Source organism: Ceratotherium simum, chromosome 14, assembly GCF_057802395.1.
Source record: "Ceratotherium simum simum isolate JZ-2026a chromosome 14, ASM5780239v1, whole genome shotgun sequence".
NCBI lineage: Eukaryota > Metazoa > Chordata > Mammalia > Perissodactyla > Rhinocerotidae > Ceratotherium > Ceratotherium simum.
The window spans coordinates 61,306,681-61,450,859 of record NC_141913.1 but is presented as its reverse complement, the minus strand read 5'-3'; the positions used below and the strand labels follow the sequence as shown (position 1 = coordinate 61,450,859).

Genomic DNA, 144,179 nt, shown 5'->3' with positions numbered 1-144,179 from the left:
TGAATTTATTATGAAGCTTATGGAATAAACAAACAGGGATAAATATAACTGTTGTTCCATAAAATTATATATATACTCATGTATATATACATATATATGTGTATATATGTGTATTCACACACACAATGCATATAAGGCACATAGATATGTACCAAATTACACAACCAGAAATTGTGTAACTCATCCTGTTTTATTATAAAGAACATGGACTAACAGAAGTTATTGAAAAATGCCAAATGGGCACCATGAGAGCGAAGGAAGACCTTGATTTGGAGTTCTGGACTGTGCTGTGATGGCGGCCAGCCTCTCCCATCCTGGCAAGGATGTGGGCTGCAGAGAGAGTGAGGATGGGGCCCACTGCAGAGGGGTTGGAGCTCTGAGGCAGGAGGAGTTTGCCATGAAGTGTGGTTTTTATGGGCATTGGGACACTCAGGTTGGAGTGACACAATCATCTGCTGAATGGAGTTGGTATTGAAACTGCCACAGAAACCTCTCCTGGCACATATGTTTTCGGGAGAGTGGGACACACGCTGAGAATATTTACCAGATTTCTTGCTGGGTCAGTCCAATTCTGCTCTTGGTCCAAGGACCCAGCACAGATTTAACGTGTGGGAGGTACTTGTTCCCAGTGGGGCTCCCACAGGGCCTCCTCAGGCCTTAATTGCTTCTCCTCTCTGAAGAGGTCCGAGTCTTCCCGCATCCCCCTGCCCCTTCCTCCACCATGGTTGTCTCTGTCTTGGATTACCACTCACTAGTGACACTTCTTGAGAAATGTCCCCTGAGCTGTCTCACCGGAGAGGCCCTACCTGCCCCAGACACCAGTGCTGGGGCATAAGAGCCTCTCCACCTCTGCCACAGGAGCGCCCTGCTTCCCACTCTTCTGTGCATTCTCCACTCCACTTCCCATTTCCTCACAGATCTGAGACTATCAAGATGGAATCTTAGATATAACATTGGCATTAGTCACACAGCCACAAAACAGAAACAACCCAAGTGTCCATCAACTGGTGATGGATCAATAAAACGTGGTACATGCATGCAGTGGAATGTTATTGGGCAATAAAAAGGAATGAAATACTGACACATGCTACCATATGGATGAGCCTTAAATATATTACCCGTGGTTTATTTTTGCTAAGGAAGATTCACCCTGAGCTAACATCTGTTGCCAATCTTCCTCTATTTTGTATGTGGGTCACCACAGCATCACCACCGACGAGTAGTGTAGGTCCGAGCCTGGGAACCAAACCGGGCCACCAAAGTGGAGCATGCTGAACTTAATCACTAGGCCACGGGGCTGGCCCTATTATGCTTTTTTTTGTTTTGTTTTGGTTTGGTTTTTTATTGAGGTAAAATTGGTTTATAACATTAATTATATAAGTTTTGGTGTACATCACTATATTTTGATTTCTGTGTAGACTACATCATGTTCATTACATCATGTTAAATATATTGTGTTAGTGAAAGAAGCCAAACACAAAGGACCACATGTTGTACGATTCTGTGTTTATGAAATGTCCAGAACAGGCAAATCCATGGACAGAAAATAGATAGTGATTTTCTGGGACTGGGGGCATGGGAGAATAGGGAGTGAACTAATGGGTCCAAAAGGGGTTTCTTTGGGAGGCAACGCAAATGTTTTAAAAGTAGATGGAGGTGATGGTTGCACAACATTGTGAATGCACTAAATGCCATTGAATTGTACAATATAAAATAGTTAATTTTATGTTATGCAAATTTTACTTCAATCAAAAAACACTTAGGTTTAGGGCTCAGAGAGATTTGGGGGTTGGAGGATAAGGGTTTAGGATTCAAACGGGATTGATAAAGGACTTAGAATTCTAAATATATTTCCCATGTCATTAGGTTACTGGTCGGCTTCTCTGGGCGGCCTTGGAACCTAACCACAGTGAATCGCGTTGTTCTAGGAGAAAAAGCATTCCGAGTTTCAAATAGCTGATTTGCAAACAAACTTTTGGAATATAGTTTTTTCCTTCTTAATTGTTGAGGACTATCTGTCATTTAGTCTCTGGAAGATAGTCAATCTTTGGCTCTTGTTCTGAATTCATCAATGAGAAGACATCATAGTGGTAATCTTTGGGGAGGTGAAATTCAATTTAATCCATTTTTTCTACTTGTTAGCTCCTCTGGTAATTGATTTGAAGGGGAAGAAGTTTGAAGTTATTGGTTAAATAGAGGTTTTTGGATTATCTGTGAATTTCAATTATCCATGCTTCACCTGGCCCAATTAGCACTAATAATTGAGTTAACTGAATAGAAGTCATTTCCCATCATATCAGGTTTGCTATAGGCTTATTTATTGTTTCACTAATGGACCCCCAAACACAAAGCCCCTTTCTCCAACGGGCACTTGTGCCTCCATCCCACAGTGTGTCAAGTTAATGCTGTTTAACGGCACAAAGTAAACAGTGTGGTTAATAGTATGAAACAAATGCTCTTAATAACAAAACCTATGTAGTTAAGAAGTGTAACCAGAAATTTCTAAAGGGCACTTGGTAACCTTAGCCTTTATAGCCAGAAGGTATCACAAAGCACTTCTAAAGAGTAGTTAGAAATTTTAATCAATGTTTTCAACTGATTTCTATTTTCAATTTCAATGGAGATTGTTACTGTCTTAGTTTATCCCAATTTCTATTAAGAGAGCTTTCTAAAGTGCAGGTTAATTTCAGCAGTCTGCGGGTCTTCAGATGTGTTATTTATATTTACTAACTGCAACCTACATGCCTTTTAAGGTTTCAGTTTCTCTTCTTGGACACGTTTGTATTTATATTAAACACAATAAATATCTCCCATTCCAACAGTCCCCTTTTGACCTTCTTTGATCTCTGAATCCCAACATCCCTAAACGCGACATATAAATGAGCCCCGCCCCTCCCTCGAGGCAGGAGAGGGGGCAGGGTTTCACCAGCTCCCTGGCCCTCTCTGACTCCAGAGCATCATGTTTTTCCATTGCCATGGAGATGCAGCTCTGTAGACAGCTCAGCCACTCCAGCGAATGGGAGAAGTCGGGCTAGGTAGAATTACTAACTAAACAAGCGATCTTGGTGACAGCGTGCCAGGGAGGGGTACCGAAGTTCTCCTTTCCTATCCGCAATCAGATTACAGGTAAAAGTGCAAACACCAGAGGCAGGCTGACACAGGTGTTCTTTTAAAGACACAGTGGACATGTTACTCTTCAGGAACACACAGCCTTTGGCTCAGATCAAATCGACATTCGAGCTGTTGTGGGTGAAAATGTGGAAGGTTTAGTGTTCCTTTTGTGAAAATATTGCTGTCCTAAACCCCACATCACAGTCTTCTTGGTGAATAAAGATACAGAGCAGGCAGCTGAGAGCTCCCCGTGAGGACACAGTGAGAAGCCGGTGGCTGTGCTCTAGAGCACGCTCCATGTTGTCCTGTGTGGGGTGAACCAGAACCCGGCTTTCCCCACCCCTGTAAGACAGCCACTCAAGGGCCAATTTCTCTCCAGAATTAATAAATTAATTAATACACGGTTCTTTCCTGTGGTTTCTAAAATAAGAAAACTGCCTATGCAACCATCTGAGAATCAGATAAACAAGCTTCTAAGTTGTGCTTTTCTCAACGTCATTTGTGTCTTTCATTTGCATTTCTTTTTAATGATGTATTTGATTTTGGTAGACTGATCAGTCTCTAAGGGACATAAAAAAAGTTGGAAGGCATAAATATTTGATAGGGAAGTAAATAGACATTTTCATTTAAAGATGACTTTTTTTGGTTGGCAATCTACAAAGATTTTCTGAATGCAAAAATTACAGGTAATATCTAAGTAATAATCATTTATTTTATTACTTTGGTAAATATAAATTGACCATAGTCTGACATATGAACTATGATGTTGGTTGGGAAATGATATCTATCTTGCCCAATTTTTGTGACGTCTCAGTCACTTTTCTTGCAAAACATAATAGAATTCTGTGTGAATTGTCACTTTCATGTCACATGTGTGCATACTGTTGTGCTCTTATCAACTTTTCAATTCTATTTGATTTAAGGTTTGAAAACCCCAAAGCTGTCTCGAACATCAACAAAACACTGACAGAAGAGGTTTAGGTGACTTACGTCAGGTTTTTCAATGACTTTTTAAAATAATATTAATTGGCCAGTTAATCTTGACAATCACTGAATATTCTTCGTATTTATTTTAAAAAGTCATAAAGAGTGTTTTTTGACACCAATTCTTCTCAAACTTGAACATTGTTTTTTACCCCCATTTTCCACTTTTGTTTTAAAGAACTAAAGTGATTTTAACTTCCCTTAGAAGTTGTTTCCAGGTAACAGGAATTACAGTTTAAAAAAATGGTAAAGTCAACTTAATTATGCTTTTCCAAATTTAACATGGTTAGTTCACTCTTTCAAGCAAGTCTTTCCCTCTCGGTGTGAAGACTTCATCAGTTTGTCCTGATCAAGATCCTCATCCCAGATGTCAAACCTGGTTATTTTCTGAGGGAAATGGCCTTCTTAATATACCAACTTCCCTCAAATCATTTCAGAGCTCTTGAGGGTACAGAACTGACATGCCTGGAGATCTATTTATGAAAGAAAGGAAACCTCAGCAGAGACTTCTCTGCATGGTCTTGATGACATATCGTAATATTAGTGCAGGTGGTCATCAGTTGGGGATTTTGGGGAGAAGAGAGATGCAGACAGGGTAATTGAAATTACTGATATTTGACAAATATTCATCTACAGAATTCAAACACCTGATTCCTAGCAACTAGGAAAGCCCCATCTCTACTCTTAGTTTTCTCATATAAGATATGTATTACAGAAAAGACTATAGGTTAAGAAAATGGATATGCCATAATCTTTGCCCTTTCTGTCATATGGCCCTTATGAAATAATTGTTTGTGTTACTGTCAATAACATAATTCTTAAGTGATCTCAATAACAGGAATACGGATTTCTGGTGGGCATTTTATGTGTGCCGTGGCCTCCTGGATTTGGCCCATCCTATCAGTGTTCACAGACGAGTATGCGAGGAATGGTGAGCTTTGCTCCATTTCACAACAGGTGGAGAAAGGAACACACAAACGTCCTGCCCACTGGGCAGGAGTGCGTACCCACTGCTGAGTCTGCACACCATCCCCACTGAGGTCAGGAGCAGCTCTGCGAGCGGAAAGGCGCCCCGCTCAGCATGAAAGGCCACAGGCCTGCCACACTGAAGAGAAACCTGCCTTTTATGCACCACGGATTCACCCAAACTGCCTGGGCTCAGCCCCTCTTCCCCCCACTTCCCCCAAAATTCCCCACCCCATTCATCAGCCTACACAGAACTCTGGCTGAACGTTCACCAAAAATAGAGTCAGTCTTTGTGCAGAAACTCCCTGGGGTCTACTGGTTACACGCAAGGACGCTGTTTGAAGATTGACATGTGTGTCTTAGTGTTAATAAGCTGATGTCACTCCCAGTGAATACCATATTAATTTAAAAACATGCTTCTGTGAAACCTCTGCCTCCCATGACTGGATATCAAAACACCCTGACAAGAGAATCGATGAGGTTAATTTATATGTGGCTTACGTTTCTCAAAGGCTATTAACTATATATTGCTTTGGATTCTTAGAAATCAGTGGTATCCATTTAAATTGGCATTGTTATTGAAATAACAAAAGAAATCCCCTGGGAGCTGTTTAGAAGCAGTTTGTTACCACCAAAGTCCCCAGTAGTCTGATTGTCCTTTCCCTGTCGGCCTGTACACTGTGCTACAAAGAATGACAGAGAGACCTTACTGGCTGAAATGTGGGGTGTGTTCACGCTAGTGTGTGTGTCACGACTGCTGTCCTCCTTGCAAGTGTGAGAGGTGTGTGCACACACAGTACGCGGTTCGTGAAGGCCTCCTCGCGTGCTGTTGTCCCCGGGGTGGAAGTGCCAGTAAACCCATGGTACCGAGACCAAGGAAGTCATTTCAAACAATGTAGCCATGAAGAAGAAAGCCTTGTGAATCAACCGTGTGCATTATAATACATAAATAGGCCAAAGAAACCTAAAACCTGCCAAAATGGCAGGAAGGAGGCTATTTTAAAATGGCAAATAATTTTTTTCAAGAAAGAAAGGGACTTGATTTAGCAGGAGATACATCAGCCGTGAAACTTGTCACTGCAATGCAGATACCGTTTGCAAAATAAACGTCCTCTCTTGCGGCAGAGACGATAGACACACAGCTCCTTTTAGCATTATAGTTTAAAATGCTTTTTCCAGTTACAAAAGAATAGTTTTTATACCATATAATTTGGCAAACATAAGTGGTCTCTTAATAGGTTGCCATGAATGAAAACTATTTTCTAATTGTTAACATCTACTGACAAAGAATGCTGTTAAGCGGTTTAAGGCGGCAGCCAGCTATGCTGAGGTTTTCAGGGGAGAGCACCTTTTCCAGCCTTAGAACGAGAGAAGACGGTCTTTTCTTCCTGGGATGTGGAAGCCAGTGATGCCCCTCTGCTCCCACGTTAGATGGCGGGGCCGGGGGCCCAACGGCCAGCGGGGACTCAGACCCCCGGCTGAGCGTCAGCTTTCGTACGTTTCAGGCTGAGATTCGGGCCTTGCAGTTTTCAAAGTTAATCATTAACTTCTCTGAAGTCTGGACGGCGTTTCAGTGGAACTACAAACAGGCCACTTTTCCAAGTAGGCTTTCTTGTAATTTCCTATTTTTCCCCCAAAAGCTAGTTAGAACCGTCATCCTTACATGACCAGAGTCATTCGAGGTGGAGACAACTCAGCCTGCACTGCTTATTTCAACAGAGAATTTGGGTTAAATGAGATGGGTAAAAGGAAAGCCAGCTACTCTTACACTGAATACTTGATTTGCACATTAAAAGCTGATCATTAATCCTATATTTTAACCTCACAAATGTCAGGAGTTATTACCCAGGGAGCCTGACAGTGTAGGGATAAACTAGACTGCGTTCTGCTGCAAAGTCCATGCATGAACATAAGACTAGTCTCTGTATCAAACCTCAAGGCCATTAAATAGTACTTGAAGGATCAAGTTGTTCTCACAGTACGACTAAGGGAGTCCTAGAACGAACTGTAACCAAAGTAGAGTCATAACTGGGAGAGAATGTTATTAAAATCCAATTATAAATATAAATATAAAATCTACACATATATGTGTATACACACCTATTATACTGTTGCAATGTGTGTCGGGAGTTCCACGTTATTGAAGTGAAATTAAGATAAGGCTTTAAGTGCCAAAGGACCATTGATTTGTTTTTCTCAATGTTTGAGAAAATCCAGAACCAGAGATCAAGCTAAGACGCCTAAAACACAGCCCGCCAAATGATGTTTGCAAGTGATTCTAACATAAATCAATATGACCAGCAACAGTTTACCTAATTCTGAGAAATCGGCAAATCAAATAAATAAAAAAGCTGTCTTTAGACCAAATTGTAGTTTCTAACAAGACTGCCTACTGAGCATTATGTGCCCGTTCATTAAGCTTTTAAAGCTGGGATTCGCTAATGCCACTTGAAAGGGGCGGGCCACTTGCCATCCAAATACGGGACAATGCTTTCCCAAGCTTATTAAGTTTACGTTTCATACAAATAGCTATTCAAGATGAGTTGTTCATAAATGTGCACACAGCTTTCAAAATAGCAATCTTCATACACTGTAACAAAAAAAGTAAAGGAAGAATAAGGCTGAACCAGTGACAAGAAATTAGGTTGTTGATTTTGTTCTGAAATAGTACATTTGGATCTCTCACAAATCCTAAAATGAGTTTTAAAATGTGGCAGTTCTTAAATAAAGTTTGTTAACAAACTAATTATGTGCTAAAGGCAAATTGTCATCCGGAAAACATGATAGCAAAATGTAGCAAATTTCCCCCCAAACATTTGATTTTATGTTTTTAAAATTTCATCAGAATTTTGTGATCTTTCTAAGAGAAACTTTAAAGAAAATGTGTTAGTTATTTCTTTAAGCTTAAGTTACATTCACTGTGTTAAAGTAGGGGGGACACAGTTATTTATCACGCTGAAGTGGTTGCAGAGATAACACATAACGTGTAACGAGGCTGCGCTCATTTTAGCAGCAGAAAGTGGAACCATCTCCTGAGCCCACTGGAAGGCGGGGGCGGGGAGGGCAGTGAGGGCTCATTCTTCACTCCGAGATCAGAGCAGCTCAGAAACTCATGGAAACTCGTAAAAGCTCTCCTTCCAACTCCTCTCCACTTCCTATTCTCGAGTTTAAGGTTTCATTTGGGACAATGAAAAGAGCTGCTTTACTATATTGTAAATTGAGAATATCATTTTAAATTTTGTGTCAATAAAATTAATAACTTTATAATCCAAAAAAAAAAAAAATCCATGCCATTTTACTACATTTCATCTCGTTCATCTTATTAACACGTGAGACTTGAGAAGCTAAATTCTGTAGGTGTTACTAACATGTTTTGTTCTCTGAACCAAAATTCTTTTATATTCCTCAATTTAGGAAAATGTATAGATTTCTAAAATCTTAAATCCAAAATACAACCAAGTACATTGAAATAGAAAAACAAAAAAAGACTCAGGTAGCAGCTATTTGGATTCTAACTCAAAGAGGAAGGAGCTTTTCTCAGCAGTTCTCTCTTGGGGTCTAGGGTACTGAGCCCGGGGGAGCCGCTCCCACACCAGGGCCATGTGTGCAGGAGGGCCGGGGCCGTGGGAGGATCAAGTAAGAGGATCTCTCCTTGTCCGCTTCGATTCTGATCAGCGTGCAAGCCCAGCAGAGCCAGGCAGAGACCATGCTCAGTGCCCTGCGTGTTGTTCCTTTATTCCACCTCTCTCTCACCGTGGAAGACAAGATTTTAGTGTTTTGAAAGAAACACCAATAAAGCACGAAGCTAAATACTTAAAGTCAGCTGTTACAGGCCCAAGTGGCAATTATTAACTGGAGAATATTTATGCTGTCCTGTCAAAGCTCCTTTTGAAATATTGAAAATGTTTTTCCCAGAGAAAATGTAGTACTTTTTAGCGTTTTCAAAAAACTAAATATATATCAGCTCCCTAAGCACTAGGCAGATCTGCTTATCTGAAACTCAATACTGATGTTGTTGTGAGGTCTGTGTAACTCACTTCCTGTCTTCATACTCACACACTGGGATATTTAAATAACAAAGACAGTGAAGAAGCCAGGCAAACGTGGTGCTCTTGATGTCACACGTGCATTTCTTCATTTCCCCATCCCATCTCTATGCGTTCTGAGTTGCAGAAATAATTAGGGAACACAAGGACATCCTTATAGCAGTGACTGTTTCTAACTGCACACCCTAACAGGCAAGCAACCAGTGTTTATCCTGGGCTCCTTCATGTTGCAGGGGGCTGTTTGTCTTCCAGAGGAAAAGCCACTTGTGGCTTCATTGCTCATGGTGTTCTGAGGTTCACTATGACCTCTGGATCAGTTTCCCAATCATAATAAGCAAATGCAGGGAGGCACATGTGGGTGGACGTTTGATGTCCCCCCAAATCCACCGTGACACTGGCCATGTTGAACAACTTTTAGATCTTCAAATGTATTATCATTCATTCTTAAAATACACACAATTGTTTTCAAGCTCATAGAGGCACAACGTCACTTCAAAAGTACACACTAAAAATACTTCGGTTAAGGAATACCTTTTCCATTGAATTAAAGTGCTCTTGCCTTGTGTAGATCATAGTTTCCTGGTTTAGAAATCTAAACCAAAAGGAGGTCTTCCCTGTTTTATTACTTCCTTCGTAGGAACATTACTGATGGATATTGTAAACTATTTTACCACAGCTTTCAACTGGTTATTAGTGCAGACCTATTGTTAAGTAACCAACGTTTGCATGTGAAACTAGGATCAAGCGTTTTTCTGACTACTCCTTTTTATTGGGGAAGATGCTCTGGAGGCCCCTCTCTCCCTCGGTGCCTGTGAAAATTAAGTTAGCACAGGCACAGACATTATGAGAATCAGAGCTATGTGCCAAGGTCTATATTCCATTTAAAAACCAAGAATACGTTTAAACAAAGAGAACTTAATTCTGTATAGAAGAATTCCAACTTTAAAAACACCAAGGGGTTTCAGATATCTCCACTCATCACTGGAAAATTACAAATGTCTTGCATCCGTATTTATAGATTTAACAGACTTGTGTTTCAATCTAGTCATCACATTTTAACCTATGCAATACAACCCTTTTTTAAAAAATGGTGTTTTCAAGTATAAAATTAAGTATGCTTGTGTAATGGAAGAGTTGAGAAATATATGAGGGTAAAAGATGAGACAGCCACAATTTACTTTTTGTTACATATTTAAAGAAATAGATACAACGTGTTTTGTTTTCATAATAATGTTTATATTTACATATGCCATTTTAAGTCTGGATCATAGAATTCTAATGTGGAAGGATTTATGTAGCTCTGGTCTTTTATTTTTCAGGTGAGCTATCTAAAGCCCAGAGAAGTTAAGTGACTTGCCAAAGGTCACACAGCTAGTCATGGCAAAGTCAAGATAAGAAGCTACTCCTTCTGTCTTTCTTCTCCAGATGCCATGCTGTCACTCTTCACAACTGTGACCAAGGTTCTTCTCTAAATGATCAGAAGACTGGGGAAGTTGGGCACACTTAAGAAAAAATAACTGGTAATATAACGGTAATACTTAGGAAGATGCCTTGTCTTTCAGGCTATTAAATACCCTTGTTGTACATGACAGATGAAGATCATTGGTATTGACCTTGCCACTTTCTTTATAACAGCTTTGTTGAGATATAATTCACATACCATACAACTCACCTATTCAAATTGTACAATTCGATGGCTTTTAGCAAATACACAATGTCGTGCAACCATCACCTCCATCTAGGACCAAAACATTCTTCTCACCCCAAATCCATTAGCAGTTGCTCCCCACTTTCCCGAAAGTTCCCCAGTCCCTGGCAACCACTGATCTACCTTCTGTCTCTGTGGATTTGCCTGGTCCGGAGATTTCGTGTAAATGGAAGCATACAATATGTGGCCTTTTGTGCCCGGCTTCCCTTACTCAGCATGCTGTCCTCAGAGGTTCACCCACATGGTAGCATGTTTCGGTTCTTCCTTCCTTTTTATGATAGTGTTCCACGGTGTGCATAGACCACGTGCTGTTTATCCATTCATCAGTGGATGGACCTTTGGTTGTGTCCAGCTCCTGGCTATTGTGCATGATGCTGCTACAAAGGTTCCTGTGCAGGTTCTTGTGTGGACATGTGTTTTCATTTCTCCTGGGTGTCTACCTGGGAGTGGAATTGCTTGGTCATATGGTAACTCTATGTTTAACCTTTTGAGGAACTGCCTGACTGTTTTCCAAAGTGGCCACACCATTTTACACCCCGACCAGTGGTGTATGAGGATTTTACCACATCCTTGTCAACACATATTATTTGTCTTTTGTTTCTAGCCATCCTGGTGGGTATGAAGTGGTATCTCACTATGGTTTTGATCTGCTTTTCCCTAATACCTAATGATGTTGAGCATTTTTCATGTGCTTATTGGCCATTTGCATATCTTCTTTGAAGAAATATTTAGTCAGATTCTTTGCTGATTTTTAAATTGGGTTGTCTTTAAATTATTGAATTATAAGAGTTCTTTGTATACACTGGATACATGTCCTGTATCAGATATGATACATGATTTGCAAATATTTTCTCCCATTCTGTGAGTTCTTTTCACTTTCTTGATGGCATCCTTTAAGCACAGAAGTTTTTCATTTTAATTGAGTCTAATTTACTTGTTTTCTTTCGTGCTTTTGGTGTCATATCTAAGAAGGCTTTGCCTAACCCAAGTTTATGATCATTTACTACTTATTTTGTTCTAAGAATTTTATAGTTTTAGCATGTACATTTAGGTCAATGACTCATTTTTTTTTTTTTTTTTAAAGATTTTATTTATTTTTTTATTTTTCCCCCCAAAGCCCCAGTGGATAGTTGTGTGTCGTGGCTGCACATCCTTCTAGTTGCTGCATGTGGGACTCGGCCCCAGGATGAACGGAGAAGTGGTGCCTCGATGCGCACCCGGGATCCGAACCCGGGCCACCAGCATCGCAGCGCGCGCACCCAACCACCAAGCCACAGGGCCGGCCCCAATGACTCATTTTGAATTAATTTTGGGGTATGCTGTGAGGAAGGGGTCCAACTTCTTTCTTTTACATGTGCATATCCAATTGTCCCACCATCATTTATTGAAAAGACCCTGTAATTTTTAATACAAAGCAGGGAAGCATGACTTTTAGATGATTCTAATGAAACGTTAAAGGAAGAGAGTGTAGACCTGAAGTAGGAACAGTGCTACAGTGTGCCACACACTATTTACATACATCCCTTGTAATCAACCTGGGGTATTGCAAAGACAATGTAGGAAACATGACACTGAATTAATTAGTCTCTTAATTGGTCTCAATCTTAGCTTTTCTAGAACCCATGACTATGCTATTCACAACCTCCCATAGGCAGACTGACAGAGTCCTTGTAGTTTAAGCAGGGTGATCTTTGATTCATTCTCACTCTCCATTTTTGGTATCTTTCTTTTCCACATTGTATCCTTCCAGTTCTTTGCCCACAGCCTCATAAAGTGATCATGGCTAATCAAGATCTGGGCTGACACTCAGTGAGTATTTTCACTTCAGTGAGTTACTTCAGGGAAATGGGACACCTAGAAGGATTAAGTGAACACCTGTCAACAGCTGAACTTCCAGCATCATGGAAGATGCTTGGGTGAGAGAATGTGCCTAATTCCCTTCAGCAGAAGCTGCAGGGTGGCCCTGACTCTGAGGATCAACACGATTAGCAAGTCTTTGTACAGAAAAAAAAGGTGGTTTTTCTTTGATCTTCATATATTTTTTTAAATGGTCAGGCTAATCTGGACCTGGGAAGTTTATACCCCAGACCTCAGTTTTCATTATTATTCAATCACTCTAGAACTGACCATTTCCTCAGCGCTGGTGGGACGCTAGCAGAAGTACCTTGTTCTCTAGTTTCGTTTGAAGACTTTTTCCCACGCAGTATGGTGGAAAGTATTTTTCCATGTTGTTAAAATATTGCCTATAGATGTTTATTTCTTTGAAGCAAGGGAAAACTAAACCTAATTATTCTGCAAGGTATTATGGTACATCCATGCAATAGAACACTATGCATCTGTCATATTTTTACATGGAATGATGTCATGACATGTGGTTGAGGTGAAAAATAAGTTGTAGAACAACATGTGTTACAAGATCCCTTTTTTGTAAATTTTATATATATGTATGTGTATATATATTTGCCTGTTTGTAGTGAAAGGTCCATAGTTAATAGGAGTTACTCCCAGGTATTGGAATTAGGATAAAGGGAGGGGATAGGAGATACTCTCTTTTTACTTTATATACTCACATCTCTTTGAATTATTTTAAATGAACATGTATTACTTCTGTAATTAAAAAATTAAAAATGTTAAATGACCCAACTCCATAAAAACATTTAATCTGGTGCTTTTTTAAATCAAAGATCTAATTTATTTTCAAATTTTTCTGTAATTCTTCATCTATAAGGTTGCTACTTATTCTTCACGTCAACTTTGGAAAAAAATTTTAGAAAAATTTATTTCTTTTGGATTGTTAAATTTATTGATATATACATGTTATTCTTTTATAATTTTAAAAATATTTTCATATCATTTATTTTTAATGGTTGATTATGTGTATTCTCTTTTTGTCTCTTGGTTAGACTTGGCAAAGTTTATCTGATTATTGATTTTTTTATTTTTATTGTCCAACTCAATTATTAGCATTTTTATCTACTTCATTAAATTGTGTTTGACTTTTACTGATTTCTTTCTTCGCCTTTCTTTGGATTGATTTTATTTCATTTTTCTTTTTTTTTTTTATGAGGAAGATCCACCCTGAGCTAATATTCGATGCCAATCCTCCTCTTTTTGCTGAGGAAGATTGGCCCTGGGCTAACATCAGTGCCCATCTTCCTCTATTTTATGTGGGACGCCGCCACAGCATGGCTTAACAAGGGGTGAGTCAGTGTGCCCCCAGGATCTGAACCGGCGAACCCCGGGCCACCAGAAGGAGAGTGTTCACACTTAACCGCTGCGCCACGGGGCCGGCCCCTATTTCCTTTTCCTTTGATAACTTCCTGAGTTGCAGCCTTAGTTCACGTATTTTATAATAAATGTATTCCTATTTAAGACTCCTTCCCCATGGTTTCACCCCACTTGGACAGCATCCACATATTTGAAATGTAGATTCCTCATTTCTTTTTCTCTAAATAGTTTGTAATTTCTGATTGGATTTTCTCTTAATATCTTTAAATTTGTAGTTATATAAGATATTTTAAAATATAAGGTGTTTTAAATTTTTGTTCAGTTTTTATTACTGTTTTTCCAGTAGGTGGTTGGCTATCCTTGTGTTGTTAATTTCTGGTTGTTTTCACTGTGGCTCAGAATAATGCCTTTATGATTTCTGCACTTTGGAACTTATCAGTAGTTCCTTGTGACTTTTTTTTTTGCAATGATTGCCTCATACTTGTTTGCAAAGAGACTATATTCTCTCTTCATTAGCTATAGTATTCCATATGTTATTAGCTTAACTTTAATAATTGCGTTATTTACAACTATTTTTGTTTGCTTAACCCATGATTTCTGTTAGATGTCTGCTAAGTCCCTTAACATAATGATGACTTCTCCATTTTTTCTTAATATTTATTAGTGCTTGCTTCATATGTTTTGAAGCTACAGTGTTAGGTACTTAAATGTCTCTGACTTTAATATTCTTGTAAGTTTTATCAGTTTGAATAACTTCTTGTAATTTTTCTCAGTTTCTTTTCATCATGAATTTGATTTTGTCTGTTGTTTCTATTATTACATTTAATTGTTTTATTAATATTTGCCTGACGTCCATCCTTTTGTACTTAACCTTCTTGTGTGTCAGGGTTGTCTCTGGTGAACAGCATATCACCGGATTTTAAACCCAATCTTAGCATCTCACTCCTCATTTATTTTCATTATATTTCATTTATTTTCCAAATGTTTTAACTCATTCTGCATTGTGTATTTTCTATTTACCATGCTTTCTCCAAGTTTTTGTTAGTTTTAAGAAATTTTCCTTCTTCTTACTTCTTTTCTAGTTGTTACTCATAATTTCCGAACACATATATTGAACCTTTCTTTCTGTCAATATCCACTATTAATAAACTTCTCTTTTTTCCACCCAACACAAACAAAAATCTTACCTTGCTTTTTTCTGTCTCCTCTAGTCTTGAGATTTGGGAGGATTATTATTCTGATAATTATTATTATATTTTTTACAGCCGACATTAATTTAAATGCAGCGATGTCAATTATACTTCGATTAAAAACAAACATACAATTTCCCACCAAAATTTTTTTAAAAGTCCCTTGTTAAAAAAATAATAATAAATAAATGTACTAATACATTTTCCTGGTTTCTTTACTCACCCCTGCTTCTTCTATCCTTTGTCTTCTTTTTAATTTATTTTTTATTTCCAATTTCCTTTAGTCTGGGGTTCAGGAGAAGAATTCCAGGCCCTGAGGTTTGTCAACACTTGGCAAGAAGAAAATGTAAAGCTCCAGGTCTACATTTTGAGGGGATTTTCACAAGTGAGGAAGCCAATCTTCACAAAGCGAGATCTAATGGTGAGAATGAGCATCAAGATGGGTCTCGGGCCTGGAAGGACAGGAGTGCGGCTGCGGGGACAGGTCCCCTAAGAGCAAAGGCGAGTTCCTTTTGACTGCAGAGCTCACGCAGGCCTTTCAGTCACAGGTGCAGTCAATGCCCTGCTCGCGGTGGCGGCCCAGCTCGCATGGACATCGCTGGTGCTCCCTAGACGTTCACTAACTCACACTCTGAGCATCAACATATTTGCAGGCTGTGGCCGATCAAGGGCTCCACCAGCCGGAGCAGAAACAGCCGAGGGTGTTGTCCGAGAGGTCTGGCTGCCATTCCCCAGAACCTTCTGTCTTCATTTCTTCTGACACCTTCGCGTCCGTGTTAAACATGCTCCCCTCCATCCCACCTCCAGACAAACAGCGATGATAGGAAGACCTCTGTCTTGTCCCCAGGACGCTTCCAGGCAGGGACTGAAGCGCAGGCTAATCCGCCCCCCACCTTTCCCCGCGCCTGCAGTCTGGCTCTGCCCAGCGTTTCCGCTGAAGCTGCTCTCCTGAAGGCACGGGTGCACTAAGAGTCCAACACCCTTGGCCACTTTCCTCTTCAGACGAATTTCTCCCTCACCTTATGACAGCACTCCCTTCTGCCCTTCCCGGCTCCTCTCAGTCTCCTTCAGGGTCCTCCTCTCTTGCGCAAGGCCCTGAGAAACCTCAGGGTTTTGATCTTCAGCTTCAGCGGTGTCTCACCTCTTAACTGATTTCTCTTAAACCTCTCTCCTCCCTGAAGCCAAAGCAGTCTTTAAAAACTTGTCTGATCGTGCCCTTCTCTTGTCTAAAACCCCTCTGTGGCCACCACTGGCCCTTGTGGTCAAGTCTACCTTCTTGCCACAGCCTCTGTGGCCCTTGGTGTTCTGACCTGGGCACATGCTTGGCCACTCAGTGGACTCACAGTGGAGCCCACTGTGGGAGGGAGCTTGCAGAGCAAACAACATTTTCAAAAACAGATGTAGCTTGCTTTAATTAAAAGAAACAGAAATCTCTGACTCCAGTGGCTAAAACAAAAAGGAAAATTTGTCTGTTAAAGTCTCAGGACAGGGCATCTGCCCCCAAATTGGTGGAACCAGTGGCTTCCCGCTCCTCCGGGGTGGAAGGTGGCCTCTGGTGTCACTGCCCCAAGCTACCACTGCTCCAGGTGACTGCCCTCCAGGACAAGGAAGAGAACCATTTCTCCACCTCTGATTCCTTTTATCTACAAGAAGACCTTTTGATGGAAGCCCCCCACCCCCACCCCCACCCCAGCAAACTCCCCATCGTGTCCCACTGCCAGAATTGCATCACCTGGTTATATCTAAACCACACACTGGCAGGGGAGTGGGACTGCCATATGGGCTTAGACCAACCTCAGCTCCCTCTTTTGGGGGCGGGGGCTGCTCTCCACTTTCCTGCAGCCATTGGCCGTGCACAAGTTGGACGGCACTTAGGATGGAGGCTGAGTGATTGTTGGGTGTGTAACCAACAGAGCCCACCACAAATGCTTTAACCAGGAAGAGAGGGGCAACGACAGAGTGCCGTGGGAACATGTGCATGGTTTCTATCAAGATCGAAAGCTCGGCAGACTTCTTGCATGGAGCAACATCTATGCCAACATAAACACCTTGTAGCCAGAAAACTGTCCTGGCTGAAGACTCAGGGCATAGTGCAATACCACACAACAAATATTAATTCAGTATGTATTAGCTGAATGAATGAATGACTATCTCTTCCCATCTTGTGTGTTTAATATATTATTATCATTGTGATAACATTAAATGCCATGATTCCAAATTGATATTTTAGGCTTTATGACTTGCATGTGGTTTTACTAATACTATGTGCGTTTTAAAACCAGATTTTCCTTGTGTTCCTTTAGCCTCTTAAATATTGTTTAATATTATTCATTTTTTAGATGACTGCTAAAGTTATAATCATACATGCAATTGACGCTGGTTGATAAAGTTGAGTCTATGCGGGAATTATCCCAAATTTGCAGTTCATCACCAATTGCTACATTTTGCAAGAAAATCTTGGCTATAGAGAGAATCATCATTTTTATTAAACTTTCTCAGTATCCGTATCAGGGAATTTAGAAATTATACAGAATAGAACAATGACATTGTTCTGCCTTAAAATTTCATAATAGAGCAGTGTGAAACACACCAACAGAAGGAAAGCTCCTTGTAGTACATGGGGCAAATGAATTGTAAGAATTGTGCTCTGAGACACATAAATCTTAAAAACATTACATGAATTAAAATGATTTGGCTTCTAATTGACTGTACCACATGGAAACATAACAACTTTGCTATAAGTTTTAAACTTTTAAATAGAGTTAATAATTCTGAGCCGTTTCACTTTGCTGTTGTGAGCAGAATTAAAATAAAATAAATGAGAACACGTAAAAATATAGTGTGTGCAATTATTATAATTCCATAAGACAAACCCTCTACACTCCTATTTCAGAAGGAATATAATGGTCATCTGTTCTGATCACAGCTGGTGAGAACACAGAGACTCACACGAACAACAGTGCCTTGGTCACTGGGAGATGAGACATTTCACAATCACTGCACTCATGTTATTGTGGGGTTTTTTGACTTGTAAATAATTACCTATAATTCACTGTCCTTACCCTTCATATCTACGGCATTCTCTACATGTTATCTTTGAGTGAAAAATAGGAATCTCCACACACAAAAGAGAGAAGTATTTGTGTGGCTTTTATGGCTCCATCCTAACGTGGACACGACTGATACAGACGGAACTCCCCTTGCATTTTGGAAATAATTGATTGGTGTGGTATCACCGGACAAAATCTCTTTTTTTACTTGGTTTCTCTATTTTTTCTCAGAGGGTTAGATACCCAGCCTTCCTACAGTCCCCTTGTACAGATATCCACGTTTACTCCCTGTTTGCTTAATCGGGACCAGACAGATGCTGAAGTGAGCAGGAGATTTGCAGTTAGCCTCCCTGTGATCTTGCACACAAGGAAGGGTGAGGTGATATTGTGCAATAACAGGAATAGGGGAAGCAAAAGACGGTGGTCACTGGAAATAGCATTGTTACAGGTTCTTCTAGCACAGAGCTGAGTTTTTGAAATTCTTTTTGTGTTGTGGGTGATTGAAAGAAAGTTTCATCAAAACTTTCAATATGGGGGCACATGTGAGCACACCTTTGCCTCTAAAAATAAGATGAAATTTCCTGGCTTTGAAGAGGCAAGAGTAATTTAATGGTTATCTATGTGATACTTCACAAATACACTTTTTTTTCCGTTAGGCTCTTTTGTGCTGTTCTAAAGGAATGTTTTCTACGATTGGAAATATTAGTAAAAATCATGTTTTAATAGTTTTCCTAAAGAATACAAGATTTAGCATTGAAGTTTATTATCAGTTTGCCTAAAATTTCCTTCTCTGCTCCATCTAGGTGAAGTCCCAGTATAAACAACTGGATAAGCTCAATTGCATTAAAAAAAAAAAAAAAAAGAGGTATGGGGGAGGGGTTGGAAGTGGAATATTGTTTTTCCACTCTGTAAGTATGGGGTAATTTATCTTCTGGAAAAAAGGGACATATAGAAAATTACTTCATTTTAAGGATTCCTTTATTTTTACCAATTCCTTCAATTTACCAAGGTATTATAACTCAGAAGCACACTAGATGGAAAAAAAACAAAAAATCTGTGCTGTCCTTTCTGTTGGCCTGCTTTCCCCTGGCACGCCCCGCACGACAGGGAGACCCCCGGGGTTGAGTGGCAGCCCCTCCGCTCTGAATTTCCTCGCTTTTGTCAATTTGTCAGTCCCTCCATGAACTTTGTTTGAACAGAGTTTGGTACTTAATGGATGATTGCATTGTATTGTAAGTCACAGTGTAACACATCTTTTCTGTATTTATTTTAAATAAAGGCTTTCTGGAAGCCACAAGGCTTAAGCAGTAGGAAATAAAGAAGTAAAACTGCACCTCTGGACCCTGCAAATGCCACGTGTTACTGAAGTGCCTTGAAGCCCACACCCCAGAAGCTTCCACAAACCCAGGCTGTTAGGAGGCCTCACGGTCGCAGGAGGCAAGGACCTGAGAGTTTAGGAGTTTCTCATGGAGAAGCCAAGTGCTGACAGATCCTGAGCGAGGAAGGGCTGTGACCCCAGGGACTCTGGTCCCTTCCCGGAGCGGAGGGAGAGGGCAGGGGGCCTTGCGAGGATGGAGCAGAATCCCTGTCTGTTTCACATCATAGCTGGGAACATCTAGATGGGGTGTTGAATGGAAACAGTTCTTAAATGTTTGTGATTTGGGGTGTGAATCTGAGATTCCACTAGGCCTGACTATCCCAATGATATTCTATGAAAACAAACAAATTTTAAAAGTCAATGAGAAAAAAAACGAATGGTTCTAGAAGTGAAGCCCATTTCAAGACCGATAATACAATTTGAGATAACATTTCTGATGCCTTCAGATATTTTAAAACAACATTAAATTAACATATAATTTTACAATATTGATGACATCAGCAACTATATGGCAAGGGAGAACCTGCATATTAAGAAAAGAGCTTAACGTTTGTCCATACTAATATAAAACAATTTTAAGTGATTTCACATTTTCATTTTTCTTGTTCACAACTCTAGTGCTCTCCCCACTTTGTAGATAAGGTAATTCTGTAAATTCTTACTAAATTGTAGGTTGAGAGTTTTGCCTCCAAACTACTTTGAGGAACACTGCCTGAATTTTTTTGTTTGGTAAAAATATTGTTGAGAATACAGTTCATTACATTCCATGATCTCTTCTTTTTGAGAAATTGTAGGAGAAATTTCCCTTAGACACCCATGGTAGGACGTGACTTTTTCTGTCGAAAAACACACTTCTTATTTTATAGATGTGCAAATCGTGTAAAGAATGGTGCTTCTTTGTTTTGGATGCTAGGAAGCTCAGAGGAAAATTCTGCCACCTGTAACAACACAGGGCGTCACTAGCCATGCGTCAGTGTGTGCTTATTTAAGCCTGGCTGAGCCTCTCTTGACCCGGATTTCACTATTTTTCTACTCTTATTTTTCCTGAGCTAACTCCTCCCACTGCTTATGCTCTTCTTTTGTATTTTATATATTTAGCTCAAATCCTTTGAGAAACTAAAAAAGATTTTCACAGGGACTCTCTGTCCACCAGTTAGTAGGTCTTCCTGCACAATATGGAACACACAGTATGGGTACAGAGACTAACAACGCTTCATGGTAAGTGACTGATGCCAACTTGAGTGCGAGTCCAGAGGATGTGATGTAACTTACACAAGTGCAAACCACTAACAAGCAAAATGAGAGCTGGATACGAGAGTTCGTGACAGGTTCCTAAAACGAGTAGGAGAAAACACAGATTTGGCTTGGTGCATCTATAGAATTATTTTTAAAATAGCCGAGGCCCTCGTGTTCTGGCTGGCGGGCAGGTGGATGTAAAGGGTTAGTGATGTGGTCCAGGCTGCACTCAAGGCTGCTGGCTTCACCGCCATCCCTTGTGCTCGCCAGCTCTGCGGGCTGGGCGGGGTTGTGAACGCCGAGCCTGTCCTTCGGCTTCTGTAAAATGGGATGATAGTGGCCCGTACCTCGTGGGATGATTGGACTAAATGACGCAAAATGGAAGCTCTAGGAAGGTTTTCTACATAACAAGCATATAATAAATATTATTTTTAAAATTAGTGCTTAATCTAGTGCCTGGCTTATAGCAGTCAGTGTGGAATGAATGAATGATGAATGAATGAACATACAGATGTGAAAAATTAGGATTTAAAAACTCTGTTAAACTTTTGTCATCATGTGCTTTAAGTGATGACTGCCTATCTGAGACACTTTAAACTTTCATTCTGTGAAATGTTGTGGCTAATACTTAATGTTTAATCTAATCTTACTTCCCCACATTGTCCACTGATCACGGTTCCCACAATGCTGCAGTAAAAAATAAAAGCACAAAGAAGTGTGCTTTTAGTGACTCAATTAGTACAATTTAGTGACTCAGTAAGAGAGCAAACTCTTTGTCTTTTCCAAAAATTCCATTTTGGCCCTCCAAGTTTAATTGGGTGCCATTGGTTTAGTATCTGTTTGGGGCACGCTAACACACCTCTCTCCATTCTGAAAAGGAAGGCCTGTGTGCAGCCCAGCAGAGGCCGAAGTGTCCCAGTTCAGTCCTCAGAAAGATAAATTCTCGTAACCACAGGTTATCCTTGGGGCCAGCAGATTGGGGTTACTTAGTGCCTGGCCGCATTAATTAACCCACCTCGGGAGCCTCATACATCACCTTCTCTGTTCCTTTTTATTGATTTTAATTTTTAATTTTCTGGTGTTTTTAATATGGCTCCTCCATTTTAGAGGGAAGTAGTCTGGTTATAAGTCATCAGTAAGCTCTGAAAATACTAACCAGAGAGTGTTGAACTCAAATTTGGCTTCAGGTTTGCCTCATGTAATTACAGCTGCACTGCTTTCCATTTGGGAAGCAGTTGGGGCTTTATTAAATATTTCCTCTGAAGCTTATAAGCAGGCAAAGACAAGCAAAGACAGCCAGATAAGGAGATCATTTTAGGTAAAAGAAGAAAAATTCTTGAGGATTGTTTGTGTTGAGTTTATAGTCACTTCATTAATCAGTTTATTGGGCAAAGTTCTTTATATATTGGCAATGTGCATTGCCATTTATATATTGGCAAAGTCCATTATATATAACCTCTGCATCTTTTTTAAAGAAGGCAAAATTGTACCTAGTTATATGCAACAGCATGGATGAACTTTGAAAACACGCTAAGTGAAATAAGCCAGGCACAAATGGACAAATACTGTATGATCCCATTTATGTGAAGTCCCTAGAGCAGTCAAATTCATAAAGACAGAAAGTAGAAGGGTGGTGGCCTGGGGCTGGGGGAGGGGAAATTGGGAGTTGTTTAATGGTTATGGAGTTTCAGTTTTACAGGATGATAAGAGTTTTGGAGATGGATGGTGGTGATGGTTGTACAATATTGTGAATGTACTTGACACTATTGAACTGTACACTTAAAATGGTTAAAATGGTAAATTTTATGTTATGTACATATTACCACAATGAAAAAGTCACCAAAAAAAAAATGTACCTAGACTTCCTCATCAACAAAACGTCTTGACCTCTTATGACAACTACTCATCCACATCCCGATCACTTCTTTCTTTATTGTTCTGTTTCTAACACCATTAAACGTCCTAAACGCCAAATTCTACTTTCCTTCAAACTGTATTATGTCAGTGTCAAATGAGACCTCATGTAAAGGTCTTTGAGTATTTCTTCCCTGCCCAGTTTCATTACAAGTGTGTGTAGCCTACCCACAGTGAAAGAGATATATGGCTGGTTCCCTTATTTTATTTTCAGTTCTCTTAGGAAAGTTTGCATAAACATGCACATGTAATCAGTTATGCATGATGAAACATAATGAGATTTGGGGGCAGAAAAAGTCAATGGTTTTGCTGTTGTAAGAACGTGGGGTGTTAATAGGTCACAACCTATCTGTTCAGTAATTAACATACTGTAGGATTATAAAAAAGATAATAAGAAAAACAGTCCCCCTCTTCCCCAACGTGGGAAATCTTTCAAAAGAGGGACCCTTGAATTTGCCTTTCCCTAAATGAATTCTGCTCTATGGCCTACTTCCTTTTATTCTTCAAACCATTATGAACCACATCTGTGGAATTCTGTATCGGCTATTCTGCAGCCAGCTGTTGCCAAGTCTTTTACTTAAATTGAAACGAAGAACAGAGTTGAGGGCCCTCTACCTGCTGTGAAGGCCTGATGTCGTTACCTACAACTGCAAATGGTGAGAAATGTGACTGCCATCCTCAAACTGTTAGTATATCCTCTAAAATACTTTTGTCTCAGTTTCAAATCTGCACTAACTCTGTGATCCAACATTATTAATGCTGTCTTTGTTGTTAACCAAAGCATATGCATGCCAACAATGAGTAAAAGAAAATCTACTTTGCGATAAGAATAGTATTGTGGGTCATCATGAAGTTTTCCTATGAACAGAAAACAAGGACAGATTGTTAAAAATGCTGATTCCCTGGGAAAGTTGTTACGTTTTCTGCTGTGGGGACAGATGAGTCAGGCATTCTCTGTGTCACACATATGGGTATATTTTGCACAGAATCTTGAAGAGATGCTTTGCTGATTATTAAACTATCTAAAAATTCAGGTGTGGCTATCTGCTGAAGGCGTCTTCAGACTTGGATGCTACGGAGAGATAAGAAATATTCACAAAAGTCTTTCCAACAACATGTAGGTCTCAACCATGAGTAAATAAGCCTAAAGCACAGCCAGTTTGAGCCTACGTTATCCTGCAGATAAAGGACTGCACGAGAGAAAGCTGTCCAGTGAGAAGCTATCTTAGTGTAAACACGGGACTATCTGGGCCCAGATCACATCAGAAGGAAGTGTGCCTGTGTGTCTGTGTGTGTGTGTGTATAAGAAATGTATGTTATCTATTTCATTCCTGGAGTATGCATCACCTTCAATAGAATTAAAATTTAAGAAAGAGAACTGAGAGAGTTTCCCACAAAAAGATTAAAAATATTCTGTTAGTTGACTTCAGATTCAAGTGGTCTGAAGCCATTTTGTAGAAGACTATTTAAAATATAATCCCAACTTTGTCTCCTGTCGGCCAGGGGCAGCCATATGTTAAATTCCGTACTGATACACTCATGCTGACCTGCGAGGTCCCTTCCTCCAGCATCTGAATACAGTGCATTCTCTGAGTTTCCACGTTCTGTGAAAACGAAAGATTTTAGGAAAGAAAAGCAAGTTAGGATTGGGGTAATACTTTCGAAACCATTGGTGATGAAATAAATAGCCAGTTTCTATTTACACATGAAATGGTTACTGCTCCAAATAATATGAAGGCAGTGGGCAGCTATACTGTCCTAAGAGAGTCTTTACCTAGGAATACTTATTGACAATTTAATTCATATTCATCCCTAATCCACTCTGAAATGTCAATTTAAGCCTGTTCAGAGAGCTAAAGATTGCCCCTAGATTTAGGTGCATAATGTCATTCTCCTTTCTCAGATATAATTCAGAAAATCCTAATAAATTCACAAAGAGATAGAATTAATATGAAATATTTACTAAGTAGTGCACTTACATTTTTAAGCATGCATATTTAATAAATATTTTTTAGTTTGTCTTGGATTTCATACCATAGTTCAGAGAGTTTCACTTCCAGCTTTCAGACAGATGAGGCCTTTTTGGGGGGTTCTTTTGGTTTGTTTTTTAGTCTTAGCTATTCTATAATGCGACCCCTCAGAACCTTTCTTATCTAAATGTCTACCCATCAGGCGTCGCTTAAGTTGTCCAGACAAGCCACTGAACAGTTTCACTAAAATGCCATTTTCCTTAGCTTTTGAAGGAGCAGAGTCCCAAATGCTGAACAAATAATTCATTAGACAATAACTAGGGAAAATATATTTTCTCGTTCAATCTACTTCATTAGCCAGAATTATTGTCTATTATAAATAGCCACATATATATTCAACCATTAATCTGTTAATATTGCTGACTATTCTCTACCCAAATATTGTAATTTACCTAAACATTTCAAAATAGGAGAACCTCTCCTGGGGGATTTTAGGGATTAGTATTTTGTGCAGAAACAGTCCTTAATCTTTAATGTCTACTTTTTTTTTTTTTTTTTTTTAAAGATTTTATTTATTCAGTTTTTTCCCCCCAAAGCCCCAGTAGATAGTTGTATGTCATAGGTTCACATCCTTCCAGTTGCTGTACGTGGGACCCGGCCTCACGTTGGACGGAGAAGTGGTGCCTCAGGGCACTCCCGGGATCCGAACCCGGGCCGCCAGCATCAGAGCGCGCGCACTTAACCGCTAAGCCACGGAGCCGGCCCTTTAATGTCTACTTTCAATGTTTGAAGATATCAAACTGAAATTCTGGCAATGCTAAGGGAATAGTATGGGACCTCATTAAATATTTTGTTTTTATACCTTTTTTTTTTCCTGGAGCCAGCTAATAATAGTGAGTCGACAAACCAACAACAACCAGTGACTTTGGGTACAGATAATGTAAACACATTTCTCCTGTCATGAACGGTGCTCTCACCAGTAATAAAACCATGCTGACTTTCAAGCTGCCATTTTCCAGAATGTAACCCTTGCCCATCTCTCAAATTACGTTCTCAGATTCTGCATGCATTGTAGGAGAAACATGGAAGAAAGGAAATCTTTTAAAGCACAACATCATCTCGGAACAGCCATAGACCTGAGTAAAATCACATGATAAGCAGGCCAGAGAAAGGAGGCAAGTCATGAAAATCACAACTTTATGCGGAGTGTGGAAGTTTTGCTCATTGTTTGTTGATCTAAGTTAATTTTCAACACATGGAAGTTATTAGTGCGATACTGTAGTCTTAAATGGACCCAAGAATGCAGATGAAGGTAGTAGATTTTTATCATCCACTCAAATCATTCCAAAATACTACAAAAAACCATTAAAATTTCAAGTATGTAAATTTTAATCTCTTTGTGGGTGCATACTTATATATGTGATAATAAATCTATGTCTACATATGCCATTTATATTCATGTAATTAGTTGAATTGGGGGATACTTTTATTTGTGCAATTTTACTGTGTATTGTAATGAATTGTGGGCACATCAATCCTTTTCACTGAAGTAGACTTAAATTTGATTGTTCAAGAATACATCCCACTTAGGCATTCATGCTGAAACCAGCAACAATTGTCAATGACCTTTACCATGCCTGCTATCCAAATTAGTGCAGATCATTAATCACAGGGAGCTTACATGTTATGTGTTTTATGATTCGCAGATTCTTCTCGCAAAGGTGCTCACCCCTCTTGCTCCCTGTCTCTCTACTCCCCCCTTCCTCCATCGAAACACACACACACACCGCACACATGCACACAGACATACATCACACACGCACATCATACACACGCAGAATGGCCCGTGTGTCTGGGACTCCAGCTTTGCAGGCACAAGCTCCTCCCTTGAGCTCTTCTGTAGGAGTTTCTGTTGTAAATGCCATAAGTTGGAGAGGCCCGGAGCTGCATCAGCAGTGAACGTTAGCGAGCGTTAGGCACGGAGAGAAATGCCACAGCGGAAGGTAACGCCTGGACTGCAGCGCTGATTGTCGAGCGGGGCTACGTCGGAGTCTTGGACGGAATCCATCTCCACTGCGGAGTTATCCGGAGGAGAGGAGAACCATGTGGCCAGAAGTGCGGTGGGAGAAGACTGCGTTACCCTCCGCAGGCCACGGCTCCCTCGGTCTACGTCATCACCGATGCAGGGGCGCGCTCCCCCTCCCTCTAACCCTCCCGGTTCCTTCTCCTCTCCCGCTTCTCCTCCAACCGGTACCCCCGCCCCTTCCCTTTCTGCAGCAACCCCCCACCTCCACCCCCGCCGGGTACCATTGGTGCTACTTGGAGTCAAATTGGGATTTCTATTCCCAGACTCAACTTATTGCAACTAACTACGGCCCACGGAGAGGAGCTGGGGTGAAGAAATGAAGTTTGAAAAACAGAAAAATTAGAGTTGAACTTTTCAAGGATCAAAATAAACATAAAAACAACAGTCATTTTTAAATTGCCCTACAGCAGAATCTTCGTTCTAAAGTCTCTCCAGGGGGACCCCTTTGATCTTGATTCAGGACTTAATCTATTGATACTCTGCGTCTGAATACCCCCAAACGCATTTACCAGGAAGTTTAATGAAACGCACACCCTAAGCCATTTGCAACGCACACCCAACTGGGACCCCCGGAAAGATACCCACGTAGAAATCTGGATTCGAGGCTTAGTGCTCAGGTGCCTAAGTCGGCTGAAAATGCATCTCCAACACGTCTGCACGTATGGATGCGTGCGTGTGTGTGTATCCGTGTGTGTGTGCGTAAACAGCTTCCCGTAACTGGATCTGCGGCAGCGTTAGTCCTTGAGAAAAGGGGTGACAACTAGCCACTGGGATCGTGATTCAGTGCTATGAGGGGAAGAATTATCTGCGTCTGAGTCATCGCGAGCCTCCAGACTTTCCCCGCAGTGTGGCAGAACTTTGTGCTGATGAGACAATAGTGGAGCGTGTGCGTTTCCTACAGGGCAGACCATTCCGGGGCTGGGGGAAGCCTGGGGCCTGCGCCCGGCCGCGGGGGCCCAGCCCCCTCTCCGCGCGGCGCAGCCCCTCCAGCCGGGCCGGCTCCGGGGTGCCCGCGGGGCTGGCGCGTCCTGGGCGCGCGCGGGCGGCGCGGGGAGGGGGCCGGGCGCGTGGCGGGCCCCGCGCGCCCTCGCGCGTCCCCCGCGCCCGGGCGCAGCTGGCGCGGTCGGTCTAGTGCAGCGCTCGGCTCCGCGCCTCGGGCGCTCGGCTTCACCTTCAGAAGCGCGGGGTGTGCGCGTCTTCCTCCTCGGGCCCGCCGCCTCCCCGCCAAGGTAGGGGTCGGGGTGGGGGGCGCTGCGGGGCCCGCGGGGGGCGGGGGCGCGGAGACCCGGGCCTGGAAGTGTCAGAAACCCGGGCGTGCGCCGCGGGGGTGGGGGGCGCTGAGGAGGGGCTCCAGGGCGCGGGGAGGGCGGCTTGGCTTTCCCTGTTGGTAGTTGCTCCGCTCCGCAATTCCAGGAGAGGGAACATGCAACTTCGGGCGGCGAGGCTAGCGCCCGGGAGGTGGTTTTTACCGCAGTGGAGGGGCGGGGTGGGGGCCGGGGTGGGAGCGCGGAAGAGGCTCTGGCTTTGTACACTTCGTCAAAGGCGACGCGGGAGGAGGGGAGCTCGGATGTGCTCTCCATCCATTAGGAGACAAAGAGCAAATTGCCTTACTTTAAAGTAAAACGCTCCGGCTAATGAAGGTGGGTGATGGGGCTGCGGGGCCTGAGGAGCCGCTTCAATTATTAAGGGTTTGGCTGATGGGATCGATGCCTGTGGGCTCTGAGCGCTGCTGCCTCGGGGACGTGTTTGCGTGGGGGGGTTGCTTTTCCTCCCCCCTCCCCTGGCTGCATGCCTGTCAGCTGGGAGCGTGTAAGTGACCCTAACATTAAAGAAGTGAGAGCGCCTGAAGGGAAGTTAGGGCAGGGGTGGGGGCGGGGGGCGAGGGTTCTCGCAATGACTCCGAGAGGGGTGGGGAGAGGGGATCTGGGTGGCAGGGACTCCTTGGAGATGCGCCCAGCCTCGCTGGGGTGGGGGTGGGGGAGGTATTGATCCCGATATATACCCGGGTATATACAAGAAAAGAAGAATGCTGTGGGGTGTGTGTGTGTTTGGGGGGGGTGGGGGTGGAAAAGCGCCTTGTCTGCCATTTCCAGGGAGAACTAACATACTGAGTAGTTATGATCAGTATTTAGATTAAACCGCCTCGTCAAGTTTTAAAGAAACTTTGTATGAATAAGTTTGTTAAAAGCCAGCCAAGTTGGGTATTTAAAACAGCGGTTTATGGACGAAGATTGGTGTGCGGTGACAATCAGCCATGGTGGGCTGGGAAGCCAATGGACCCCTGCTATTAGGGACCAGAGAGACCTAGCCTTTTGCCCGAAAAATGTGGGTCTGTAAATTAGTCCCATTTATTATCAGCGTTAATAAGCTCCCCGCAGCAGACCGGGATCAGACCGGGAGCTTCTGGCTTGTGTATCTGTATATTTCTCATTCCGCTGGGCTTATTGATAAAGAATTACTTGGTCTCTGGGTGTGCAAAGATCAACTTGCTCAGCTCTCTTTTTAAATATATTCATTCTGTGCCTTATTTAATCCAGATGCACAAAAAGCCATTTGCAGCTGCATTGTTGGTTTACATTTTTTTTGAAAAGGCGACTGGTGTAACCTGTGGAATTTGAAATGCAAATAAAAGCCTGTGGGAGTTGAGGCAGAACAAATCAGCATTTATAAAGTGAAAAAGATTTAATGTCTTTGAAATCATTGCAGAGGAAAAAAACTGGAGAGGGGGAGTGATTTTTCAGGGAGTGAATTGTGACGTCAGGTCTTTTTGGAAAAGATGTTATTTTTAAGGTCTGAAACCCGCGTATGTAAAGTGCTTACAGGAAAAACAGATTACAAGATTAACATCTGTTAACATGATCGTTTATCTCCAGCCAAAATTAGGTCAGTTCTTTCTTAAGGAAACACGATTGCTGGCGCATGCTTAAATAATAAAATTAAAATAATGAGTTCATAAATTAGGACAGGCGTTTGTTAATAATCTGACCTGTGAAAAACATTTTTTAATTTCGAGATCAATGAAAGGTCAAAGTCCCTTTTGGCTATTGAGAACAACTCTTCACCCTGCGTCCAACTCTCCCGGATGGCCCCCTCCCTCCTTACTCCGAGCTCCTCTCCGCCCCCACCCCGGATTGCTAATTTCCCTTTTCAGCCATTGTGGAAGTACAAAATATGTCTAAGTGGATATTGTCTGACGCCCCCCTCGTTAAAGAAGGCAAACTCTCTCCGCGCAGATGGCTAACTTTCAGAGCTCTGCTGTTGTTTTACCATTAAATGAAACGGTAGGGAGGGGGGTGAAAAAAAGAAGGAAACAGCCTCACAGAGTTTCCCTGCCCCCTGGGCGTGAGTGACGGTTCTGCCGGCCAATCCGCAGCGGCTTTCTCCATCCCGGAGGTAATTTGGGGGGTGTGTTTGTGTGTGCGCGCGCGCGCGTGCATGCGCCCATGTGTCTGCACACTAAGTCCGACCAGCGCCGCGCATCCGCAGGCTTCTGATTTGCACAGCTGTGTGCTGTAGACGTGGACACGCTTTTATCCGAGTCTGCAGCTAGATGGGCACGCAGCACTCCCGATAGAGACCTTGCCTCCTCCGAGTGTCCTCATAAGAGGCGCTTTCAGATTCAAGTGGAAACGTGCAGAAGGGGAAGAAAAGGGGACTGATGTGATTGTGCTTCTCAACAATTGGGGAATCGAAATGTGCGGTTCCTTCCTTCTCGTTTCCACGCCGCGCGCCTGGGATCCGGGTGACGGAGCCCACTCGCCAGGCGCGAAACATACAGAGAACCAGGATTGTTGAGACCGGTGTTAACTCCGTAGAAAAGTGAAGGACAGTATGTACCTTCCAACTTCAAATTTTATTGTTTCACTGGAAGTTGATACTTAGCAAATTCTAGAATTTGACCTGCTCAGGGTCAGTGAAAGTTCTGCTGCCCACCCGACTTATGAATGCGGAGAGCTGGCCACGTCTTCCCTGCACAATGGGCACATTCACGCGCGGAGTGCGTCACGGGCCGCCTCACGTTTCGTAGTGGCTTAATCTGGCACCAGTTTCCCCAGGAATATTGGTAGTGTGTGTGTGGAAGTGTATGGACCAGACCTGGCCAGGTGGCATCTCTCTTTTACTGTTGGAGTTGCTATGCTGCTTCACTCCGGGATGGAGGGTGCTGCTGCAGTGGACGGGTTAGAGACCCACGTGTGCCCCTCTATGCAGGGAGACCCCCTGGGAGGGACCCCGCGACCCGGCCTCGTCCACGCATGGTGTGCCCGGCTGCCGGGCTGCACCGAGGTCACCCGGAGGGTCCATGGGCGACCCCAGGCGACCTTCGTCCTCCCCCTGCAAGAAGCTAACTAGGTTACGAGGTGGTGTCCCGCCCCGCACCTCCCACTCGGGCCATTTCCGCCCCCTGTCCCCGAGTTAGACCTGATTCTGCCCCATCTCAGTGAGCCGGCGGCTTGAGGAATGGGCAGCACTGGGAAGGTGTCGCTGGATTAAATCATTCCTATTTCTGTATCTCCTTGCGGTGCGGCGCTGGGCCGGGCGCCCCTGGGGGAGGCGGGGGGCGGGGTCGTGGCGAGGGCGGGGGGATTTACCTGCCCGCCCCGGGGGCGGGGGCGGGGCGGTGGCAGCTTGTTGCTGGGCTTCGGGGGGAGGGCCGTGGGCGGGCCGGGCAGGGTGGAGAGGGGGGAGGGCCCGGCCCGCGCCCCCGCCCCCGTCATGTGGAGCGGACGTCACACGCCTGCACTGTAACCCAAGAAGTGAAAGAGACGGGGACCCACGGCCCAACTTCGCACCGTAACAAAGGCGGGGGTCCGTGAGGGCCGGGGGGAGCAGCTGGGGAGGGAGGGAGGGAGCAAGAGGGAGGGGGCAGGGGGTGGGGCAGCCGGGTCCGGGGAGTAGGGGGAGCGGGGGCCTGGGCTGGGCCGGGGTCTGCGCGAGGCTAGGGGTGGTAGGGGCCTGGCACGGGCGGGGGTCTGCGCAGGGGCTGGGGGCGGTGGGGGCCTGGCCCGGGCGGGGGTCTGTGCGGAGCCCGGGCAAGGAGTGGGGGCCTGGCCGGCACTGGGGTCTGCGCGGGGCCGGGGGGTGGGGACTTGGCCCGGGCGGGGGTCTGCGGGCGGTGCGGACTGCGCTCCGGGGGCCGAGGCGCTGCGGAGGCCAGGTAATTGGTTTCTATTTTAAACTTCACTTTGTTCTGGCGGAGGTGGGGCGGTGGGAAAGGCGTGGCCCCCGAGGACGATTACATAAGTGTTCACACCTGATTCGGTCCCGGGCCGGGGGCACCCGCGGGTTTGGGTGGGAGGTGCTGGAGGGCGTCGGGCCCGGGCATCCCCGCGTGGGGTAGTGTCCTGCCGGTGTGACCTAACCCCGGCTCCGCGCGGGGGAGCCCGCGTGGACTCTGGGGCGGTTTTGGGAGCCCAGATGTGCCCGTGGTCGTGGGGCCTGGCCTGCCAGCGGGGTCCACTGCGTTAACAAAGGGCAGGGGCCCTGGACCCTCGGCGCGCACCGCGCTGACCTAGCAGCGAGTCACAAAAGGAACTTTAGACGGGGGTCTTGATTAAACATGCCGCGAAAGGTATTCCCCCACGAACCTGCCGTAAGTCTCCAATCCTGATTAAAGATGATTTAAAAATTGATGTACCTCCACCCTGTGGCTGTGTAATAAAAACCGTGAAAGTACTGATCGGAGCAGAAGCGACGGTGGTTATTCCCCCAACAGGATCTTGTCCAGATTATTTTTTAAGCCGCCCTATTAATATGATTGGAGTATTTTGGTTTAGGAATGTAAGTGCTACTTTAAGGAACCAGGCATGCATGCTATTTGATAGGATACTTTCTACAGCCGCGTAAAAATGAGCTCATCTTATCGTTTGTTTGTTCCTCCTTCATTTTCTGTTGCATTCTTTGATTGTGGCGTCAAAATAGCCGTGTTATTTATATTTACACACACCGGCCAGAATTAAATATACCGCATGCCACTGCTGCACACGAATCACAGAGTTTCCCCCTCTTGGTAAAATTGGAGAGCGAGCTGAGTGCTGAAGGGGGTGCCTGGGAGCTGGGTTGGTGGAGGAGGACATCTTTAGTTTCACGAGAGTGACTCCCGTGCCATCTTGAATGGACCCTGGGGGAAACCGAGCTCTGAGCAAGACTCAAGCATTTTGGTAATGGCATTAGAATTTTGATGTGTTAAGATGCAAACATGTCTAATATTTTTCTTAGTTCATTAGTAGGACTTTGTTTTCTTAAACTTGCTGATTTGAATGTACTGAAACATTCAGAGCACATTTCTAAAAAAAATAATCATCCCAAGGGATGTGTGATAAAGTTAACTAAGAGGAATGGGAATGCTTCTCTAAAATGAAACAAAACAACAAAGTAGCATATTTAGTAGGTACAGTACTCAACAGTGCAAAAGGAGGAGTTTTGCTTATTTTTATTTGTGAGAGCTTTTGTTTGTTAGAGTCACCTTTGCAGTGGCTTAGTATACTGAAATGTACCAGTTTCGGTACCTTAACTTGGGGATGTGTAGCTGATACTAGTTGCTGATGACCTGCGACTAGTAGTTTACATCACCTGTGTTAATCCCATTGTTATTTGTAAACGACCTTTCAAGTTGACTGGCTAATTTACCGATTGAAGTTTTCCTGGGACTCTGAAGTCCTGCCTTTTTGACTTTATGAAGATGTCCCTGAGACCAACATGGAGTGAATAGGAGAGATGTTTTTGAAAACAGGCCAGTGCTGAAAGCACAGTGTCTCCACTTCCATAAACTCGTTTACTTTCCTTGCTCCTACATGGGGATGTTTGAGTTTTATAGATGAAGCATCTGACGTGGAGATTAAGTTGAGCAAAAATTATGTGAAGAAGAAAAGGAGACTTCTTTACAGAATACTTCAAAATGAGGTAGACTCCAACAGATGGTTTTCAGTCTTACCAAATAGGGAAAAATGATAATGTGAGCTAGGAATTTAAGCAGAGTTTAGTCATGGATGGTTCTTGAAAAACCAGTACTCAGTTTATTGGGTTGTTGTGGATTTTTATTTATTCATTTTCCAGGATACGTGTTGGCCTTATTCATAATTTACCAGAAGGAATCTTTTAAAAAGAATTTTGTGGGAGTGGCTGGAAGTCTGACTGGAGATTGTGTTTAGAGTTTCAACTGCATTATACCTTAATGCCACAGAAATAGGAAACTGAAATATAAGCTGATTACGTTCAGCAGGAAGGAGCTTGTCTGAACGTGTGTGCTTTCCTTTTGTAATATGCTTGTTTTCGATGTTCAAGGCATTGCTCTATTTTGGTTTTTACTCCATTTTCAACATTGGTGAAAAAGGCATGTGTTAATTATATAATTAAAAGTGGTATTTTGCTTATAGTGTAACTAGATTTCTAACTGAATAAAGCATGTCTGTTAAATGTGTAGAAAACAAACAACTTTTTCATTGCTGTTTGATGGCCGAATTGAGCTGCAGACATGGAAACTTTCTCAGTGTAGGCACAGATTGAAGCAGAAGGAATAGAACTGATGGAAGAAAGCAGAAGAAAGTTTAATTTATTTGATTAGATATGTGCTTTATAAATATTTGAACTAGAAGTAACATTCCTTCTTCAAAAGCAGACATGGTACACGCTGTAATGTTTAGACATTTTAGGGCTTGCATAGAGCTCTTCTGACAGTTAGTTCTTTCAAAAATGCATCTCTTTGCTGCCCTAACCCCTCCCCCTCAAACGGTCTAGAGGCTGTGTGGGAAAAGTTTAATTAACTCGCCTTACTGAACGCAGTGCAGAGGATCCTAGTGGGCCTGTGCAGCATGCTGCCCCAGCCTTATGTGCACGGCCCTGAGCCTCCTGGTGCCGGGCTCTCCTCCCCCACTGTGCGTACACTGACTGCTTAGCTAGCACCCAGCACAGGGACCTTCCTTCGCTTGCTGACCATTTGGCACCCTTGCCCTTTGCTTCCAGAGTTCTTAATGTCTACACATGGAGAGTTAATTATATTACGGTCTTGAGCTCCAGACCCTTCCTCTGTTGGTAGGAAACTGCATCTCATTTGGATTTGCATTTTTCAAGTGATGGCAGTGTCAGGAGTGGATTTGTTCTGAAGGCTGTTGAGGTGGTGTTTGGAATACATGCCCTGTGTGTTATAGAGATAGACAGCAGGATGGAGCTTCCAGAAGGCAGATGTACATGTGGACTGCAAATACGCGTCCATGGCTGCCATTCAGTTTGGGTAGCAGCAGTCTTCCATTTTGTTCCGCTTGGTGCTAACTGGTGGCATGAGCCAGCCCGCCTTGACTGTGGCCCGCCCTCCCATCCTCCCCTGGGGCTGTTACCCCAACCTTTCTACCTGATGGCCAACGGTATGCTGACAGCAGCCTGCTCAGGGTTTGCATGTGTCTCGGGGCCAGGAGAGTGACAGCGTTTTTCAGATTTGAGCCTTGGCCTCCATCCTCCCTGATCCCAGGAATAAGTGGTTTCCGGGTGGGCATGGGGGGTTTTCTTTGATGGAGGGGTGACCTCTGCCCTAGTGAGTTGAGATCCCCCACTTCTCCCACCCCTCTCACCAAAGTGGGGAGTGATTTATGGGTGAGAGTCCTCTTTATCATTGGCGTCTAGCTATGAATGTCTTCCAGTTTGCAGGAATATTGGCAAATTGTCACAAACCCATTTTAAGAAAGGAATCACATCAAATGTTTATTGTGAAGAATTAATAAAATTGACCTTAGGGGAAGAATAAAGAAAAACTTGGTCTATGAATTTAAAATGCCTCCCCATCCAGTTCTTTAAAAAGCATCTTTATTTTAAAATTAATTTTTTTCCAAAGAGGACTATTTTAGGGGTATGACCTAAATAGCTATAGGGTGGATGCATATACAGGCGCTATAAATGTGTTGCTTGTAGTTGGAATTTATACTCTCTGCTAAGGTATAGCAAGTGTATTTTAGATGGATTGGTAAAAATTAGTAGTTGCAACTGTCCGTGCTGTGTATTCTTTATCCCTTGCATCTGGCTGCACGTGATTTGAACAGCTGAAGCTTTTCTTTCCAAAGCTGGAGCTGGCTGTCATATTTATGTCCAGAATGCAGTGTTTTCCAGCAGCATACGTTCAGATTGTAAAGAAGTGCAATTTTGTGGCTCTCGACATTCCCTAAAAGTAGTTTTCGGAAAAAGATCTGGTGTTTCCTCTTCAATTCAAATGGTACTGAAAATTACAAAGCAGGAGTAATTAGAAATGCAACTATTTTTAGAATGCAAACATGTAAATATCTATAAAATAATGAATAAAACACCACAGGAGAATAGAAAAAATAAATTATTTAGAAAGCAACTCTTTCAGATTTAGATACATTTTACTGTTTATTTCAAATATATGTTCATTCTGGTAGATTTTCTTTCTTTCTGGTTGTTTTGGTCAGGAATTCAATCAAGTTGTTATGTTCTCAAAATTTAGTTTAAGAGATAGGTACTATATTATGACTGTGAAGTTCAGACAGTTCCTCAACAGTGTGGTGGAAATAGGATGAAATATTGATTCTATTTTATTTTCAAGACAAAATGAATCTGGTGTTTTATTCCTTCAAAAGCAGGTAGACTAGTCTCTCACCGATTCTGGCTCCCTGGGGGATTGCTGATGTCAGCTCAGCCCTCGGATACAGCTGTCCTGTTATTTTCTTGCTCATTTAGGGGATGTGAGCACAAGCTAAGTGTGGTGTTAGCTTTCAGGACATGTTAAAGGGAGACTTAAAAATTGAGCTTCTCTGTTAAAACTCTGCAGTTTTTTCTTGATGGCCAAGAATTAAAAAATTTTCTTCAGCATTAGTTACTAACACTTGAAAAACCCTCTTGCCTTCAACTCTTCTCATGTTGAAGAAAGTAAAGGATATTTGTTTAGGAATTTTCTCCTTTGTTTCAGAAAAGGGCAACATGTGTCTGTTTCTGCCATATGGCACTATTTAACCTATATTGCTTGAGCTGACTTGGCGCCGCGTTAGGCATTGATTTATTTCGGCATTGGAGAACGTTCTTAGAAATTTAGTACAGTGAAAGATGCCTCAAAGGTTGTGTGGAGAGGCTGTTCGTGGCTTTAGCAGCTTCTCCGTCAGTTATTTGAGGGTAGTGAACAAGTGTCCCTTTTTTTGTCCCTAAAATAAAATTTGTGGGAAATAGTGGGACATTGAATGTTGACTGATTGTGTTAATTCAGGAAAATACGGAGCCCCATGTGAGTAGTTAAAACTTCTGCTGGCTGCTTGTTTGCAACCCGAGGGTTGGGCTGGGGAGAAAGGACATTCACTGTTTAGTTCCCAATTATTCCAGTGATTTTAACTTAGAGCTAAAAAATATGTGTTTTTCCCTTAAAGACTTGGCAGTTTTTTTAATGGATGGCTGAATCAGTGAACAGATGGATGATCCTATTTCGTAGTTTAAACTTTTGTGGTGCTGTTCTGGAATATCTAGAGGCAGAACTGTGGTGTTTGCACTTAAGGACTTGTTTACACATGTTATTTTTGAGTTTTTGGGTAGACTTGTATTTAATTCACAAGGGTGGCTTCTCATGCCATGTCTCAGAGATTTATTAATATAGAGCATCACAGAACATTCTGCCTCCATTTTCAGCCTCCTGTGTGGCTGTGGCATGGCCGCCAAAGCTGACTGTCTCTAGCTATCTCTTTCTCATTGAATCTGTCTCATTAGCTTTAATCATACTGTTTTTCCTGTTTTAAGGAAAGAAGTAAACATATTTATAGCCATTCATGTGTGGGCCCCCAAAGCAGGGCGTATGTGGACAGAAAGGTGGGCCTGAGTATCGCTCAGAGAATTTCAGCAGTCTGAATGAAGGCAGCTTCTGGTGATGCATAATTTATATTGACATTATCAGTGACACAGAGAAAACGTTTTTATGCCAGTTTGAGAAAATACCATCATTCACATTGATAATCATATTCCCACCAGATTTAGATTCCTCATACCAAAGCTTTTCATGTCTTAGCGTGACCATTAGCATAATGATGATAATTTTCCCTTTGAGTAACACCAAGCGTAATTTAAATTAGTGTTATTGTGATGAGTATAACACAGCCCAGGTGCTCCAGTGGCTTCCTTATTTCAAAAATGGGTTTTTACTTTTTAAAATGAGGCGAGGAAGATGATCTCATTCCTAAAGCCAACTTAAGAAATATGACTGTTGGTAAATAAGTGAATTCGTAATGTATAAGTACCTGCCATAGCAACGTAGACTTGGGGACAATTCTGTAGAGTCATGGGATTAGTGGTTTAGTGGGAGGATTAAAATTGGCCTCAGTAAATTACCCTGGTGACAGAAAAGCCGAATCTGTTAATGGTTTTACAGGAAGATTGGCTTATCAGTTATTTTCTAGGTTGATGAAAGATTATGGGCTGCTTAGAATTTGAACTTTAGAAAGGAAGGTTAATTTTCCTAATAGCTACACATTTTTAAGTATCTGTAGGCATTGGTTAAAAAAGGATGCTACTGTAGTTAGAATTCGGGATTTTATATGCTTGTGGGAGAGGATTTATAATCCATGTTTGTTGTTGAGTCACAAACATTCAGGGGCAGTTGCTGGTATGCGTTTCAGGCAGTTGTTAAATTAGGTCTTCCAACTGTCTGTGGAAATAGGAGACCATTTGGGAAAGTGCATTAGATCTTTTGGGCCACAAAGGCGCCATTTAGATGCTTACAAGGTGGTAGTTTACTAAACTGCACCTTCTTGGCCTGAGCACGGTTAATGTGGCTCCTTTCTCCAGACTATGGTTTTTACACTGGTTAGGAGGCTTAAACCAATTGTATAGAATGACCGTGAAAGGAAAACATTTACTTTCATGATTATTTACCTTTCTTTGTGAATTTATGTTATTTCTATTTGGACTTGTTTTACAAGGTTAATATTGAGAGTTATTTATATGTTATAACTGGCAGGGAACTTAGAGATGATTTTTGGGTGAAGCCTGACATTTTACAGGTACTGGCATGCCGAACGTGTAAAGTAAGTTGAGGTCAGAGTCCACTTTCAAGATGAGCTTGTTAAGAGCATGTAATGCTGATTTAGCAGTGCGGAGTGTAGACCCAGAGGGATCGGTTATTTAGGGCCGTAGATGGAATACTGTCCCCATGTCAGTTTCACTTTCTGATGCTTAGCTCCAGCTCCAGAGCGAAAAAAAAATGTTGACTGCATTTTTGCATCTCTCAATGGGAATATCATGTTAGTGTGAGAACTGGACAGGTCATCCCTTTCAAAAGCCACTGCAGCATGGCAGGGCTCAGACGAGGAGGAAATCGGGAAGCCCAGGGCACCAAAGACACCCGGCAGCTGTTTGCACAGATTCCCAGCTCAGCATGGGGCCAGGGTACAGATTTTCTTGGGAAACCTAATGGTAACACCCATACTAACATCACTTTTTATAAGAGAGTGAACGTAGAAAGTAAATGAGCCTACCTGGGATCGAAGGTCCTAAAAGAAAAAAGCCACCAAAAAATTGCAGGGAAGAGGGTCAGAGGAGACAAATGACGGTTGTGACAGACTGCCAGTCTCTCATAGACGTTGTTTCCTGAGCGGCAGCAGCAGGTGAATGCAGGAGCGTTGGTGGTGAGCGGGGCATCTGCATGGGTCAGTTCTCAGTGGTGGAACAGAGGACCGCTGAGTCCTTGAGGGTCGGGGTCCAGAGCAGGTCAGGGGGAGGCACAGGTGGAGGCTGCACCAAGAGTGGTGGGCACTTGTTTTTCCACACATCCTTGATGCAGGTGGGCAAGATGGCAGGCGACGAGGAGAAAGAGAAGTTGGGGAGAGGAGCAAGCTGAACACAGTGAGGTGTGCATTTCCCTTTTTCCTCTCTGACGGCAAGTCAGACACGTGGCCACACGCAGCGACCCATGGGGTGGGCTGGCTGGAGTCGAGTCTGCTCCTGGTGGCTGTATGGACTTGGCAGACTGTTACCAGCCCATAGAGAGTCTCCATCCCCTGAGCCTGCTCCAGTGAAATTGGGAGCTGGGCTGGGGTGCAGTGAAATTTTCTTCTCTGTGCAAGAGCCACTTAGAAAACCTGTCTCCTTTTGCATGCTCCATGTGAGCGAACATAGCCGACATTGTAGGTTTTCTCTTAAGAGGAAAAATCACTAAATTGAGACCAAAATTTAGAATTTTTTTTCCTTTTCTGAAGAAGATAGTACTGAGTACTTTTTCATTATTTACCTGAAACTATATCCTAGGTGGTTTGCCACCTTTCTAGAAGTTTCACAAAATACGTTATGACCAGTGTAAACTAAAAATTGCAAAGATTATCTAATCAGTGTGACACTTTATGGACATCATCCTGGATGCCCTGTGTGAGAATTTTTGCAGGCTCCTTTGAGTATCTGGCAACTGAAATCTCGTTATTTGCTTGTTGGTAGTAACAGTTTGCTTTTTATACCCATCTCGTTCCATCAAGGATGTGAGGTGCACTTGAGGTTACACATTAAATATATAGTAAAACATAAATAATAATCAAGGACAAGAAAATGAAATAAGAAGTCATGACAAAGGGAAAAATAATATTACATACCCAGATCATAACGTCCCCTCCAGTCGCTGTCCTTGAACCAAAATTTAGAATCTGGGCTTTCTGGCAACTAAAACAAAGAGTGAAACATGGCCGTTTATGTGTTGGATCGATGCTAAGGACGAAACTCACCAGTTCTCCGGTGAAGGAAAATCCTTGTTTAGCACGTAACCCTAAAGAAAACTTTACGTTGATTTGTATATCGGCTGTTTTTGTACAGGCTGCGTGTTTTTATGTAGACAGTGCCTTCAACATTCTTAAGGCGATGCTACAGTGGCTTTGTAAAGGTTGCTCCTTGTAGCTACTCTGACACGAAGAGCCAAGGGCTTAGGAACAAAATAGAACGCGTTGAGAGCTATTTTTTGAATCACCATGACAATATGATCCAAGTTATTGAGCATTACAGTTTCCCATTATATTAGAAGTTTAATTTTTATGACTAATGACTTATTATAGACTTGAATCAAATTTGGTGAATGCCTTAATAACCAGCCCCCCAAATAAATAGCTCAGAAGTGGTCTGTTAAGGCTCATTTCCTTTTCACAAACATCGATCTCGTGCCTCCTGTGAGCAAGGCAGTGTCTCACATCCTTTATGTGTATCGTTTAGTATTCATAACTGTTATGAGATAGGCTGTCATGTTAGCCCCCTGTTGCCCATGAGGATGCTGAGACCCTCATGGTGAAGTCGTTGGTCAGAGTCCCACGGCTGGGTTATCAGAGTAGACTGTCTTCTGGGCAGTCACCTTGAGGTTACAACCTTCCTCGTGCTTGTTAAAATGTGTAGAGTTTGAGTCTTGGCCTCAGCTGTCTGGAATTGTGTCCTGTGGAGGTCACATCATGAAGACCAATGGCCCTCCTCCCGGCCCCCTCCCCTTTCTAGGTGGCTGGGGTGATCCATGAATCCCCTGAGAGAAGCTGGGAGCCAGCTGCGGTGTGTTGGGTCTCCTGATCTGGGACGGAATCAGTATATGGCTGTGTCTGCTCTGAAGTCGAGCAAAAGTTCTGAGTAATCCATCCAGAAAGAGAAATTTAGAGGGTGGTCTGGGGATTTGAAGCAGGGCGAGTCCTGCACCAGCTTCTAGCCATGGGAGCCAGCCTGGGGGACTCGGCCCCACCCTGGGCTTGCTGACCTCTGCTTCTCCTGCCCTCTCGGCTGCCTGTTCGCCTCCTCGGCTAAGGGAGGTTCCACTGAAACCCAGAGCCCCCCTCCTGAGCTTCAGAAACCAGGGGTCTGTATTTACAAAACCTTAGGGCAGGGGTCGGCAGACTTGCTGAGAAAGGCCAGATAGGAAGTGTTTCAGGCTTCATGGGCCGTACGTTCTCTGCTGCAACTACTCAGCCTTGTATCGTGCAAGCAGCCCAAGACAGCATGTCAGCGAATAAATACGCTTAATTTATGGACACTGAAATTTGAATTTCATGTGTCACAAAATATTATTATTATTCTGATTTTTTTCCAAATGCTTAAGGATGTAAAAACCATTCTTAGCTCATAAGCTGTACGGAAACAGGTGGCGGGCCGCAGTTTGCTGACCCATTGCTCTAGGACGGTGCTGCCTGATGGAAACGTAACACATCTGTCGTTTTAGATTTCCTAGTGACCACATGAAGAAGGTTAAAGACATGAGTAAAATTAATGTTAATAATTATGTTTTGTTTAACGCATACGTATCGAAAATGTTACTTGAACATGTGAATGATATAAAAATTATTACTGAATTTGTTCTTTTTTTTACACTAAGTCTCTGAAATCTGGTGTGTATTTTACACTGACAGCTCATCCCCATTTGGACTGGCCCTGTTTGGCCACCGTATAGGATGGTGCAGCTGTAGGGGTTGAGATGACGGGCCCAGTTTGGGAAGCGCCCACCATCAGCCACAGCCAGGTGCCGAGGTTGAGTCAGAAATCTCCTCTCCGCAGGCTCAGCTGTGTCTGTTTTCTCTTGTTTTTAAACAAGGACACTGAGGGAAGATACATTAATTTGGAAATATCTCAGTTGAATCCTAGCAGTTTAATTGAGGGAAAAAGGTTCTTTTCCCCCACTCTCAAGATCTGTGCCAGAGCCAGTGGTGGCAGTGGTGGGGGCTGAAGGGGGTCTCCTGCGGAAGGCAGCGGAGATGGCGAGAGGCTGGGGCCTGACCCCGAAGAACGTTTGTTCCTCTCTAAGACGTGATAAATTAAGCTAGTGCGATCTCGGAACAAAGAGCCGTCCCGTCTAGGTGTTTTCCTGTGTTCCCTGCAGCCAGCCCCCACCTCTGATACGGCATCTGATAACTCAGGTTTGTTCATCCTGGCGTTGCACTGCAAATCCAACATCCGCCAGCGATGACTTTTGGCCAGTTTTTAAGCCTCATATGCCTTCCCTTCTTCATCTGTGAAATGGGGTGAGACGCTGGCCTTCTCTGACGGCTGGGAAAGGAGGGCGTGCAGTGCATGGCAGCTTTGAAAGAGTGACCCGGAACTGTTGCAAGTAACTAGTTACAGAGCAGAGTAAATTACAGATGAAGGCTGCTTACCCTGAGTATTTCAGAAAGCAGAAGGAAGATCATGCCGGTGTGAGTTTATTCTTTGTCTCATCTGATGATAATTTCACATCCAGCATGTGAACTGTGTAAGGAAATTGGTTATTCCTACTTTTTGCATATTAAAAAAAATCATCTGTTTATTTTAGAAAGGCGATGAGAATTGTGGTCTGATTAGGTAGATGCTATGTATATTGCATGTTAAGCCTTAAACTTGTTTTATCATAATTTGCTTCATTTTAGTTTTTTTAACCGCATAATATAAAAAGCAGATTTATAAAATGTTAGACACTATTACCTCTGTTTGGGTTACGGTATACCTGGAGTGAAAACCCTGGGCAGAGTTAATTTATTATCTTGTAAATTGGTGTAATTGCAGAGTATCAACAAAATGCTCATTCTGTTGAGGAAAGAATATTTTTCTTATTTTTTGTGGTGGTTTGATGGACCCTCCCTCACACATTCTTTGTGGATGAACATGTTCCCGTCTCAGTTCTCCTCCCAGCTCCTAGAGATGTGAAGTACAATTGTTGGATTAGAAGTCAGGACACTGTCGTTCTGTATCAAAGCTTGTGAAAGGGCTTGAGTTTGGGGTTTCCACTTAGGGAGAGCCATGTGGAAAGGTACAGCTTTTTTCCTTCAGAATGAATCTGGAACAGATGTATTTGATCAGTCTTTTTTAAGTAGGTCATTTAAATATGATAATATTAATAATAAAAATGAAGATTTCCCACCCAGAATGGGTAAGGATAATGGTTCATAAAAGCTATTTCTCAGAAGGAAGGATAACTCGAAGCAAAGGAATCTCCTTGAAGAGGATGCTTCTTTTAAGGAGATGAGGGTTAAATGCCATGTAATGGATTCTCGTTCCTTCATGTCAACAGTATTTTGAGTACGTCTCCTGTGTTGTTCCTGTGTTACTGAGAGGTACAGCGAGATACACAGAGGCACCTACAAGGCTCCTGCCCTCAAGGACTTCACAGAGGGCCGTGTTGTGAGTGCCGACTGTGTTTGGGGTGGTGTGGAAGGGAGAGGAGGGAGGGTATTTACGAGCATAAAATGGCCAGAATCACGTTGTGTTGGTATATTTATGACGTGCCACGGGTGGGCACGAAAACCTGCCCTTGTCTTTAGGAGGGAGAGCTGAGCTGGTCTTTATCCCTGTGTGTCTCAAGACTGCTGTTCAGTTTGGTTATTCAGTTTTGTCACATTTCAAGATGAGACAGTTAAATTGCTTCCTCATCCTGGGGCTGGTCCTGTTCTTTGCGCCGATACTATGGTTTACCTATTACTCCTGCCTTTAAATCCAGGTGTTCACATCAGCAAGTTTATTATTTTGACCGAGGGTCAAGTTCCATTTCTTGCCATAGCAATCACTGAAGTGCTTCTTTTGATAGATAAATGGTGTTGAAACAGACTAGAATTCTGTTGGCTATCTTGCGTGTGGAATTGCAGTATCAATGTTCAGAAAACTTATCAGACTTTTATTTTGAATAAGATCGACTGGCGTTCAGGTGGAATAACAAAGTCCTAATCTGCATTGTTCAGCTGTGATAAAAAGTGCTATTTATCTCTTTCTGTTTCAGTGGTTCAGCAAAACAGTGCTTTGGACATGTGCAAATTTAGGCAAAGGGGTATTTCTACTTAAAGGAGAAAAGTGAACCTTCAGTGTTAGGATCGTCATTTGTTACTGTGGACCTAAAATTCTTAGGAGAGTTTTGCAAATCCTCGTACGTCTAAACGAGTTAGATTTTGTAAGTGGGCCCTTATCTTGAAAACACTTTGAGCCCCCAGAGCTAGTCACCCCCCCACTGGCCATACATCTGGGGGATTCAGGACCTCAGGAGGTTTCTGCCCAGTGGTGTGAAATTTATAGGTCTTCGGTTGCCTTAGGATCTGCTAGTCAGATGGGACTTGAGTATCATAGTAAATTAGTGTTCTGATTAAAACATCCCTTTCTTGGACAAACCATGGCTGTTTTTAGAGGTTAGTGGGAAACACACAGAACTATAGGCTTACATTTAAATCACTCAGGGCAGAATTTCTTTCATATTCATTTGAAAGTCACTTTATTTAATACATTTTAAGATGTCTGCTGTTGGAGGTGGGAATATGCGCTATGTCCTATTTTTAAATGAGAGGAATTGCAGTAGCTGAGAACAAGCGTAGTTCCTTTCCCGAAAGCCCGTGGTATTGACTTTGTTTCTTCTGTAGGATTCCCTTTGCTGGCCGTGACTTAATCCTAATTCATTATTCCAGAGAATTAATATGAAGCTACACATTTTAATTGTTGAACCAGAATTAAGCATTGACAACTGGTACCCATTGTCTTACACTGTTTCTCTTGCATAAGGGGATGAAGACAGACATAAGTACTTGGCTTTTAAGACAGATAACAGAGATTTTCAAAAGTAAGTTACGTAGATGTTCACAAAATGGTATGAAGATGCACATTTTTCGTTTACTGCCATAAAGGGGGCTGCAGGGTGGTGTGGAATTCCGGGCAGATACACATCACTTGAGTTTTCAACCACATCTTGGAGTAATTTAGTTACAGCTAAATACTTAGGGTAGTGTTCTCCTTGCCCAAATTAAGCTGTTTGTTTTCAGACAATTATACAAAATGCATAGTTCATAGACTGCAAAGACTTCATCATCTTTGCCTTCAAGATATTTACAACCTAAAGGGGAAATTGCATTCTGAGAAAAAAGAGCATGTTAGACGTTTCACAACACGGATGTAATTTTATTTTAAGCAAACTGCTATTTACAGAGTGCCTTCTACATGCCATTCACTGTATTAGGCATTTACATTAGCTTAATGTATTTAGATTTTTAATATATATAGACTTTAATTTAAAAAATTAAAGTGGCACCATGTCATGTGAGTTTTTCTACAGCTTATTTGTTTACGTAGCATCACAACATTCTTTTTAAGGGATGTGCAGAATGCAGATATTTGCACATACCCTCAGTGATGTCCAAATGCCCCATGTGGCCTGGTTCCAACCCATAAGACCGCAGGAGCGGGCCAGCGCCCGCAAGCTGATGTCTGCCTGAGGATGCTGCTCATACTTATCCCCTGTGGGTGGGCGTTTGCCTTGCTCCCAGTTTCCTAGTGTGCAGTGGCCTCTGTGATACGAGTTTTGTGCACTCGTGGGAGTCTTTTTTTTGGATAAGTTCCCCGAGATGGAATTTTTGTCACGGAGGGGCATTTTAATGGATAGATTTTGCCAAATTTCCCAAAAAAGATATGAAAATGCCATTTGACATCCCTGTAGCCATCAGCATGAGTGATGGTCTTCTCTGTCAGCACTTAAGTGTTGTCAGTCCTTTAAGTCTTGGCGAACTGGAGACGGTAAAAGTCTCGTTGCATTTAAAAAATTTTAAGTGATATTGAGCATTTGTTAATGTTTGCTGATCATTTTCTTTCTCTTGTGAATCACCTGTTGATTCACTTGGTCAGTTTTTCCACTGAGTTATTAGTGGTTTGTTGCTTTGTGAGAATATTCTGTTTGTTAGGATAATAGCTGTGTGCTTTGTGTTACAAGTATTTATCTTTTTGTATCTTTCACTATATGTAAGTTTTTGTTGCTCCAGAAACTTTCAAATAGCCTGTATCTGAGTTGTTTCTGAAAAGGTGTGTGAATTTCACTGATTTTTTTTTTCCCCTTTTGAGTGGGTGGAGGAATATGTAACAGTTTTGATTTCTTACATGACTATTGTGCTGGTTACTTTTTCTGTCAATTCCTGGGTACATTTTGGACATTTATATTTTACTAGAAAATCAGTAATTTCTTTCATCCATATGATCACATTTATTAACCTAGAGTTTTGGGAAACGTATTATTTTAATTTTCCTTCTTATCAGTTATTGATTTTATTTATCAGTTTGTTGTTTCTTTTCTGATTTGTTACTTTTTAAAATTCAAATTTAAGGGTTTTAATTCTTTTTTGTTGGTTTCTGAGTTTGATGTTTCATTTACATATTTCCTTTGTTTTCAATGATGTAGCTAGTTATGCTTTCAGCTGTCTCTGTGCTCACACCTTTGCCATGGGGCAGTGTCAGGAGAGGTTGTGCAATTGCTCTTTGGTTCCTCCTCCCCAGGAGTTATGGAGAGTTTAAAATTTTCCAAATGGCTGAACTCCTGTTAGTGTTGTTTTTGCTTTTACTTGTTGATTTTTGGTATCACAGTACTGTATGGAGCTCGTGAGATCTGTGCTATTTCTGATTTATGGAGCTGTTGGAGGCCTGTGGTTCACGTGGAGTCACCTTACCCTTCTGTGCCCATCTAGCCAAGTGGCACGTATGGGGTTTGATGCTTCTGTGTTGGTTACACATGACTTTTTAATTCAAGTTCTCTATTATTTTTGCCTTTTTAATCTGCCAGGTTTAGGAGAGATTTGCTATTTCTCATAAATCCGTTTTCCCTCTGTTGATCTTTCCATGCATCCGCTGGAGTTTTTGCTTTATGTATTTTATTGTGTTATTTGACTTAAAGATTTGGGACAGTTATCTCCTTTGTGATTCTTTCTTTGTTACTCTTAATAATTATAAGATGACTGTAGTGCAATTCAATGTCGTTTTTTAAAACCATGAATTAAACTTCTAACGATCTTTTTGTTTTCACTGTTGCATCTGTTTGTGTTTCCTGCTGCATGCTGTTTGCACTCCAGCTTTCCTGAGTTCTGTAGTTTTAGGTTTGGCTTTTGTAGGGAGCAGACAGTTGGATTTAGTTTTTAACCCTGTCATGGAATATTTTTTAATAAGTAAGTTTATTCCATTTATAGTTATTGCTGAAACATTTATTGGGTCTTCTTTCCTAATTTTTAAAAAAACTATTTTTCTTGTTTTATGCTTTTTCCTTTATTTTTTGTGTATTGGTCCATGAGTTGTTTCCTCTCCTTTAATTCTTGAAGTCAGAAGGTATGTAGGAAGTCGAATGTTTTTAATTCTACTAGTGGTTATATTTATAACTTCTGCTTAAACCTATATTTCTCAATTTATCAACTCCAGTAACAATATAATTTGACTTCCTCTTTGGAAAGATGAGGAAATTAGTGCACTTCTATTACCTTCCTCTTTCTTCATCTCTTCCCCTATCGCTGTCGTAATTCCTTTTTTGGATGTTGTTATAGTCTACTATTGTTAATTTATTATTTTTGCATTATATATTTTATTTCAGGAAATGGAATAATTACACGTTTATTTTATGTGTGGGACACAGTTGTTTAGACTTGATTCTATTTATGCTTCTTTGCTTACCGGGCTTAGTGATCATCGCCAGACTTTTTTCATTTTTATTTTCTCTGCTTGTGAGTTCTTGGAGTCGGCTTTTGTTTGACCGGATTACTTTTCCAAGTGGTTTGTAAAGGGCGCGTTGGTGAGGGTGCTAGTTCCCTGAGCAGGGCGGGTGTGACAAGAATCCAGGTGATGGGAAATGGTGAGAGCCTGAGGGGGCAGAAGAGGTGAGTGTTGCTGGAGCCTCAGGGTGCACGTGTGCACACGTGTGTGCGTGTGCGCGTGTGAGGGGTGGCAGGCGGCTGACGGGCAATGTCTGCGAGGTCATTGGGGCAGATAGTCCTGACCCTGTGCCTCATCTGGAGGACGTGGGGCTTGGTCCGAAAGGCCATGGGCGTTGTGAGTCTCTCCGCAGTGGTGCGGTGGTGTGTTCTGGGTGGGCCCTCAGTGGTCTGCAGCAGGGGGCTCACCTGCTTGGAGACTGAAGAAGGGGGCCCGTTTAGGGAAGATGGTCCAGGGCTGTCCAGGGGGAGGACGGTGCTTGGGTAGACACGTGGCTGTGAGACAGGAGAGGAGGGACCGAGAGTGACCAGTTCACGTTGGAAGGTGGAATCCTGGAGATGTGGTGATGTATTGGACCCGGTGAGAGATGGAGGGAGGTCCAGATGGTCTTGGATCCCTTGTAGGGGCTTGAGGGACAGTGGTGCCCTCACCAGGTAGGCGGTCCTCGGGGGAGAAGGACGGGATGCGGCTCAGTGTAGACATGGTGACTGTGGGGCTAGGAGACGCAGGCCCTGGGCATCCCGGTCTGGCCCCGGGGGGAGGCTGCACCAAGATGGGGCTGCAGTCCGGCTCCCTACGACCGGCAGTGTCACCGAGTGCCGGACCGGGATTTCGGGGTAGCTCTGGTGGACTTTGAGTATCTTCTGTCAGATTATATCCCACAGTTCAGTGAGGCCATTGAACAGTTCCAGGAAGAGGCCTGACTGCTCCTGCGTGGAATGTTCTGGCAGTGGTGGCCCAGGCCTCCCGGGACACCAGGAACACTTGGTGTAGGCCCTCGTGGGACTGTAGCTGTGGGAAAACCTTGCAGTCTGCCCATTACAAAGCACTCATTTCACAAATAGGAAAATAAGGACCGGAGAAGTCAAGTGACAAATCTGAGGCGACACATCCCGTTACAGAGAACAGGACTGAGGCCTGGGAGAGGCTTCTGCGTGGGGTTGCTTCTGTCTCTTGCCGGGTGTCAGAGGTGATGCAGGAGCCTGTCCCCTCTCCCGGAAGGATGGGGGTGGTGGAGGACACCTGCCTTCTGAGTTCACAAGGTTGGGGTTGATGGATGTAATAACCTTGGAGCTGGTGATACGTTGTGCCTACTTCTAAACTTGTTCTTTAAGTTTTTACTAGAATAGCATTTTTATCTCTGCTGCTTACTTCTTCTGGCTAACAGGTTGGTGAGGAATACTGTGCTGTTATCTTTGATGTGGGGAGAATAAAGCACCTGAAAGGTGCCTTTTAATTAATCAGCTATTTACAAAGATACTTTTAAAGAAAGAAAACTGCTTAGGAAGGCGAAAGGAATCTAGAAGGAATTAAAAATCAGGTTTATTGAACTTTGTGGAAACACTTTGAAGGGCAGGGTAGGCCTTGCAGTGCCAGGGATTTGTAGAATCATAGATAAGAAGTCCTAAATGGGAATTAAGTCAGGACATCAGTGCTATTTTTTTTTTTTTTGTGAGGAAGATGGGCCCTGAGCTAACATCTGTCAATCCTCCTCTTTTTGCTGAGCAAGACTGGCCCTGGACTAACATCTGTGCCCATCTTCCTCTACTTTATATGGGACGCTGCCACAGCATGGCCTGACAAGCGGTGCGTCGGTGCGCACCCGGGATCCGAACCTGTGAACCCTGGGCCGCCACAGCGGAGCGCACACTCAACCGCTTGCGCCACCGGGCCGGCCCCAGAACGTCAGTGCTTTTGGCTAAGAGTGGTTGTAAAATGTTTGTAACAAAGAATGAAGTGGATTAAAATTCTCAGAATAAACCAGAGAGCACAGAATAGGATTCGTATGGAATTTCCAGTCGGGAAGACGTGGGGCATTCCAAAGCTGGTTTATAAGAGGGCTCCTTGGAGGGAAGCACTGCAGTGTCAGTTAAATGCTGCATCTGAAATAACTTGAACTTGGAATTCCTCAAGCAGGGAATGTAGGAAGAGTGACTCTGAAAGCGTGTTTGTGTGGGACGGAAATGCACCGTTTAGGGGACTCTTCTTTCTGTATTCGAATTAGAGTCGTATTCTTAAAACTTCTGATTTGTTGCAGAGCTAAGGGAAAAGTTGGGAAGAAAAAAGGGACACTTTTCTTTAAGTCTTTGGCCCAGAGAACCCATTGCAGAGAACATAGAGTGTAGCAGGGTCGTTCATAGACAGGCTGTTCCACATTTGGCTCATGAAAATTGGCTGCCTCGTCTAGAAAAAAAATTTTTTAGAACAGTTTGTGGGTTCTAGTGATGACCTCTGACATCTGAAGTCTAATCCTCATTTGGGATACTACTGTTTCAAGATTAACATATTTCATATAATTTTAACAATAGATTATTTACTTAATGATGCCTATTATATTTTATGTTATGATTTTTGAGGGAGTACAGTATTAAAGCATTTTAAATGATGTTAAGCATTTAAAAACTATATATTTTCATTTTGCATTTTTTGGTGTGGTAAAAATGTGTATATAATGTAAAATTTGCCATTTTGGTGAGTTTTAAGTGTACGGTTCAGTGCCTACGTTGGTTTTTATAATGAATGAATATTAGTTGAGAGGAGCATAGGCGACTGTGTCTGATTTTCTGTACAGTGTGACTTAACCTTTCAGATTCCAGGGCTCTCAAATGGAAGAAGACAAAAATAGAAAATGAAATCTGTTTAATCCCAACATTAAATTATATTTTTAAAAATATTAAGGTTTCTGGTCAGGCGGCTAAAGTTACCATAATCCCTTTTGTCTAAAAAGTGAATCTCCTCCCTTGACGAAACCCTGTAATTTTATTTAATTTCTTCTGACATTGAAAGAAAGCATTTTTGCCCTAAATGCAGTAGTGGAAACTATTACTAGGTTTTTGGTTATTTCAGTGTAGAAGGGAAAATATGTAACCTAAAATCATGAGTACTTTCTTGTAGCTGTCCACTCTGTACAATACATACATTCATAGACCTTTACTAAAACTTATTTTTAAAAAGCTTTCTAAATATAAAGATATAATGAGTGTAACTTTCTTAGTAATTTAAAAAAAACAGGACAGCAAATCCTTAATAATAATAAGTTTGGGTGTAATTTTGGGCTGGTGACTTCACCGTCCTGCACGCTTTACTAATTTTACATTTTGCTGGGGGAAAGCAGAAACTTTCTTCCGCGAAGGGAACGTCAGCACACCCTCGTTTAACTCCCTCAGTTATTTATATTCAGGCACACAGAACTAAACATGTGGATACACTATAACTTCATTAAAAAAAATATTTGGGAATGGACTTTAAATGCCTTTAAAACTAGGGTGGGACATTGGAGACTTGAGAACGCTTCCAGACCTGATGTGCTTTTTTGATGCTTCTTTTTTATCAGTGTTGTGCCTCAGTGGTCCATGGTCTTTCACGGTTAGAGAGACACATAAACGTGGAGTCGTAAATACAGTCTGTGTCCCCAAGGCTCTTCTTTGAGGACTAAACCGTAGAGTTAACAGGGGAGGGTTGATCAACATTTTCATTTATGAAAATGAGAGTTTTTGTTGCATAACCAGCTCCCCGGGTGGTTTTCCTTCTTGAGTGAACACGAGCCTGCCCCAAATCACACAGGTTGAAGGACATGGCCAATCTGGATTTTGCTATCTTTGCTTTCAGATAAACAAACACATTTCTGTAAAAGTGGGAAGCAGAGGTTCCCTGCTTCTCAACCTTTGTGATGCATCGGAGCGGGCTGTGCTGCAGCAAGTCTCACTGTGGGGTGTCACATATGCAGCAGGAGACCCCCCCCCCACAAGGTGGACGTGCGCGTGTCTGAAAGGTGGCCTGGCCTTCTCTGTGGCGCTGAAGGATCTGTGTGCAGACGGGCAGGACCTGGGCCTGTTGACCGCCATCCAGCATTGCTCGAGATGCTCCCTCGATCTCCGGCAGGAGTTTGGAATACGTGATTCCTCTTGTTGGAAAGGCTGTCCAGCGCCGTAGAGGGAGCTGGAAACCAGCAGGTAGTGATCAGAAGCACCAGTTACTGCCCTTCGTTGATTACTTTATCCTTTTTATGGAGCTGCCTTGAGAGGCTGTGATGCATATGGTTATTTTATACGTGGAAGTGGATTTATCTGGTAACAGAAAAATCAGGAATTGAATGTACTTACGGTTTGAACGTGTTGGCAGATGCAGGAAATTACTAAACTTCTGCTTCGAAAACGAGGCTGCCCATGCAGATTGTGAAAGGTTTTTGAGGCTCCGACTCTATAAATTGACTAGACATGTGTGTCTTTCTCAAGATCACAGTTACAAGGACCAGCACCTGGCCCAGGACCCTGGCGTCACGTTCCCGCCAGTGCGCTGTCTCCCGACTTAATTCTGTCCCCAAGGTGCTTAGAATCGGGTTGTCACCAGGGAGATCTGGTGGTGACATTCGTTCTGTCACCTGACTGTGCAGTCACCTGGTCGTTTGCTTTTGGCCAAATCGTTTGTTCTGAGGCGAACGGAACGGGACTAGCCGTGCTTACGTTCCTCCTGGGCCCGAGGATCTTGGAGATGGTGGTCCACGAGACCCAGAGTTGTCTCTGACTCCTGCCCAGAGACCCCGGGTCTCCTTCTAGTGCCCCCTGGGCCTCCCTGTGGGCCTGAACTTATAGAGCCCTGGCGGGCGCTCTTCTCACCTTCTCCTTTGGAAAGCCCATGTCCTCGGCCCTGCCTCCTGGCTCTCTGTCCTCGTCCAGCTCCCCTTGTCATCGTCTCCTGCTGACGAGACTTGGGCGGCTCCCCCGTCCTCTGGACCCCAATGTGTAATCCTCCCGGCAGCGAGTGCCTTCATCACGTTCACCTTCTTCGACTGTCTGCCTGTCCCTCGGCCCGTGTCCCCGACTCTCTCCGCATTCCTTCTCCTCCCTCTTGGCCCCGGGGGCGTCTCGTGAACACCGATTCCGAGATTTGGGGTTCACACCCGGGAAGTCCCCTCCGCCCTCCATGTTGACCCAGCTCCTCTGCCTCCCTGGGTCTTCCCAGCGCCGCCTCCAGTGAGTCGGCTTCTAGTTTGCATTTCTCTGGAACTCACCCGCGGTGCTTATCGGGCGCCCACGTTGGTGCTCCGGGTCCTCCATGGCTGCTGGGGACGTAAGTCGGGTTGTACCCACTGGACGGTGTTCCTGTGCGGAGTCCTCCCTCCCACATTTGTGGGTCTGTCCTCGTGGGCTCCTGGTGTGAGCCTTGCTGAATGAATCACACGTGGAGGGAAGGGCTGCATGGGGACAGTAGCCTCACACAGGACACTGGCCTGGCCCTGTGTGTGTGGTCTGGGCGCGGCGGGTTGCACACCTTATAGGAGGGGGAAATGGGGAGAGAAATGGGCACGTGGAAAGGCAAGAGGTCACGGAACCCCTGCAGGAATGGAAGTCTCTGGTGGAAGTGTCTTCTGCCTGTTCTTTTACTGCCTCTGAGTTAGCAGGACCCTAATAGTAGTAAAAGTAATTAACGTCGTATGTAAAATATATCATAGGAGCTGAATTAATACTCGCTCCTAAGGGGCCTCGATAATCTCCAGTGAGGCTTAGATGAGTCACAGGGGACATGAGAAGTCGGAAGAGAAGTAGTCGACAGTCTGAAAAGACGTGGAAGGGAAGGTTTTATTGTGGAGTTGCACGCCTTCACTCAGGAAGTTTGTGTTGGGGTGTGGTGAGCAGGGGAGCATGTGGGCACGGGCGGTCTTTGCAGGTCCTCTTCCCGCTAGGAGCTCATCGTGTGCCTCTGCCTCTAGAACTTTCTTCCTGCCTGGTCCTCGGTTGGCCTGTGCCTGCTCGCCCACATTTCTCTTCTCCATCTCATCCCTTCTATTCTGCAGTCTTGGTTTCCAAGAAATATCTAAGCGTGGAGCTCCGCTCTCTGCTTCTTTCCCAGCCCAAGCGAACCATGAGGAAGCCCCCCAGACTCCCCACTAACCGTCGGAGGGGCCACTCAAACCACCTGCCCAGCCCAGCGCTCGCCCGGCCACCTCCATGCTGTGTGATGTTAGCAGTGTGCTCACCCTCTCTGTGCCCTAGCTTCCTTATTTGCAAAGTGGACAGAATGACCATAATGACTTCACAGGGGAGTTGTGTGGACTGAATGGGTTGATACATAGAGAGTGTGTTTATAATTTTATTTTTTATTTATTTTTCCCCCAAAGCCCCAGTAGATAGTTGTATGTCATGGCTGCACATCCTTCTAGCTGCTGTATGTGGGACGCAGCCTCAGCATGGCCAGAGAAGCCGTGCGTCGGTGCACGCCCGGGATCCGAACCTGGGCCACCAGCAGCGGAGCATGCACACTTAACCGCTAAGCCACAGGGCTGGCCCAGAGAGTGTGTTTAGAACAGCACCTGGTACGTAGTAAGCACTCAACGTTAGCTGTTGTTACCTGTGTGCTTGCGTGGCAGTCTCCTGGATGATGAGATAGCAGAGGGACGCCATGGGGACCCTCATGCTGCCCAGCCGGAGGCAGGTCCGTATCTGGGTTGACTGGGCCACCCCAGGGATGTCCTCACCTTCCTTGGTTTTGAGGGGCTTGTGTCTCCCATCTCTCACACATTGGCCTTTTCTCTGTAATTTTGTTTCATTTATTAATTTTTTTACATAGCAACAACATTTCATTGAAATGAGACAGCTTTTGTAGAAGCATACATTCTCTGATGTTTTTTTTAGATTTTTATTTTTTTTTATTTATTTTTTTCCCCCCAAAGCCCCAGTAGATAGTTGTATGTTATAGCTACACATCTTCTAGTTGCTGTATGTGGGACTCGGCCTCAGCATGGCCGGAGAAGCGGTGCCTCGGTGCACGCCCGGGATCTGAACCCGGACCCCCAGCAGCGGAGCGCACGCACTTAACCGCTAAGCCACGGGGCCGGCCCCATTCTCTGATGTTTTATGATGAATCTTTTATTATTGTAAATGATTGAATGGTTTTCTGCGTAGCATACAATGCAGTGTAATTGTATGTTAAATTTTGGAATATGCCCAGATTTGGGGCAGGTTGCAGTGATGTTTCAGAGTCCCTGTCTCCCCTCACCGGCTTCATCAGTGTGTTTGACACACCTGAAGGACCACACTGGTGCATCTCCAGGAGCTAAAACTCGTGCCGTGTGGCAGTTTCACGGTTTCCTGCCTGGGACCCCAGGCTGAGCTGAATTTAGTTGTTACTCCTCCTCAGTCTCTGGGGCTCTGATGGCCCCTCTGCCTTCCCTGGTCTTCCACGGCCACGACCCTCTGAGAAGGGCCGGCTGGGGTCTGCAGGCTGTGCCTGGGGTTGGGTTTCTCTGCTGCTTCCCTCAGTTGCACTGGGCTGGGGTTTGAGAGGACGACCACAGAGGGGACAGGCTCATCCATCGCATCAGGGGTTAGTCTTTTAAAATTTATTTATACCTTATGGTCTTCGCAGCTCTGCTTCCTTTGTCTTTTGTTGCTGAAGAAGTCTGACAGTAAAGGTCCGGAGCGTTCATGGCCACGGCCCCTCATACTGCACGTTGTGGCGGAATCTGGACTCTTCTCCCGGCTGCCATCCGGGAAGTCCCAGAGTCAGGCCTTTCTCTGATGTAGATGGGCTCCCTCGGTCCAAGGGAGATGGTAGAGGTTTTAAAAGGCCTCTTTCTTCTTTGACTAAAGAATGGCTGCCAAAGAATGAAATCTTTTGTGTGTCTTCTTCCTGTTCCGTCTGAGGTGTCCAGAGGCCAGAAATGGTCTCTGAACACTTATAACTCTGAAATGTTTGTTTCTGTCAAGGAAAAACTAAGTCAGAAAAAAGCTAGTGCTTCGTTTAAAAAAACCCAGACTCTGAAGTCAAATCGTCCAGCAGATAGTTGACGTGCGATGGCCGTCTCGGTGCGTCGGGCTCAGTGGACGGAGGAGACTTTGGGCCGCTGGAGAGCTCCGGCGCCTGCGGGGCCTGGCCGGTCTTTGCTGGGCCAGGGCCTCTTGGAGATGCCTGAGGGTGCGCAGGCTGTGGTTGCCCTCACGGAGCACACGGCTGGAGTTGTCTTCTTACACCCACGTGCACTTTCTCTGCATCACTGATGATGCTCGGACTTCATCCTCCTTCCACACCTGGCCATGCCCCACGTCCTCCCTGGTCCATTCCATCTCGGGTCTTAAAGGATGCATTGACTAAATAATTTTTAAAAAAAGGAAAAAATGAAAGGACACCTCTTAACCTCTTCATAAGTGAAACGAGCAGGCATGGGGTGCAGGAGAGGCCTTGCAAGGCCCGTGCCTCTGTCACCCCACATAGCTGTTGTGGCTGTGCATCCTGGTCTCCAGAACTCGGGCACTTCCCGGCAGTCCTTCTGAGATCCCCAGCCACCACTGTGAGACACGGCCGGAGGCTCCATGAGTGCTGGGGAGATAGTCATTTCATGTAGAGTTGTGTGAGTTCCTGCTCCCGAACCTGGAGATAAAGGCACGTTGCATGATCATGTAAAGAAAGGGAAATCACCAGATCTTATTTCAGTGGATCCCCACCTGCCTTTTTTCATTTTTAAAAAAGTATGTGAAATTTAGGATTACCTGCATGCACTGCTTATGGCTCAGGCAGCAGACTTCAGACTTTAACAGATGTTTGCAAGTGTCATTTTTAAAGCTTGCTCTCAAATATACACGGAATGCCTTTCCAATCGGGTGAGAACAATAGCGCACACCGTACGATCTGAAAATTTGGGAAGCCGAGATTTAAGTGAAATGCTGTTTTCCAGCAGCTGGCTGGTCAGGTCAGCACAGCCACAGTCTGATGGGCGCAGTGTGGCCTCTGATCCGACGGTCTGCTTTGTGAATTCAGATGATGACGCAGGGTGAGGCGTGCAGTGCTGCTCTACAGATGCGATGTCCAGAAGAAAAAGCCACCCGCGGGGCGTGGCGTTGGTGCTGGTCATCGGCATGACGTGTGTGCGGAAGCACGGGAAGGGGCCGTGGCAGGTGTCTGTGGGGTGTGTTGGTGGCCTGCGTCGACGACTGGCCCAGGTGGTGAGAGCTGAGAGAGCTGAGGCCGTTAGACAGCCTCGCAGGTGTCCCTGCCGCCGTCTCTGCTGTCCGCGTTCAGTGCCTCCCGCTCGGCTGTCTCTCACAGACAGGTGGGTGAGAAGCCGCCTGTCCGCAGTTGCTCACCTCGCTGTGTTTCGCTGCAGCTGCTCTTGGGGTGCTTCTGTTTGTTCTGAGAACATCTGCGTAGCCCTAGAAAGGGCTTGTGCATGTGCATCATTTTATTTTTTTCTTAAAAAAAAAGCAATAGCAAACTTAAAAAATGTAATTACTTTAATACTGAACCTCTGATCATTTCTGACTCCGAGAGGCCGGTGGAGTCCGTGCCTTCTCCTGAGGGCAGCGCCGTGAACAGGGCACACGTGGAGGGTCTTGTGGCTTCATTTACACCCTCACAGGGGAGTCAGATTTGGTTCGGTTAGAATTCCTTCCTGTTCAGTCCCTCGGACCTCTGTTTTGCAGACCTGGGACTGAGAGCATTTAAGCTAAAAGAACCGTTATGAGTTTGACCGTGGCGCAGGAAGGCTTTTACTGGCACAGCTGGAAAAATGTTAAAAGGAGTTTGATGGGAAAGAGAGAAATAACCAAACAAGAACACCTGATTGCGAAACCCTCTCCTTGTCCTTTTTATGAGGACGTAAGGATCGTAGAGGGAAGTGGAGCAAAACTCTTGAGGAATTTTCCCAAGAGACAGCTGTGTAAGCAGATCTGCGGGGCTGGGTGCTTGTGGGGAGGAGTGCTTTCATTTTTATTATCTGGGAAAGCTTTGCTCGAAGGATATTAGTTTGCATATGAGTAAGACTCACTTTTTTTGCACGGCTTGCTAGCACTGGGGTGGTATTTTGGGGCAGAGAGCCTCAGAGACGGCGGACAGCTGCACTTTCCCTTCTGGGAGGTGCCGTGGAAGTGCGGCAAGCAGTAATGTGGACCAATTAATTATAAACTTCTGGATGTTACTTATTTCCATGCATGTGGAGGAAAGGTCCATCTGTGTCGGCGGAGGGAAGGGTTTCGGTTTTTACTGGGCGGGTCTTGAACGAGCTCGATCGGAGCCTTTGTCTGCACGCCCTGTGCTGGACATGCGTGCACCGTGCCTCTGTGGTTTCTGTGTTTCTACCTAAAGGGTCATTCTAGAAGCTTAAGTATGTCGAGCTTGTAGTTCCTTATAAGGACACGTACGGTGGCGCAAACTCGTCTTCCTTTTTTCCCAGTAATTGTGTGGATTGTCACCTGATTAAAGTTGTGAAAAGGTTTGATTTGAATTTGTATGAAGGAGTCGCTTGAGTTTGAAACACTGAAAGCTCCCGTGAAGTCCCACTGCTGTGGGAACCCACGTAGCGTGTGGCCTGGCCGCGGGCAGAAATAATCGTGGTCCTTACGTGTGGCCAGGGCAGGCTCACCAGGGAGGCCCGGAAAGCTCTTCTGGGACGAAAACACTGTGAAAATAAATGTAGAAGCCCGAAGGAAAATATTAAATTTGATTTTAATCTGGAAGATATTTTAATGCAAAATAGGTCGAAAGAGAGAGCTCCTATGTCTCATATCTGGATTTGGGGAAAATCATTTGACTGCAGTGTCCGAGGAGGAGGGGCGCCCAGGAGTTTCCTTTAGCCCCTGGAGGAGGAGGCCAGCGCCCTGCCTTTGCAGGTGCGGATGCCCAGGTGTGAGCACCGCCTGGTGGCTGACTGGCCCGGGATGTAAATACCACTCAGTCAGTATCTGTTGACTGAGTGGTTAGACCTGGGGTGTGGGCCTCGGGACGCCCACGCCAGATCCCCCCCGAGTGGTGACGGGAATGGCTTGGGTTTCCTTGAGCTTTGATTGTGAGCATCTGCACTATTACTGAATCTTGGATTTGGGGCCTGAAAAAGAAGAACTGGAATCTGCTGAGTGCCTGCAGTGTACCTGGCACTGGTCTAAGGACTTAGGTACGTTTTCTTACTTTACATCTGGAATGCAAGATAGCAAAATGTTGTCCTACAGATGAATTTCTGACAGCTACAGAAACTAGGGGGCAAATGATTCCCCCACATCCCTTTACAGGCCACATTAAATAGGGCCTCCAGGGCTTCTCAAACGGCCTGGGTCCCAGGCGTGTGAGATGCTGGCCGCCTGGGACCTCTGGGTTAGGAGACTACAGGTGGCCTCGTTTGCTCAGCCCTGATGCCAGACAAACGGTCCTGCTTTCAGGGTGCCATGGCGTGGAGAGGTGGGGAAGCCAACCACAGTCCCCTTGAGGACGCTGTCACGGTTGTCCTGTGGCATAGAAGGACGGGGCCTGTTGGTGGTGGTGGTGGGTGTTCCATTAGAAACGGTACCTCTCCTGGTTCTGTGTCACCATAAACCATCACTGATGGTCAACTTCAGTAGGTTGTAAAAATCACTTCCTGCTCATCTATTACTTCCAGAAAAACAAAGGAGTAAATAATTGCCCCTCATGAATGAAGGAGACAGTAACGTAACGTGGATTCCATGGTTGGGAATGTAACCTTATTTTCACTGTAGTTTTTGTATTTTAATGATTTCTCTCTTGGGATGTGCTCAGACGCAATAGACACTGGTGTGCTACTCCAGAAATGCTCTAGCCCTGAATAGTAACTGAGTAAAGCCATCTACTTGCGGTTCATGAGCTACTGGGCTTATTAAAAAAGAGAGAATACTGGCACCATCAGATTTCCTCCCTTTTGTTGTTAATGGCTAGTGGCCAACTTGCCAGCTACCCGAAACCATTGCCTCTCATCTCGTCTACCTCCATTTGGGCCCTCAGAGGTTCAGGTCTACACGCTTGGTTGATGGCCAGTGCTCTGGTCACATCTGTGGCCCCGACAGTATTTTGTATTTAATTGGGAGGTCGAAGCACATTCTTGTAACACCTGAATGGGAGTTCAGCATTGTTCAACATTTGGGTGAGTTTGCCGCCTGCTGTGTTTGACGGACATGTTAACGCCCAGTGTGATCCTGCTTGGAAATGTGGAGTGGTGTTTTCTAGGCACCACTCACATTTGTCAGTGGACTCGTTCCTCGTCGCACGTTGATAGTGGTGAGAAGACAGGGTTCCAGTGATTTCGACATGACTGCGTTCTCTGGGACTGGTGAGACCCACGGGCCCAGCACCAGGAAGGCGCGCCTGGGTGGCAGATGCCCCATCCCCACGTTTTCATTCACTGGCATGTTCTCCTGTCTGCTGGAGTCTGACGCTTCCTTCCTGGCGCCTTTTGTGGGCGGTTTATCACCATCCTGATCCCAGGCCGCCCGGGACTGCAGTTGCCCTGGGATCTCCCCAAGTTGTGATAGAGCCCCGTCCTCCAAAAAATATCTGGTCTCTGGTGCAGATGTCTGGGTCTGCTCGATGCCCCAGCTCCCGTCCATGTCGGGCCTCCACCTCGGGACATACGGGCTGCAGAGGGTGTGTGATGGTTGAGTGTTGGGTGTCACTGGTGGTGTCATGTCAGACAAGATGAGAGTTAGTGCTGGAACACATTCTGAGAGAGCAAGAAAGCTTGTTTTACCCTTTATATCGTCAACACCATGCAGACAGAACAGAGGGTCCCAAGCAGAGTGCAGACAGGCTGCCATATCCAGTGGGACCCTGGCTTCACCTGCAGGCCCTTCCCCAGCTGGTCAATGGAGGACGCATGTGCTTGCTGGTGGCGAGAGACTCCGTGCTGGCAGGGAAGGACAGCTGTCCCCAGAGACGGGGGCGGGGGACACACACCGTCAGTGCTGTCTGGGTCAGCAGGGATTTCTGAGCACGCCCCGAGTCCACAGCGCTGCCTGTGCTGGAGACGCTAACCGTCACGGTAGAGTCCTGTCCTAGAACCTGGGGCAGTGCTGCTGCCTGGTAGGCCCAGAGGACTGGGCACCAGGTAATGGGATCTTCAGGAAGCTGGTGTTCATGGGAACGTGGATGTGTGCTTTCTCAGTAGTACTATTGGAACTGGACACACTTGTCTACCTCCAGGCATGGTGCATTTTGAGTGACTGAATTTTTAGGTTAAAAGAACACAAATGCATGCTTGTACACACGAGCGCGCGCGCACACACACACACACACACACAGAGCCATCTCCTCTCCACGGGACCTCGGTGGTCAGCTCATCTGTGGCTGTTGGAATCTCAGCTGTGGGGCTGCTCCGGTCACCAGAGGGTCCTTGTGGGGTGGGTTTTCACACTGAGCCCCTCTGCAGCAAAGAGGCTCTTTTCCGTGCCTGTGCGTGCGTGTGGGCTGAGGATGTGTGCCCGGATGATGGAATATGTCGGCAGTGTGCGTCCGGTGAGGAAATCACAAACCTTTATAACTCAGTGTGACCCAGATGCTCTTTCTGAAAGTTGTTCCTTCCACGGCGGCTCTTCCTCGGGTGTTTGTCCACATCAGAAATTGGAGCTGTAAGTTGTACTTAGCTGAATGAATGATTATGATGAAACATCCCGAGAAGACAGTGCTGTGCACGTGGAAGGCCATGGCATACACAGGGTGCTCGGTAAAACTCCTCTAAGAAGAGCGGAGGTCGTGTCAGCAGATGGCTGTGAGATGTGTCGGGACTTGACGGTGAGTGAGAAGCTTATCTCCTCTGAAGTAAAATGATATTTTCCATTTGTTTCCTAGAGAAGCTGGCTTTTCAGAGTGTGACGTTGAAAGGAATTATCCTGCCAGATTGCAAGACTGGATCAACACGTTCTTATGAAAGGAACCTCCTTGTGTTAAAAGAAAAAAAAAAGTTGATTATTCTGCAGTTCTTCTGCACTCTAGGCCCCCATCAGAGCGGGGTGCTGCACGTCACCCCTCAAAGCGTGGTGTTATCCTTGGTTCTGGTTTGAAAGGTTTCTGTCACTTATTTAGTGCCTTTTCTTGAGTACGGTTTCCCTTAAGAGATTTAAGAAGTAGTTTGAGGAAACTACCATTACCTAAGAAAGCACATATGGTGTGCTTATCGAAAATGCAGGTAGGTTCAGAGTAAGGAGAAAAAGCTTAAAATTGTTTACAAACCCTGTAGCTCCTTGTCGAGAACTTTCTAGAAAGGAGATTCTAACATGCAAGGAACTTAGGCAGATGGTTTTCCTTTGCCACACACACAGTGTCACATGTGCTTACCAGTAACTCCCTAAACGTGAGTGTCTTTCTGTCTGTTGTGTGTGGCGTCCTCCTGGCCAGGCTTCTCCACCTTCTCACGGGCCCTGTCAGCTTAGCCGAGTGGAATGACGGATCCGAGGCACGATGTGGTGTTTTCCCGTCCTGTGGCTCTCGCTGTTGCACAAGAAACGGGCAGGGCTGTGCATGACTGACCACGCCTCCCCGTGCTCTGTGAGTGGGTGTACTGAGTGCAGCAAACCCATTTTGGAAAAATAAACAACAAAACTCAGAGTAAATGTAGAACAAGAAATCGAAATCGGTATTACAATATGTGTGTTGATGAATAGCTCAGTAATGCGATTTTCAGGATAGAATTGAGACACCAACAGTATTTGTAGTTAGAATTGGAGTCATAAACCCCCCACAGTGTATCGGTGGATGGTGCCTTTTTTTTTTTTAAAGGAATGAAGTTCTTTTTTTATTTTGTTTTATTTTATTTTTCCCCCAAAGCCCCAGTAGATAGTTGTGTGTCATAGTTGCACATCCTTCTAGTTGCTGTATGTGGGACGTGGCCTCAGCATGGCCGGAGAAGCGGTACGTCGGTGCGCGCCCGGGATCCGAACCCGGGCCGCCAGTAGCAGAGCGCGCGCACCTAACCGCTAAGCCACGGGGCCGGCCCGGATGGTGCCTTTTGATGCCTGAAATGTGTGAGTACACAGTGGCGCATTTTAAACCCGGTCCTTGGTTCTGAGGGTCAGAGTTTGACAGTGTGTTGATGGTGTGAAAATGTGCTGCTCGCACATTCTGGGGGAGCCAGGGCTGTGTGCAGGAACCTGAAATTACGATGTGCATAGCATACGTGGTGCGAGTCTGGGCTTTGGGCGGCTCCTCGCTGGAGGCGGTGGTGCCCGGGGAGGCCGCACGGGACTGATCTCGGCCTGAAGAATGCTCAGTGTAGTGGCTCAGCACCCGGCATCTTACACTTGGATTTGCTGGATGACCAGCTTGCTCTTCGTTTTTTGTGGGTAAAAAGGGTGTGAGTTTTGGCCCTTTAGTTGAGGGAGGTCCCAGACATGCTTCTCTTCCTGCAGTTCTCCATCAGTAATCCAGATGTCCCTGAATAGTCCGGCTGCTCGGAACCCCGGGGTTCAGACAGGCGGAGAAGGTTCTGCTTGAGCACCGTCAGCCTCCCAGGGAGTCTGGTTAGGGGCGGGAGCTAAAGTGAGCATCTGTTGTTTCCTGGGAGCCGGACTCGCAGAGGAGAGAGGAGGCACGCTGTCAGCTGGAGTGACAGCGCGTGTTCTTTAGGGGATGAGTGGGTTTCACCGTGTCTCAGATTGATGGGGCCTGCTTCCTCCTTGAGCCAGAGACAGGGACTGTGCAGTGAGCCACAAGCCCATTCTGCATTGGGGAGGCTGGGAGGTAAAGATGGCCTCTGCTTGTCAATTGTATTTATTAAGTGATGTAACAGCAGCTCATTCAGATAAGTGAGTTGGAAACATAGACTCTAGAGAAATTGTGTTTTAATTTTCTGGTACCATGTTAATTCAAGGTGCAAGCCGCACTTGTTTGGCTGTTTTCTCCCTCCCACAGAGGTCTGTGCTCACGAGAGCCCCGTCCTGCATCTCGGGTGTGTAGTAATGTGGCATCTTTGTGCAACAGACTTGCGTTGACCTGTGCGTCCTGTATGTTGAACAGTGAGTTGACCAAAGAGGCGTTTACGTGGTTTATTTCAGTAAACTCTAACACCTGAGTAATTTTCTTGACCCAGGTTGTCCCTAAGTTGGGTGTCATAGTCCCTGAGAACACAAGAGCAGGCCCCCAGGCCTGTGGCCCGCTCGCCCTGCACTGGCCGAGCCCTTGGCTCCACTGCCTGTGCCCATGGGGCCATCTGGAACCTGGAGCTGTTGCCTGGCACGTCTGCTCACTTCACCTGCGCTGAACAAATCAGAGAAAGGGGATCTCGAGTGTGATGTGCTGCTGTGTGCTTGGGGTGGGGGGAGGAAAAGAGGGAGAAGAAAGTGAGGGTGGTCATAGAACGAACGCACCATCAGAGTGCACGCCCACCACTGTCCCGACTTGAACTTTCAGCGTGGACCTAGCTGGAATCTGCGGATGACCCAGATACAGTCACTGGATCAGCGTCACGGTCTCGGGCTCTTCGAAAATATTTGCAGCAACTGGTGTGATGCCATCGTCTCTGTGCACCACAGGACAGTGCCGTGCTCGTTAGAGCGCCGCGCTCGATTCCCCAGTAATCCAGCCTGGGCCGACGGCAGAGCGATTCCACGTCCAGTTCGATGTCTTTGCTCTCCAGGGACCTTGGGGGTGGGATAGGAGCTTTGAAATTCAAAAACATGCCTCTTTCTATTTTATATTAACTTTTATCAAAAGCTGTTGCTGGATAAGATGCTTGGCTTAGAAAAAATACTCCCTTATTTCTGCAAGATCATTCACCATCACTTCAGGTGTAGCGTTTTCTTAGCTTTGGCGCTGAATAACACAATAATGTTATTGTGGGGAATTAAAGTGGAATTTTGCTGCTTTATCCTTTTTTGTTCCTTGCAAGAACAGTGTAGATGGTCTTTTATCTTCAGAACTTAGAACTTGCAGTGATGTGTCATTAAGTGAGCTTGAAAATATAGTTTTCGACAGGCGGTGCAGGATAGATCCTGGGGCGATGTGACATCATGTTCTTGTCAAGAATTGCTCTTTGTAAACATTCCCTGATAGATCGCTCTCCTGAAGAGGCCGAGCCATCCAGCTGCTTTCAAAGGTGCTGTGTGTGTTCTTGATAAACTAGGTCACGTTACGGGAGTTATTGGCAGTAATGGATCTGGAAAATTTAAACTGGTTATAGTGTCTGCGCTTTGTATAGGAAAGCATTTTGGGAAGATTTGTCCTTTTATAATATTGATCTTCTTAAAGTATTGATTGGTGTTTGTACAATGGCAAACAAAATGTTAAATAATTCCTTCCATGGTATGCCTTTCAGGTATCCTACCAAAATATACTCAATTCAGCGTATCTTTACAGAAAATGTTTGTAAGCTGTTGCTTAGAATTCAGTAAAATTGATGACTGAAGTATTTATTTTTCATTAAGAACCCCGTGCGTTCTTAATGAAGGGATTTTGTGGCGCCGACTTCTGTGCTAAACAGTACTACCTCAGAAGGTGATGTTTAACAGTATGCCTTATGGCTTACTGCGCACAGTTCTCTCTATTGGGCACAATTCTGTTCTTCGGCACAATTCTGTCTTTGATTTGATGGTGGGGACGTCTAGGCTCTTTCACAGAAAGCACAGAAGAAAGAGATAATGTTAGATAGGTATTAATTGCAGTCTGTTTTCTTATATGAGAGAAATGTTGGTTTTAGGTAAGATGCTGGAAAATAGGTCAACGTGTGTGTGTTGGGACAAATGTTGCCCTTTGCTGTTGGTTTACGTGGAAGAAGATACAGCTTATTTGTAGAAAGAAATTTCAGTTAAAATGTATTTTACAATCAACTAATAGACATTTCAAAAGGGTATGTCTAGAAGACCAGGAGTGTTACCTAGTGAGAAAATACAGTGAGTTTCTGCACACCATTGTTTTGTTTTCACTGCTGATAATTTCTAAAAGGAAATTAAAAAATTTTTGTATTAGATACTAAATTGGTGACAGTTTCTACACTTTTGAGTTTAGGCTCAGTAAACACCTAAAAGCCACTTGCAAATGGGGGTTTTCCCTGCAGTTTATCTAAGGCCCTCTAATTTTCCATGTTTGTCTTAAAAATAGAAATGTATGAGCCTTCCTTTTCTCTGGTGTTCTCAAGTTTTCAGCGTTCTTGAATTCCTCGAAAAAGTAAAAACTTACCGTTTTTGTGGTTCATGTAACAAAGAGTCGGCGATTTGTTCTCTTCTTGTAAAAAGCTGAGTAGCCCTCAGTGAGGACAGATTCCATCCCAGCCGCCCGGGTTGGGGGAGATGCAGTTCTGAGCTTCTGGAAATGGGGCTCTTAATGGAAACGTTGGCAAGGTCATTAACTCCGAGAGCAGCGCTGGCGCTGAGGGAAGCTGGCTTTACCGCCAGATCCCCTGATCCCAGCTCTCCGTGGCTCCAGCAGGCCGTTTATCTGCTGAAAATCACAGGGCGAGCTCTGGCTCCTGTTCCTTTTCTTCTTTCCAGTTTTGTGAAGTTCACTTCTTTAAGGACAAACAGACTGATAAAGTCACTATTAATATAAGACTTGGGAGATAGTAATTAACAGGTAACAGTAATGCATTTACTTGGATTTCTCAGAATATGTTGTTAATGACTGGAGAAAGAAAATTCCCACATCCTCCCTCCTTTATTCTTGGACTTTTCTGAATGTGATTAACAATTGTGTGCTCATCTGGTTTTTTTTGGGTCTCCTATAAGGTCAGATTTGACTACCAATCTTTGTATTTTAGTAAAAGGACAGATGGGCAGCTTATATATTGATGTTAATTTGTTTTTCTTCTGCAAATATATTAGTATGCCATCTTTACTCTTAATAAACGTTCTCTTTGTACCCTCTATCTGGAGGTGAAGATGGAAACGGTCTCTCCTCTCCTGAACCAGGAATTTATTTGGGGTTTTGACAGATTGTGGTAAACAGCTTCATAAAAGGTAACCTACTTGCAGAATAACATGTAGGTCATCCAGGCATTTTCGCTGTAAAGGGAGCGATGGTTCTAAAGCCGTGGTCTGACGTACACAATCGAAGTGAGTCTTCTTAAATGGTCACGGAGTTTGCATAATAAACCTTATTATGGACAGTTAGTTACGTTTGGGGACTAACGTGTTGGCACTTGCTTTGATTTATTTGTAGGTGCTAAATAATTTAAAGGAAACCAGCATTTAAGAAAATGGAATTTTGTCACCGTGTTGATGGTTCATTCCCATTACCTTGTGCTCTGAACAGAGCGTATTTGAGACTTACCTCAAAAATGAGTGTTTTTGGCAGAATTGTCTGCGTGAGTTGTTCTTTGGCTGCCTGGAAATAAGGCCTGCTGTGGCGGTTGTGGGTTCCTTGCGCCTGGGATCTTGGGTTTGTGTCCTTCTACCCTAGTGGGGGAGGTGGGGTGGGGCGTCCTGTGAATGCCTCGGATTCTGGTCACCTCTTATTCATTTCTTCTGGTTAGGATGGAAATGTAGTTTGCTCATAATGGATTATTGATTGGTCTGAGCGAGGCGGCCTCCAGGCCTTGTCATCAGCGGTCCTTACTCTCCCAGCAGTGAATGCGCTGCTTCACGGAGCCACTGGGACCCTGGTCTGGGGACTATAAGCCTGGAATTGTTAATCTCGGGCAGATTGGTGTGTGGGGAGAGGAACTTCTCATTGTTGTTAGGGAATTTCTCCCCATTTGTTTGGAGAATAGGCTTTTTGTCTCAGCAGTAGATAAGCTCGAGCAGGATGTTAATGATGTATTTTAATTCATGGCTCATAATACTACAGTGTAACTAGTAAAGCCCATTTCATTGTCTGCAGGAGAACAAACGGGCAGTGTGCTCCCGGCCGGGCCGGCACCCCTGGGCGTGGGTTTCTGGGCAGGCCCTGCGGCAGTGGGCAGAAGTGACTGCTTCAGAGTGGCTTCAGAACCGCGAACCGCGCGCCAGGCCGTGCGGGAGACGCGCCCTCTTGTGTTCCGACTTGCCTTTTGGAGCCGTGACACTCCTGTAGATATCCTGGGCATGCTGTCTGCTGGGAGCTGTTTCCTTTGTATGGGCATCTTCCCTGCCTCACCAATTCTTCAAATTTCACAAATTCTCCTGTTACCAGAGCTCCGAGTGCTGGACGGGGACCCTCCGGAAGACCGTGGGCCCCCAGCAAGTGACCCCACGCCATCGAGGAAACCAAAACTACTTCTGAGTATCATGCTGTGGTTAATGAATGAGCTAGAACTGAAGAAACACGCAAGTAGAGAGTTATTTGAAAAACAGCACAAGCTTCAGATTTTGTTTCCCTAAACTGGGAAACACTAAACTTCGGGCAGGAAATGGCACTTCCAGTGTTCTGGCAGCCTCCTGTGCTTCCCCTTCTTCAGGCTGCCCTTGTGTGGACCGGTCTGGTTGGGGTCAGCTTAGGGAAACTCACGGTGTTGCTTTGTTGCCAAATAACTGTAAACATTAGAGGTTATTTGAAAATTAGCCTTCTGATTGCTTTTTCAGGACAAGTTTCTATAGAATGGACTTAGATAGTTTTAGGAAGATTAGTATAAAACCGTTCAGCATTTGCTTTGTGTTGGTTTAATTCACAGAGCAGAAGACGGCAAAATTTCCTGTAGATTCAGAGAGCTGCTTACTATTTGAAAATAGAGGATATTTTACCTTCTTCCCTTGACAACGCCGTAGTTTGCTGGTCAGAAAATGATTGTTTAAAATATGGAAGAAAAACCTCCACAGCATTGCTGGTTTTTTGCTGGGGAAGCATGGACAGGACCCTCGTGGACGCCCACGTAAGCGGGTGCCCGCATTTTGGCTGGCAATGGAGGCTTGCCGCCGTCTGCACGAGGCCGTGACCGGAACTGCGGTGGATTCCTTGAATGTCTCCGGGCAAGGCTCCGAAACATCAGCAAGCATCTCTTGAAATAAAGTACTGCTTTTCATTGGAACAGTTTCATATTGTTCAGATGGTTTTTCTTTCTTTGAATTTTAAATACTAGAGTTCACAAAAGGTAAATTTCCCAAACTGCCTTTCTTAGAGCCCTCTGAGCTTCCTTGGGGCCTGAAGGGGTGAGTGAGGGCCCCCGACCCCCACCCCGCTCCCCCAGAGCTTCTCTGCTTTCAGTTGTGTTACTTACTGGAGTTGCAAGGGGGAGTTATTATTATTATTTTTTAATAATTTTATTTATTTATTTTTTCCCCAAAGCCCCAGTAGATAGTTGTATGTCACAGCTGCACGTCCTTCTAGTTGCTGTATGTGGGACGCGGCCTCAGCATGGCCAGAGAAGCGGTGCGTTGGTGCGAGCCCGGGATCCGAACCCAGGCCGCCAGCAGCGGAGCTCCTGCGCTTAATCGCTAAGCCACGGGGCCAGCCCGAGGGAGTTATTTTTTAATTTCTTTTGTGAAAAACTTTCAAAATCCATAAAAATGGAAGAGTAATGAATATACAGATACACCCACCATCTAGGTCCAGCAACTGTTAACTCTTTGATATGTCTACCTTCTTTCTCTCTTTTTTGTGAATCACCTCTAAAATATTTCATCACGTCTCCAAAAAATAAGACGATTCTCCTATATTACCAGCCTAACAAAAGGAATAGCAGTTCTGGAATGTGGCCTAACATCCCATCCATATTAAAGTTTAATTTTGATAGAGAGTCCTGGAGCGGAGACGTGTTGGCACCTGTCTGCTGTGGGTGATTCCAGCTGTTGGTGGAAGACGTTACATGGTAGTGAATAACCTGTTGGGTGAACCTCTGAGGGTCCAGTGACTAGTGAATGATTTCTCATTTAGCTTCCTAAGCTTCTATTAGTTTGTCTTTTTGAATTTATTAAACCAAATATTGTCACTGCCAGTGACTACTTATCTTTAGGTACTATGTTGACATTTCATTAATTTATTCAACGAGTTGTTCGGTTCCCATCAGTCGCTCGGCGCCCAGCAGGCTCTCAGGAATTGTCGTGAGGACCCTCGTAAAATCTGCCCCCGCCAGTCGTGGGGCTTCCGCATGAGGAGCCGTCGGGGCAGGGGGTTCCGGATGCCCATGGAGACTGTGGTCGCCCACGTTGGTGCTGTGTAGACCCTTTGGCTGCATAAAATACTTCTGGCTGTAGGGTCTGGACCTGGCTCTGCAGGGCCTGCTCTAAAGGAGTTCCTGTGGGGCAGTGGGTTACCCCGTCCTCGCCCTGCACAGGAGCCCCCTCAGTGGACCACCAGGACGAGGTGGAAGACACAGCTCAGGGTGCTCACTTACTGGGGTGGTTTATTGGCCGGAACCTTTACCCGCAGGTTGAGTTGATCCCAAATCCAGTGAGAGGAAGCGGTCTTGGGGAAGTCAGTGCCTTCCAGCTGTGCTCTGCAGGGAAGAGAGAACCTCTGAGTGTGGCGGCAGCCTCTCTCCAATGTCTTGAGACCTAGCGCTTTATTTATTTATGTGTTCACACGGTTATTCTTTAAAGTTTAGTTACATGTTTTATTTTCAAAACTTTTATATTTTGTTCTCTTAAACCCCTCCCCATCTCCCTCATAATGCGTTTTTTGTTATGAATATACATTTTTATTTTCTTTAATAAACATTTTACTTTTTCTTATTTTTTTGTAAATGTTAACTTACCTTTTTCAAAACGAAATTTATTTCAAAAATTATATAAGGCATTTTTAAAAAGTAGCTGCACTGTTCATTAGATCTCTAGACACACACACACACGCACACATACACGCACACACACGCACATACACACACACATACACACACACACACACAGTGAGAGATCTGTTGGAAATCTATTTTAAAACCCTAATCAGCAAGGCATTTTTATGCCTAAACAATTAAATTACAGTCTTGTCTGGCAAGTTCCCAATTAGAACCTTGGAAAAAGTCTGTAACACAATAAGAACGAAACCGTGATTCATGATGGGCAAAATGGTGTTCAGATGGGGCCTCTGTGTACGTATGCGGGCTGACGTGTGGTCGTGTCGGCTAATGCTCTCCCCTCTGCTCCCTCCCCTCCTCATGTTTGTGTTGCTGGAAGACTTTCTTTAATCACTCTGGTCTGGGTAAAATGCTAGCATTTATTTACATGTTTTATCTTGAGGCTAATGTGTTTTAGGAAAAGTTGGAACACCAGCTCACATTTGGCGTGCATGTGCTTGTCTGCGAGAGCGAAACAGGGGCAGCCCGGGACTGAAATGCATTTGGCTGGCACGGAGGAGTATAACCTTTGTCCCATGGTGGTGTTCGGATGTGGACCACTCCCACTAGGGACCAGGATACATGTTGAGAAACTGTCTGAGACCCTCCCGGCTCACAGAGGGTAGTGGGCTTTTTTAACCAAGGATAGCAGAGCCCGTAGTGCTGGGAGGGCCGATAACGTCCCCCTGAGCCTTCTAACTGGGGCCGCTGCCCGCGGTGCATTTTTAAGTTGCAAGTTCTGATGACAGCATTCTTGTTCTTTTTTGGAAACGAAGTGATGACCCTGTCTTAAATAGCAATTTTTGCCTGCAGCTGAAAAGAACTATTACAAAGATTTGTTGATTTGGCCACGGACTAAGGAGAGCCGGTTGCAGGGAATTACTTCTTAACTGTTTTTTTAAAGGTTTGCAAGAAACTTCATGAGCCCACCATGGGCATGAGGAAGGGGGCCACGTACTGGACCTTTTCCAAGTGGAGCCAGTTGTGTGGATGTTATGATTTCCTTAGGATAATGGTGTCTTGGGCTTAAATAGTTACTACCATTATAGCGTATTTTCCATTTGTACATTGATATATTTTCTCCTCCAGAATATTTATAAGTTCTGTAAAAACATGTCCCATGCAACTCTCACGGGGACTGATAGCAGGGCTTAGTTCTGAGGGATGGAGTGGGCAGAGAAGAAGGAGAAGCAAAAGAGAAAGAAGATCTTGTCTGCTGATTGCAGGGGCACCGTTAATGCCCTAACTTGAGAATTTTCCTGTAAATTGCAGGGCCCTGCTGGCTTTGAGTAAAGCTTTCAAGCTAGTTTTGGAGGATGCCCAAGTAAGAAAGGAAAACTGTATTCTCTAGTCTTTGGGCTTCTTGAGGGAAAGTGTCCAGGCTTGGGGCTGCTGGGGAATCAAAAACTTGAAACATCAGGGCTGTGATGAGGAAATGGGAGAGGGATTTCTCAGTAAGGAAAGTTGGCAGTGCAATGCCTTTGTAAGTGTGCAGAAGACTCTGAGGCCCCCACGGAAAGGAGGGGGAGCAGGGCGGTCAGGGCGGCCGCATCCTTTTGGACCCACCATGTGCCTGGATGCCGGAGGTGGCCGGGGACCACCTGAGCCAGTTCCTTCCGCCTCCATAGGGGTGTAGGGGATGGGGCTGCACTCACATCGAATCCTCTCCCGTGCACTCGCTCTGGGCCTGCGGGTCTGTAAGGGAGGATGCCGCCTGGTATTAGAAGTGAGGCCCCCACTGGGCAGGTGTTTTATCGTTCCTGGACTGTCCATTCTGCATTGGTACAGGGGCTCTGAGTGGCGTTCCAAGGAGTTGCTTGCAAGAGGCACTGTTGAGACGCGGCTTTCTCAAGTCCTGTCCTCAGCACCTGGCAGATGAGGAGATGTGCCCAGGATGTGAAAGACGCCCCTTGAAAGCCATAGGCTGGTTAACGGGGGACCAGCTCCCAGGGTCCACTTGGCACCACGCAGTGCTGGCCGAACCCCACGACCTGCCACACCTGGGTGGCACAAAGGCGGGGTCTCCATGTGCAGACGCCTGGAGTGGCAGCTTGGCTTGGGAAGCATCTTTCTGTGGCTCCTGGAATTGCCGAAAATGCCAAGGTGTAGCAGGGAAGGAAGGAACAGACTGGCCACAGAGCATGCATTTTTGATGATTCAAAGTCTTCTCACTTGGAAAATTCACTGTAATTTCCAGGTGCCTTTGTGGGTCACCTCTTAGGATCCTTAACTCATTGAATGCTCGTACTCTGTGAATCTTGTCTTTGTGGCTGGGTTTTGGCTGTTTGATCCCCTTGAATTGGAGAACTGTCTGACATTTAACATCCTTTATGAACCAACTTAGAGGTCCAGTGGAGTCTGTAAAATTATTTCAGAGCCACCAATTTCCAGTGTTTTTTTCCTCTATAAACTTACTTCTATATGGTTCTTTAAACTCCTAAGATTTTTATACCCAGATTAGGTCACTAAGTTAAATATAAATAGTGTGTATCATTCATACTTTATATATTACATCACATTCAACATTTGGGGGATGAAATAAGCCCTGGGATAGAAGTGGATACATGCCAATCATTTGCCTTATAAATCATCATAAATAATACACAGCCATCCAGAACTTGTGCCAAGACCAAAACAACTTGAAAAAATAATTTAAATTAGCTTGAGGGAGCCGGCCTAGTGGCATAGTGGGTAAGTTCGCACGCTCTGCTTTGGTGGCTGGGGGTTCGCGGGTTCGGATCCTGGATGAGGACCTATACACCACTCATCAAGCCATGCTGTGGTGGTGTCCCACATAGAAAATAGAGGAAGATGGGCACAGATATTAGCTCAGGGTGAATCTTCCTCACCAAAAAAAAAATATAATAATTTAAATTAGCTGGAATTGTCATGAATAGGTAGGTGTTCTTATTAACCCCCTTTGTTTATCCAATCTTAGGGGTAGTTTTTGTTTATTTTATTGGAGTCATGGAGTTTTGGGGCTCCCTGTCTCATCAGGAGGAACTTGTGCACCTGTTAGTGTAGTCACAGTGTTAGTGACAACACCTCATGGCCGCTCTGCTTCCTGCCTCCTTCTGCAGTTTGCTGCTCAGACTGTGTTGGTTTCTTTAGGTGCCCGGGAAACTTGCTAGCCTGGGGCTTTCTCGAAAGATGTTTTAGAATACATCACTGAAATAAGATTTCTGCCTGTCGTTGAATGGGTCTGTGGGAGGAGGCTTTTGGAGAGAGCAGTGTCTTCTCAGAAGGTGTCCGTCGTTGATGGCCTCTGCAGCCTCGTGGGGACGTGGAGGAACAAGTGTAATGCACTCAGAATCCCCACTCCCTGGGGACGTCTGGGTGGCCACCCCTCGCCCCTCCATCCTGTCGTCAGTCTTTTCTGTGTCTGCTCCAGTGAAAACATGGCAGGTGGGGCAACCCAGAGCAAACAAGGAGTCGCTGTCTGGGTTCTTTTAGGGGAGAGCTTTCATTTTGGAACAAAAGTTTGTAAAAACACGGCTTCTTTTCTACATGTTATAGTTTTGTTTTCTTTTTAAAGAAAATCTGCCCATCTGGGTGCCTCTCCATGGAAGTCTGGAGCCTCCCCAGGAGAGAGACCTTCAGAATCATTATCTTGACTACTTCTGTTTAGAGATAAGAAGGATAAACAGACCGTGTCCCAGGGGAGCTGTGGGTAGCCCTCCCGCCCTTTCTAACCCGTCAGGATACTGTCCTGAAAGACGCCGTACCTCGAACGTCCTTTCTAACAGGCTCCTTGCTTTGTGTATTGTACTTATCACAAGTCAGGTGGAAATTCCTGTTTTTGCTGGACATCGTTGCTTTTTGGGGTGCGCTGTCTTGGATCCCCCTTGTGGTTACAGGCGATCATGTTGGCTTTCCTGGGGTGTGGATGGGTGCCTGCTATGTGTCAGGCAGAGCGCTGGATACCGCTTGCCTGGTTTGCCCTTGCCTGTGCACAGGCCGCTGGACATGCCAGGTGGCTGGAGGAGCCACTCAGACCGGGGCCCTCGTTCTCCGGAGGGTGGGAGGGGCATGAAAGTGACAGTGGCCATACAGTGTGACACCTGGCACCGGAGAGTGCAGGGTTCTGCTTGTGCACTTCATTGCCTCTCTTTTACTAAATCATCTACATTCTTAACCAAAGACCCGTTTCCTTAAGTCTAGACACAGAGATACATTTGTGCAGTGCCTTTCACAGTTGTCACCTGCCTTTGCAGCTCCCTTGTCCTGGGCGCAGCCTCTGCCTCCACGGTCTCCACTCTCCTTTGTTCCGCGTTCCCACACGCTGTCCTTGCTCCGTAGCGTTTCTCACACTCCCACAAACTCGCTCACCACAGTCTTTCCTTAAATTAGAATTGGTATCTAATTGATTAAAAAAATTGAATGCAGTCATTTACAATGACTTATTTTAATGATTTAGCACACAATTATTATCAATAATTTACTGTTTACTTATTGATCTTTTAAAGGAAGCAGCTGCTTGTACATCGGTTTACGTTTTTGTTGGTGTCTCTTTTATTTGGACTGGGTTGAGATTTTTCTGGAGGAGCATGCCGATCACCATCCTGGGTGTTACTGGCTCCCTGTTTACGTGGGAAGCTTCCTTCCTAAGATCTCCGTGTCTTTTCTGTTTCAGGTGCTCGCTGTGCCTGCCATGCTCTCCAGGTAGGATCTGCACGTCTTTGTGGCGGGAACATCTCTGCAGCTGGGACGCAAAAGACATCTGAAGATGGCGAGATAAGACCTTGTCCGGCAGGCCCCTGTGACAGAGAGCTGAGCCCGCCTCCTCGGGGCGAGCCCTCGTCCTGGAGATGGATCGCAACCGAGAGGCTGAGATGGAGCTGAGAAGGGGCCCCAGCCCCGCCAGGGCCAGCAGGAGCCCCGAGGTGGATGGGGACAGGGCCACGAGCCACAGCTGCTGCATCTGCGGCAAAAGCTTCCCCTTCCAGAGCTCGCTGTCGCAGCACATGCGCAAGCACACGGGGGAGAAGCCCTACAAGTGTCCCTACTGCGACCACAGGGCGTCCCAGAAGGGCAACCTGAAGATCCACATCCGCAGCCACCGCACGGGGACTTTGATCCAGGGCCACGAGCCCGAGGCGGGCGAGATGCGCGTGTCGGAGGGCCTGGACGGCTGCGCCAGTCCCACGAAAAGCACGTCGGCCTGCAACAAGATCCTGAACGGGGCCACCCAGATGGACAACAGCAAGATCTTGCTGAGGAGCAGCAAGAAGGAGACGGAGGGCGCCGCGGGTGCCCCCGAGGAGGGCAAGGCCGGAGCCGCTCAGTGCTCCTTCTGCAAGAGCAAGTTCGAGCGGAAGAAGGATCTGGAGCAGCACGTGCACCAGGCGCACAAGCCCTTCAAGTGCAGGCTGTGCAGCTACATGACCCTGAGGGAGGAGTCCCTGCTCAGCCACATCGAGAGGGACCACATCACCGCGCAGGGGCCTGGCGGCGAGGCCTACGTGGAGAGCGGCAAGCCCGAGCTGCCCCCCGGGGAGTTCCCCTGCGAGGTGTGCGGCCAGGCCTTCAGCCAGACCTGGTTCCTGAAGGCGCACATGAAGAAGCACAGGGGCTCCTTCGATCACGGCTGCCACATCTGCGGTCGAAGATTCAAGGAGCCGTGGTTCCTGAAGAACCACATGAAGGCGCACGGCCCGAAGACGGGGAGCAAGAACAAGCCCAAGAGCGAGCTGGACCCCATCGCCACCATCAACGACGTGGTGCAGGAGGAGGTGATCGTGGCCGGCCTGTCCCTCTACGAAGTCTGCACCAAGTGCGGGAACCTGTTTACAAACCTGGACAGCTTGAACGCCCACAACGCCATCCACCGCCGCGTGGAGGCCGGCCGGACGCGGGCCCCGGCCGGGGAGGGCGCGGCGCAGGGCGGCCCCGCCGACCCCCAGCGGCTCTTCCTCCAGTGCCTCAACCTGCGGCCCGCCGAGCCCGGCGCGCCCGCCCGCGGGCAGGCCGGGCGGCGCGTGGCCGAGCTGGACCCGGTCAACAGCTACCAGGCCTGGCAGCTGGCCACCAGGGGCAGGGTGGCCGAGCCGGCCGAGTACCTCAAGTACGGGGCGTGGGACGAGGCGCTGGCCGGCGACGTGGCCTTCGACAAGGAGCGGCGCGAGTACATCCTGGTGAGCCAGGAGAAGCGCAAGCGCGAGCCCGAGCCGGGCGCGCAGGGCCCCCCGCGCAAGAGGGCGGGCGCGCCCGGGGACCCCGCGCCCGGGCCCCTGGACCCCCGGCCTGCGCGCGCCCCAGCCGCCAGCGCGCCGCCCCGCTGGCCACGGCAAGTCGTCCGAGTGCTTCGAGTGCGGCAAGATCTTCCGCACCTACCACCAGATGGTGCTGCACTCGCGCGTGCACCGCCCGCGGCGCGCGACCGCGACCGCGGCGTCCCTGGGACGCGCGCCCCGCGCCCGCTGCGGCTCGCTCAGCGAGGGCGACTCGGCCTCGCAGCCCAGCAGCCCCGGCTCGGCCTGCGCCGCCGCCGACTCCCCGGGCTCCGGCCTGGCCGACGAGAGCGCAGACGAGGGCGCGGCCGACGCGGCACCAGGTGAGCCCGCGCGCCCAGGTGTTCCCGCTCAGGGAGCCTTGTGCCCAGGGGCCCCCCCACCCAGGTAGCCCTGTGCCCTGGTAGCCCTTCCCGGGATATTCTTTGCCCAGGTATTCTGCCCAGGTATCCCATGCCCAGGTGGTCCCATGCCCGGGTATACCTGAGCCCAGGAGGTCCAGGGTCAGTAGCCCCGTAGCCAGCTGATCCAGGCCCAGGTAGTCCTGGCTCCCAGGTAGTCAGGGCTCAGGTAGCCCTGTGCCTAGGTGGCCCGGCATCCTAATGTACCAGCCTCAGGCAGCCCCAGTCCTCAGGCAGCCCCATATTCCAGGTGGCCCTACACCCAGGTAACTCTGATTTTGTAGCCCTTGCCCCGGTGTCCCAGCCCCAGGTAGTCTTGGCACAGGTAGCCCTGCACCTTGGTGGCCCCACACCTGGGTATCCTGAACCGGATGTATACTTGGAGGTCCAACCCGCAGATGCAGACGCCTGTCAGCTCCACTTCAGGCTTCTTTTTGCTAATTGCCCATAGTGTTTGCATAAGTTAACACCTCTGGCCTGTTGAGTTGATGGTCTCTCCTGGTCATTTCTGAGCGAAGAACAGGTGATGGGCCACCTCTGAGATGTGCCCTTCTCTTCCTTTGCAGCGCCAGACCCAGTTCTCTCACCATACAGCCTGCACACGCATGTGTCCACACACACTTTCCTCTGCTCTCCTCCTCTCTTGCACCAGACAGCCGAGTGAAAGAGTAACTTCACGTTGGTGTGCGGTCATGATTAATCTCCTTGGATTCAAGTAACCCTGTGGGTTTAGAGACGGCTAATTGGAACAGATTACTTTCTAGATAGCAGCTATGTAAATATTTAAAGATGCTTGCCCAATTTTGTTTTCACTATTTTTCTTCTTTTTATAAATTTTAAACATTTTGATATTTTCTTGATTGTTTTTTGTTTTGGGTGATTCTTTTAAGTGTAAGGTGATGTTTCAGTGACAGAACGTGTAACTTTGTCCCCATAGCTGGGGATGTGTTTCGCTTCTCCCTGATCACTGGTTAATGGGTGCGGCTGTTACCTGGAGGTCAGGGGTCCAGGAACCCGTGCCTTCAGCAGGGCTGTTTACGTTCTATAGTGAGGATACGACCCCTGTGCGTTTCTTCACAGCAAAACACAAATCTATGTCATTTTTTCCTCATTAGAGACTTAGCTAAGTCTTTGGGACAGAGTTTAATTATTGTCGGTTTATACAGCGTGTTATGTGAGAACCTACTGCACTCAGATACATATTGAGTCAATAAAATCGTTTCTCTAATCCTGTAGTAAAACCTGTGCTGAGTCTGCAAACACATTTATAAGTGTGCATACAGGTAAATGGACACGTTATGCATCGACCTGTATTTCGCACTTCATTTCTTAGTCATTAACCTGTGGGAAGGAGCAGGGGGATGTACTGTTCTCTGAAAATGCACATTCTTTCTGTAAGCTTTTTTGGATTCTTCTAACAGTTTGTCATGTAAAACCTGGTGAACCCAATTGCAACCCCTGAGTGGCATTTTTGAAGATTAATTCTTGGTTTTCCTATTTTTAAAATTTTTACAACTATAGATTTTACTGGTCACATTCCAATAATACTGTGACTCCTTTTTGGAGCACATTGAATAAAATATTAGCTCAGCACCACCTCTGTTTTTTTTTTTTTTTACTTTGAAGACAATTATTTTTAATATTTGGAAAGATTCTTGGGTCTTGCCCCGTCTATTATGATGGTGATCAAATGATTAATAATAAGCTAATTTAGTAGTGCTTTCAAAGTCAAGATGTTGGAAAGATCAAATTATTTTCACTATAGATTGGAGTTTACTTTTTTCTTCTCAGGTGTGTTAAATTTTAGAGATTGTCATTTACTTCTTAATGAGATTATGTATTTTCTCTATATGTAATCTATTTTTTTGAGAAATTTGATACCTCAGATGATTCTATAAGAAGACTATATATCATACTTGAGTTTAACAACAAGTTAAGATAGAATCAGCAGGATATTGTAGCTTACTGAGAGCTAGAAAAAGAAATTTATGGCATGACAGTGGTATAAAATATGGAAGAACATTGTAGGTCTGCACGGGTCACTTTTTTTTTTTTTTGGTGAGGAAGATTGTCCCTGAGCTAACATCTGTGCCAGTTTTCTTTTTTTTTTTGTATGTGGGATGCCACCACAACATGGCTTGACAGGTGGTGCATAGGTCCACACCTGGGATCTGAACCCTTGAACTCCGGGCCGCCGAACTGGATTGCGCAAACTTAACCACTACACCACTGGGCCGGCCCCTGCACGGGTCACTTTTTGTACCCAAAGGGCAGTATCTTTCCTCTGAAAAACACACACTTTTCAGTCATAGCAGGCCTTTAATGGTCTGGCGTGGCACTCACGGATCCTCCTTAATGAGAGAGATGGGTGTTGCATGGAGTCAGCACTCACAAAGCGCTCTCATCTGTAGGGTTTGGTGAAGGCCTTGGAAGCAGCTACTTTGGAAAAGCAAATGGGTATTTTGAGTTCTCTATTTTGATATGTAGTTTGCCCTTCTTTTGTTAAAAAACACATATAACTTCAGAAAACGCTTCCCTTTCCTGTTACTCAAAGATTGTTTAGATCTTTAAATGTTTAAGTGACTAAATTCTCATAGGACTTTGGGATGACTGGTTAAAATTGTTAGAGGAAATATGTAGAAATTGAGGGATGAAAGATCACAGTTCTCATAAGAATGAATCCGTCTACTTGTAGTAGTTGAGTTGGCATTAGAATTCAGATTTTTGTGACTCTTCAAGTAAATCCTCATTGTGCCGCAATTTTACCCAAAGTTTTGTTGACATCCAGGAATGGATTTGAATGCTACTTCTGGATCTAGAGATAATTTGCTTTATCAGATTAATTGAAAGAAACTTCTTTTTTTCATGAAACGTTCTTTTTCATTTGAGGGTTGCTGTCTACTCCTTTGGAAGGCTTTGATTGTCATGTTACCTTTATGTACACAGGAGACTGGGTCCTAGCAGCCCTCATTACTGACTTAAGATAGTAGAAGAGCCAAGTTGTGAATAATATTCAATAATTTAAAATGTGTTACTAAGCTAGATTTTAATCCTCCATTGAGAAAGTGACATGGTGCTGATAGAAAGTACAGTTTTGAAGTTCACAATAAATTAATCCTTTTAATTAGGGAAGAGGAGTATTGAAGGGGCATATAATTGAAATTTATAAAAATGAACATTTTCAAACACAAAGCAGAGTCAGTGTGCTTAGAGGGAGGACAGGTGAATATTCTGCTCCTCCAGGAAATAGGCCGAAGTCGCCTTCTGCTCAGAAAGCCTTTGGGTGGCTTGGGTATGACAGAAGCCTGCGAAGTGCGTCCTCTTGAAGGGTTCTCTTCCTGCGGTACCTGTGCTGTTAGAGTGGGTGCCATCCTGAGAGGCCCCTTAGTCGGCCTCGCCTGGTGCCCGGAGCCGGTGAGGTGTTTGAACCTGCCTCAATGCGAAAGGCCGAGGAGCTCATTCCCACTGTTCATCTCCATCGTTTCTGCTCAAACTTATGTGACTACCCCAGGTTTTGACCAATTCTTGTTTTCCTAACATCTTCTGTCACATCAAATCCGTAGTCTATTGAGCCCACCTTCTCTGGATATCTTTGGATACTCACTGTAACTTAATTGATGGTAAAACCCCAAGTGTTAGATGAAGTCATATGAAATTGCAAATATTTGACTGTTTTTGACTGAGAGGGCAAACTGTATGACTCAACCTAATAGAATAGAAAGTTCTTAGAACAAGTGCCATAAAATTATATGCAGTTTGAAGAATTAAGGAGAGAGTTTTAAGAAATAAAAAATATGGTCAAGGGAAGGAAAGATAATTAAAGGAAGAAATGGACTTACTTCAGAAAGTCTCCATTTTCCTATATTTCTGTGCTTGCTGCCTCCCTCCAGGCCAACGCACTTGTACATTAGAGCTCATCTTCTTTCCACCATAATTGAAAGAAGGTCCAGTCTTTTGACTCTAAAATGTTAGCTGAGCGCACGCTTTGAGACTGACCAGTTGTCTACATTTGCGCGAGGGCCGGCGAGGAGGGCCAGACTGCGGTCGTGCAGCCAGCGAGAAGGTTCAGCAGCCCTCCTTCCTTCTTGTTGATAGAGAGTGGACAGTCCTTAGAACATTCTAGCTTAGGAGGAGGTGTTGTTATACGTGCACCCATTGTGACCGGATTTAGGGTGGATCTAGCGAACAGAAGTCGGACTGTGGAATGTGGGTGTGAATTCAGGAGGAGTGTTTGCACGTGGCGGCCCGGCCTGCTCAGATGGGAAGCTTTTATTCCTTATTCTCAGGGTTCACTTCAGAGCAGAAGGAGCGCTGACAGGTGCATTTGCCCCATTGTTCTTCTGGCCCAATCCACTAGAGGTGTGTGTGTCCTGAGCTGGGAAGCAGGTCCCGAGGTGCAGCCCAGCCTGGCCCGGTTCCGTCTCCCACACAGGTTCCATGACTGGGAGGGGCTTCTGCCTTAACACAGGACTCATCACCGGCCCTACCAAGAGGCTAAAAGTGATAGCACAAAGGAAGGGGTTGTGGACAAGGAGGCGAGAAAGGGAATCAGGTGAGGCGAAGGGAGGTTCCAGGTATAGGCGGGAAATGATGAACTGGCGGTTTACGTGGGCAGAGGAAGGCAAGCACTTCTGGGAACAATTCCCTATAAAAAGTGAACCCTCCCTGGGCAAGAGCTACGGGAAGTGATGATTCCGAGGGGTCTCCGTGGTGTTGGGGCCTCTGTTTGACATGAGCTTGAGGAATTGGTCACGGGAGATCAGAAGGCCGGCCCCCTGCAGTCCCTGGGCTGGCTCACGCAGTCTTGCTGTGCGCAGTTTCATCATCACACCGGCAGCCTGAGGTTTTTTTTTTTTTTTTTTTGGTGAGGAAGGTTACCCCTGAGCTAACGTCTGCTGCCAATCCTCCTCTTTTTGCTGAGGAAGATTGGCCCTGGCTCTGTGCCCGTCTTCCTCTACTTTATACGTGGGACGCCGCCACAGCATGGCTGGATAAGCGGTGGGCAGGTCTGAGCCTGGGATCCGAACCTGCAGACCCCGGGCTGCCGAAGCGGAGCGCGTGAACCTAACCACTACACCACCGGGCCAGCTCCCTGAGGTTCATTTTGAGTAATGTCAAATAAGTGTCCACAAACAGATGGACGTACCACCCAGGAAGTGCCCCAGCAACACACTGTAGTGATGGTGTTAGGTGGCAGGCCATGCCATGCGAGACACTCTCCACCACATGCCATGCCAGGACCAACACTGCTTCCCCAGGGACTTGGTTCCCACGTAGGCAAAATAAGGCAGAGAGCACAGAGAGCATCCAGAGAACACCCGCAGGCTGGGGTCTGGAGAGAAAGAACTCCAGATGGTAGGGATGAAGGTTACGGAAGAGCAGGTCTACTTCAGATTACAGAAGAGGGACCATAAAATGCTAACAGATTGAGCAAACCATGAGTGGTGACAACATTCTTGATGGTTTTACACCGTCCTGAACACTGAAGAGTTTACTTCATTGGGAAAAGATAAAGTAAGATTGGAAAACCCTCATACTAAATTCTTATTTGTTATAAAAATGCAGTGAAGTTCTTTAAGAAGAACATTCAGATGTACTTGACAGTCGAATGCAGGATGCCCTGTGGTTTAGTTAGCATCTTAGCAACCAGGAACCACTCTTAACCTGCACTTGTAGCGTGCGCGCGCGCACACACACACGATGGTAGCTGTTCACATGGCACTCTGGTACCCTGCCTGGTGTGCTGTTTCAGTCATCAGAGGGAGACTGAATTATGATGAAAATAGGTTCTTACAAGTAAGTTTTATGGTATTCTGATTCTTCAAACATTGATCATCTATGCGTGGCGTGCATGCTAATACTTGCTTGAACAGAACGCCGCATTCCCTGACCTTCCCGAATGAGTTTATTATACTGTGAAAGACATCAGGCTCTAGAGACTGTGCCCTGGGATTTTCTTCCTGTCTCTGAGAGATGCATATGGGCTATATGTACTCACTATTGTAAAACAAACACCGTGCAAATGTTTGAGTTTGCTAGCAAAAGTCAAACACTTGATTTATTTTATCTCGCTTTGTCTCTTTTTTTGACACAAGATAGAATCATAGAATTTCAGAGCTGAGAGGGAACTGAAGGATGTGTAGTCTGTCCCCTTGTTTTATCATTGGGGAAACCGAGGCACAGGGAGATCTGGTAATCTGCCTGAAGCCATGTGGTGTGTGTGTTGCTGAAGGACAGCATGGTTAGCAGAGGTGCGTGAGCCTGGAGGCCTAGACTGTAATTCTCCTTTTGCGCTGAGTAGCGGTGTGTCTTGTCCTATAGCCCCATGAGTGTCCACTCTCCTCGGTTGCAGTGTGGGGGCCGTGACGCCCCTAAGGGGTTGTGTTGCTGTGTTCCTGTGATGGGCCGGGCACCACATGGACACAACTTTTGTTAGTACTAGAGTTAGAACCAGAACTGAGGTCCACACGGTTCGGTTCCCAGCCTAGGAAAGCATCCCTGTCCGGGTTTGTCACTCAAGAGGCAGAAGCCTGTGGTCACAGGGTGGGTCAGACCCTGCCAGGGCTCAGTCCCCCTGTCTGCACTCACGCCTGCTCCGTAGGCAGACAAGATGGAGGCTTCTCTGTGCTCGTCCCCCCGCTGTGGAGGAGGCTGCTTGTGGTAAACGGTGAGTGGGTGTTCTCTAGGGGGGAAATTAGTGATGTTCTTGGGTTCCAGTAAAAATGCACGCGCTGTGTTTACAGAATCCAGTGATGTAACAGCTTTGTAGTCTTTTCCGTCCTTGCCTCACCTCCTAAATTCCTTTATTTCAGTCCTCCTTGCCCTGACAGATGCGTTTTTCCCAGTCTGTGGGATGGGTGATGCTGGCTATGATTTTCGGCTCCTTGCTGGGGTTTAAATGTCACCTGTGCTATTTTGTCATGAAGAGGAGCTCTTCATCTTCTCCAGTGCAGACTTGAACTGGCTGCTCCTGACGTGAAATGTAAGGATTCCTCTTTGTAGATTTTATCCATCAATAGTGGATAGAAACAACCGAATTTGGTTCTCTGACCCCAGTCCTGTGCGATGTGGCCTTACATGTGAAGAGGTGAGTTGCACCTAGTCAGGAAGCATCTACAGAGTGAACTGCGCTGATTTTGCTTCTGAACCGTCTGTTGCTGACTGCTGGGGGTTCCCGGTCAGCTCTGGAGGAGGGTGATCCCCTGCTGTGGAAGTGGGGCTCACCTGGTGAGCTGGGGCCACGGCGCCTCCAGGTGTTGCATTGCCCCTGAGAGGGTGCCTCGTCTCAGAGCTGTCCCAGACACACGGCATTCCTCCCAGCGTTTGCACGCCTGCCCGTCTGATTGTGGCAGTCCCTCTGTCCCTGTGACGTGGCTCACCTGACTGCGTCCACTTCGTTATACCATTACCAGCTGTTTGCTGGAAGCACAGGTACTGTCAGGTTGCTGTTCTGCTCAACTCTCATTGCAGGTAGAAGAGTTCTGGCTCCTTCCTCAGGCCTCTAGGAGCACAGCTGTGGCCCTGACCCACCGCCTCCTGTCCCCTGTTGTACCTTCTCTGCACCCCGAATGCCCTCTCCAGAACTCCCCACTCGCTCTGTGTGCCTCAGCATCCTGTTTTGATGTTGCACACCCTGGAAACTGGAATCCCTCCCTGCTGTCTTGGCTGGTCCCATCCTCCCTGCTTTGTCACCCTTGAGCCTGCACTGGTCACTTCCGGGCTGAGTGACCCTCTCTGTTCCTGGAATTAGTAGCCTGTTGCAGTTTCCTTGTGTTTGTCTTGTGCCGTGCGTTGTTAGCATGCCCCTCATCTCTCGTTGAACTGTGATCTCGTTGAGGGCAGAGGTCACAGCGTGTTCATCCTGACGGCCCCTTGGTATTCATGACACGACCAGTGAGTGGCTCCGCTCGGGTGAGTTAGGTTCCTCTTCAGAGTTTACAGGGAGAAATGTAATATTTGGTAGGGCCAGTAGTCTACGTGCTCAGTCGTCGTTTCTGTTGGTTGTCTAGATGTCATGTTATCTGAGACAGTAGCGGTGGCTAATGACAACAGTAATGGCTCAACTCATAGTGAGTATTTAACATGAACCGTCTGTGCGCCACAAGTTTTTAAGTTGGGAGTGCCATGTGAATGTGAAACAATGTTGTGGCCTTTGAGGATGGGCAGGAGTTTACTTTTTGGTGATTTTTGGTGAGTTGTCAGACTTGGGGTCAGGATTCTGGGAGTTGCCTTTTCCCTGCCTTCTGACCCCGCATGGCGTGTTGGTGCCGTGATGGGAGTCTGTGTCCCAGGGCTGCTGTCCCGAGCCGTCATCGCCATGGACAGGAGCAGAAGTGGGCTGAGCCGTTTCTAATACTGGACGACCGAGGATGTGTAGGGGGTAGTCCCGCTCAGACCTCATGCGGATTCATGGCAGGCTTCTCGGGAGGCAGGGACTTGGGTCAGTGGGTGGCTTCACCCCTCACTGTGGACGGTTCCTGAGCCTGGCGGCTGTGGAGGCCAGAGGCTGTGGAAAGACTGGGAGCGGGGCCGTGGGGTCCAGACTGGCCTCCTCTGACTCCCACTGGAATGCAGGGCTCTTGGAACAAGGAGAGTAGCACCACGTGCAGTGTCACCGACCCCGGCTGGTGACTGGGGTTAGGACAGGTGGGGCAGTCCGACAGCAGGCACAGCTTTGGTGGGCGAGGGCCACTGCCTGTGGCGGAGTGAGGGATGTCCTGAGAAGTGAGGAGCGCAGGGCTCAGCATTTGGGGGACCTATAGCACCCCTCAGCCTGTCCTCTCCAGGGGGACCCTTTGTGTGCAGGTGCAGAGAAGCTGCAGAGACCGTCCAGAAGGCCGCTCACCCGTGTGACCTTTGCCCCCGGCCCTGGAGTCGCCCGCTGCTGAGAAGAGCAGGCCCCTCCTCACCGCCCCGTGGCTGGGCCCACTGGTTGTCCCCAGTGCACGGTCACTGCTCGTGAGCTCGGAAGCAGAACCACGCAGGGCGCGGCGGCCCTTTCTTTCAAGGCCTAAGGGTCCTCACTGGAGCCCGGGTCTGGCTGGGCTAGCTCTATACCCAGTGGGCTGCTGTTTCTGCATCATCCTTGGTCCATGTGTTCATAGTGGGTACACTGAGTTATTTAGTAAATTTAGACTTTTTCTAAGCTTTTAGGTTTTATTTGATAAGTGTTTTCATTGTGTACACGCCTCTGGCACACATTGTTAATTTTTCATTTGTAAATTTAGGGTTTTTTTTTTTTTGATATTTCTTAATTTCCTGTGCTGGGCCTAATCTGAGGCCAGTTGCTCATGAACCCTTTGTAGACTACTGATACGATCCAGCATTTGTGTACACAGTTTGCATAAGCCTTTGCATATTAAAACGGATTACAGTTTTAGATCTATATTTTACTAGAATTAAAAAAGCTAGGGATGTTCTTCTCCAGATTAAAGGTCAGAAGTTCCTGCTTTCATTACTGGAATGCTGCCTGCTTCTGTGTGTGCAGTCCGTGTCCTCATATCCATTTAAAGGACACCTTGTCTCCAGTTTTATTTACAAAGGCAGCCATTGATTGGAGACAAGTATTTTCACAGGTTAGTAAGACATTGGGGCTAACTGCTAGCTGCCAAATATGTTCCTGTAAAAATGTGCCAGATCTGAGTATGACTCATGTCCGAAAATTTCTTCTCACTCCAGCATAGTTACTTTCAGGGCTGTGGATCAACTGTATTCCCTATTTCCTATGATTACTGTTTTCATTTAATAGTCTAATTGGTTGTTGAAATATATCACTTAATAATTCAGTGGTACCCTCTGAGGAGTTGGCCATCCTTTAGAAAATATTATGGGTTCCTGAATCTCATATCTGAAACCTGCTGGAAAACCGCGGCTTCCTTCAAAATCATAAAATCAGGGTCTTCCTATGTATGATAATAAAGCGGTTGATTCCAATATGAGCAAATTGGAATAGTTCTTTAGTTGGACGCACTGTTGGAGAACATCATTCTTCTTCTTCTTCTGTTTTTTTTTTTGCTGAGGAAGATTTGCCCTGAGCTAACATCTGTGCCAGTCTTCCTCTATTTTGTATGTGGGACACCACCATAGCATGGCTGATGAGGGGTATAGGTCTGCACCCAGGATCTGAACCCGTGAACCTGGGCTTCCGAAGCGGAGTGTGCTGAACTTAACCATTATGCCATGGGGCTGGCCCCAAGAACATCCTTCTTGATTTTGGAATGACGGTCAGGTTTCCAATATGACTGCTAGTTACCTTAGTTCTTTTCATTTAAAACTTGTCTGTAATGTTACAGAAAATGGTTTTTAGAAAATTGATTACTGCATGATTCATGAGATATGATTTATACAGATTATTTTGGTATTAGACTAGAAATTGGTGATAGTGGGGTAGATTGAAAATTTTCATTTTTAGGAAATCAGATTGGGTACTGGTTTTTCAGAAATGATGAAGTATGGTAGGAGAGGGCTGTAAGGTTGAAAACAAGGCGTTAAACCCTTAAAAACCTTGACTGGTAGAGAAGTATCAGTAATAGCCTCAGAAGGCAGTTAAAGGTGTCACCTAAAGAGGACCTACAAAGCTCCTGAATTTCAGGTGTGAAGAAAGGAATTGTGGAGTCCAGACTTGGGAAATTCTGGAAAGTCTGACCATGCAGCTTCTGGACAGGTTGTGTGCTACACCAGCGAGAGTGAGTCTCTGCGGTTTCCATGGTGATAGCCTACACACCACTTAGCAACAAACTCTTGATATTGTTTTGAAACCCCAGTTACAGAAGGGCATCGTGCTTGGGAGTTAGGAGTAGATAGAATCGCTTATGCAGAATGGCCTTGCAGGCTGGACGGCACTTGGCAGACAGCAGTCTGTGATGAGAGCCTTTTAAATATCTACTCTTCTGAGGATTTCTTTTCCATTCTGGGTCAGAATTTCTTGGTTTTTTTTTTTTTTTCTTTCTTGAGTTAAAGATCTTTTTCGTTGAATTTAAAGATCTTATATATTTTTTTTGGGGGGGGGTGTTGCTGTAGATATTCGTAGAAGTGTTCAGAGCTGTGCCATACATGTGAGCTAGCGGAGCACGTCCAGAATGGAGATGAAGGCTGGTCTTTTCCTTCCTGCCGTCCGTTGGTCCAGCCTCGCCCACACCCACACAGATGGCCGTTGGTCATGTTCAGCCCCTCTGCCCTTCCCCTCACTCCTTTCTTATCAGGCTGCTGAAGGGCAGTAGGGAGGCGGGGCATCACCTAACACCAGATGCTTAGCGATAAGTCACGATGTTGGGGAGCAGCGGACCCAGTGGCTGTCGGTCTAGGCTCAGAGGACACCTGAGTTTGTCATCTTTTCTCTGTCCCAAAGCCAGAGACAGAACCCCAGACCTTGGTCATTGGCCATAGGAACACCAGGAACAGAGTGTGGTGGGCCTGCCGTTGTCATTCGCGCGGACCTGCCTCCTTCTGGGAAGCCCCAGTCCCTCTGCCCTGGGTGCATTGTGAATTTGTCACTTCTCAGCTCCTTCTCATCCTCTTGGTGGGGGAGGAGGGTCTTTCAGGGCAAGGTTAGAGTCCCCCGGACCTGGTCTTCTGGCCTTAGTACTGCTCACCCCACCTCTGCCTGCAGGCTCTCCTGCCCCCAGGTGAGGAGAGGAGGAGGCAAGGCCGCCTGGAGTCCAGCCCCCCGCCCACTCTCGGTCTCCACGTCTCCGTTCTCCCCACTCTCCTTTCTCCTGAGAAAGGGCATCACGGGGGCAGTGATGGGAGGAGTAGGAGGAGGAGGCAGAGGAGACGCAGGGACGACCATTGCATGGGCCAGACCCAGACCAGGAGATAGTACTGAAGGCCAGCAGCTTATGAGGATGTCCATTGTCCCACGTCTTCTATAATTCTGGGTGTTGTCAACTCTCCATAGTTGCCTATTAAAAAGAAAAATGTTCTATTTTTATTGCTTTAATTTCCGTGTTTCTGGTTTCTGAGAGAGTCGGCGGGTTTTCACATTTGCGGGCCATTGTGTGTCCAGTGTGATTTCCCTGATCATGCACTTTGCACATTTTTGTAATGTGCTGTTTCTCCTTTTATTAATTTATAGGGACTCTTTATATATTGTGGATATGAATCTTTCATCGTTTGGTTTAAATACTTTCTCCCAGTTTTCCATTTGACTTTTTACTCTGTGAAATCTTTTATTGTAGTTCTAAAAAGCAAGAATTGTCAATTTTTTCCTTTATGGTTTCTGGGTTTTACACACAACATAGAAAGACATTTCCTACCCTGCTGTTAAAATATTGTCATTGAATGAAGCTAGTTTGCTTTACTTCATTTACTTTATTCCACACTGAGGTAATCCATGTGGAACTTTTAGTGTATCCTGTGAGGTGTTTTTAATTTTTTCCAAATTGCTCTCCAGTTAGTCATCAGTCTTTTCTCCACTGGCTTGAAATATTAACCGTGTTGTATGCAAGTGTCCATGTACTAGCCTCTTTATGCAAGCATCTGAGGGCTTGGTACACCTTCGTCACAGCCCAATGGGGTGTGGGTGTTAGTCTCAAAATACAGATGGGGAATCTGAGGTTTGGAGGGTCAAAGCAGCTTTCTCAAGATTAACAGTAAGTGTGAGCCCACGCTGTGACTCCGACGTCAGAGCTGCTTCTGGTACAGGGCTGGTTGAGAGAGGAGGCGGGGGCCGGGCCGGAGGAGGGACGAGGGCAGGCTCTGTGCTCCCAGAACCGGCCCCCTTCTCCCTCTGGCCGTCGCACGGTCCTGGTCCTCCCCTTGTCAGCGTGCTCTGCCCAGAGCCCACCCCAGTGGCGGGGTGGCCGTGTCTGCCTGCTGCCCAGAGAAGATGAAGGAACGAGGTGCTGCCGCCGCATCCTCGCTGCCCAGAGGGCCCTCTGGAGGCTTCAGAGGCCCGCTGCGGTCCAGGCCGGTCCTGAGGCGCCCGTGGTCTGGGGCTGAGGCACGGGCTGTCAGCGTCTCCTGCCAGCTTTCCTCCGACCTCTGAACACCTTCCCCTCTCCTCGGGACGTGAGCGATACTGCAGGGAGGAGAGCATGACTATCCTCTCGCTACCTGATGTTCTGTGTGTCCGTCAGCACTGACACATTCTTGGACCCTGTGTCTGACTCACACGGTGTCTTGTTTGAAGTCATTCATTCCAGTAAAGTATTTGTTTCAGATGAGAACAAGTGAAGAGTTGCCAGATTTAGTAAATAAAAATATAGGACGCCTGGTTAAATTTGGATTTCAGATAAACAGAGTCCTTTTTTTTTTCAGTATAAGTACATCCCAGGTAATATTTGAGACATACTTATGCTAAAAAACGGTCCATCGTTTATCCAGAATTCGGGTGGCCTGGATATGCTGTGTCCCATCTCGTGGGAAGGCCCTGGCAGGTCGGGTCGTTCAGTGCACGGGCTATGTCTGGTGTCGGTCCCCCCCTGCAGGCCAGCTGATGGGGGCCTGTGGAGCAGACAGGGATGCTGCTAGCCTCACGCGTGAGTGTCGGGAGAGTAACTAGCTGAGGGAGGAGAGGGGGAGCCTTCTGGCGGAGTAGCTCTCTTTCTGTAGTTTACGTGTGTTAATCCTTGAAACACGGGCATTCGCTCTGTTGAGGGTGGAACAGAACGTGTGGAGAAAGACCCAAAGGAAAACAGAAGTTACCTTTGGTCTGTTCGCTTGATTAAAAAAAACAACGGCATTTTCTACCTCAGTTCTGTAAAGTCTCTTGACTCAGGATGGTCTGATCTGTTTGAGTCCACTCTGCAGCATGAAGGAGCCTTGACCGTGGATGTTTCCTCTCAGCCTCTGACATGTGTCCTAAAGAGTGAGGCTGTGGGGTTGTCTCCTTGGGCAAATGTGAGTCCAGAGTGCAAAGTTCTGCTCTGTCTGCAATGTGTAGGTGAAGTGTCCGTGCCGAGGCCTGTTGGCGTCCCTCACTGTTCCATGATGCTGTTCCCTGGGGGCTGTAAGTGTTCTCTGGTGTAGCGTAGGGGCCACAGCTTTCCACTGACTCGGTGGGACGCTGGCAAGTATCTGAAAGCACCTGGTAAGAGTTAAGGTGTTAATAAAAGACTTCAGCCCTAACCACTGAAACTTAGATCACGTGTGGGCCTGTCTCGTTAGTTCAAGGCAGAAGGAGACTCCAGAATCCTTCAGATCATACCTGAGACAGAGGCTGCCCAGATAGAGAGAAGTGTTTTGTGGTTTCAGTGGTACGTGATCCGTAGGCTGTGATTTTCACAAATAATGGTAAATAAATGGTCCCCGACTGACTATGCCTCCCCCAAAGCCATGTGAGGAAGTCAGTCCTGGTCATGATTGGGTTTACTTAGTGGATGTATTTCTCCTGATTCTAAATAGATTTTGCCCATGTATGATCTAGCCTCATTTAATTTTGGTTAAAAAAAATACTAAGTAAATATGTGTGAAAAAAATCCACGGCAATTCTCTTGAGAATTCTTTATCCTGTTGAACTGTTGAAGACTTACTGACATTAGTTGTAGATTCCAGGGCGCAAATGACGTGTCGTAAAAACAGTTGGCTCCTCCCGTTCCTCCAGCCTAACAGAATATGCAAAAAGATCTCAAGTTTATTTTAAAAGATGGTGTATAATTGAAATAGAAGGTTCTGGAACCTGGTGTTCTGTTGAGATAAAGCTGTTGTGAGTTAGCTGAAGGTCCTAGCTTCACCTGAATTCGTCTCAGAGGTGAGCGCTATCTCCTGCCGGCGTATGTCTTGTCCTGTCCTGTTGCTTACATGGCGTCTGAGGCGGGGTCCTGTCACTTCACATCAAGTCAGTATTAATGGGAACACGCAAGAAGGACTGTGCTGCCTTTCTTTCCCCAGAAGAACTTAGGAACCCCAGCGTTTGATCCCTGTAACTGTTCCTTCTCCAGCTTGTGAAAAAGCTTGCCGTTGTTTTCCTTCTGGGGGTCGTGCCTGTCTCTTCCCTTGGAAAAACCGCCTGTAAATTCTCTTGTGGACGTCGTGGTGTCCTTGATCTCTGCTAGACTGTGCTGCTTGCTGTTGGAACAGAATCCTGGAATCTCCGAGTATTCCAGGTGAAAGTCATAGATGCACACAGCAGAGTTTCCATGCGAACTCAAGGTGGCAAGATGATTAAATATTTAGAGTTACTGTAGAACTAAATACCATTTTGAGAGCACGTCTTGCCTTTTTTCGTTAGGTAAAACTCAACGAACCAGTTGCAAAAATGAGTTATCTTTGCTTTTCTTAAAGATTTGTACAGAGAATTACTTTAGATGGTTTTCCTTATTTATTCGTTTGTCGTATTTTATAATCTGAATTTCTCACCTTACTGCCTGCAGTTTAAGTTGTCTCAGCTTGCCCTTTCCTTGGCAGAACTGGAAACACATCTCTCTTCTCATACCGCCCCCCCGCCACCCCCCAGGTCATCCTTGTCCGTGCCTCCGTTTAGTTGATCTGCGCACAGCGTGTCTGTTCCACAGCCCCTTCTGTTTAATTGGTGTCTTCTGGGTATCTCTGCTTCTCCACCTCCCCATCAACATGGAGTTCCACTTCTCTTACAGTCTTAGAGCTGCCTCATAATTAGTTCATTCATTGGAGATCACATTTGTTGTTTTAACGGTTGCATTGACCTGCATCTCTGAATCCTAGGCTTCCAGAAAGTCAGCTCCCAGTCGCACATTCTCAGGTACAGCCCTGCCTGTGTTTGTTCCCCACAGTCTGATTGTATTCATGAACAGTCAGAGCCCTTGGAGCTGAACGGGTGGAGAACGCGTGGTTTAACCCTTGACTCCCAAGTGGAGGGACCTGAGACTGGGACAGGGAGGATAGCCCTGCTGGCGGACAGACTCGCTGAGCGTGGCTGGCACAGGGCTGTCTCCTGGTTTCCTGTCCCAACCTCTCTCCAAGAACGGCATTTGCCCAAGCCTCATCAGGGCATATTCCTCCACACCCCCAGCTAACAGAGTGTCTTACTGAGTTCTAATCAGCTCCACCAAAGACCAATTTGGCATTATTGGCTTGTATAATAACTTGGCTGAATTTTGCTGGGATTTACTTTAAATTGCTCAAGTAGCCATAGCTTTATTTAAAATAACAATATTAATCATTGGTAGTCTGGTGCAGTAATTAATTTCTAAGATTAAAAAGAACCCCTACCATAAAATGACCAACATTATACAATTTGATCTGTGCATGAGGCAGAAAGGCCTAGGATGACTTTGGTGCCAGACCCACTGTATAACTAAGACCTATGGAAATTTCCTCAAAAACTCTTTTTTCTGTTGAAAATACATATTCTGTGACACTATGTATACTTTTTTACTGTAAGTAAAATCAAAGAAATGTGAAATGTTGCCAAAATATAGGCAATACTTGATGCGGTTTGGAGTAGTACCTTATGTAATAATGAAATAGTACCATTGGGAAAATTGATTCGATTTATTTTAGGATGCTGTTCATCTGTTGGTCCTGCTCTGTCTGGCCTGGGTGCTTTGAAAACATACCAGCCCACCCTTGAGTAGTCCAGCAGATTGTTCCGAGGGTGGAGGGAGGGACCTGGTGGCAGCTTTGCAAGAACAAAAGTCAGCAGGGGCTCAGATGGAATTCTGTTCATCTCTGAGACAGGAGGGAGCCTGACGGCCCAGGACAGACGTGTGACCTGCTCCTTAAACCGCAGAAGCCTGACACAGAACATGCCAGTTTTATTTGTCTCCATCCTCCCAAGCCTACCAGGAAATGGGTGTCCCCTCACTCCACTTTCTGCTCCCACACAGGCAGGATGTGGGGCTGGGCCGTCTGCTGGGGCGGTCCGGAGAGCAGCAGCTGGGCCAGAGCCGTCCTTTTCGGGATGTGTTTGGCCCCCTCCTTTGTCTGTCAGGGTTCATGACGCCCCGAGCTTCACTGCAAGCTCCCTCTCCAGCTCCCTTTCCAGCCAGCATGCACCAGCCCGAACTCAGCGCGACTCCTTCTCAGTTGTCTTCACTTCTTAAAAATTTCTGAGTCAGTAGTCGACGCTGAACATGGCTAATTTACATAAAAATAGAATTTCTGATATAGACCATTTTTAAAACGTAGTATATCAGGAGCTTTTGTGTGCAGCTAATGTACAGTTCTGGACAGCTGCGGGGCCCGGGGTCTCAGAAAGTGGAGACGTGATCCTTTCTGGTTTGAGAGACTGAAGTTGACTCCCAGGGTCCTCTCCCCGTGGACGTGCTGTGTTGGCGAGACCGTGTGACATACGCGAGGAGGCCCATCTAAGTGGGGTTGTAGCCCTGGCTGGACGCCTACTCCACACGGACTTTTGTGTCTCGTTTCTCACCTAGGACGTGAGAGTGGGCTGGAGGAAGCAGGTCTCCTCCTGGTCCCCTCCCCGAAGCCCCTCCTTCCTTTCAGCCAGCGTTTCACTTCTATAGTTACCTCAAGCAGGAAGGCATTTTTAGCTTCATTTACTAGCAAACTGGGCCTATTATTATTTGTTCAAGTTTGGCTTCACAACTGAATTCTATCTTTTAAAGCGATTGTTCATTTTTCTCTTGCTTAGCACTATATTATAGGTTTCCAAGGAGAAAATAGAGATTAATTACATTTAAAATGAAGTTATTGCCAAAGGATTTTGGTTTCCACTGTAATTCTTTTCTCACATGTAGGGCTAATCCAAGAAATGGTCTTCTTTTTCCTGTTTTTTTTTTTCATGTTTTTAGGTCATTTTATTTCAGGCAGTGATCTGGGTGAGTTACTTCTGGTGAAAGATGTGCCCAGGAGGGAAACAATGTACTGGGGACCCCGAAAGCATTGGGAAAGGGAAATTTAAAAATACTGTATTTTATTGACACATTTATTTTACCAACAAACTGCTCATAATTTAATTTTAAAAATTAAGTTGTATTTGTTAGGCTGAGAAACTTTTACAACTTGATAACTAGCAAAATTGTGGGATTTCACATTTAATAGGTGGGCACTCTTGTCTTTTGAATCTTTATATATTCCTCCTCAGAGGTGGAGATGATGTAAATATTGATGGGAATTTCTGAAACTTGTGCAGAAACTAGATGACAGTGGTAATTCTATAAAAGGAATTATGTATTTTTTTTTTTTTTAGGGATAATAAGAATCTTCAATGTAGTATTTTCTCTAATTGAAAGCTACCAAAATTAATTCCATCAAAAAAAGGGAGAAAAAATCCTTTCAAGTTTTAATGCTTCTTGGCTGTAAGTAGCAAAGAAATATCAGATGTGAGTTCTGAGGTAGCAGGTTTGTATCGAGGATTACTTAATGTGATAGGTGAAAGTAATAAAAAACTGTTCTTGGATTGTATACCTATTTAAATATTTGAAGAAAGCCTGTGATAGAGAAATTGATGCATCTCTTGTAGATATCCTTGGTAAAGACAGAAGTCATTCATGTTTTCAAATTGGGAGAAGGCAGAGTTTTGATTTTAAAAGACTTGCAGGATTCCTGGCGTTGTCCGTATGGCTTTGGTTTCCACGTTTTCCTGGGCTAATAAAATGTTGAAAGAGCTGGGAGGAGCGCAGAGTAAAACACCGAAGGCTGAGATGGTGCTCTGGACCCTGGGCCTGGCCGGACGGGGGAGGCTGCTCTTTGAAGTCGGGAGTCAGGGACCAGATGAGCCGTTCAGTAGTTACTGCAGAGTGGAAGCTGTCCGAGTTCAAAGGCATCTCACGGAGACCGTTTGCCAAGTTGCATTTCAGAACATTAGAGCAGCCATCAAATGGTTCCAAACTGAGCAGCATTGTGAAAATCTGTTTATTTCTCAGTATCCCAGACGATCTCGACCCTGTACTCTCCACGTTATTTATGGAGGTCTCTGGGCTCCCTTTGCTAAACATGAGAACCGCTAAATAGTCCTGCCTTTGCTTTTCTTTCTTCTTTGCTTGCTTATTAACAGCTGTAATTTGAGATTCAAGTCCCCCCCCCGAATTGGGAGGAGGGAGAGTGGGGGAAATGAAGGGAGTATATGTTCTTTTATCTAAAATCAACCCAGGAAGGAGGCAGTATTTAAGGAGGAGGGAGATGTGTATTTTCAAAAATCGTTTTTTTTGCCACTGATGAAGACTCAAAGTTTTACTTCGTCTGAGACTTTACTGATGAGTAAAGTCTCTGATGAGACAACTAAAACCTTGGTCTCAGTTACTCTGGAGGTTCAGGTCTGTGGTTTTTACGTATTAAAGATGGCCTTATGTTTACCACTCAGAGATGTTTTGGATGAAGTCTGAATGGTGAGTATTCTAGGAACCGCTGGTTTCTGTTTCTTGAGGCCTACAGAAGAATCTAAGTTGCAATGTCTTAGTCTGGTGTTTGGGCTTGGATTAAGTCTTATGATTTGAAACGGGATTAAATAGTTGACTAAAAACCAAAAAGCCCCAAACAGTAGGTTTGGATAACTTACAGATCTTGTCTTTGGTCATTAGTGGGAAATCCTTGGCTTTTGGCATTGTCTGAAGCGTGTGGGACACTCCCAAGTCGGCAGTGCCCCAGGACACATGGAGATGTGATGGTGGGATCGGGGAGCGTCACCGGCTTTGCCTGAGAGAGAGGAAGGCCTGGCCCTCATGGTTGTTTCTCCGTGTGACACACGGAGGTCATTCTTCCATGGGACTGGCCGGCTCCAGGAGGACTGAAGCGGGGTTTTCAACCATGAAGCTTTATGACTTTCATAAAACATATATTGACTGCACAGTGTTTTCATTCCTAAGTTAACGTTTGTCTTTTCTGTGAGTCTTTCTTCCCCTTTCAGTAAGACTTGGTGATTCAGTGTGCCGTGCTAGAAGTTGAAATGAGAGAAACGTCATTTCTAGTAAGCCCTGCAGGAGCCGTCGTCCCTGGGCAGTGGAGGGTGGCTGACTCTGAGGCCCCAACAGACTCTTCCTTTCCCTGGAACCCTGACTCCCTCTCTGAGGCCCTCCTCTGCCTCAGAAACCAGGGGCGCCCGCTGTGGAGGCCCTGCCTCGCAGCACCCCGACCATTATTCCCTCTGGAGAGACGGGCCTGTGCCCTACTTCCACTTGACGCTGGCTGTTCTCTCGTGGTCCTTCGGGGATGGAATCTGCTTACTCATAGTACAAGGTGACGGCTCAGAGAGGTGCTCTCGGTGGTGGGAAAGTGACAGTGAAGGTAGGTGGCCAGGCTGGAGCCAGGTTTGCTGTTACTGTCGTCAGAGGTGAGTAATCATCACAGGGGGAAGCTGGCCTGCACCCCTGCATTTCAGATAGGCGTGCCTTTGAAGTTCTTTATCAGTTTTGCTATATAAGAGTGCTTAGCTGACTCTGAATTATTGTTTTCTCGTAGATCAGATAGTTGATCCGCTGTGGTGAAGCAGTTCATTTATGAGTGTGGGTGAGTGTGTGTGGTGTGTGTGTGTTAGAGTGATGTAGTGTTTATGCGTGTATGCATGTAAGTTATATATCACTTCATTTGAGAAATGGATTCAAGGCCTGTCTCTCCGTGTGTGTCTAGTGGGAAGGTGAATGACAGGTGCGCTTTTATATCATCCTTCATGACGTGTCATTTTCAGAAATTTAAGACTGTAATTTACGAACAAAATTAGAATTGTCTGGCTTATTTTACCTTTCACGTAATTAACTTATCCTAAGTAAGCCAGTTTGGCCAGAAGAAAAGTCTTTAAAAAGCTCCAGAGCTAATGAAGTAGGTAACCTTCTTTTGGGTGAAGAAGATATAAGAAAAGCTAAGCAGAAAACTTAGATCTACAGTACTATGTATAGTAGATCCCGCCTCAAACATTTAGCCCTTGGAAGTCCCCAGGCATGGGAAGGCTGTTTGCGTTCCCACCGTTCCTTCCTGTCTCGTGTATATGTTGTGAGAATATTTGCCCTGTGCTCAGCTAACTTTTAAAGCCGTACATTAAATTTTAGGGATGCAGACTTTTCAAAAACACTCCCTGAATGAGGAAGATCACAGCTAGTATGCCAACTTGAAATAAGATTTTTTCAGTGAAATCTTCTTAAGTACGTGCTAGCGTGCTCTTAAAGAGGAAAATGACGTTTCAGAATAAATAAGATTTTCTCACAGTAGAATTGTAAACAATTAGTAATGCCAAAAGCCAAACCATATTGAGTGATCTAGCTCCTTTAGTTTAAATGCTTAGGAATATATGTATATATATGTACATGCAAGTCTAAAATTCTGTTAGAAATACAATTTTAAAGTGAGTTTGTTCAGAGTAAGGGCAAAAGATAATGCAGTTTTGATGGCATCAGAGTTTCTCAAAAACACTTTTTGTTTCAATGTTTAATTTTTTAAAAATAAGAGTTATGTAAAATCCCTTAAGCTATTTGTTAGTTACAGAAACTGCTTAAATATTGTATCAATTTGAGAAAACATTAACCAAACCTTTAAAATAAGATGTTCACTGGTTTCAAATACATAAAAATTGTCTTGGAACATTTTTATTCATGGGGTTGCGTGAAGATTTCTCCTCATTCACTGATGTTTGCTTTCATCGTTCTTTAAAGACCTGTTTCAATTTTAGTTTTATCCAGTCACACGTAACCCGTGCCAGAAGTGGCTTAGATTAAAGACAACGTTTTCTCCGCATAAAATCAGTTTCTGTGGGGCGAAACTATGGCGAGCCGGAGGGTGAGGGTGGATTCTTGAAAGGATAAAACCAGACTTGAAGTTAAATGAGAGAATAAATAATTTTGGAATGCCTCAAAAAATATTAGGAAATAATAGGAAAAACCTAGGCACTTAGAAATCCTGCTCCTTACACGATTTGTTTGTTTAGAAACTTGCCCTTTATCTTACAGTACTGAAAAGTTTAGTTGATTGGTTTATATGTGATTGCATAGAAAACACGGGTCCTTTTATTTCCTTAGTCCTCGTGTCTGTCTATCAATTGATCAGTTGATCAATTCAACAAACCTTTATTAGCCATGGTGCTGCAAGGAGTTAAAGATGGATAAGATCTTATTGTTAAGGGAATCTCTCTGAGAAGGATATATTTCTGTTGAACATGTCCAGAACTTAGAGATGTGTCAGTATTTATCCACAAATTATACACATTACACACACAGACACACAGACATAAATACATACTCTATATTGTATGCACATTAGGTATGTGTATATGTATATATAATTTTAAAGTCATATAGTAGTAAGATTTAGCTACTAAATTCTGCTTCAAGTACTTAAACAACTTTTTAAATTTTTTTGGCGAGGTTGGGGTGATTGGGGTCGTGATGGGGGAAGGGGAGGGTGGAGCCAACTTTAAAGACACAGAAAATCTTCTTGTGAATCTGAGTAAGCCTTACGGTAATTTACACAGCGTGTCGTGTTTCTGAGTGATGGCTGGGCTTCTGCCTTCAGGCCCACTTCTGCTTCTTCACGTAGGGCCTGGATTTCGATGCTCTCCTCTTCCCAGGTGGAGTATCTGGTGTTGGAGGAGGGATGACTCTTAAGTGGGACTTAGGGAGAAGGGTGTACTTAGGGCCCAGGCGTGCACGGCCCCCGCTTGACCCCTGTGTCTTTGGTGGGAACTCAGAGCTGGGCTGTGTGGAGGAAAGGGGGGACACTGGGCTCAGTGGGATTTTTAGGACACCATGAGAAAGAAGGAACATGAGGGAAATAAATGTGACTCAGGCCTCCATGGTTGCCCCAAACTGTGTTCAGATCATCTTGAGGTGGGAGGTCCAGTTCCCCAAGGTGCGTCTGGTCACCTGAGCCATTGGGGCCACATCTGTGCAGCAGGGCTGGCCTCCTGACTTCTCCATCAGCAACCACATCTGTCCCGTCCGCTCCTCTTTCTTCCCCCTTATTCATCCATGTTGCAGCCCCTCAGAGCAAGACGAGTTTCAGACTGTGGGCACTCTCTCCCCAGGGCTGACTGTGCAGGTCACCAGGTCAGTTTGTAGGGTCTGTATAGACTCTTCTGGTTCCCCTGAGGTTCGAGGTGGTGTGCAATGCCACACACACGTGCAGTGGACGATGGAGCGACAGTCCAGGAGCGTGGACGAAGGCTGGGCAGGTGGCCTCTTTCTGTCCTATTGGGGGTGTCCTTCTAGACTCTCTGTCCCCTACCCCTGGTGTGGAAGCGCTGGGAACAGTGAGTGTGATGACTTGCATTCCTTGGTCCCACACTCAGGAATGGGGCCTAATCAGGCAACAGAGAATTGTACGTGTCGAAGGTGGTTTTACCTGTCAGAGTTCAGTGCAGGAAATAGGAACTGCTCTAGGTGTTTCAAGCAGGAAGGCATCTAACACAGGGAATTACAGCATTGCTAAGTGGGCTGAGGGGCCCTGGTCTAGGCTGGGCCTCCTGGAATGCCTCCCAGAATGTTCCAGAATTGTCTCTGTGCTGAAAGAAAGAAACCACTGTCAGCATCACAGATGTTGCTCCACATACTGCTTCTTGAAACCTAGGACTTAAGAGAATGGGTTCCTGGATCCGTGACCCAAGAGTTGGGAAGCTTTGTCCAGCCACTTCTGTGACAGCCAGGTGGCCGGAGAGGGGGCCCAGCTGTAGGAGCCCCCTGCTGCATGCCCTCACCTGCCAGCAGCACCACCCGTGAGCCACCTCTCTCCAGATCTCGCCAGAGCCTCTGATTTGAGGACGTGGAACATCAACCCAGCTGCAGGACCGTCTGGGAGATGTTCTTTCAGTTTTCCAAAGTCTCCAGCTTCAAGGAGGGTGGCCAGAGTCAGCCAGTTTAGACTGCCCAGCACGGATGCCAGCGGGTATCTTTGAGACTGGCCATTGAGCGTATTTTTGGTGTAATATTGTCAGAGTGGACAGGCCTGGCACTGTCCTGGGCCCGCTGTGTGCCCATCACCCATGAGACTATAAGTGGGATTCCAAACAATGGGGGATTGTCTGTTGACCCCACCTGAAATATGGGTAAGTGACAGGCTATCATCCAGTGTGAGTGTGGTAATGTGGCTCTGCACTTAAACAATCTGTGACTTCATCATATGCTTTTAATTGAGTCACAGACTGACATGGGGACGTTTTGTAAAAATACGAAAGGATTTGTGACTGTGGTTGTCTGTGGATGAATGCTTTATTGTGGTTTTAACATTAACTTTGAGTAGAACCACTAGTGGAACAGCAGACTCGAGGGTCCAGAAAACACAAGGGGACTGGGAGCCAAGGGGGTTAGAAGGCTGTCCTGGCCACTTCCACAGTCCCCTCCCCTGAGTTTGGACCCCTGCCCATAGTCTGAACCACTCTCCTCTTGGTCTGGCATCGTCCTGCCCTTCTGGCAGTTCTAATGTGCCTGTCACATCTGGAGGCCTCGGTGTCTCCTCCCCATCCTCATTGCCCATTGGAGGCATCATGCTTCCTGAGTGTTTCCTGGGTTTCCAGGCCTGCGGAAGCACCGTGGCAGCTTGGGCGGACTCGGGTGGATGTTGTGCCCTAGGCTAGGGCTTCTCAGCCACGTGCTGTTGACATTCAGGCCGGTCGAGTTGTGGGGGCTGTCCTGGGTGTTGTGGGGGTGTTTCACAGCGTCTCTGGTCTCCCCCCCAAGATGCCAGTAGCCCCCAACCCCTGTGACGACTCAGACTGTCCCCAGGGGACATCACCATTCAGACCTGCCATGGTAAATGCGCACATGTGACAACCGGGCGAGTAGGCAGTGGAGGAAGGTGCTCACGTACACCAAGTTTGCCATTTCCAGGGGGGCCGAATTCAGGCCAGTTCCAGCCTGTGAAGTCCCTCTGAAGGTGGCACTGTTAGGACCATAGTTTTTGAGCGTCTGATATGTACCAGGTGCTCTGCCAAGGAGCGAGCGTCGTCCCCTTTAACCCTTACACAGCTTTGCTCAATAATGTCAATTCCCCCATTTTATGTGTGAGGGGAAGCCCCGGCTCAGGGTCCCAGGCTGGCTGTAGCCGCAGGCTGACCCCAGGTCTCTGCTCTTGACCTCTGCTCTCAGCAGTGTCGCCTGGGGTGGGCCAGAGGGAAGCCCCTGTCATTTTCAGGTCCTGCCTGGGGGCGGGGGCTCAGATGGCTGCCACCGAATGGAAATCAGGCTTCCGCCCTCCTGCCTCCTCCAGCAGCCAGCTCACAGGTGCCTGCATGTACCCGGTTTCTGCCACTTTTCTTAATTCAAATGTTAAGCTGGCCTGTGTTGACTTGAAATGTATGTTATTTGCTATTTTGTCGTCTTTTTGAGCATTTTTTAATTTCCACCAGCACCTTAGTCTTTCGCGTAGATTAGGTTTAATGCACGCTCCTTGAATGGTAAAGTTAGCCTCTTTGGTCCCTGCTCTTCACGTTTAAACAGAGCTGCTCATCCCGTTGGAACGTGCATGAGTGTGTCTTGAGAGATGGATAGCGCGTCTGTGTGGGGGTCTGGCGGTGAGGTCTTCTGATCTCTGGTGCCTTTGCAGACCCTCTTCCTTGGGAACTATGTCCCCTCTTACCTGATGGGTTGTGTCTTGGCCTTGGCTCTGGGAAGCCATTTCATCAGGTGCTTTTAAGGAGAGTTAATATCTGCCAACCCTGTTTCCCTCCTGCGCACCTGAGTCCTGAGTTTGGAATCTTTGCAAAAATCAGGATGCCAGACGAGTATTGCTCGCCTTGTGGAGGCACTGCGTTGGCTGCTGGGGGACTGTGAGGGCAGACGTGCCGTCTCACGTGGCTTAACAGACTCTGCAGCCTACTGGGACCGCCATGCACATGCATGTACCCCCATGCACATGCACACACATACACATGCACATGTGTGCACACACGCTCACACGTGATCAAAGGCATGGGTAGTTGAGGCTGGAGCGAGGCCAGTAGGGACAGCCAGCCCCGGGTCCCACGTGACATGTCCCCTGTGCCTTCCAGGCTCTGCAGTGATCCGTAGGGAGCCATTTGCCTCAATGGGTCCTTACTTTGCTCACTGCAGTAGTTTAGCTGCTTGTCAGTAATGTTCATACAAAAAATTGGTCGTGCGCCCTAGGTGCTTTGTGAAAGCAGTTGGGAAGGAGTGGAGGGCCGTGGTCCTTGACTGTATGACCTGATGCCCGGCAGAGCGGAAATGTGATTTCTGCCCCAGGCGGGGGCACTGTGTATGTTTTGGGACGAGTCCGCATGGGACTCAAAGGAGTGTGCATGTCAGCTCACGGCTGAATAGCAGCTGACAGCAAGGGTGCAGCGAACTGCTCGTGACCCGTCTGGAGACTCGGCAGTAGAACTGTGGTTTTGAAGACATTGTGACTGTTGCACGTGACTAGTATGATTTATTCCCAGATTCTAAAAATAATACCACTTCATTTTTTGCATTTCCACATTTTAGTTTTGGTGTGCGTGTGTTATATAAATCATGAAGTCAATAGAGGTCTGTGACTAGAAGAAAGAAGATGGAACCCTGGGATTTCTGCTGTTTAGCGCATGGTGGCGCATAGAATTTGTCACTTTAAGTTTTTAAGAACATGGATTGATGTTTTCAGCTTTTAAAAATAGCCTCAACACACACATACACACACACATTTTCTCCTTTCAAAGAATGGCGTATTCATTGGGTTTTAGATTCTGGACGTTGTAATTGACTGGCTGTGGGACAGTGAGTGAGTTCTCAGGACTCAGGGTCATGTGTGTAATTATCTGGTTGGACAGGAGCTGACTTCTGCGGTCCTCCCAACCCCAACACACTGTGGTTCCCTTGTGGGAAACTGTGCACACATATGACTGTTCATGTGTGACAGTACACGTGTGACCATGTGTGCACACGTGTCTGTGCGTGTGAAGAGAGAAGGATCAGGACAGACAGATGCAGACAGAAGTGGGTGAGAGAACGCCCCCGGGTTGCCGCGGAGGCTGCCGCGTTGGCCTGGTGATTTCCAGTGCAGTAATGGGATGACTCAGCAGCGCTGTGGATAATTAACGTACACGAACACCGTCTATTTTTAAATGTGGTTTATGGCTCTCAATCCTATGGCTTCAACTCTGCCGCCACCATCAGTAGATCCTTCTCAGTAGTGGGTAAAACTGTAAGCTGCCAGCATTTTGAGAGAAAAGGAGTTTATAAATTAAGGGCCATAGAAACGCAGCAGCCTTATAAAGGTATTTTTTAGGTCAGAGAGAAGAAATAGTGTCAGATGTGAAACTTGTGAAGTGGCTGCTGTTCTTAAAAAGTGAGTTTAGGTATCAGAATTTAGACATGCAGATCCCTGTTGTTTGCAATCACGAATTTGCTCCTTGCCCAAGCGTAACGCACAGTGTTCTGCGGAGGATCTGAGTACCCCTGTCTCCCCAGGGGCTTCGGGGCGACTTGGGGGCCCTCCCTTCACTTGGGTGCAGAGGGACAACTCAGATCACACAGGTCCCTGAGAACAGGAAATACTCTGGATGAGATTTCGTAGAACGGGGAAAGCTGAGGTGCCCTGGCGGAACCTTCCGGACCTCTGGTAGGTGGCTCAGTGTTTCATCCCTGTGAGTTTCCTTTGGTTCCCTGGTGGTTTGGTGAGTGCCGATCTCCTCTCTGGGGGACAGCAGTGTGTGCTTTGCTCACTGCTGAATTCAGCAAGAGGAATTGCAGTTACTCGTAAGAGTTTTACGTCAAGGGCAGATAAAGTAATTCGTATTGACCGAGATGATGTCTTTAGCAAGTCGGAGACACGGGGTGAGACATGGCCTGTGCCCTCAAAATACATCCTCAGAGAAGCTATCTCCCCCACCCGGAAGGCCACCTCCCCTCCTACACGTGCATACACACACACACGCACACACGCATGTGCACACACTTGCAATTGTTTCTGTCTAGAAATTGCCTACACAAAGTCAGTGCTCCAGAAATGCTGGTTTTCTGTGTCACTCTTCAGAGCCCATCACAATCTCAGAAAGGAGGAGAGGCTGTGGCAGTGGGTCGTTGGCTGAGTGACACTGTGTTTCCTGGCCCCCTTCCCCTCACCTTTGCCCCCGATATCTCCCGTCCTCACGCTCACCGCTGCGGCTGCCCCGAGGCGTGCTCCTGCCGCTTTGGGGCCTTTTGGATAGCCTCGGAGGGATGCCAGGCCAGCGGGAGACAGAGGGACAGGGCCGAGGCCCTTCCTTTTGAGTTCAGCTAATAGAATTTGATGGAAAACCCTTTACTTAGCTTTAAAAATGTTTAATTCATAGATTCAGGGCTCCTGCTTAGCCAACAAGCTCCTGGAAAACAATCACAGAAATGCTATTTTGCAACTCCTTCTCAAATTAGAAATATGACTAAATGATGGAGAAAATAAACGTTAGTAATTGGGGCTTTCCCGAGATCTCTGAGCGGCATTGTTGCATTGGGGCCTGTAATTCTTTCTGCCTTGATTTTTTTAAAAATTGTATAAGTGGAAGATGAGTTATAAGTGAGGAGCAAAACTAAAGCTGTACAAGAAAGGGGAATACCATTATTTCTTCTTTATAAAAAAAGAAGAGAAGTGAAAACTAAGGAATGAAGAATGTCATGGAGGAGGAATGTATATGTGTTTTTTCTTTTTTGCATTTTAATGAAGAACACTATAATTACAGCCCACTGTTACAGCCTGTAATGTGGCTTAGCAGCCTGCCTGAGATTTCAGAAAGAATCTAGTGATGTGATTTGGGGAGAGTTGCTTAAATTATTAGGTAAAATATAAAACAGTTCTTTCCACTAAGTGTCTCTGGTGGAGTGAAACTTGAAGATTTAGTGTTTATATAATAGTTTGAACTCTTCATGTGAGAGAGACAGGAAATCTATGTGTTTTGTACTCATTTATATGTTTATAACCATAAAAGGCTGTAAGATCACTGTGCCCAGCCTTCTGGTGTGGGTGAGATTATCAGCCAAACAAGCTGCCGCCTACTGGATAACCTTCCCCGTGGCCACCCCTCTGCTCCCAGCTTGGTAATTCACACTTAACTCAGTCCTGGGTCAGGACTGTCCAGGTTACGGATCAGCTGGAGCCATAAGAGAATGAATGTTTGATGAGGCAGGATGGGATGTTTATTTTGTATAGTTAGCTTCATGAAATAATCAAGTTTTACCTTTGTGGGCGTTTAGATAGCAGCAGATCCTGGCAAATGCTCAGAAATAGCTGACCCTGGAACATTAGTCCATCATCTTGAAGACGTATATGACAATACTCAAAAGTGAGAATAATTTTAATTTTGCCGCAGGCGAGTTCTGTTTATGAAAGGGCATAGGAAATCACACCATGTCGTGCGTACAGTGGACTGTGTTCCCCCCTTGAAGCTCCCGTGCCTGCACAGGTGGCCACGGCAGGCCCCCCTCTCCTCGCCACCTCCAGTCTCCTGGCCCCAGCTGGCCTGCGAGGCCCTGCTTTGGCCCTCCTGCTTGGTTCCACAGTGAGTGTGGACGAATGAAGGCCTGGAAGGCTGTGTCAGCCTCGCCCAGCCTTGCGCTCTACGAGGGGCACAGTGGTAAGTTTCTCTGCCGGGGTGCTCTGTGGTCCCTCCAGGAGACCACACTAGAGGGAAGAGCCCACTGTAGAAGTGGCTTCCGTCTTATTGCCTACTTCCTACACAGTCTTAAGTTATTCCTGGTTTTCCAACTCGGAGCCCCGTGAGGGCAGGTAACGTGCATCTCTACAGCAGAGCAGAGTGTCGCCCACAGAACGGGTTTGCAGACCTTCCCTGAGGAAGGAAGGGGTGTTACGCCAAGCTGGGCTAAATTGAGTGAGGGAGTTTTCCGTATTAGACATCGGTGGCCCTGGGACCAGAACTCAGACCTCCAGACTTGAGTCCAGAGGTGACAGAGACCACGGCCCACCTTGTTAGATGGGATACAGGGCTCAAACCCCTAGAATGTACCTGTATTTTAACTTTGAAAGGCACTACTTTGAAGCCAAGGTAAAAATACCTACTGATAAACAATTTCATGTCAGTTGCTAGATTACTAAAATATTTTAAGTCAATTGCTAGATCATTAAATTGAGTAAGTTTTCAGATAATTGGACATTTGAAGGTAGCATAATGCTGGCTGTAACATAACCCCCAAAGTCTAATGCATATAGATATATTATTTCATCTAAATTCATTTGTGCCAGATAGTTCAAGTATATTGTTAATTTAAAGCCCTCCGTATTTTAACCCTTTGAAAATACCGATGGACAAAGTGAAACAAGATGCTTTAAGACCTTTCGATGAAGTGCTTTCCTCCAAATGTTGCATGGCTCTACAGATGAAGCTGTATTTCAAAGAAATGTGCACGATTGTGCTGATGAATTTTTAAAGCAAGTTCTTGGTGTGTATCTTTTGCTAGTAAATACCTGTTGTTTATAAGTAGATGCCTCTTCAATTCCGTTTCTGAAATCCGGGGACCACACATGTAGTGCCCGAGGGAGGGAGAGGGTGATAAATTGTGAGCAGGTGCCATCTAGCGGTGGTATCGGCACATGACGGTTCCCGCCTCGGCGCCCAGAGCAGCTGCTCCCAGTGAAAGGCCGTGTCTTCCTCCCACACTGCCGCCCGGCCCGGGTATGTTGTGAAATGGCCTTTGTTCTGTAAGTCAGACACGTGCCTGGTTTTAAATCTGAAGACTATACTCATAAATAATCCCGACTTTTTAAAGGATCATTATAATTTCTTTGTAAATGCAAAGAATTTGGGTTTTGTATTTTTGGATAATTAAGCAGCAGAAGAAACTTTTTAACCACGTAAATGCGGGTTGTGTGTATAGTAGTTGTTTTTATGCTGGAGATTTACAGCGTTACTTCTCTTCCAAAGTCTTCCTCCATTCTTGATCTCTTAAAACATGTGTGAAAGAAAAGACACAGGTGGTTTAAGTTAAGTGCTTCTTGGTAATGTGTGAGCAATCCTAGACCCCTGTTCCTTAAGAAAAGCAATACAGCGGAGGGCAAAACAAGCTTCATGTGCTGACTTCCCTCCTCTGTTCTTGCTTCCTTAACGACGCTTAAAATCTAAAAGTGGTGTAAGTACCTTCTTTTCAACAGTTACTTCCACTGTTCTTTATAAGATTCGGTTTACTTTCCTTTTACCTGTATAAAGTGGAAATGTTCATTGCTATTCAGATTATGGTTTGTAAAGTTTTGTTTGATTTCTTTTCATTTTTGCATTTGCATTTTTTTCAAATTTGCTATTTTTTTCGGTTTGCTATTAGAATTTGGGGCGAAGGAGGGTGTATAAAATGTACAGTAGCCACGAACATGGACTTAAATTCTATTCTTTTTTATGTGGATTCGATTTTAAAACAACAGCAACAGCCTGAGCGACACGTTTTTATGGTCCAGTCAAGGAGGAAGCAGTTATTAAGTTCTGGATTTCTGGAACGTGATTATGTCTTATGGAGGGACAAACTGCTGTTTAGTAGCTGCAAGCTGTGGCTGGAAACTAGAGGTATTTGACTAACCTTTAAAATGTTGATTTTGTACTCACTAAGGAAAGTTTCTGAAAAATTTCTTTCCCAGATTTGAAGCTTTAAATTTTCTTGTGTAACATGGTTAATTTGTTTAGTCAGAAATCCTGTTTTTAATTTGTAACTGTTTTTCTTCGGAAATGAAAACATGGCTTCCAAAGTACTAAGATATTTACATTTTTTTCCATTAACGCAGATAAGTTACAGTTCTGCAAGTTATTTATGTTCAGATATTAATTACTTAAAATGAAAACTTGTATACTATACTCAATCATACAGAAAAAAATAGCACGAACAGTTTAGGAAATAAAACATGTTCGTTTATAAAAAATTTAAAATATGGAGTAGTCAGTTGTCACACACTGTTCTAATCCCGCCAGTGTCCTCTGCGTTCAGACTTTTTTATTCTTATTATTTTTGTAGTTCACACTGCATGCATCAGAAGTGAGAGAGCTGTAAAACACTCCTTTGAGAGGAACTTTTCTGACCACAGGGATGACTTGTCCTTGAAAGATCCTGGACGATTAGAAGCGAGTTTTTATTATTCTGTGTGGAAACCAAAGGCTGTGCTTCCAGGAAGAGCGTGGTGAGACCCCGGGGGTACTTTCGCTTTGGAGGGGGTGCTCCTGGGCCTGGCGGTGTCCACGTATCATTGTGTGCTGGGACCCCGGCTTACTCACACGGCCCCCCCAAGTAGGTCACTTGTTAACGTGCCTTCCTGTGTCCTTCTGTACAGACACACGCTAAGTTTGGCTTTGCCTCTCGGCTGTGTTCCTTTATTTTTCCAGAAGGAGGACTTCCAGGTTAAACCAGCCCGGGGCAGTGTTTTTCATCATTTTCTTTGTTTTACTTGCACAGAAAGCTTAAATCGTGTTGTTAATTGAAAACCCCCATGGATATTGCAGCTAAGACTTTTTCTTAAGTATTTTCTGCGTCATATCCGAAACATCTTAGGATACTAATGCCCCTGCACCGCGTTTTAAGCTGAGTGCTAGATCTTCAGTGCATTTCATTGAGAATCAGTGTTTCTGTTTCTGAGATTCTTTCAGCTCAGATATCTTTCCTGGGACTCTTCTTGTCGCAGGCACCTATGCAGTGTCTCTGTTAATTTCTTGCATTTCAGTTGTCTTAGTAGCTCCCACGTTGCAACTAAATCTTGATGCCTAATTGCTCTCATTTCTCGAGAAATATCCTGCCTTTATTCCACCCTGTATCTTTTTAAGTTACTGGTTGTCCCCTTTTAAGACAGGTTAAAAATGATAAGAGAAGGATCTTCTGAGAAATATTATTTAAAAACTGTGACGTTCTTGCTGTCACATCAGGCTTTGGTAACTGATAATATTTGTTATAAAAGTTACTAGAAACTCACAAATATTAAAATTTACTGCTGAAATCTCAATTATTTTTTTATTTTTGGTGAGGAAAATTCGCCCTGAGCTAACATCTTTGCCTATCCTCCTCTATTTTATATGTGGGTCGCTGCCACAGCACGGCTGACGAATGGTGTGGGTCTGCGTGCAGCATCCCAACCCATGAACCTGAGCCTCTGAAGTGGAGCTCTCCAAACTTAACCAGTACACCATGGGGCTGGCCCCTGAAATCTCAATTATTTTTAATACAGAAGTTCTTGTGAGAATTCTTCAGGCTTAGAGTCCTAGGGATATTTTATTTTTGGTGGAGGGTTGTTGTTTGTGCCACGTAAGGCTCAAATCACTTTAGTGTAACTTGGATTTAGGCTATTTTCTGTCTGATTCCCTGACCCCCACACTTGGGTGGAATCAGGTGGGTAGATCTTTCTTTTTCAATAAAAAAGAACAACTAAGAAGGGGCATCTCATAATTACAGACCGGGGATGGGAGAGCCAATTACTGAATGTGCAGTTTGCTGTCAGCCCTAAGCCCTGGCTGCCATTTGAAGTCATCACTACCAATATCAGTCTGGATTTCGATTAAGAGAGTGGGGCTGCCAGTCGAATCGCATGCTCAGGTTGTGCGCGGGTCACCTCCTGGGTCAGGAAGAGGGCCCAGGAGGAGGCATCCGTTCCCGGTTTACTTGCAGCCTTGCGCATCTCCGGGGGGAGCACTGGTTATGTGGCAGGAGGACCTGGGAGGCAGCGAGGTCACGTCTCTGAAATGTGTGGGCCTTGGAAGGCGGGCAGGATGTTCCTCACCATTTGCTATGGCGTGACCAGGATGGGTCAATCATTGTGAAGTGCTATATGTTACCGTCATTTTGAGTTTTACTTCATCACCATGGGCTTCTGCACCTATTTTGGAGAGAAAGTTCCTCTTCTAGAATTGCATGACCTGAGGTCATTTGGGGTCCAGTATGAAAAGTTCTGGAAATTTGCTGTACACGGGAGACTCAATGATTTACCTTAAGAGCACCCAACCCGAATATAGTCAAGTTTAAAGTCAGAAGTCTCCCATGGCGTCTGATTCTCCTCCAGAAGTTACTCAGCAGGGTCACCTGGGAAAGAAGTCATCTGTTGACATCCTCGTGAGACAGCGGTAGGGCCCCCATGGGCCTGAGCACGTCTCCATCTGGCAGATCACCGTAAGGTGCAGTATGTCTGCATAGTGCCCCTGTCTTAATTGGGAAATGAGGGATAAAATTGGACTCTTCTTTTCCAGATTCAGCCCACATTCATTGCAAAATCTTGTACATTTTTTTAAAAGACACAGTCTACCAGAATACCAGAGACTGGGATATTGGTCACGTCAGTAGTTTGCCTTAACAGATCAAGTATTGATTTGGCTGGTTATCAATATACCATTTCATGGCCCAGTGGATGGTACTGGTAGAATTCACGGTAAATGCAGCCTGAGTTAGGTCGTGGCCTGTGATAAAAGTCAAAGTTCAGTTCTCAGATCTCTGGGAACTTGGCAGGAGAAAGGCCTTAGTCATAGGAAGTCTTTAGTTTTCAGCAAGAACTAGACAAAGGATATTGTCCCAGCCAGACCTTTCTTCATGAAGTCTGAACAGGTGTCAGATTTCATTCATGGACCAAGGGATTCCAGAGGGTGGGTCCCCTTGGAACTCTCCAAGTCTGAGTAATCTGGAGTCTTATTACCATAAATAGTGAAGAGATCACCAGGCTGAGGGTGGGGCCCTGGTGTCCAGCCCCAGCTCCTGTCAGTGGTCATTTACTACAGTGGCTCTGTTTCTGGGGCACCACCCCAGCACAGCACTAGGTTGGTGACTGGGTCGGTAGTTTTTCTGTGCTGCTAGGACCCCTTGCACCCCTGAGACTGTCCCCATGCATGTGACTTTTCCTCTCTGCAGGCTCTTAAGAGATACTCACTGAATTAACTAATTCATGTTGCACTTAACACTTTTTATGGTACTTTCATAGGTGCTCTCTCCTACACGTGAATCTTGGACATTAAATGACTTATTTTATTCATTCATTCAATATTTGTTATGGAACATCTACCACGTGCCAGATGCCCTAGATGCTGGTGATAAAGCAGTGAATAAAAGATGATTTGCCATTTTGGAGCTCAGATCCTTTTGGGGAGAGGCAGAGAATAAACAAATATGTACATACAATGCCAGGGAAGATAGTTGGCAGGGAAAACCGAACAGAGTAAGTGGGATTGGGGTGTGTGTGGGGATATTTCACGCAGGGTGGTCCGGGACATGCTTCTTCATGAGGGAGCAAAGCCTTGTGACCTTCTGGGTGCAGAATGTTTCAGAGGAAATAGCAGGTGCAAAGGCCCTGAAGTGGGGTTGTGATTGACATGTGGGGAACACACTCCTGGGTTAGTGAGGACGCTGGACGGGGCAGAAATTCCCTGGGTTGAGCTTTGTTCCATTACAACCATTGAGGTGTCACGGAGGCTTTTTCAATGACTTTGTTCAGGATGTGTAAAATAATCCCGCCACGTGACCATATGGCCGGATGCTCATTCACATGTTTAGTTAAAGCAAAGGAGTTTAAAAGGAAGGGGGCAAAGTTTGAAATACACGGACGTGGAGTGGAGTCTTAGTTCCTCTAGACTGTCCGTCGTTCAGTTTGAGGAAAGCGTGGCAGATGGAGGAAGGCCGTGTATGGATCAGCGCTCTCTCCCGGGCGCCTTCTCTTCTGCTCTCACTTGCTCCGTCTGAGATTCCTTCTGTGCCCTGGAACCTTCAGGGTCCCCCCATGCTTCATTTCCTCTCAGGTGAGTGTTATCTTGTGTGACCTGGGGCAGTTTGTATTTACTTATGTATTTTTTGGTTTTCTGAGACTCAAAGCGCAAGGGAGTGAATTGGTTTTTTTTTTTTTCTTTTTTGGCTGAGAAGAATTTGTCCTGAGCTAACGTCTGTTGCCAATCTTCCTCTTTTCTTTTTTCCCTCCCCAAAGCCCCAGTACATGGTTATATATCCTAGTTGTGAGTCCTTCTAGTTCTTCTTTGTGAGCCACCGCCACAGCACGGCTACTGACAGATGGGTGGTGTGGTTCCATGACCAGGAACCGAACCCGGGCTGCTAGAAGTGGTTAAAGTGCAGAAATTTAACCACCATGCTACGCTGGGGCATAGTTTTAACCCGGGAATGCCACTTCCTGGGTGAAGAGTCCTGTCTCTAACCCAGAGCCGTGTTGACCGAGGGATCCAGGCCCGAGGATCTGCTGTTAGACGCGTCCCACTTGGAGCTTGATCTCATCTGGAAACTGGAGGTCTTTATCCTGTGTGTCCCTCCTTCTTCCCTTTTCTGTCCAGTCTCCTCATTTTCATGGGGACAAAGAGCAAAGCGTTAACCTCACCCTTGTGGCCAGGCACTGCCCTAAGGAAGCAGTGTCAGATCTGAGTCCTCAGTGGACTTTTTGCCTTAGAATAGGATGCTTTTTGGTGGTGAAGTGCGTGCTTACCACTGAGAGCTGAGAGCGGTTGAGCCGGGGTGGAGGAGTTGCGTTACTGACTCGCACCATTGCTCTCTGTCTGCAGTTTCTGTGCAGACACACTGGACTTCGGCCCCGTGCTTGCACACCTTTGCCCACCTGCAGTGGGCCTGGGCCGACCTCCTGCTGCCTTCTGGGTCCTTCTGTCAGCATCACGGCCGTCAGTGCCAGCTCAAGTGCAGCTCCCCAGGGCGAGGGGCCGAGGTGGAGCGGACACGGTGACACCTTCCTGTCTGGTCTTATCTGAGCGCCTGGCCACCTGCGGAAGTCTCGCTCCGTTCTGTTTTCCTGTAACATGGGTCCCTTGGGTCTGGAAGCAGCAGCCCGGGAGCCTGCAGTTGAAAAGGTTGCCCAGGCAATTCTGATGAATTGTGTTTGGGGACAACTGCCCTAACTTCAGCTTCCCGACCATGGCTCCCTAAGGAATTTCCCAGCATGCATGTTTCTCATGGCTGCACACGCAGCAGAAGAATCTTCAGTTCCAAGACCCCTGATGGTCGGAGTGGTTAGGACAGGCCGCCAGCAGAGTGACCAGGGAGAAGTGCCTGGTGGACGGATGCCACCCTTCCAAGACGCTCATGTCCCCGATCGCCGTGCCCTGGTAGGCCTGCTCTGAGCCCTTTTCCTGAAATGCAGAGCCTTCCTAGCGTTTCCTCTCTTCCCTTCAAAAGCCCCCCAGCCCTCCCCAGTGCCCCTGAGGAAGCCGAGTTCCTCTGCACAGCCTCCGTGCTCCCAGGACCTCAGCCAGTAGCCAGCGTTGTTCCCTCCAGCCCTTCCCAGCTGTGGATGCAGCAGGCAGGAGTGACATGCTCAAGGGTGAGGGCTGGGCTCAGACAGCTGTGTTGGGATCCAGGCTCCACCCCCGACCAACCCGAGGCCTTTGACAAGCTGCGTTCTGCCTCAGTTCTTCATCTGCAAGATGCGGATTGAAGCATTTACCTCCTAGACATGTTGCGAGGCAGGTCACGGATGCAGGGACGTGGCACGGCTCCTAGGCTGCGTTAGTGAGCAGAGAGTCCCCTTCTCATGGAGGGGACCGCCAACACCTGTCTCGTTCCTGCTGCAGGTCAGGCCCTCGTTCCCTTGGGGATCCTCAGGGCCAGGCTCCAGGGGACGGCGTCCTGAGACTAGCCCAGTGGTGCTGGCCCGGGATCTCACAGTCTGGGGTGACCTGGGCGTCTCACCGTCGTGTCCGGGCCCTGCCATCTCGAGGCTCCATAGTCCCCTCCCCCCGAGGGTAAGTGGGCTGGCGGGCACTGAGGAGCTCGCCTGGCCCTCAGCGGGTCCCGGGGCACGCTCGGCCTGACTCTGGTGTTAACGTGGAGGAGGCAGAACAGCGACGTGGCACGCGCGGGGGGGGGTGAACCACCCTCCCGTGTCCTCTCGAGTTCCGTCGGAGACCTCTGCAGCTGGTGATAGCCTGTGAGGTTTGCTTGTGATCGTCTCAGAATTAGTCATCTGTGTTCACAGCCCAGTCACTGGGGGGAGAGACTGGGGAGACTGGTCAGAATCTGTTGATGGCGGGGGACGTCATCTAAACCCTTCCTGTGTGCCCTGGACACGGAGCTGCTTGCAGGGGCTCCAGCTGACATAAGGGGTCTGTCGAGGGTGTCTTTGGGGGAGGCCCACAGTGAGATAAAGGTGTTCATGCCTTTGTGCTTGGGGTGTTGGCGTTAGCGAGAAGTTTCTGTTTTGTGTTTCGTTTTAACCAAAAGAGTGGGAAGCTAAGAAATTATAATAAACGTCAGAGGCACACAGCCATCGTCATATGATAAACAAATGGATCTGAACTGGGCTGGCGCGTTGTTGTGTGTGAGGCGATGTAAGGCAACCAAGGATCAGAAATGAGGCTCCTGTTACAAAGTGCCTTTTCCCCAGACTTGAAACCACGTCCTCCTGCACATTCCAAGGTTACATGGAGGATTGCTGCGCTCCTCAGAGCAAAATAGCTTGCTATTTTTAAAGTTATAAATTAAGCAATGACAAAGCATTTTTTTAAAAGTAGTGTCTCCCCCTCAATCCCTCAAACGTACCTGTGTGCAGTGCACTACTGCACGGTGAGTTGAGCAGCAGTGATGACACTGAAGAGGCATGTGACACCAGCGGTTCCTTTCTGCTAGTTGCTGGGTCGCTTCTGTGTACGATTCTTAGAACCCGAGGCTGAAGGAGGCATAGGGACAACCTGTGCGACCACAGGAAGGTCGTCCCCGCACAGTCCCGGGGGGCTGCCTCCTCTGCCTCACCTGCTGGGGGGGTTCCTGGTCCTGCGGCAGCTCTTTCTCTGCCTTGGCCCCACCCGAAATCCGGTTCCCAGTGACGCCCAGTTGCTTGTCTTGTGCTGACCCTAGTGCTCCTTCATCGTGGCCACAGCAGAATTACCCAGAGGGTTTTTAGAGAAAACCGATGTGCGGGCTTCTCCCTGAAATGCAGGTCTAGGCACCTGCCTTGGGAATTTCTTACCAGTGTTGGTGGTGTTCTTTCCAGATGATTCTAGTATGTAGCCAGAATGCTTCCCTTGATGAACTAATCATTCATTCAGTACATACTGAACGACCATCCAAGTTTGTGGCAGTCCAGCCACTACCCTCTTTTTTAGGTGGAACAGTCCACGTTCCTGCAATCATTCTTCATATTACTTGTTTCCAGAAAGCTCCCCCCGTGGGCCTGTCCTGGACATGCTCCTGCTCATCTTGTGTGTCTTTAGTGTGTGGTTCAGAGCCAAGATCGGGCTCTTCCAGTGAGGTGTGCGCTCGTCTGTGCCCTTGCTTCCCTGGCTGTGGCTGAGGATGCTTTCCTTGATCTGAACTTGTGGTCCCCTAGGAGCCTGGTGTCTTTTTCACAGCGCAGCTCTTAAGGCAGACCCTGTACTTCCTGTACTTCCTGTACTTCCTGTACTTCCTGTTTTTCCTTATGGGATTTCGTCTTGTTAGTTTTGAGCCTTTTTTCCATCTTGTTGAAAGCTTCTGAGTCTCTGTTCTTTGGTGAAGGTTTTGGCTCTCCCTCCTAGCTGAGGGTCAGTTTCTGGTCTGACAAGCTTGTCCAGTCCCATTTCTTTGTCTAGGCCATTGATAAAAATGGTGGTGGGGCTGTGGGAGGACAGACGCCGTAGCATCCTTTGGAGACCCTCCTCCCTGTTGGTCCAGGCCGGGGCATCGGGTCAGCTCCAGTCCACCCAGTGTTCTAATCCCAGCCACGTTTCGTCTCGTCCCCGAGACTATCAGGAGAGGCCAGGTCCATGCGTGGTCTGCCCCCCGAATGACCAGTGTGGTAGCCCTCTCAGTGGAGGGAAGTCGTGCCATATAGCTGAGGGCTTTTATAGTGCTGTTGGTTTTTTTTGCCAGACCCCGAATAAAATATTTTGAAACTATTCCTACTTTATAAACCAGAATACAAAGGCTCACAGAATTTGTCTGATCTGCTTTCTCAGCAGGTCAGTTGCAAAATATGTTTTGATCTGTGTTAAAATTTCTACCAACTACTTCCTTTGCTATTCAGTGTGATTTAAGTCCCACGAACGTGTGTACAGTGTTGAAAAGTGAACTACGGTATTTAAGAATCATTCGACGACAGGTGTGCTAAACTGCCCCTGGGTGTGGCCACAGACCGGCCGTGTATCTCCCTCTGTATTTGGTTGTTGTGGGGGAGGGCCTGAAAGAACACACTTTTCACAAATGTGTTTGACCTGAGCTGACTGAACTGAGGTGAAGAGGGTGCTTCCCCGCCCTGACACCCCGACATGCCGGGCCCAGGAGCAGGACTGCCCGGGCTGCACGGCTGGCCCTTTCCTCAGGCAGCTGGGAGGTGAGCTGGGGTGAGAATCCAGCGTCACGGCTTCCACACGCCGGGGCATTTTTCCTCCTTTGTGCTGTGGAAAGAAGGGTGTGGATAGTACCTGGGTAGTTTGTGAACTGACTTACGGTTACTGGAATTGTGTAATAAAACATTTGAGATGTTTGGCCGCATGAGTGAAATGTCACATGTGGGTGACAGTGTCGGCTGTAGAGAGTAACACTGGAAAATAGGAAAAAGCGGAGCTCTCCGAATTTCTCTCTTAGAAAGGAAATTAGAGTGATAAAGAGTTGAGAAATTCAAAACCAAATGAAGTCCTTGCAGGAGACTGTGAAGCAGGTGTTAGTGAAAGGACCTCCTCATGGTGGTTCTGATGGAGCATCTTGGGGTGGGGAGGGAAATGTGTTCCCAAGACTCTGTAGAAGTCAAGTAGCTTCCTTGTCTTTTTTCAGAATCTCAGTGATGCTACTCAGGCTCTCTTTCCTGCATGATTTTTATAGCTTGGGACTTTTGCCTTTTCTTAACCTTTTAGCTCAGTGCCACCCCTCCGCCGTTTTCCTTGTCAGCCGAAAGTGTAATCGGATGTCACCGTGAATGCAGTGTTGGCAGTTACCTGTTCCTCCATTCACTTGTCACTCCCTATTAATGGAGAGGAGGGCCTCCTATTCCTTCACAAAAGTGTGATGGTCCTGACTTGACTGCACAGGGGTGCACAGGTCCAGCCATCACGCAGACTCCTCAGCGTTCCCGAGGCAGCCCTGCCCCGCGTGTCACTGAACCCTGGCGGAGCCCGGGCCCTGGAAAAGACCTGCCAACGCTCCCTAGAAACCTGAAGAGGCTGGGTGGAGAGAGAATCCTTTACATTTGTGGAATTAAAGAAGTTATATACATTATGTGTGGAAATAAATAATGCCCTTTATGAAGCAAAATAAAAGGAGAGAGAAATGGGAAGAATCCTTATTTTAATCACTTAGGAAAAGAACCAGACAAGGAAAGGATCTTGCTTAGAGAATGTGGGAAACAGCATTTGAGGCAGGACGTTGACTGAGTGCCCATCTTGTGGAAACGGAAACTAAGGAGATAGAAGGGAGGATGTGCTGTCAGGTGCACGCGAGTCTGCCTGGCATCCCAGGGCCCTCTGCGGACGCCGGATCCCTTCCTGTGTGCAGGGTGCCCTGCAGAGGAGGGAGGAGAAGCCTGCCCCTGTGGGAGGCCCCACGCCCAGTGCTGTGGTTAGCTGCCCTGTCGCGGGGTCCCCAGTCAGAGCCGGACAGGACCCAGGTCCGCTGGCTCCTGCGTGGGCTCCACGTCCTGGGCCACCTCGTCTCCCGGAGGGGCACCCACACACAGGCTTGGTTTTCAGTCATGTCTTAATTGAGAACAGAACAGAAAAGAGGCCCTGATACTCACTAAGAATGAAGTGATTTAAAAATGGGTATAAAAACGGAAAAGAGACTGCACAGGGAAACCCAGATCAGTCATAAAAGTGAAAGGGGAACGCTTAAAGATGGTTAGAATGGTAAATTTTTTCTTAGAATAAAAAAAAAATGGAAAAAGTGGAAGGGGAGTAATTTTTACACCAAGTGCCCGTAATTACTGTATTTCTGTGTTTTGGGGTTGGTTGTGTGTTTGTGTGTACGTTTAAGCTGTTGCCTCGGATTTAAAACAAGGATGTCCCTACCTCCGCTCAGCCACCGGCTGCGGGAGTCCCTACGTGAGATGTGCTCCTGTGTGTGCAGGGTGGCCAGGCCCCGCCAGAGGGGGACACGCGTCACCTCTGCTGAAGCCCGACCCGTGTCGGCGTTTTAACCGTTTCCAGGAAGGTCCTATTTAGAAAGAGACGGAGGAATTTGAGGCGTGTATAGGTCATGAACTTGATCGTTTGGGCTAAGGAGAGAGCGGGCCGTGGAAGAAAGACTGCTGTTGGTGCACATGTGTGTGTGCTCACGTGTGTGACGGCGTTTCCTCCGTGGTGTAGCACATGCGTTGCCTGCATGTGGCTCGTGATGGGGCGTGCTTCCCGAGGCCTGTGCAGGTCCCTCCTGCTCTCCTGAGGCGCCTGCTGTGGGGCACGGGGCTGCGGCCCAACGTCAGAACCAGGGCTCCCTGTGGGCGCAGTGACTTCTGGGCCTTTCCGGCCTATTCTCTCGTCTCCAGATGCCCGCTCTTGGCCTCGTGGTCAGGGTTGAATGCAGTTATCTACGTAAACCCAGAATGCTCCAGACTGTTAGCTGTCTGTCCTCTGAGTCTCGGGAAGTGTCCTGGGCATGCTGCTTCTGCGGAGCTGTGCGTTCACTGAGCACAGAACTGTGAGCACCGCAGACGGACGAGCCCAGCCGTGTCCCTGCAGAACCTGTCTCGTCACTGCAGAACCGAGGGGACGCCTTCTGTGCTGGCTGCCGTCTGCAGGAGGAGTGGGGAGGAGGAGGCCTGCTTTGCGCGAGTGGAACTTACTTCTTTGGGAAGTCCACCTTGTAGATGAGATGCCCTCCTGAATAAAATCAGAGATGGCCCCGAAGAACTCGGGAACAGAAACCCTGAGTCCCGCTCCCCTCGTGGCTGCTGGGGTGGCACCTCCTCTGGGCCTGCTTTGTCCTGGATGTACTGAAGCTTGACGGTGTTAAGTGACAGCACTGTGCAATCCCCTCGACTGAGCAGGTTTATTCCAGTGGCTTCCAAGCTGCTGGGGGCCCATTCCAAGTCAGTGGGGAGGACCCGAGATGGGGAGGCAGCTGGCAGGCCTTCTCGGAGCTGACCTAGCGTCTGCTATTGAAGTTCAACCTCACCAGACCTGTTGACCGAGGAACCTCAGTGAGCGAAGGCTCAGGGCGTGACAGCGCGGGCTCCTGGTGTGAGGAAGCACCTGGTCCCCCAGTTTGCCCTCCTCTTACCCTTATTTTGATCTCAAAAGATGGATAGTCCCCATTCTCAGTTGTCATCCTGGAGTTAGAAGGCCACTGGCAGACAGTCTTTATTCTTGTTACCGTTTCCTCTGATAACAGTTTTGCACCGCCCCCATCGTTGACACTGATAACGTCATTTGCTTTTAGTTTCTCACTTAGTGTCTTGGTCAGAGGGACTGGAAGTTCTCTTGTGACGTTTTATAATCCTTTTGGGAGCGTCACGTTCGGGGACGTTGACAGATGTGCTTAGAGAGCCCCGCGGATGTGCAGCGTCGGATTACACTGGCCTCATTGTTTCCAATTATGAATTCCACTGATCACCTTTGGCGTGTTTTCATAAATCCCTATTCCTTTAATACAGGGAAAACTTGGTCCATTAGCCCTGGGCGTTACTCTGAAAATTTAGAAGTGAACTTGACATACTGCACATCAGTCTGAATTAAACAAAGGCCGAGATGTTCCCCTGTACTTAATTCTAGGTTAAATGCCCTTTCGTCGGTGGAGCTCTCCAGGGCTGCCCAGCGTGCTTTCTGAGCAATACCAGGTATCACATGACAGACACACGGATCTGACTCTACTTAAGTGTTAGCTTTCGGAGCTGATGGGAGTCATAAAATTTATCCCTCCTTGGTTGTACCTCCTCACCAATTCTGCTGATCGCTACAGACTGGTAACATTTTGTATGTGGATGTCTAATTGCTTATGAGTGGCTCCCTACCTACGCGCTAATGGAAAATGTGAGTGTCACTGTGCTCCTTCAGATCTGTGGTAAACGCCTTCTGTGAAGGATGCTTTCCTGCCTTCATGAGGATCACTTTGAAATAGAATTTTTTGCCAGTTTGATGTGATTCCTAAGTCTTAAGTCCCAAAATGTGTAAACAGATACCTACATCCACCGGAATGTTAAAATCTCTAAAACACGTTATGTAAAAACCACAGCATTGGGCCTTCTCTAAGAGAACGCCTAACATTTTCATCCGTTTCTGCTGTGACACGGCTGTGATGCGATAAACGACCTCCAGGGTGTGTTGATGATGAAGGATCTGCTCTCTGTGGTTGGGGGAGGTTTATGATCTCCAGAAATGTTTGTAAATCTTCTGGATTTTGACTTCTAGATTTAGATAAACTCAGGGTCATCCATGCAAACTTTAAACGGAGTTTTTGTTAAGTTGTGTTGAATCCAGTTGAGTTGTAGTCTAGTCTGACTTTGCAGAAGCTTGAAAACCATGGAGCCCACGTGTGGTGATCTGGCCAGCGTGTAGCATCCACTCGGGAAGAGACAGGTTCCAGTCACTGGAGTCTTGCTGTAGGGGAGTCCGTGCACAAGCACTCCGGGTGTGGAGAGCTGGGGTCCCCATCCAGGACGCTCGGTTCTCTTGGGCCTTCTGTGCGGGCAGGGTGTGTGGACAGCTTGACTTGACCCTCCCTCTCAGGCCTTCAGAGGGGACTTAAGGTGTCAAGGTTTGGGACTTGAACATTGGACCTTACAAGAGAGTGTCATAGGGACCCTCCCTGGATCAGGCTGAAGTCCACCTGTAGCCCCGCAGTCTCTGAGGCAGCCGAGGTCCCCAGGGCAGAGACAGCTCTTTCCTGGTCCTGCCTCTGTGACCAGGGGCTGCATAGGAGCCTCCCTGAGTCTTCTCATCTTAGAACGGTCAGGGGTGATGATGAAGTCCACAGGAGCCGTGGATGAGACTGCGTTAGAGAGTTCTTTGAAAGCCATGGGAAGCCTCATGCTATTAGGAAGGATTAAGTCTTTCTCCTGGTTTTTTGATATAGCTAGTCACCCTCTGTTAACTAGTAGCTGTCGTTACAGGTAACTAGATAGGCAGCTATGTTATGTTTCCCTGCGGTCTGTTGAGTCATTTGACCAGTTGGAAAGAGAAGCTCCCCCCCAGATACTATCCCACTGCCCTCAGGTTTGGTCAGCTCCTCCAGGGCTCCCTGCGAGCCGCCCCCTCTGCACCCGTGCGTTGTTCCCCGAGGATGCTCCGGCCTTTTTCCTTGAGTGGTTGCAGGCGCTTTGGATGTGCTTCTCTGTGTCTCGTGTGTTCTGATGAGAGATGGTAACATCACGCTTTACATTTTGATCCCCAGGGGGAAGGCGACACCGCTGCTGCTTTGCTGAGGACGTGGCCTCGACCGTGCTCTCCAACGGAGACCAGAGTCGTGCACGTGGAGATCACACGTCAGACAGAGACGCAGGTGCACCCAGAGCAGGGGTCGCAGCCTCTGTGTCCGCACTTGAAAACAACAGCAGAGACGCTTCCAGGAGGCCAGAACGGCCCAGGTTCTCTATGGACTTAAAGATGCCAGCATTTCATCCCAAGCAAGAAGTCCCCAGCTCGAGGGACGCTGCAAACTTCCCATCAAATTCGGATCAGACTTTTCCAGAAGGAGCAGATCTGCAGCTCTTGTCAGAGAGCCAGGCCAGCCACCCGAAAGAGAAGCTGTCTGATTTGCACAATAAGGAGCATTCTGGGGGAGGAAAAAGGGCGCCAGCCCCGGACCTGATCCCACTAGACCTCAGCGAACGGTCGACCCGGGATGACCCCAGCCATAAGGAATTGGCCTCCTCGCTGCAAGCTGCTCTGGCCGTTCACCCATGTCCTTACTGCAGCCACAAGACCTACTACCCCGAGGTCTTGTGGATGCACAAACGCATCTGGCACAGGGTCAGCTGCAACTCCATGGCCCCCCAGTGGATTCAGCCCAATGGTTACAAAAGCATCAGAAACAACTTGGTTTTCCTTGCCCGGAGCGGACGCACGGGCCCCCCGCCTGCCCTCGGGGGCAAAGAGTGCCAGCCTCTGCCCATTGCTCGGTTCACGCGCACTCAGGTGCCAGGCGGGGCGCCAGGGCTCAAGGGCAGCTCCTCACCCCTGGGCGTGACCACAAAAGCCGCTAGCATGCCTAAGAGCAAGGAGAGCCATCCCGGGGGCCCCTGCGCGCTGTGGACGGCCGGCCCCGACGGGCATAGGCAGACCAGACCTGGCCACAGCCCCGAGCAGCATGGTGCTCCGGCACAGCTGCCCCCGCAGAGGCCCAAGCAGGAGGCCAGCCCCAGACCGGGGCCCGCAGCAGGTGGGGGCGGCTTCAGCAGAAGTGCCACCCCCACGCCCACTGTCATTGCCCGGGCGGGCTCCCAGCCCCTGGCCAACAGCAGGCCAGGGGACAAGTATGTCATCCCCCCGACGGGGGCTGGCCTTGGCCCCCCAAATAAGCACAGTGCCCCGGACCCCCTGAAAGCCAAATTCAGCCCTCAGCCTCAGGGTCAGCCGCACGTGAAAGGTGATGGGGGCCCCCCTCTACCTCCCCGAGAGCCCCCCTCCAAGGCCGGCCAGGAGCTGCGTCCGCTGGCTAGCTGTGGAGTGGGCTCCAGAGGGAACGCAGCCCTGCAGGCCCAGCCCGTCGTGCGCCCCATCAAGCAGGAGCCTGCATCCGAGGGCCATGAAAAGCGCCTGGACATCCTTAGTATCTTTAAGACGTACATTCCAAAGGACTTGGCTTCTCTCTACCAGAGCTGGGGAGCCAGCGGGCCTGCACTGGAGCACAGAGGTAAGACGTGCGGGCCCCCTCCCCTCCCCTCTGAACGCTGCCACTCGACGGCCTCGGTGGACCTCACGGAGGAGCCTCTCCTTAGAAGGTCGAGATGCTGCCCACCTGCTGTGTGTCTGAGAGCAGAACAGCACAGCCCGCCCTGTCTCCTCCCTGCCTGCTCCGGACCATAGCAGATGTGTGCTGCCGTCCCCTCCTTGTCACTCAGCCTGCGGGGGTGCGAGCCTGGTGTTCGTGGGCATCTTAACCTGTGGCCCTGCCGGGCTTCCCTCCTGGCAGTGTTGATTTGAAAATCCTGTTACATCTCCCCCACACTGAAGTTTGACAGGAGGGAGCAGCCTTGATGGCACTGCACTTGGTCATTTTAAACAAGAATCGGTGGATATTCGTTGTCTCTTACCTCTCAAAAGACGAGAATGTTCATCTGAAGTGATTGGTTTTATTTTTATACATATATAATTAAAAAAATAGATATCAGGATTCCACCATTGGTAAGCAGAGCCTTGCAGGGTATGAATTTACTATATCAAGTTTGGGGAATTGATTTGTGCTAAAATTCCAGAAAAAAAAATACCTTAAATGGTTATCTTCCTTTCCTACCAGTATTGCAGTATTGATACCTGATAGTAATAATGTTAAGGACTTGCCAGCAGTTTCCACATGCTCCATTGAGTGAAGCATTGGATATGGTACCCGTGTTCTTGATTATAAAGTGAAGGCAGCTCTCACTTCACACCCAGAACACTGGGAAATCTAAGTATTTCCTATTAAAAACCAAAAAAACCAGGCAAACAAAAACCACCATGGAGCTCTGTCTCGAGTTTGTTGCCTGAGTGGTCCTAACCCTTCTTTGAATAGAATTGTACATCATGCACCTGTAATTCCTTAAGGTGGGTTACCATTTACAGTGACCTTTGAAATCTGGTCCCTCAAATTCCAGGATGTTGGGAGCACTTTTGGAGGATGTGGTTCAAGGTTTGGGAGAAGCTGTGTCAACAGAGAGGCACCCCAAATCCACTGTGTGAGACGTCCAGGTTGCATGGTGCCTGGAGGACAAATATGGGTCTCTGGGTTTCTCCCGCGACTTACGGAACCTTTGGACCCACAGGCACGCTGGAGCTGTCTTGGCATGATGGAGCTATGCCCTTGCTTCGTGTTTATTCGTAGAGAAAAACTAAGGTGTTTTTCAAGTAGGAGAAAACTCAGGCGTCCCGCAGTCTTAGAGGTTTTGCTAGTGGGTCTTTATCCGCGGCTGGCCTTTGTTCCTGTTTTGAATTGCGTGGAGCTCTGTGGCTCTTGCTCAGCGCCAGCGCTTCTTGTGAACTTTCTAGAATGAAGCTAAGGGCCTGGAAGTTTGGAGGCTGCTGAGAGGCTTTATGCCGAGGTGTTCGTAAGGCACAGTGAGCACCGGTGTGTCCTGTTTAAGGTTCTCGTCCCGTCTCCTGGCAAAGGGGCCCCATGCTTGAGGTGTAACTGGGCACTTGCCCTGTGGTAGGCGGTGAAAGGCAGCTGCCCTGTAGCTGAACATTTTCACGTTTCATGTAAATAAAGTGAGCTTTACACAATCTCAGCAGTATTTTCCAATCATGCAGGTAATTTGCTATGAAATGGAATAAAAGTGTATTGGTTGGCCTTTTGGATCTGATGCCAACCTCATTTCTTTGGATGTGGGTTTTCGTGGACCCTAAAGCCAAGAAGTTTTAGACACGAGATGACCAGTGCGTTTCAGCGGAGGCCCTGTGTTCTCACTTCTCCTCGCCCTTCCGTCCAGTCCTTCCCTGTGACTGTGCCCTCCCAGCGGGGTGAACTAGACGTTTGCACTGCTGTTTTAATGACTTCCACTTAGTAAACCGGACTTGTAATTTAATTAGTTATACCCTAATGGCCTACATGGATTACACGGTTCTAAACCTGCCAATTTACACCTAGTAAGCGGCTTGCGCAGTTTTTAAAGGCCCTTTGTGCTGGCCTGTGGGCCTACATTGTTGTTGATTTTTTTTCCCCCCAAAAAAGTAGAAGTGAGTTTTAAATTATGAATTTGAGAATTTCAGATGACAGAATTTGAAGTCAAAGTAGCCTGAAGTGTTTTCCTTTTCCTTAAAATTTTTTAAATAAATGATTCTAAGGCTTTTTTTTAAAAGAGAGTTTAAATATTTTTTTTAAATGCGAAAAATACTAAATTGTCCGTAAAGCATGTGTGTTCTTCTTGGATTATTTGCTCTTCTAATGTACACACTGAAATATAGTTAGGTGTAAGTCAGCAAATTTATGGTGTTCAAGTTCACTGTGATTGGGGTTTCTTAAGGGAAGTGTTTTAAACTTTTTGGCCTTAATACACTAGTGAATAAGTGCATTTTTAGAATCGTAGCTTCCCGGGTTTAGGGAAGAACTGAGGTCAGCGTGTCTAAATCCCTTGACCGGCCTGTGTGTGAAGATTGAATGCCCTGGTGAGAAGGGACTTGCTGACACCTGGATGGCCCCTTTGTCTCTGGTGGACTTCTGTTTGGCTCCTGATCTTGACGTGGGGGCTGATCAGAACCAGCCTCCAGCTTGTCTGTGTGATGGTCTGTTGAGTCTTGGAACCAGATTCCAGCTGTGCTCTGCCTTTCCTGGATCCCGTCTCAGGCTCAAGCACCCCGATCTTAGCAGTCCCTACCTGGCCTCCAGGGCCTTCACTGGTTCCTTTTCCCTTCTTTGAATGTTTGTTTATGACGCTCTTGTAGCTGGAAGGAATCCAGCAGGCTTGGTGTGGTTTGACTATTGGAGAGGTGAACAGAGTATTAATGTTTCCTTTTATGGAGACTCTGCCTCTATTATTGCAGCTTAGGAAATAGATGCAGCCAAAAAAAAATTACATTACTGACACATTACTGAATGCTCCAGTAACTAAACATTCTAAGGTTTTTGTTTTCCACTTGTTGCCATGCACCCATTCCTTCTTGAGGATTATACAGTTGATTTGTGTGCCGTAAATCTAGAATCATATTTAATTCATCTCTTTTCAAAATAATCCTTTGACTTGTCTTAATCTGTGAGTCTGTCCGCACTTTTTGGGGTCTTATTTTGTCGTCTGATACATTTGCTGTGTATCTCCTAGTGGGGTGTCGTCTGCAGAGTTGAAGACCGCAACTTCTCCGTGCAGGCCATTGATCGAATGTATTGTCATAGAGGGCCTTGTAGTAGAGGAGGCAGAAATATGCAGAAGAGAATCTTCTAAGAGAAGAGTAATTCATCTGTGGTGTACGTGAAATAATTGTGGGTGCCAGAAGTGTGATTCTGTGATCTTTCAAGGGATGTGTTCTGTTTAAATGGAGAACACTGGTATCAGGAGATGCCGCTAAGACATGAAATTTTTTCAGAAGTTAATAAAGAGAATTTTCAGAGACCTTTACCACAAAATACCACAAGTATTTCGACTGAATGATGTTTGTATAGAAATGAATAGTCTAGAAACCCTGCCAGACGAGGAAGGATGTTACATGGAAATGACCATCGTCGCTTCCCTTAGGGACCTGCAGACTAACCCACTAAGAGTGAAAAACACTACATTTTCTACAGTCGTTCTACAGTGTGGCTATCAAGTCTGGAAACATATATGAATATAACGTGAATGGTTTGTTGATAGAGTAGTAATAAAATAATAAATTATCTGTGTTTCCAGACTTTTTGGCTAGCCTATATTATATAGTAATATGGGTTTTAGAATAAAAAATTGAAGATAATAGAATAGGATAATTCTAGATAGAATAATATATAAGATCTTTCTTATTGGGACTTTTAAAAAGTCACTTGTAGCAAGGACACATTAATATGATGATGATGAAGGATTTGTACTTCCTTTGTTTGAATATTTGTAGGATTTTCATAGAATCTTTTCAGTCTCCTTTTTTCCCTTGTAGGTGGGCATATTACAGTATCATAAAGCTACATGTGGCAGGGCTGTGGAGAAGAGTCTGTGCGTGCCTCTGGAAGATTCGCCAGGCCTCTGCACTTTGAGTCCACTTTCTATACAACTTGAGTTTCTAGGTCAGAGAGTTAAAGCTGTTTGCTCACCAGGTAGTCTTCAATTCAAATGAAGTTTATAACCTTTGTGATTAACTCAGAATTTTGGAGTGGCTTGGGCATAATGTTATTGACCGTAAAGGGCAAGGGTCTTTAAAAAGTAAAGAGAAAGTGATGTGGTAAAAGGCATGAGAAAACTGTGTGTGTGTGTGTGCGTGTGCGTGCGCGCACATGCTGATGCATACTTAATTTAAGGAAATAAGGGCGGGTGAGTAAAAGTGCTCTGTTTTTTTCTGCTGCTAGTTTGTATAGGAAATAACTAAAAGAATTAGAAAAAGGTATCATGATGACTTAGTTTTTGAATGTTGTGAATGTTAGACGCAAATGCTGTCTTGTGTATTGCCATCGTTAGTAAGTATCCTGGGTAGGTGTGGTTAGAATCTAGATTTAGCTACAGTCCAATTATCCCTCGGAAAATCCAGACCACCGAAGTAATCGTCAGAGATTGTTCTCATAGGATCTCAACTGGACGGAGCTCATGATGAAAGTGAATGGGGAACAAAATTGCTTTTGAAGTTGCGATTTTCCTGGACCAAAATAAGAGGAAGGAAAGATATTCCTGAAAGACATGTTCAGTTAGCTATCGACAGCGGTGACGTTTCGCACTAGATGTGTATACTCAGAACTCTGTGGATATGGGGTGTCTAGGCACCCTTAGGAGCCCCCAGGCCCACATAGATCATCTGGAGACAGCCCTCCTAAGCGTCTCCTTCCACCCAACTTGCTTGGTTAAAACTCTCGGAAAGAGCACGCACGAAGCAGCAGTAACACAGAGTAGGCCGGCACCCTGTCGATCTGGCCCAGTCACGCTTTTGATGTGTCACAGTGAGTGGGGCCCCCTGTCCCCATTAGTAAGTGATTTTTCATTAATGACAGTGGGATTAGTACTGGTTACAATGTGTCTTCTTATTCTTTCTCTCTTCCTGGATGATGCATTGGGAAATTGAGAACTTCATGGGCAAGTTCTTAAATTTCTCTATGACTCTTGTTCACGACCTGTCCAATGAGAAATGGGACAAGATCCGCCTTACAGTTCATGCATTTCTTTGATTATTGTCTCCATAAACATTATCTGTAATGTGAGAGTGACTTCACATTAATTTTGCCTGTTGAGGCACCCTGATTTAGGACAAGAGGAAGAAGAAGGATTTAGTCTCTGCTAATTTGAGTCAGACCCCCTGTCATCCTTCCATGTGCCTTTTACATCCAATGTCAGACTTCAGCTACAGACACCCTTAGCTCTAGGAGCATCGTTGAAAAAAATCGTCGTTTCAGGAGTAACCTTTTTTTTTTTTGTGAGGAAGATCGGCCCTTAGCCAGCGTCTGCCAATCCTCCTCTTTTTGCTGAGGAAGACTGGCCCTGGGCTAACATCCATGCCCGTCTTCTTCCACTTTATATGGGACGCCGCCACAGCATGGCTCGACAAGCAGTGCATTAGCGCGCGCCCGGGATCCGAACCGGCGAACCCTGGGCCACCGCAGCGGACCGCACGCATATAACCACTTGTGCCAGCGGCCTGGCCCAGGAGTACCTTTTCTAGTTAGTATTTTTGTTTTTCCATTGAGTTGAGTTAGCACCAAGCCTACCAGTGAAGATCAGGCCCAGGGAGATCTCTCTGGAGCTAGATTACATGAAAAACCAGCGTTTTCTTCAGAGAGAGGCCTTGAACCAGGACAGGCGCCTGTCCAGACTAGTAAGCAGCCTCTGCATCTCCTTTCTCAGAAAGGTGAGCGCGTCTTTTAGGGTCAGAAAGGAGTCTGGAGCCGGTGCGTTAAGCCTGGGCTCGTTCCCAGGTGTCTGCTCTGTGCCCCGAGCCTGCACACAGGTAAGGGGCCAGGTGGGTGGGGCACTGATGCTCTGCTCCCTGATGCATGGCCCTGCAGCATCCTCGTCCCCACAGCATCACTCCGATGTGCGTGATGTGCTGCTGACAGAGCCCTTGGTGGCTGGGGGAGCATCCGGCTGCTCCGAGCCCACCTGACAGGTGGCCCAAGAGGGCGTCTTCAGAGTGGGTGTTAATTCGCGGTAATTTATGCTCCCTTGCGGTCCTGTGTGCGCCTGGCTGTCAGGGAGCCTCCAGGAAGGCTGACAGTTGTCACCCAGGGCCTGGAGGTTCCTCTGTCACCATGTGCCAGACAGACTAATGATGTTTTCCTCTCGCCTCCCCTCCCCTCCCTGCCGCCTCACCTGCACACCACCCATGGCCATCGCCACCAGGGACGCTCCGGATGCAGGCCCGCCCAGGAGACTTCGTCTGCGTAGAGTGTGGGAAGTGCTTCCACCAGCCCAGCAACCTCAGGACCCACATGCGGGCTCACGCAGGTACCCCACCCGCCCCTCGTACCCCAGTGTTAGTCTGAGTACCCCAAGGGGGACGTGGGGGCGTGAGGTCCCTTCTTCTGGTTGTTGCATTCTCCACAGTTGGTGACATGTGTAGATCTCGCCCATGGGGTGGGAGTAATGCATCCTCTTCTGTAATTACACATTGGCCTCTCCCATCTCGCACCTGAAAGGATTTTTCTTTGCATCCAAGTACCATGTGGTTTAATTTGAGATAAGCCTGTTTACAAATGTTCCATTTTAATTAGAGAGTAGACTCCTCAAAAATGAATATGCTAATGAATTTTGCTGCCACCAGCACACACTGACGTCAAAGCGCCCCTTTCAGCATGACCCACGGCTCGGGTTTTCCCTCACTGGCACTGACCGGCCGCTGTGGTGTGTGCCCAGGCCCCCTTTGGACTGGTCATTGATGGGTGGCAGAATCCCTGGGCCTTTTTGTAAGGTGCTTGCCTGAGACCGTATCAGGCTGAAAGCAGGGTCTGTGCAGACAGCACCCAGCACCCAGCACCCAGCACCAGGGAGAAGAGAGACCGAGAGTGCTTTATTAGAAGTCTGAAGGATGCATGCATGAGCCGGTCTGATGCAAAATGACAGAGGCCAGATGGTAAGGAATGCAGGAGGAGGGTCCCTCTGCACACACACTGATAATTAATGTTGTCAGTGATGGCTTTCTTCAGCAGCGAAGTCTGAATTAAAAAGGGCAGTGGCCCCAGGCCGCATTATCACAGTCTCTTACAGTAAGTGTTACGGTAAATTGGTATTTTCCGGCCACGGGCTAGGCGCTGGTGCCTTTCTTTGTGAAAGTCCTTAATGTGTAATGGACTCGTTTAGTGTGGCGTGGTGACGAAGCCCGAGTCTTCATCTGCTAACGCACCCCCTTGTTCCCACAGTGGCGTTTGAGTCTAATGGCCTCCGAGGTGCTGAAGCCCATGCCACCTCTGCAGATGCCCCCAAACAAGTAGGTCTTCCGATTAATTGGGTGTTTGGGTTTTCATGTGGTGGCTGGGAAAAGGTGTGCCATGATGTTCATCATGAAAGCACCAAATGGTTTTTTACTAGCTGTGTAAATAATTTTAGGTTGCTTTGATTTAGAACCCAGTCCTTGAGGACAGTGTTGTAGGTGGTTGATAAACACTGAAGGTCATCTCAGCCATGATTACGTGGCTGAGGTCGATTCGGCTACTTTCAGTCTTGTTGGCGGTGAGGGAATTGGGAGACCCTGGTGGTGACTTAAAAGATTAGCAATTCATACTTTTCCACCCAAGATGGTTTTGCACATAAGTTTTCTTGAGAACGGACTATGCTTTGTCTCCTTTCTTCAGAAGAGAATTTTTGTTCTACTCCGTAAGAAGTGTTTTGCTGAGTGTGGTGTTTCGTGTCTGTGTCCTCTTCTTGGTTTGATTATCTGCGTTATGCATGCTACTGGCACGGCCATGATGCATCATAACGCTCGTGTGCATGTACGTATGATGCGTGTCACTGTAGGTCTGTGGCCTTGTTACGTAAAGCATTTGGTATCCACAAACCGTAGCAGGGTGCTTGGACGCGAGTGATGCTAGGATTCAGCGTCTGGCTGTAAAGCAGTGAAGCACGCGCCATCATAGGTGGCCTCTCGTGCTATCATGGGATGAGAGCATGTGGTTTTAGAGCTCTTCTCCCTTCCTGTCCCTCTTACCAAATGTCACACCCATCCTCCCGTTCTCCCACAAGCGTTTTCTACATAACTTGCTTGCTTTCTAACCGGTTGCCTTAGAAGATTCTGCAACTGTAAACTCTCCCCTTTGCAAATGAGGAGGGCTTTCTTTGCCACCAGGGTTAACATCCGAGGCCCTGTCAGGGTGTCACACCAGGTGATATGCCCTCACCAGCAGGTGTAATCACCTGTGGGATCCACGGTTGCTGACGGTGATGATGGTGACCGAGACGGCAGAGGAGCCTCAGGAACCGTTCCAGCCTGTTTCACTAGAAGAGAATGTAGGAGATACGGGATGGCTCTACCCAGGGCGTGCTGCTGATTGACAGTTGAGCTGGACTTAGCACGGACGTGACCTGATCCAGGGACTTGTTTGTGTTTTTTAGCGCATTTTTAGAATTCCTATTTGTCATGAAAAGCCTTTTCTCCACATACCGTTGACACAATGCCTTGCCGTGTGTGATAGTTTTTAGTCAGTGACTTCTGTCTCTCTTAATAAAACCCATAGTTTTAGAATGTAAAGCAGTTATTTCATGATACTATGACAACTTGTGAAATAAGTAACATCTCGCTGAATGTTGGATTAAAAGATTGCCGAACATATGTGACCTCAACTGGAATCGGGTAGCGCTGTTCTTTTTAAGAGAAATAAAACCCCCTTGAGACACAAGTCACGGTGATGTGTTTGTGGGATGTAGTCACTGCAGGGTCATGCCGTAATTGGAGAATTACATACTGAGATTACAACTGGAGTCAATCCCGAGTGTTCCTGCGTGCAAAGGCGTGGCTTTCGATCAGAGCGTTTGAGAGGGCAGGGAGCCCCAGGCAGGTCGATGCATGACGCAGTGAGGCTCCTCAGGGCCACACGTCAGTCTATTTGCTGCATTAGTTCTACCTGAGCCTCTTGAAAGTGCTTTCGTCAAGGGAGAAACAGATCAACAAAGAAATCACTGAGACCGTATTTTAACTTATTTCTGTGTTCCTTATGGTTTTGCTGGGAATTCGTAACAGTTGTTACCCATCCTTGATTATAATAGAGAAAAGTTGTATTTATATTTTTGTCTGTCTTTATAAACTCAAGTTCTGCTATTTTATACTTAGTACCAACTAACCTCTTAGCTCCACGTGGATAGTGACTCGATCCTGTGGTCTTGGTAACTGTTAACTCCTGGTGCATGGCCCTCGGTGGCTCAACTGTCTTTCTTTCCATCTCATGTTAGACGTTGTTCAGGCCTGAGATATTAAAACTGAGCTGGCTTCGTGTGCCTCTCTCATCAGGGCAGCTGGTTTGTTTAATGCCATGCTCCAGATCCTGTCTGGGTAGTACTTCTTGTCCTTCGTTACACGGAAGGTACCTTTTGTTGATGAATCCCGGGATGTTCTGGCTCTTGAAGGAGGTTCCGTTTTCCTTACTGTACTCTGGAACTATGTCTTTAGGAATTCCTGGAGAGATGTGTCTGTGGAGATAACTGACAAATTTCACTAATAGGTAGAGGTCTAAATATTGCTGTTTTCTTTCTCATCCTGTAGTTCTCATTGTTTATTGTGTTAGATTTAGGATACGTTACGGATTCATGGAACAATCCTGTGGTTATTTGTATCTAGAACGGGACCCATTTTACTTACCAGCCTCGTTCTTTTTCATGTTTTGAGTGCTTTACTAACATTAACTAATTAATATTTAAATCAGATTCTTTTCCTGGGGGCTTTAGAAGCTGTGGGTCGTGGACTTTTTTTTAAATCATACAACACCGTGTATTCGTGCAGAAATTATTTGATGTGACACTTAAAGTTGATGGACTTTTATAGATATACATAATAGATGCTAAATTATCTAATTGAAACAGTATTTGGGAGTCAGTTTTACAATAATCATTGATTCACTCATTAACAATATTTATTGAGCACCTACTGTGTGCCAGGTTCTGTAATATTGGGGAGGCAATCAGGATGTTGGGGGGACGAGGCAAATATTTTTCCTGTTTCTATGGTCCCTAAGGTCCAGGAGGCAGTGTAGACAAGAAAACAGGGCAGAGTGGTGCGGCACGGTGATACAGCGAGGGCCCCGGAGCCCAGGCTTGGGGCGCTTAGAAGACCCGCTGGGAGCGGAAGGGCAGGTGCCCCCTGCGAGAGCTCCCCAGCGGTGGAGGAGCATGTTTCGCTACAGGAGCCCATGAAGCTCAGCGAGGCCGCGGGAGAGAGGGCCGGTGCCGGTAGGCAGAAGTGCAGGACAGGAGCCTGGAGAGACCCCCAGGCGTTGGGCGCCACGCTGACATGCACGAATTTCCCCCTGAAGGCAGAGGAGAGCCCTGAGTGGGGGATGACGTCACCAGGGTTGTGTCTCTAGAGAGAGCATCAGGTTGGAGTAGGTCGAAGTGGATTTTGGGGGTTCCGGACAGATGGCCGAGCACCGCTTTGGAGGCGCTCTGGGGATCCCAGCGAGACACAGAGGTGCACGAGTTAGGGCGGGGCTGGGGAAGAGCAGACGGGCCTGGAGAGGTTTGGGACGTGGCAGGACTTGGGAATCGGATGTGAGATGATGGGGAAGGGATGGGATCAAGTGGTCCTGAGGTTCTGGCTGAAGGCAGCAGTTCTGGGAAGCAGCCGTTCCCTGAGCCTGGACTGGGGCAGGAGCAGCAGGACAAAACCGGTGCCAGGTTAGGTTCCAGCCAAGTTCGAGATGCCTCTTGGGGATCCAACTAGGAATGTCCAACAGGCAGGTGAGGATATTGGTTTGAAGTGGAGAAGATCGAGCCTGGCCAGGAACCTATATATTTAACAGCTATCAGCATTTAAATTCAGTCAAGGTCAGCTGATTCTACTCTGAATAATGTAAATTATTAAGGTACTGGGCTTTTGAGTAGAAGGCTCTAACTTTGATCCTCACCTAAGTGTCCTCGTCTATAAAATAACGACAGCAGCAACGTCACTTGTATACTTGCTGTGAAGATGAAGACAGAAAGGAGACCTGCCTGGCACAGGGCACGCTTCAGTGAGTTACCTGTTACTGTCAGTTATTCTGAAATGAACAGTCGTCCTTATACCTGCAGGAGACCAGGTACTGTGTGAGTATTCGTGTGGTGCACAGCCTCACGCCTGTGTGGATACGCCCGTCATCGCCAAGCCCGCCCCGGATGTGCCGGGGACCCAAACCAGTGGCTGTTTCCTTACTGGTGTCTGCCAGCTTTGTCAGAGCCCGCAGTGTGCTGGGACATGCTCTTGTCTGTCTGGGTCTGTTTTACAGGCTGGTTGCTAGTTGTTCCTGAAAGGAAGGATACAGAAAACTATTGGTTTGGGAAAAGTGTTGTCAGTGAGACATGGTTTCCTCCTCTGTTCTGAAGATCTCAGGCTGGTGGACAGATGGCCTTTTCCCACCCATACAACACCTGCCCCTACTTGGCTATATTATTATTTGAATTTTCTGTGTTGGATAATTCTAACAAATCATAGTGTACCATGGATCTCAGTGAAACAGTTCAGCAGGCCTGAGGTCCAGGTATATGCTGAAATTGATTTAATTCAGTTAGGTCAGAATGAACATGAACTTTGAGGAGAAATAAGGTAATTTCCTTGTGGTGTGTTTTTGGTAGTGGTCTCTCTTCTGCACGTATGCTGGTTAAGCCCCTTCAGTTACAGGCACACACTCTCCGTAGGAGGTCCCAGAAGCAATCCCTTCTTTATCAGCGCCTTCCTCTGACAGGCAGAGTGGAAAGGCTGACTGAGTCCTTAGAAGTTAAAGATCCACATTAAATGCTAGGGTTTCCAATAGGTAGTCCATGTCACAGTGTCTGTTCTCTGGCATCTCATTCTTTTGCATTTATTCTAAAAGCGTTTGGGCGCCAGAGGTGAGGAGCCATCTTCACGAGTGGAGCATCCGCAGCTGTGGGGATGATTCCTCCAGCCCTTGAGTAAAGGGGCTCCTTGTTTGTGCTTCTTGTGTTATGAGGATAATTCTGATCATACCCCGAGCAAAATTCTAAATGAGAGGAGGAGTTTATGCATATTGTCATTTTAAAGTTGTTTTGTCATATATTTAGCATGATTGAGTACATGTTTAATTTCTAGTAATCATCAATATTCATCATTAGAAAGAAGATTTTTTGAAAATTATATGCTGAAATATGGGTATCATTGTCCTATGAATGTTAGAGAAAAAACTAGGAAGTTTTTTTTAGTGTTGTGGAGAAATTGTTTTTTCCATTATATTATTGTTAAACGTTAAAAATTAAAATAGTGTTTAAAACCAAGAAAAATTAACCCACTCCCTCCCCAACCCTCTGGTTCTGGGATTTAAAAGACCAGACCAACGTCTGCTGAAATATGAAATCTGATGTTTTGATTTGTTTGGATTCTTTGCCAAAATTTAAAGACTATGATTAATAGTTTATTTCTTATTATTCTAAATGTTATTTTAAAATAGTTAAGCTGGAGAAATAATTCCATTAATCAAAATAACAGGAAGTGAGAAAATAAATAGCAACCTAATTTGTCTCATTTTTAGCTATGGATATTATAATGCAAATGATGAAGAAATCACGTAGGTTGGTATATTTGAATATATGTGTAATCTGTTTTCAGTATCACTTTTAGATTCTCAGCATCACAGATCAAATTTCAAAATTCAGCTTATTTGTGTAAGCAGTTTTCTTATTCATAAAACCAAACAAACATCTTAAAACACATTATCCATTTTTCTTAAGTACAACGTACTATGAAGAGTCATGATGCAACTAATGGTTTATCCAAAATTAGTCACCATAATACGAGCCCCTGCTTCCTCACGGCTTGCTGGGTACAGGTCGTAGTCAAGAAGGTACTGTGTGAAACATCGCTAAGCATTTAGCATCATACCACCTGCCAGCCTGGTCCAGCAGGCTCCTTCTGAAGGCTGACAGGTTCTTGTGTGTCCTGGGGGATACAGGCTTTTTTGTGAATGTGTCATCGACCCCCACACAGGAGCACATATACATTCCCTTCCCTTCTAAAGACAGAAGGGAAGGAAGTAGACCTCATCACGTTCCAGAAGGCAATATCCATCCTAGAACATTGAGATGCCTTCAAGAAAGAGAATGTTTCTTTCAGCATTAATTTTCTGAAAAGCCCACAATTCACACAGCTGCAAAAAAGAAAAGCCACATTTTCTAAAAGTGAGCTTCTCATTTTCTGACTATTTCTTTGTAGGAGGAAAAAAATGAGTGTGCTCTCAAAATATTATGTGTCCAAGTAATTTAAGTATTTCTGTGGCTCCTTTCTTCCATAGCTGCATTTTCCCCCGTGCCTGGTTTCTCAGGTGAATGTCATTCATTTCTTAAAACCCTCTGGGATTGCTGTATTGAGTCATGCAGTGTTGGTCGCAATGAATCAGTAGGTGAAAACCACTCTCCTAAAAAGTGAGATGTTATTTGAACACATCCCATCAGTTATAAAGAGAAAATAGGCATCTGTGCATCTCGATTTACAGACTAAGTTTAACAACCAAGGTATTTACATTATTCAGATTTTGCAGTCTTTCTAAATAAATAGTTTTAAAACTTTCGGGGCCCTGCCATGTAAGACTTAAGTCCTTAATGGAGAGAGGGCCATCTCCTGTTGGCTCTGTAATGGTCTTTTTTACCGCCCAGTGCAAGCTTGTATGCTGGTCTACAGGAAGAGAGATCCAGGTGGATACTTGGGGGGTGGTCTGTGTTGTGTATACGAAATCTAGGCACACACAGCACACGTGTTCCTCTGCGTTCTTTGTCCCCTTCGTAGAATCACTGGCAAATCTGTTGGCTACACACAGTCACTTCCTAGACACTTTCGAGGCTGATCGCCTGACAGCTAACAGTCACTGCCCTGTGTTTTTCTCTCCATAAACGCAAAGGCCATTCCTTCCTTGAACGTAGCTAGAACCAGTTCTGAATGAGGCCTGTTGACGATGAATCTCTCCATGGTGTGATGTCGCTGTGCAAAAATGTAAAACATCCCTCTCAGTTTACTGCAGGAAACTCACCACCTACTTAAGGATGTTTTATCACATCTCTCATTCAGTTACTGTTTCCTACATTGCAAATAAACTGCTGTGTGTACCGCTGTGCTAGCCCCACCAGCCCCCCATAAAATTTTGAATATCTTTCTGACTTCCACTAGATGTCGACTGGTAGATGTCATGAACGGAGGGCCAATTTTAAATAGGAGTTTTCTGAAACTATTAATGAAAGAGAAGCTCTTAATTCATTATGTCAACCAGACCTCTCCCCGCCACTTATTTCGAGGGTTCCTATGGGCGTAGCTGGAAACCAGTTAGAGTGTGACGTGAGTGCTCTGTTTTCTGTATGCATGTTAATGTCAGGTGGTTGGTTTCACTTCATCAAGACTTTAGCTGGAGGTTAATGCAGTTAAGTAAGATTAATCTTGCTCTCTTGTTTTTGTCCTCAGATTGTAAACTCCATTGTTCAAACAGTGATGCTTCAAGTGTCATTTGAGAGCACTCTCTAAAAGCTGCAGGCTCACATTTATTCTCATTTCTATCTTGCAGTTTACTTGACTTTAGAATATCCCTTCTATTTTCCTAACATGATAATTATTTATGGAAATTGTTGAGAGCTCTCAGGTTCTGACAGTCCTATGTGAGAGCCGCACTTCTCTTTTGTTTGTAGGGCCTCCAAATTCAGCCTGGTTTTGGAACCATCATTCACATGGAGATCCGCTTTGTAGTACAGAATGTTGCTTCTCTGAATCCTCCGCCAATCTTGCCTTTTTTTTTAACCTTTTCTCCCGAGCTGGTTCAGACGCTATTATTTGCCATTCTTATGTGTGAAACAGCGAGAGAAGTCTAACGATCCTCTCTCAGTCACTGGAAGTGATTTCCTAAGGCTGCTTCTGGAAGGCAGGAAGGCACATTTAAACCGTCTCGTGCTCGTGTAAATGAGTTACAGCTAATGTCAGGGGTCTTTGCCGACCTGGCTAGGTTGCTCTGTGAAGGTCTTTGTTTGTGTTCTTGGGTGTTGGGTGTTGATAAGAAAATTAATAGGAAAAGTGCACTTAGACACCAAAAGGCAGAAATGAGCTTTTCTGTTGTCTCCTTTTTCTCATCCAGGGGAGAGACCATTCTAACACAGATGCCGTCCAGACAGTGCCTCTCAGAAAGGGAACCTAAAGATACATTTCCAGCGTACCCCGGTGCCCTGTGACAGCCATCAGCAGTCCCCTCACGGATGTCCCAACAGCCTCCCGACAGTGACCCTGGCTACCCCATGGAAGAACAGCTGGACATCTCCAGTCCTGGAGCTGCTGTGCTGGAGTGGAAACTGACGGGAGATGCCTCTCCGTGTTAAACGTTTAACCATAAATGAAGATGAGATACTCTAGAATTACATGTAGATACTCTATATGCACATATGTGCTCATCGACCACAGTCCCATATTTTTCTTAAAATAAACAATGATATTGTCAGGCATAGTAGGAGCACAAGGCATCTATATTGTTCAAGACAAGTTTGAGACACTGGAAAAAAGATTCTTGTGTGTATTGGACAGAGTGAAGAAGCTAAGCACTGTAATAGAAGCCACCGACGCTCAGAAGGACTGTCGGGGTAATGTCAGAACAAACAGAGGTGGAGTTGAGGTTGACAAAGTATTAATACCGTGGCCTCTCCTTGTCTTAGTGAGTATTTAAAATAGTAAATGAGAGAGAGGCAGGAGGTGGCGTTCAGGTGCTGTGGAAACCAGGCTTGATGGAGCAGGGCCCAGTGACAAGATCCTCACTGTTCACAGGTTTGATCGCACCCCCCTGGGGGCCGTTTGCCTTTCCCATGTGCTCGTTCGTACTTTCCACCATTGGTACTGAGTGAATCCGGCAGAGGAAACGCGTCTATGGGAATGCTCACTTTCTGCTTCAGAAAAGAGAGCTAGCTGAACACTAAGAAAAGCAGGCTTCTTTGTTTATTCTCAGGACCTTTTTGTAACAGGGCTACATTCTGCAAACTGCTCACAAAGGAAGACTGCCCGTCTTAACAAATTCTCTAGCCACTGACCCCTCCCAGTCTGAACCCGTTTTAGTAATGGCAGGAGAATCCCTGAGCAGTCTGGGGGCCCTAGATCGCCAGGTGCTGGTGCTCTGGAACCTTCTGCTCTCCCTCCCTCTCTCCCGGCCTACCCTGTTCCATCTGTCCCTGCACCACCCCAGCAAGTAGGTGTCTTTCCTTCTTGGGCCTGGGGACCTCCACAGGACGAGGACCTGGTTCCTGGTGCGTGGAGGTCCCCAGGCCCGTGGAGGTCCCCAGGCCCGTGGGTGGGGGCGGCTTTATATACCTCTTCCTCAGTCACGCAAATGCAAGTTTTTGTGGTGGGGGTTAAGGCCTGTAACCAAGGATCTTAAACCTTGCAGTGTATGCAGTTAACGTTGTATTCCACAGATATAAATATTTTCTGTTCTATTACCGTGACACTGTGTGTGATGGTAATATTTCTGAGAGTTTCAGATTTTTGCACATATGATTTTATGCATTATCGAAAGTTACTGCTGCCTTGAATGAAAACGTTCTGTGAAATTTTTTGCAAAAGCTTTACTAGGTTTTTTTTAATTGTGAAATTTTGTAAAGGCAGGAAATGGATTAAAAACGAGCATGCTAAATATATTTTTCAAAAAAAGCAATAATTTTACATGTACAGAAATTATCCTAACCTTTAATACTGGTGAGAGCGACCGTTTACTTAATACAGTAATGGATTAGTGCAGTTTTTGTAGAAAACGGGCTTCTGATACAAAGACTTGTTTAAACACACACACACACACACACACACACACAAACTAAAGTGTGGTTTTCCTGTTCTAATGATTTGTTGAGTTATTATATTATTATTATTATTGTTATTGTTATTAGTTAATGTTTGGTTCTGGATTCTACTTGTTACTGAGTTTAAATTACTTGACGGTTCAGGTTACTTTGCAACTTTTGCAAACAATGCAGTGTAACTGGCTAGCTTATATATATACATATATTTACATTATGTGTATATATATATATATGTTTTTTTACTTATTTTTTCCTGATATTCTTACACCAGATGTGTACCAGAATGATCTGTCGTGTTGGTTAATTAGGAATGTCCGTGCAGATACTATGACACGACTGTAATTGACTGTTCTGTAAAGTTATTTCGAGCAAAGATACATTGCAGAGATACATTCCTCTGTTCACCTTAGAAATCAAAATGCCTTGCTGTTGATTTATGTTGGATCATTGCGATAGTTTCCCCAAAATGATAATTTCTGCATTTTCTGGCTTTTATTTTCTTGGCTGAAAGTGGACGGTGACAATTCAGGAGTGCACAGGGGCTAGTGATTCAGTCCTGTCTGTTTCTCTGTGTTTTAGTTATTAAAAGAAATTCTGTACCCAAAGTGACACGGAGGTGTCGTGTCCATTCTTCTGTCTCCGCAGTGGCACGCGGGAGCCGGCTTTCAGAGCTGGGAGCGTCTTCCTGGGAGACTCTGTTCCAAGGGGCCTGGTGGAGAGAGGGGTGCGTTCCCGGGGTCCCGGGGCCGGAGTGTGCAACCCGAGTCAGTTGAAACAATCGTGTGCTGCACGGAGTACAGAGATAAGATTTTCTCTTGACTCAGTAGACGGGAGGGGGACCCCGCGAGAATGCTACCCTCCAGGACAAGCCGTTTTCGGGCCTGCTGGTGTTCCTTTCTTCCACTGATCATCAGTATTGTATTGGTTTGTTAATGTGTTTGTGTCAGTTCGACCATAGTATTTAATATGATTTGTGTTTTCTTATTTATTTAGCCAATATGTTTTGATTCACTTTTTTCTGAATGATAATTTCCGCATGATCTCTCCTGTGAGTCACTTTCTGACTGTTACAGACTTTCTACTACCTCTACCAGTCTGCTGTTTCCTTGTTTCTTAACAGGATTTTTACAGTGTTGGCATCTAATGTAACCTGGACAATAAAGGGTTTGGTTGTCTACACCACAGCTTCTCTGTGTATCTCCCCTGCCCCCCTCCTGCACTCCTGCTGCTCCTGGTGCGGCTCTGCTGGTCTGGCTCTCCTCCTCACCCTCTCCTCCTCCCCGCTGACGTTTCTTACTCGTTGTTGAATTCAAATAACACACAAATAATGAGCTTATAGAAATCTTTCAGGTTATTCACTCATACTCCTTAATTTGAAGAATGAACATTTAAATTCTCTGAAAAGTCATCTTCTCTGAGAAATCATCAGCTGTTCTGTCACTTTTCTGCCTGGTTCCTGGAAGTTTTTATGGCAATCTCAGATGCATAAATAAATTTCACCTTGGTCAAAACATAAATTTTCAAGCCAAGTGGATTTTTGCCTTTTTGGTTTTGAAAAGTACTAAATGCTTTAAAAGGTCTCCCCAATGTTTACTTATTTATTTTTTAAACCAAGAAAGGCACTGGTTTCCTGAAAAGAAGGTGCTGCAGGAAATTGCCCTGGGAATTATGTATGGACACTTGGTAAGAGAAGGGAACGTTGATTTTGCCCAGTATGTCAAGAGCCACCTTCAGCTTGGGCCCTCTGTCACGGGCTGTATAACGTTATATAGACGTCTGTATAAAGGCACACGCACATGTAGATATGATAGGTCAGCACTCCGTTAGGATGCAGCATTGGACGCAGCGAGGAGCGGTTCTCGCCATTCCCGTTCCTCTCCAGGGAGCTGGCTCCGGGAGCTTCACGTTCTTTCCGCCGAGAGAGAGCGTGGCTCCCGGGATGAGCGTCTTCAGGATGACAGCGAGTGATGGCAGTCCTCGGTCTGGGCCTGAAGGACAGTGCCTCCCTGGTTTTTCGTGGCCCGGTTCCCTTTGCCAGCGTTCCTTCTTTAAAACAAGACAAATAACACCCCCACACCCCAAGAGGTTTCCAGAAAGTACAAGAAAGAAGAATTGGGTTTGTGTAACTGCACCTTCCCACTTTCAGATGTCTATGTGTCTGATGTAGTGTACGTTGCTTTACTCCTTTTAAATTTGTTGAGTTCTAATCACAGAACATTTTATTCACTGAGCAAAAAAAGAAGAAGAAAAAACTCATGGGCCAGGATTTCAAGTGATGGTGTAGGTGCCCCCAGAGCCCATAGCATGCCCGTGGGAAGTGACCGGGGGAAAATGTTCATTCTTCATCAACTTTGCTATTATACTTTGAGGCAGTAAAATGCAAAAGACCATAGAATTTGTATTTCTTTTTTTAAATACAATTCATAACTATATTTTGTACTCTTTATATTAGAATTTGTAATACACTAGATTGATGTATTTAACTATTTCTGAAAAAATGTTTCAGTTATGTGATAAAAATATTTAGATAAAACATATTCATTCTATTGGAATTTGAAATCAATAAAAACATCTTGGAGTTCTTGAGATTTGTAAGACCTTTTTACCCTGTTTCAGGAGGTGGCTTAAATCCTTTGACAGCCCGTCTTGATCTGTGGTTTATTTATTTGTGTTGGCTGAACACAAACCAAAATGTGAATGCTCTTTATTTACATAAGCAGAAGAGTTTTAGGATGATTTGCAAGATAGTTCATCAGAAAAGATGCCAAAATGGCCAGAGTATTTTTTTCAAATTTTACGTGGACTCCAGGATATATAGTTTTTTTGAAGGTGACTATGTATTTCTCATTTTTTTCCCCCAGCTCATCTATTTCCCACACCAAATACACACATTGTTCTCATACTTGCAGTATAAGCCACTGTTCTCATACTTGCAATATAAGCCACACAGGATGTATGGGCATGGATGCATATATTATCCTGAATCAGATAAAATAATTGTATCAAAAACTCCGGGGTACAGAGGGGTTGGTGCTGTGGGTTGCTGTGGTTTACCGATTAGACAGCAAACACGAGACTTGAGGCCCTTAGATGCACTAACAGAATTGTAACTTGAAAAGGCAAAATGTGTTTTAAAGTTAAAAGATAGAATTATGTCTCGGCAGAACAAAGAGGGGACGAGGTAGGTACTTGAATGTGGCTTTCAAATTGTGCTGGCGGCTGGCCCCATGGCTTAGTGGTTAAGTGCAGGCGCTGTGCTACTGGTGGCCTGGATTCGGATCCCGGGTGCGCACAGACACACCGCTTCTCCGGCCGTGCTGAGGCCGCGTCCCACATGCAGTAACTAGAAGGATGTACACCTATGACATACAACTATCTACTGGGGCTTTGGGGGG

The 144,179-nt window shown here is 46.1% G+C and overlaps 1 protein-coding gene across 1 annotated transcript; it reads left to right on the top strand.

Annotated features, from left to right (window-relative positions):
* Positions 1-27,963: 27,963 nt before the first annotated feature.
* Positions 27,964-143,370, top strand: ZNF516 (zinc finger protein 516). The gene is given in 7 exon segments (XM_087439344.1): positions 27,964-28,096; positions 75,487-77,115; positions 77,117-77,406; positions 122,448-123,908; positions 130,189-130,293; positions 131,205-131,272; positions 139,086-143,370. Coding segments are annotated over 6 exon segments (3,438 nt in total). The 5' UTR covers positions 27,964-28,096; positions 75,487-75,661; the 3' UTR covers positions 139,146-143,370.
* The last annotated feature ends 809 nt before the right edge of the window (positions 143,371-144,179 follow it).